The sequence below is a fragment of the Ochotona curzoniae genome, unplaced genomic scaffold (genome assembly GCF_017591425.1).
Source record: "Ochotona curzoniae isolate NIBS_2020 unplaced genomic scaffold, NIBS_Ocur_1.0 contig_64, whole genome shotgun sequence".
NCBI classification, from domain to species: Eukaryota; Metazoa; Chordata; class Mammalia; order Lagomorpha; family Ochotonidae; genus Ochotona; species Ochotona curzoniae.
The window spans coordinates 17,589,754-17,733,932 of NW_024466502.1; the positions used below are offsets into that span (position 1 = coordinate 17,589,754).

General features: G+C 35.8%; 1 non-coding gene across 1 annotated transcript; it reads left to right on the plus strand.

Moving 5' to 3' along the window:
• The first annotated feature begins 106,129 nt into the window (after positions 1 to 106,129).
• Positions 106,130 to 106,236, plus strand: LOC121163816. Its single transcript, XR_005884967.1, has one exon. It is a non-coding gene; the product is annotated as a U6 spliceosomal RNA (small nuclear RNA).
• The last annotated feature ends 37,943 nt before the right edge of the window (positions 106,237 to 144,179 follow it).

The following is a 144,179-nucleotide window of genomic DNA, read 5'->3' on the forward strand; positions in this document are numbered from 1 at the left end:
AACTATCTCTACACTGTTGTTCGTTTTAACATCCACATCATCTACGGATTAAAAGAAGCTAAGGACTCAGCATGATAGCTTAGAGGCTAAAGGCTTTGCCTTGCAGGTGTCAGGATCTCATATGGATGCTATTTCTAATCTTAGTGGTCCTGCTTCCTTTCCAGGCCCTGACTGTGGCCTGGGAAAGCAACTGAGGACAGCCCAAAGCCTTTGGACCCGGCACCTGCATGTGAGACCTGGAAGAGATTCCTGGCTCCTAGCTTTGAATCACATCAGCTCAGGTCATTGCAGCCACATGGGGATTGAATTGGCCCACAGAATATCTTTCCTCTATGTCTCTCGTTTCTTATATTTGACCTTCCAATTAAAAAAAAAATCTTTTGAAAAACGAAGTTAAATGTCAATGGCTTGGTTTCAACTTTTATGCATTTAGTATTAAAAATATTTAGTGCTCAATTTCCTAATTGTTTGAGTTATTACTGGAGTACATAAAGCTTCTATTACATTTGGTTTCTTGAATAGAGTTTTACAGGCATAGATTTCTATGCCTAAAAAGATTTGCAAAGAGTACAACTTAGATGATTAATTATAGATGATCTAAATATAAATTCTTGCCTGTAATTTGAATAGATCTGAGATTTTCCACTCTTTTTCATTTTATTCTCAGTGATTTTAATACAATATATTCTAGTATAGCAAAATCTATTTCAATTGAAGAAAATGTATATTTAATCTAAAACATAATATGTAGCATGGTATATAAGTACTTATACTTACATACATGATATACTAGACGTGTGTAATTTGCCATGAAGTTATTTCTTCGAACTTGTTTCCTTATATTTCTGTGTATCTGCCACTAAAACATATAATAAACATTAAAATATTCTTTCATACTTGCCTTTTAGACCCATTCTCTAAGCATAACTAATGTTGACTCTACCTTGTTTGTCATTCTGGGAAAAATGAACATACAAATCCAAACACACCATTTTACTGTCATCACTGTCATGGTTTAACTAGTAACCTTGTATTTCCAGATAACTGTTTCTTTCTAAGTCTTAAATAACTGATCCAAATAATAAGTAAAGGTCACAGAAATTAATTTTTAGTTTAAAGCGCAGAAGAATGATATCCCACCTCTTTTATTCACAAAAAAGCTTAACAATCATATCCTTATCAATTAAGTGATAATAAATATACCTAACTACCTCTGTGCCTCTATTTAGTCATATACAAACACACTTAAAAATAGAATAGTTCATAAATTACTGCACTTTCACTTGGTTGTTTCATATGCTGACCTGGTTAAGAGCTTGGCTTTAATTATATAATTATTTAATCTGATTAAAATGTATCCTTCCTGAGGGACTACTTTTATGTTGAAAAATAAGATTTTTTCCAGAAAAGAAAAATTGCTAAACATCAATGATCATTACATTTATAAAAGTGAAATAGATGATATAACTCAAATTAGTTTGGAAATTATCAGTAATCCAAAAGTTAATAAATGTTGGTCAGGACGTGAAGAACATAGTGGCCCTTATACATTGCAGCATAAAAATAATTACAACCTTGTGCAAAATAATAGAAATGTTCTTACAGGAAATAAAACAGAAGTCCCTCAAGATACAGTAACAATACTAGTGATTCTCTATCCAAAGTAATTGAAATCAGTCTGTCAAAGATACGTTTACTCTGTCATGTTTATTTTAACTGCTCAACAGCAAACAGAGGGAAACAATGTAAGTGTGCTTCCACTGATGAATGGGTAAAGAAAATACGGTACCTAAACACAATGGGATACCAACCAGTCATACAATACAGGTGGTATATGATGTTGATCATTTGTGGATTGTAAGAGTGGCTAAAATGCTTGCCTTGCATGCACTGGAATCCCATATGTGTGCCAGTTCAGAGCCTGGCTGTTTCACTTTCCATCCACTGCCCTACTTGTGGTTTGGGAAAGTAGAAGATAGCCCAAAGCCTTGGGACTTATCCCCCTCATTGGAGACTCAGTAGTATCTCCTGCTTCCTTGCATCAGATCAGCTCAGCTCTAGCAATCTTTGCCACTTGAGGAATGAATCAGCACACAGAAGATCATTTTCTCTGCATCTCCTTCTCTCTGTAAAATCTGGCTTTCCAATAAAAATAAATAAATCTTTACAAAAAGAAAGAATTTAAGAGTCTTACAATTCTGATTATCTGAAGATGAGAGTGCAAGAGAGAAATGGGTGAATGATCAAGAGTGCCTGGGTTTCAAGTCCTGACTCCCCTTGCAACTCCAGTGTGCAGGCTCACAGCCTTGCAGGCAGCGGATGACAGCGGGTGGCATCCCCTTACACACAGAGGAAATATTCCCTGGATTACTTTTTTTTTTTAAGATTTTTGTTTTATTTTCATTGGAAAGTAAGACATAAAGAGAGGAGGAGAGACAGGAAGATTCGCTCAATGATTCACTCCACAAGAAGCTGCAAGGGCTGGAGCTGAGCCAATCCGAAGCCAGGAGCCAGGCGCCTCTTCCGGTTCTTCTACATATGTGCACGGTCCCAAGACTTTGGGCCATCCTTGATTGCTTTCCAAGGCCACAAACAAGGAGCTGGATGAGAAGCGGGGCTGCCAGGACACAACCGGCACCCATATGAGATATTGGTGAATGCCAGGTGAGAACTTCAGCTGTTAGGCTATGCCGCAGCGCCTCCTGGTACTTGCTTTTGCCAAGTCCCCTTAAACCAAGCTGAGCATTGTGGAAGGAGATTGTTAATACACTGGCTCCATCTATCCATCTCTCATTCAGGATCTCCGGAAAAAATGAAATAGAAATGAAAAAATACAATTAGGGCTATGTATTTATCTGCTATACTATTTGTCAGTAAGGAAATTTTGAATGTAGGCTGTGCAGTGAAATTGAAACAAGAAAAGGAATTTTAAAATTCAGATGCTTAGTTAATAAACTTGTAGGTGTTTTACCACTGGAAAACAACCAAGTAAATTTACTTATCCTGAACTATCATTTGAATATAAATCACTATGAAAGAAAACATTAACATTGAAACATCATATATATACTTTTCTTATCATTATGCGTTTCTAAGCAGGATGCTAATTTAAATTTAACTTGAAAAAAATTTAAAGAACAATATATTTTCTTAGTTCTCTTCTATTAAATAGTACTTAAAAGAAGCTAGCTCCATATTATTTGCCTTATAGACACATAGCTCCTCCTGGAGATATCTTTTGCTGTTCAAATATTTAGCAGGTGGTTTCCTCGTAGCCTTCAGGAGTGAAATGACACTGAAATAACACTTTCCTATGGTTGATAACATGGGATCTTTCTGTTTTATATTCGTTTTTGCTCATTTACTTTTCAGTTTTAAGTAAGCTCTACACACACTGAATATTCATTTTCAAAGTAAACATACAGATTTGGGTTAATAGTATAGCTTGGGGCAAAATTATTATCAAAACACTTTATAAATGATGTAGCTGAACATTTTAATACACATCTAAGATAAGTCAAACAGTGTCCCGAGAGTTCGCTCTTGATAAATGCTTTGAAAATACAGAGATAACATAAATTATAAGTGACAATTGTATAAAGCATGCTACTATAATGTCATGGTTCTAAGAACAATAAAGCTTTAAATTTCCCTGCAGACTACTCCTGTCTATTTGCATATGTTGTTCAAGTTATGCACTGCCTAAAGGGATATATTCACAATAAACAATGCTTTCTAAGCAAAATGATGTTCTGTACTTCAAGTTAGGGCTTGATTACTGAAAATGAGAATTTAATGCAAAGATAATTATGAAGTCCAAAATTGAAATGTATATTCTTCATGGATTTCGATGTTTCCACCAAGGGAGAGGACGTCTCCATATGCAAAGAGATATAGTATTATAGATTTTCTAATACATGGTAAAAAAAAAAGTAAATAAAAGCTTGAGCCAAAGAATACATTCCAATTCTTTTTCTCTACATTTGTATGTGGCGTTAGAGAAATTTTTCAAACAATATTTGATTTTTGCATTATATATAATGCTTATCTCTAAATGAAAATATCCATTGCATGTGTTCTAAAAGATTCTGTGCTGGGTTCAGGATTGTGTGAAAGTTGGCAAACCTTCTGTTTGTGACACCAGCACCCCATGGGCGTGTTGATTCCCATCTCAGCTGTTCCACTACCAACTTATTCCTTGTTAATAACAGCTAGAAGAAGTTCAAGACAGCCCCGAGGGTTAAGTCCCTGCACTGCAATGACAGACCAAGGTGATGCTCCTAGTTCCTGGCTTGGACCTGCACTACCACTGGCCTTGTGTCTATTTGGGGAATGATTCAGCAGATGGAAGATCTCCCAAGCTGACCATCTATCTCTTTTCCCCATTCTTTCTCTGATTTTCTCATTCCTGTTTTCACTGTGGCTCTGATTTTGGAAACAGATCAAGATTTATTTATTTATTTATTTTTAAAAATATATTTATTTTTATTGCAAAGTCAGATACACAGAAAGGAGGAGGAGAGACAGAGAGGAAGATCTTTCATCCGATAATTCATTCCCCACATGACTGCAATGGGCGGTGCTGTGCTGATCCAAAGCCAGGAGCCAGGAGCTTCTTATGGGTCTCCCACACGGGTGCAGGGTGCCAAGGTTTGGGCTGCCCTAGACTCCATCCCCAGGCCTTAAGCAGGGAGCTCGATGGGAAGTGGATCTGTTGGGGTTAGAACCAGTGCCCACATGGGATCCCAGCATGTTCAAGGTGAGGTCTTCTTGCCAGGCCCATGAAAACAGATCAATATTTAAAACCAATCCCATCACCCTAGCACATGTTGTTACTCTATTCCTAATATTAGCAGCATGATTTTGGCTTTTCTGAAAACATGATTATTAAAGTAATTATTTTAAAAATAATTTGCCATTTAGTTTTCAAGAAAGCTTCCCAGCCTATTACTAGGCTGTCACAGATACACAGGTTACATTGTAAATAAATTCCACCACACTCCTCTGTGACATGAAGAATATCTTTTGTTTGTCAAAACATCACTATGCTCTTTTAACGTTGTTTTTAATGATGCTCAAGGTGATTAATATCCTATATATCACACTTCTGTATTACTCAATTATTATAAGGAATTCACATGTTCTTAAAAATAAACTGTCAATAGTCACAAAATAATTTTAGAAGATAATAAAGATATAGTAGGTTGGATTCTTGAAATTCTTATACATATATCAAAACTGTTACTATCCAAGGAAATTTGATATCTTGATACCATTGTAAAACTTACAAGGTACACAAAATTCCACAGTAAGCATCCTGTAAGAAGAAGAAACAACTTTTGCCATCAGGTTGACATGAGCACAAACACTGTAACATCATGGCCCTTCTTTCTGTGTTTACCTTTTGTTCTTTAATAAAATGTCAACACCGTTTCTCAGAATTATTTATAATGAAAAATAGTTACCTTGAGACATACCAGTAGTGCTATTTAACTTATCTTTCTTTCTTTCTTTCTTTCTTTCTTTCTTTCTTTCTTTTTTTTTTTTTGAATACTTGAATACTATGGGGGATCTGGAGAGTCTTTAGAAAAAAGTATGAATTTATACCTTAAGAATGAATAGAAAAAAATTAACAGAAAGATGAATAGAATAAAAGAGAAATAAGACAAAATGTTTAAAAAAAAATTACATGTTGGGGCCAGCATTGTGAAGCTAGTGATTCATACCAGCTCCTGGTCGAGACCTGCCTGAACTAATTCCAATCCAGCCCAATTCTTTTGCTGTTGTTGTTGTTGTTAAATTTATTTATTTTTATTGCAAAGTCATATATACAGAGAAGAGGAGAAACAAAGAGGACGATCTTCCATCCGATGATTCACACCCCAAGCAGTCACAATGACTGGAGTTGAGCCAATACAAAGGCAAGATCCAGTAGTCTCTTCCCGGTCTACCACACAGGTGCATGGTCCCAAGGCTCTGGGCTGTGTTCCACCGCTTTCCTTACTTTATGTAAATTAGTTGCAAACAACAGCCTATGATATGGAAAAATCTGTTTCTTAAGTAATTGTACATGGTATTTTTCAAAATGTTAGCTCAAAATACATTGTAAATCACATTGTGCAGTGCTACAATTTTTGGTTTCAATAGTCCTGTACCTGACAGTACCAGCATCCATCCTGGTGCCAATTTGTGTTGTAGCTGCTTTACTTCAAATCCAGCTCCCTGCTTAGAGCCTGGGAGACGAGCAGGGGAGGGCCCGCAATGTCTAGACTCTGCACTCCAGTGGAAAATCCAAAGGAGGATCCTGCCCTTGAATGGGTTTAGCTTCAACAGTTACAGCCATTTGGGGAGGTAACAGGCATATGGAAGATCTTTCCCTGTGCCTGTCTATTTTTGTAAATATGCCTGTCAAATAAAATAAATCCTAAAAAGAAATTCCTGACTCCCATTGGTAATAATTTAGTTTGAAGTCCTAGTTTCATATCTTGCACTTTGCATAATAAGGAATATGCAACATGATAGAACACACATTTTTTATTTTTACCAAGAACATGAAAGATATTATTCTAGTCTGAAATCTAATAATTAATTTCAGATGAATATTTATAATATTACAATTAGACCTTTCACTTGGGATACATTCAAAGCCATGTTGTTAATCTATTTTAAATCTTAAGTTATCATCATTATTCTTTTATAAAAGTCCAAACACTATTAAATACTGTATGGCTTGTACAAATGTCTTTATAGCTTTAATAATTTAAGGGAATGTAACCTCATTTTAAAATAGTATGACAATGTTCAGTGTAATAACACATTGGATAAAGTCCTCACATTTTATGTTCTGGCATCCTATATGGGTACTGATTCTTGTACCAGCTGCTCCACTTCCCTTCCAGCTCCCCCCTTGTGGCCTGGGAAAGCAGTAGAGGACGGCCTCAAGCTCTGGGACCCTCCACCTGCACAGGAGACGCCGAAGATGTCCCTGGCTACTAGCTTTGGATCAGCTCAGCACAGGCTGTTGTGGTCACTTGGGGATCAAATCAGTGAGTGTAAGATCTTTCTTTCTTTCCTTCTTTCTGTAGATCTGACTTTCCAATGAAAATAAATAGTTAAAAAAATATAAGATAGCACATCAGTTGAAATAGAATGCTAAATGAAAACATACACAATTGTGTTCAAATGTAAATATTACTCCTATAAATTGGAAAATGCATGCTTTTCTCCAACAATTTTATCTTATCCACATACACTTTTTTAATGCATAATCTTTATCCCATCTTCATATTCATTCAAATTCCACAACCAGTATCACATTGTTATATATAATATTTTTTAAATGAAAGGCATAAAATCTGCTATCTCAAAATGTTAGTAATATTTAATGTTTTCAAAAAACATATTGATGGGCCAAGTGGCTAAAGTCCTTGCCTTGAACGTACCGGGATCCCATATGGGCGTCGGTTCTAATCCCAGCAGCTCCACTTCCCATCCAGCTCTCTGCTTGTGACCTGGGAAAGCAGTCGAGGACAGCCCAAAGCCTTGAGACCCTGCACCTGTGTGGGAGACCTGGAGGAGGTTCCTGGCTCCTGGCTTCGGATTGGCGCAGCACTGACTGTTGCGGTTACTTGGGGAGTGAATCATCTGATGGAAGATCTTTCTCTCGGTCTTTCCTCCTCTATGCATATCTGACTTTGTAATAAAAATAAACAAAAAAATTGATAAAATGCCATGGCACTGCATCTCAAATTTTTCACTACAAAAGGTCAATATTATGTATTATGCATTGCTTATTTAATCAGTTACTTCATTTACTTGTGATTTGTGAGTGAGGGCAAGATTGAAAGAAAAAGAGGAGAGAAAGCAAGTGAGCATTGCTTGTGTTGGATGGCTCCTTCCTTAAAAGACATCGAGTTTCCAAGTTCTTCCACATGAATGGAAGAACCAATACATGGCAAAGTCGGAGTTAGCAGGAAGCTGGAATCAGTAGTTCTAAGCAGGTTTCACAACCACGAGTCAAATGCAGGACATAGGTAGCTAACCTGACATGTTAACTGTGGAGCTAAATGCCTAATCTTGCATTTGTTAATTCCATGTGTTCTTTATGAAAATTATTCAATAAATTAAAATTAGCATATATTAGATATGAATGTTTGTATATACTATCCAATTATATTTGGATGAATATTCTGATTTCATGTTGACACATTTCATACAACTTTAGCTAGTTATTTTGTTTATTTGATCATGTCCATGTCTTTTATGGATTTTTCATATTATTATAATTATTTACAAGTAATCACAATTTTTTTCATTTTTATTAAATTCATCAATTTTTAGTATAAACTAGTTCCTTTGGGGCACACGATGTAAAGAACAACTCAAATTTTGTATCTTAATGAGACAATTTGTACTGAACTATACTTGTATAGCCATATATTTGTTCTTGATTAACATCTCTTTCTAATATGAAAACTATTACTGTGGAATTTGAAAATGAATCTTAAGTATAACAGAAAAATCTACAGTAAGCAGTATTGTTTCTGTGACATTGGAGTGATGGAATGTCCTATTAGAACTTTGATTCTTGATTATTATTGTGATGATGATGATGATGATGAAGTAGTATTTGAGCCCTTTGAGATTATTTTAAATTCATCTTGCTGAGAGGCTAAAGGGTATTGGTTAATTTAAGCTATGTTTGTGCATTTTTAAGTGCTAGTTAGGCTATTTAGGATGAGAACACTGGATGTCTGAAGCTACAACTAGCAAAGATCTTAACAAATTACTACTGAATTTGAAGAAAGAATAGGATAATATATCCTCCAGAATTTTTTTTCACTAGGATATAATTGGAAATCTGTGATGTAGAAATGTAAGCTGACTTCCTATGAGCAATTATCTAGTTTCACTATTTTCAGAAAAGCTAGTTGGAGGGCCTGCTGTTATATTTTTTCATCTCTGTGGTGTAAGCATTTACTAATTTTCATTGATTAAAATTCATTAAAATTAGTCTTCTATAGAACTGCTGTGATCAACAATGAAGCAAAGAACCTCTTCCTCAAATTCGTCCCTTTCAAAAACACTTTTGTAAGCGTGAACCACTTAAACTTGCCAAAGAATTACAGTTTCCTGCATGGTAACTCTGGCTTTAGGTGCGGCTGCTGAGAGAATTGCTTGGTTAAAGCTTGTCCTTTGTTTTCCTGTGCTGAGCATCATTGTTTTTCATTACGGATACCTCACCTTTATATAATACATAGATTTGATTGAGACACTGAGCACAGAGTGGTTTCACGCATTTAAAATTCTTTTACTTTCTGTGAAATTTTACCTAATGAAATCTTTTTAAAGGTATTATATTTCCTGTTATTTTTGTCATGCACAAGTTGACTTTCAATAAAATGATGAATACATATTTGTTTCCTCAAGTTTCCAGTTTCCTTTATTATTGTAATTTTGTTTTTCTAGTATAATATTTAGTTGATTGATATTCAAGAGTAACATATAGTAATGTACTTACATATATATTCAATTAAATACTCATTTTGGAGGCATAATGAATATACAGCTGGATATCAAATTCTGTTTTTGATCAATGTATCCACTATGTAAGTTTCTCTGATCTCTGTTTCCTCAGTTGCTATAATTTATGAGGATATATTGAAAATGTTTTATTCTTTTTAAATTTGTTTTTTATTTTATTGTCACCCGCAACTGTGTATGTTTGTAGAGTATGATGTGTTATTTCTGTACACATATGCAGTATGCAACAATCATATAAGGGTAATTAGAAAATCCATCATCTCAGATCCAGATTTTTACCTTACTACTGCATGATACACAGCCATTATTGGCCATGAATCTCTATAATTGAAATACGTTTTAAACTGAACTAGGAACCCAAGTTGTGGTGTGGCAGGTTAAACGAGTATGTACAACTCAGGCTATTGTTATTTCTTTTCTCTACTAACCTGTCTAGAAAAACAGTCATTCTAAATCTCCAGGCATCCAGGAAGGAGACTCAGCAGTAGCTTTAGTTGGGCTCCAGCACTGACCTTTGTGGCAATTTAGGAAGTGAATGAGTAGATGGAAGATCTTTCCTTTTCTCACTGCCACTGTGTCTGCAATGGAGACTTTCAGATGAAGAATATCAGTTAAAAAATATTAGCTAGGGACCACTTGGAGATATAGCACACTAAACCTTTGCCTGTGGCACTGGAATTCCATTTGGATCCTGATTCCTGTTTTAGCTGATACACATCCAATACATCTCCCTGTTTATGACCTGGGGAAGCAATGGGGGATTTCTCAAGAAGAATCTCATGGTTCCTGGCTTCACATCAGCTCAGCTCTGCTACTGAAGCCATTTGGGCAGTGAACCTGCGGTTGGAAGATCTCTTTGTCTTTCCTGTTCTATCTGAAAATCTGCCTTTCAAATAAAAACAAATGTGTGTGTTTGTGTGTATGTGTGTGTGTGTGTGTATGTGTGTGTGTGTGTTTTAATGAGCAGAACGAGTTAATAACCATTGTTACAAACACGAAACAAAAATAATTGCTAAGCTTTGGCAGAATGAAAACATGTTTGCTGCTGAGTTTATTTAGGGACAGCAATCAGGAATGGAAATTGAATGTCTCTGAAATGCCAGAAGTCAAATTGGCTTAACAAAAGTTAGGAGTTCATTGACTTTTAAATTGTGTGCTAATATTTTTAATTTGCTCTATTGAAGATCTTTCAAAACATCATACCGTAAATTGAATAGCATTGCTGTGAATGTAACAAAAATGAAAAACTTGGCCCAATATCTAAAGTGCTTTGATATAACTAGCCATTTCTACTCGGATGTGGGATGCATAATAATTAGGAATATTATACAAGGTTTTTTAGCTTTGGAGAAAAAACACACTAAAGCTATCTCTGAGGATATAAAAAACTAATAATCTATGAGCTCAATGTGTCCGTTCAACATTTAATTATCCTTGCTGCATTATTTTGCTCCTGTTTCAATAAATAGAATGAAAATAAACCACAACCATTTGCAATTGTTTTATTTGGAAGAAAAACAGTTGTAATTAAGTTTACTAAGTTTACTAATAAATAAAAATAGTGAAAAGTTTAAACAGAATGAATATCATTATTTTCCTTTGTAATGTATCAATGAAAACTATTGTTGCTTAGAAATTAAATTGAGATAATTGTAATAAATATTACTTTAGGGGTAATCATTAGCAAATAAGAACCATTATGTATTTCATATTGTTTAATTTATATTCTCCATGGATGTTAAGAATTCATTTCTGTTGGAATACTAACAAATATTGATGATTTCTAAACATATTTTGTCTTTCACAAAACTCTTCTTGAGTCTCTGAGTGCTCCTGTCTGCTCTAGTACATGATTCCAGCTCACACATAGCTGAGATAAGAAATGTCATTGGAAAGAATTTTCCACTTCTCAGCTTATTTTCAAGAGTTCTTGCAGCACAACCCTCCATTTGGATGGTTTGTCCACTGAATTCCATCTCCATTTATTTTGCATTAGATCTCCTGCATCATAAATGCCTTACTGTTCTCACCAATATAAGAAAATAATAAAATTTACAAACAAAGCAATACATAAGTTAATCATTTTCCAAGTCTCCCTAATGACTCTCAGGTTGTATTTTCATTTTGCAAGAAACTTTCCTATGCATGGAGAAAGTGACACTGCAACTCTATTTCCTTCTCACTTTTTAAAAAACATTTATTTATTTTTATTGGAAAGGCGCATATACAGAGAGGAGGAGAGACAGAGAGGAAGATCTTCAGTCCGATGATTCATTTCCCAAGTGATTGCAATGGCAGGTGCTGTGCTGATCCAAAGCCAGGACCCAGGAGTGCTTCTGGGTCTCCCATGTGGGTGCAGGGTCCCAAAGCTTTGGGCCGTCCTTGACTGCTTTCCCAGGCCTTAAGCAGGGAGCTGGATGGGAAGCAGGGCCACCAGGATTAGAACCGGCGACCATATGGGACCCTGGAACATGCAAGGCGAGGATCTTAACCACTACACTATTGTGCCTTCTCTTGAACTCAGTCACATAAAACAAGTACAAAAATTTATGCACTGTAACCTCTACAAGGAGCACTCTCCATTAAAATCATTCACTGTTTTTCTTCAAGAACAATGTATGCATAAAATAACTTTATATACAATTTGGAGTTGTTAGTAGTCTCCAGCATAATTCAACATTATCTTCTTTTAAAGGCATTGCTATTTCTATTCTAGTTTTATTTCAATTATTTGTCTTTCATATATGTTCCCTGTAGCTTTCACTGAACACATGCTAAAATTCTTTATCATCTCAAATGCAGATAATATACAAAATTATATTATATATCAACATTTTAAAGTTTATTTTATTTAAAAGTTATGCTATATGTGTTAATTTAAAGCCTTCTGATTATGTGCTATTCTGTAGGCATTATTCAAATTATACAAGGAAGAAACTGCTCATTTTCATTGCCATGTGATATCAATTAATATGCCACTATTTATTTATTCCTGTTGTCCATAGAAAATTTGGTGGCTTCCAAGTTTTTGAATGAAACTAGCATAAACATTGAATTTCATTTCTGGAGCACATGTAAAATAATTTCCTTAGAATTGTTAATTGAAAGTAGAAATGTTATATAATAACTTATAATCTATATTATTTCAACATGTAATAAAATTTCCATAACTTATTTTAATGTGAGCCAATCATTTGTTATATTGTTGGTTATCATGCATTTTACACATTTCAGATTTTTTGCCACATGGTTAAATAGAGCTGGCGGCTAGCCTGAAATATGGATTTACTTAACCTACTAGTTTGATTTTCTACTGATTTTTAAATATGATACTGATTACATTTGCAGTAGCTTATTGGCTAAGGATTTTTACTCAATAGGAAAGTAAACTCCTCTTTCGTGCATTAATCTATGTTTTGTTACTATTTTATTTTGCATGATTCATCCTATTCAATAGCATTATGTTTCAAATCTTATTTATACTTAATCGGATAACATCAATATCTCCTTGTTGTATGTGCATCTTACGTTTGTCATAGTAGTTTTTGCATCATTTTCGTAACACTATTAGGTATTATACGATTACTCTGTATATGGACGCTACAATGACTTAAATCACCCAGGTATTTGTTTATACTGTCTACTGCCCTCAAAGAAGCTGCTATGACAAGTTTATTTTATAATTTATCAGGATTCATCTAGATGTACATGGTTCCCACTTACAGGCAGGTCCTTTAAAATCATTGTTTTATTTTTATACACGTACATGTATTTAAAGGGATCTTATACTGAGTGTTATCATATCCTAAGATTTAGTTAGTTAAAATTTAAGAGAGAAATTGAACTAGAGAAAGAAAAAGAGAGATAGCTTCCAAAATTGGGTCACTCTCCAAAGAGTCACAGTGAATATGTATAGGCCAGACCAATTCCTAGAGCTAACTGGTCCCCTCAGGTTCCCAGCGTGAGTATATGGGCCAAGTACTTGGGCCATCTTCAGCTTCCAGACCATTGGCAGGGAACTGGATCAGAAGTAGAACACCCAGGACTCATATCGGCACCCATACAATATGCAGGTGTGGTAGGCAGTGACTTACACAACAGGCCACAGAGCCAGCTGTGAGGAAGCTTTTCTGCTTTCTGATTTGGAATCAGGATTAAGAATTTCAGCACAATTTTGTATTTGATAGAGGTCCTTTAGGAATAAATGTACTATATACATGGTGTTATTTTTAGTCACTATCTTGACATTTCTTTCTTAACATGTGATGAATAAAAGCAAGCTTTTATTTTGATGCAATTTAAATGATATTGTATCTCCTTAATAATAATTGTTTTAAAGACCTGGTGTGATGGCTCAGTGGATAATTTCTCACCTTGCACATGCCAGGATCCCATATGTGCACAGGTTCATGTCCCCAATGCTGCATTTCACATCTGGTTCTCAGCACGTGGCCTGGGAGAGCAGTGGAAGATGGTCTGAAGACTTTGGACCATGCACCTAAGCAGAAAACCGAGAGAAGCCTCCTAGCTCCTGGCTTCAGCTCAGCTCTAGCCATTGTGGTCACCTGAGGAGTGAACCAGTGGATAGAGAGCTTTTCTTTCTCTCTCTCTGCTTCTCTCTGCAAATCTGCTTTTCTAGTAAATAATAATAATAATAGTCTGCATCTATCTAGGCAATATTTGACTTTTAGAATCTTGCAAATTCACAAATATTACATAATAAATATATTAGGTTCTGGTGACCTGTATTGAAAAAATATGTCTCAACTCCCAAAAGATAACATGAAATACAGGGTTTTTGTACCATCTTTTAAAATAATTTCATTGTAGTAGGTTTTATTTTTCATTGTATTATTTTATTTTTAATAGTGTTTACGTGGGTGATCAATTTTTAAGGAACTTATTAAATATATTAGATTCGCATAGTCACATTATATGCATGATAATTGTTACAACACCATGTTCTTGTTAATGTGATATTGACAAGAATGGGAACTGCAGCCCAGCCTTCATTGGCCTGGCTTGACTGACTGCACAAGTAGATCTTTGACTCAGCAGCAGGGGCTTCAGCTTATCAAGTGGGGATTCCCCTTGCAATCCAGAATTGTGCTGGTTCCTTGTCCAGTCCAGCCTGCTCCCAGTCCTGACTCTTGTGCTCAAAGTGGGAGCTGTAGTTAACCAAGGAATCTCCAGAATTCCCCTAATGGACTTGTTCCCAGTCTGAACCTTGCAGTGCTCTCTAGTGCTGCAGCCAAGCCTGGCAGTCTGAGCTCCTCTCATCTTCAGCCAGCAGGTTTTGCATCCCAACTCAGTCTGGGGAAGCCCAGCTTCTCAGCCTCAGCTTCTGTGAATGCTGGTGAGTTCTGTGGTCTAGCCTGGCTTGGCCCATCATCACAAAACAGCAGCTTCTGCAACGTCACAAGAGGGGAGCTCACAAATCTATAGAATCTGCACCCCCAGATATGGTTCTCGCATTTTGGTGGGTGCTATGACACAATCTGACACTCACAGGCAGGTACTTCAGCCTATAAAATCCAGCATGCTGCTTAGCCCAGCTTTCACATGAACTGAATGGTGGCAGACAATGGTACTCAGCGCAGCCCAGGTCTCCCACGTGGACAGGTACCTTTCCTGACCAGATATGTCCTCTGGTTTCTTCCCATGAGCCCCTGCCCCATCTCAGCTCCTTCACCCATCTGTGAGTGTAGTGACATGGTCCTTGGAAGCCCCAAAAGTTACTGCTCACCTGTTCAACATGCTTTCAGCATTTCCTATGCCAACATGTCCCCAGACACCCTTAATCAGGCAATCTGAAGCTCACCCATCAAACAGTGGTACATGGCACACCTGGGGCCCATAGAGGCATGCCTCAGCCTGGTCAGGCATATCCTTTAAAATAGAATAGACAGCTATGCTGGCACACTGACATAGTTCATACAGACTTGGCCTTAACAGGCCCAGATTGTCTGCCAGTTGTTTGCTGCTTTTCTCCCAGCAGTGTAACACTTGCCCAGGTACAAGGCAAGTTAAGCCGTTGCTTACAGCTGGAAAAAATACTGTGCTTTAAAAGGGAGGAAACTATGCACATTAATTTAAAAAAATAACATTAAAGTTTAAGCCTAGTACATTCTACGGGGTTACAGAAATGAAGTTTATCAAAGCATTCTTTTGATAGTGTTAGAGAAAATTATCATTTTTTATAACATTTTTATTATCCTTTATCGACCATTCAGCAAAAAAAGTTAGTTAAGTTTGAAATTTAAATAGAAAATTCAGGGGCTATTGGCATTCCTAACATAGGGTAACCAAACAGTTACATTTCAGTCAAAGACTATTTTACCATATAGGGTTACGATTTTGAAACAGTGACAGTTTTCATTTTAAGAAAGGAGTTTCAACCTCATTTCACGCTTAATGAAATGAACCTAATTATCCCCTTGCATTTTGTATTAGTGGTTAGGTCATTTGAGACCAACTTGAATATTTGAATTCATTTCTATTACTAATCCTACTCCAAAAAGTAAAGAATATGGTAATTAGTTTCTGTCGTATGAGGACATGATTATGGGAGCCTTCTGATACAGAATAAGTTTATAGAAATCTAGTTGTCTTATTTTTACAGTCTTATTAAAATATAGTTACTTAGAAAATCTTCCTCCATTACATTTTGTAGTGTTATTATTTGTACTACACGGTTAGTAACAAGAAACTTAATTCAAGTATAACTCTTTCCTGTTAATATGCTTCATAATATTGTAAATTGTTTTTAAACATCAAATATTCATGAGTTTGTTTTATTTCTTCAGTTGTCATTGATGATGCAGTATAGTGCTGCGGGCTAAGTTTTCTGTGGTCACTGTTATTAATCAGAAAAGGAAAAAGAATAATAAAGAGTATGGAGTGATAACAATGTTTCTTTTATATTTAATTAAACATGAAGTTAAGGTTGGTGTTTGGCATAGCATTTAAGAGGCTCAAGTCCCACATGAGAGGGCATAGGTTCAAGCTCCACCTCCATGTCCAGTTGAGCTTCTTTTAATGCACACCCTGGGAGGCAACTGTTGACAGCTATGTGCTTGAGTAAAGCAGAATTTCCATCCGGGCTCTTGATTCAGCCTGGTCCAGCTCTGGATGGGACAAGCATCTGAGAAGTGAGTCAGCAGACACTGTATTTCTCTGTGTCCATTCTTGCCTTTCTCTTGCTCTCTCCAGTCCATTCTCCCTCTTATCTTTCAAATAAATTTATAAAACTCATTAGTTTTAGGTAAACTAAGACAGTTGATCTTATCTTTTCTGAATAATATTCTGCAGATGAGACTTTCTCTGTTCTTCCTGTGCTTGGTTTCTAAAAGCTTTATCCAGTTTGAATGTCGGAGTTATTGATGCACACACATGCACAGAGAGAGATATGGGGGAGAGAGAGAAACAGAGAGAGAGAGAGAGAGAGAGAGGCTGCAAGGGCTAAGTGCATAGAAACTCTTGGACCATCTTCTGCTGCTTTTTCCAGGATATTACCTGATAGTTGGATTGAAAATAGAGCAACCAGGACTCCGATCAGAATCCTGTTGATGCCATGTTCACAGTACTCTCACAATGCCACAACATCATCCCCTTCTGTAATTTTAAAGTATCATCAAAGCTTACCTTGTTCAAAGTTGAACAAACTATTCAGATAATGGTTGAGATAAAAAATCAAACTTCATTCATTTTTCAAAATCAATTTACTGATTTGCCCATTTCTTATGTTGTTATGAAAAGCAACCTTTAATGTTTTTTAAGAGTCCATGATAGTTTCGTAGTTTTCACTCTTCTATGTTGTGATCATTATTATTCTTTCAGTTTCAGCAATGTAAGTGTCCATCCTTGATGATATTTTGACTTTAAATTGCTATGTTTTTTTCAAAACTTAAGTTTTTTCTGACAGTTATCACTGCAGAAATATTTGGATTTGAATTTTATATTTCAGAAACTTAGTGTGCCTTTGTTAATTGTAAAATATTTGGAAAGTCAGATTTACAGAGAGAAGCAGAAACAGAAGAAATTTCTGTCTGCTGGTGCACTACCCATGTGGACACAATGGCCAGAGATGATCTGATCCAAAGCCAGGAACCAAGGGAATCTTCTGGTCTCCCATATGGGTCCAGGGTCACAAGGCTTTGGACCATCTCCCACTGTTTTTCCAGGCCACAAGCAGGTATCTGGAATGGAAGTGTAGCAGTTGAGACAGGAACCAAGCCCATATGGGATCCTGGAGTATGTAAGGAAAGACCTTAGCTCACTAGGCTACCAAGCCAGGCCCATGCCTTAATTAATTTTTTTTAATATCTTGAGCTAGATTTATTAATTATAAAGTTATATGTTTACCCACTGATTTTATAGTGGTTTGATTGATGCTGCTGTATCTATCTTAAAGAGCTAAACTGGGGGGCCCAGTGCAGTAGCCTAGTGGCTGAAGTTCTCACCTTGCATGTGCTGGGATCCCATATAAGCACTAGTTCTAACACCAGCAGTTCTGTTTCCCATCCAGTTCCCTGCTTGTGGAATGTGAAAACCATTAAGAATGGCCCAAAGCTTCGGGATCCTGGCACCAACATAGGAGACACGGGTGAAGCCCAAGGCTCCTGGATTTGGATCAGCCTAGCACCGCAGCCATTGCAGCTGCTTGGAGAGTGAATCCATGGACAGAAGATCTTCCTCTCTGTCTAAACTTAGGAGCATTGTAATTAGCAAGTAAATTATAAATTAATTTGAGTCTAATAGCATTTACATAAATAGTAGTGTTCTGACCATAGAAATTTGGGGAGTCATAAGGTAAAGAGAGACATTATGGAAAAGTCTGAAGTTTTCATAGAGATTTATATTTAGGTATTGAATTTCATTTTTATGGACAGTATTTTCTCAGAATTATATTTTATATCTTTCAAATGTTTAATGCCATATAAGATTACTATTAAGTGTAAAGTTCAGCCCTTCAAGTTCATGTACATATGTTTTTACATGTTCAGTGGTAGTAACCTTTTATTAGATATTTATTTTAAGTACCAGTCATTTGTGTATATATAAACTCCATATTCTTAGAAGTATCATTTAGTATGTTATACATGGGTATTCAAGTTTGATTACTTTCATTTTGTCATTCCTACTTCTTATTTTTTTAAATCCACTATCATTTCATTTCACTCCTATTTAATATAAATATATATTGGCAATTTTTATTTCTGTAAATGCAACTATTGTTCAAAAAGCAAACTGCATTATTATTACTATTTTAACAGTGTCCAAGTTGATTTTAATATTCTCTTTGGTGCAGCTCTCAGGGTGTTTAGTTTAAATGGGTTTACAAATGTGATAATTTTCAAATTCCTTGTCTTGTGAACACATGGTCAAATTCTGTTTAGATAACATTTCTGAATCATATCTATTCTATGGATTTGGAAGAAAGATTTTCTCTATACTTCTATTTTTAAAATGTTTCATTTTAAATGCTATCTTTTAATTTTTGACATTTTCCATGTTCTGCATTCAGTATAAGCATCATATATGCTCATGTTAATCGGACATAGCCCAAACAATTTTATAAATGAGCTCTTTGAAAGATTTAAATGTGTAACATCTGTGTTTCCCCAAGTGACTGACTTAAGGATTCTAGTGCAAAGCTGCAGTGCCTTATTTTAAGTAATAATTAGACTTTGGATACACTGTACTGAATCATTTAAAAATATTGTCAGATTCAAGGACAAGAAACACGGAGCTCATATTAAAACTGAACCATGTAAATGATGTATCACATTGGGCACATAAAAATATTGGGATTTCAAGATATTATAAGCAAAAAATGTTGAGACAAATTTCAATTAAAAATGTATGCTAATATGTCCAAGGAGGTACATGACCAAAAAAGCCACAATGACTTATGATCAGGCAGAAACGTTTAAGCTCCCACGTGGATCTGCTAGCACTCTGAATACTAGATGCCAAAGCTGCAGGACTGAGTAACTCGGGTGTGCTTTCCACTGCATGACTTTGGAAATGGAAATGTTAACTTGTGTGTTGCGTATGAGTGATACACAATTACTCATCTAAGTTTCAATATTCATATGTTTATATGTGCATAAGCTTTAGTCATAAATCCAGACTCATAGGACTTTCATTTCCTTTCCCAATAGAAGCAATTGCTAATCTGACATGAGATTCTGAGGAATCATGGAGATCAGGATCTGAAGCATCTCTGATAAGAAAGTTGACAAGATGTGTACACAGTTGGATCCTTGGCTGATGTTTGAAATTTATGTGTTGGATTAAGTGCGTCTAAGATTGTCAGATTCTCAGAATATAATCTATCAATAATTGTTGGGTTCTTGTTTGTTTCACAAAAACAAAATTGATTTTTTGTCTCATTTTGTTTCAAAATCAATTATGTCAATTCAAGTAGTCACTGGTGGGCTCAATGGCTTTAGATGAATACTTGTTACTATGGTATTATATTTATAGAAAAATGAAGGTTTTCCCAGGTAGCTTGTAAGCATTTAGAGTCCTCACAAAAAATCCCCACTTCACAGTTGCATGAAAATTTTTTCTTGTCTTGAATATGTTGATGAGAATTTTTTCTTGGTAATATTCTCTTAGATACTATGGGGGAAATGTCACAGATCCACCAGATACCTACCAAGCAATAATATAAATATTGTGTGTATATTATAAGCACAAGGAAATAAACATGAGCATATATGTAAGTATGCAGATGAACCTAAACACTCAATAGTAACACACACAGATATAAAAAAAATCATTGAAATGTGTTTGTAATGTGACGTTTGTGTTACAAATAGATCAGAGGAAAAGACTTACAATAACACAGCTACTCCTGAGCTTTTTAGAAGAGAAAATAAATAATAACTCACCACTTTTAAAATATTTTAAATCTATATTAATTCATTTTTTCCTTTAAGTGTAATGCTCTAGTTTTGTTTTAAACAACACAAACAATTTGCCTTTATTAGATCTTTTAGTAGAGTTGTCATCTCAGCCTCTAGATTTTCAGAAAGCCAAATATCAACCAGTATCACAAAAGAAAAGAGAATCTATGGAAACCTATAAATGCTAATATATTCTTAGAAGTGTGTCTAGAATGTTTATACACTTTTATGTTAAAAGTTTCTGAATGAAATCATCGCAAACCATTGTTTAAGGAAGGAAAGAAACAAACACTGGCTGGATATTGAGTTTGATTATTCAGCTTGATTCTGTGCAGAGCTTGCTTTTACAGACGGTCAAGTCAAGGATTAGAGTGGGTAAGCTGATTTTGCCAAGGATGTGCCCATGAAGCAAGCCGATGGAGGGCAGTACATGGAAGAATGATCCAACGCCAAACCCTAAAGTAACTGTGGATAGAGTACTCATGAATATAGGAAAATTATTACTGTTCTACTTCACTGTGATTAAAAAATCTGAATAACCATAGTGTCTCATCTTCAGTTTAATGAATTAGTACAAGATATTCTGAGATATATTTTTAAGAGTAGCCCCAGTGCAATATGAATGACTCTGTGGTGCGAATGTGAAGGTTGTGCTTTGTGACACAGTAGGTTGGGCTGCCACTGAGAATGCGCATATCCCGTGTACATGGCTAGTTCAAAATTCCATCATCCCATTCATCCAGCATCCTGTCAATTCAACTAAGACAACAGAGGATGGGTCAAATACTTGGGCCCCTGCTGAGCATGAGAGACTCGGATGGAGCTCCTGGCATGTGACTTTGTCTGGTCTACTCATGGCTGCTGCAGACATCTGAGAAGTGACTCATCAGACGTAAGCTGTGTTTGTCTTTCTTTGTAACTCTGTCTTTCAAGTATGATTATAATATATGAATGAATATTTAGAAAGTTTATCCATGGTGCATAAAAATAGGTATGCCCAAATTACCATTCATATCATTCCTTGAATAAAATAATGTAATGATATTCTTACAAATTTAATGAAGTTCTTAAGTTGCTGGATAATTTATTTTGGAAATATGAATAATGTTATAAAACAGAAAAATTACTTTTAGTATGTGCAGATCATGGATTAACATTAATCCTGTATAAATATCATACAAGATCATAATCAAAAGAAATAATATGAGAAATGACATATAAATCAATTTTTAAAAAACATTTTTTAAAAGTTTAAAAATAGGAAATTTTGCTTGACTTTTCCAGCGATAAAGGAAATGAACGCTGATGCAACAATGTAATTGGCTCATCATAAAATTACTATAACTACTGCAAAAAATTGAGGCAATGGAAGCTATCATGCAATATTAATGAGAGTCTATATTTTTAAAGGCCAATTTGGTAGTAACTATGAAATATAAAATGTGTATAACCTTTGCTTAACAGTTTTACTTCTAGAACTTCTGCTTCAAATTGCACTGGTAATGATGTAGCAGCCGAGTAAAATTAATTCGTTCCTGATCATAAAAAAAATGGAGTTTTAAAGACTGTGTAAAATATAATAAATATCAAATTGTTTAAATGTAATGCCTTATCCAAATTAAAAACACTAAGGCAAAAATCCATAAAAGATAAAAACTATTGAAATCAATTAAGTGTGAACAAATATGTATTATATGTAAAGTAAGATATTATTAAAATGTATATATGACAGATGCCCAAAAACCAGTGGGTGTGAAAACACAAAAAAATAATTAGATATTATACAAAAAATATTCTGTTTCTAACAGAAAGAATTTAATGAGCTGGGAATGAGAGGTTATAGATGTTCAATTTATTAGCATATGAACTTAGGAATCATATGTGTAATATGTCTGATAATTTATTATTACATTATAATATTTGCATGCTTTCACGGCTCTTTTTCAAAGCAGTAAAGTGTAACAGAAATTTACATTTATTAAGGGTTGTTTCAAAGGCAAATGCTGCAGTCTTCCCATGAGACATTCTCATTCCAAATGACACGTAAGGGCTGCTTGCCCTATGTTACCTATGGGGACTATTAGCACCAACCTGTGATTGTTGGAACTATTTAGAATTGATGGGATTGACATCTGCATTTAAGAAAAGTCTGAATTCTTCTGCATGCCAGAATAAAACAATTGATTTTTTATGTTGTGAGGTTTACCTTTAGATGACATATGATAAAAGAAAATCATGCATGGAGGAGATATTTTGTGTTGTTTCTTTTTGTCTCGGGGATGAGGTACTCATATTAATCAAGTGGTTTCTCAAAAGCAGCTTTAGGAAACGTGTTATTCCACCCCTCTAAGGAAAAAGCTGCAGATATTTTCTTATGGATATATCACTGTAGCAACTGATTTTTGATTTTGTTGGAGGCCAATGAGATATTCCCAATGGAAATAAAAAGTGCTTGAGGAATCACTTTTGCAGTTATCCTAAGTTACTAAGGAAACTGATATAAGTACCTAGGCTGGGAGTTTGGACCATCCTCCTGTAGGTTCCAGCAACATTATTAGTGGGCAACTGGATTGGAAGTGGAGCAACCTTAAGCAGTAGGTGCTGGCTAAACATATTATTTTTCAAGCTACAACGCTGAACTCTATTATCATCATAACTTCTAGGCTAAACAAACACTCAAAAGTAAATTTCACCTTAGAGCTGTTCCACTTGCAGATTTCAATTCAAATTTATTTATTTATTTATTTATTTTACTTTTTTTAAGATTTACATCCACTGGTTCAGTCACTAAATGGCTGCAACAGCTGGAGCTGATCCAATCCAAAGCAAGGAACCAGGACCGTTTTTTCTGTCTACAACACACGTGTAAGTTTCCAAGCTTTTGGGCCATCCTCTGTTGCTTTCCCAGGCCACAGGCATAGAGCTGGACCGGATGTTGAGCAGCTGGGACATGAACTGACATCCGTAAGAGATGCTAGCACTTGCAGGCAAAGAATTTGCCACTTATTGGGCCAGCCTCTAAGTTAATATCCTCCCATGTAAATAAAATTGGTCTTAAACTTATCCAAATAAAGAACTTAAAAGAGAAAATTCTTATAAAGTTATTATATTCTCTTTACTTAATTCCATTTAACACATATGTATTTCTTTCCTTCATTTTTGGCATTTTAAACTATATTTGGAATTTAGTTTAATTTTTTTAATAGAGTTGCTTTTTTATATTTACTTATTTTTATTGGAATGTCAGATATATAAAGAGGAGAGACAGAGAGCAAGATCTTCTGTCTGATGATTCACTCCCCAAGTGACCACAACGGATGGTGCTATGCTAATCTGAAGCCAGGAACCAGGAATCTCCTCCAGGTCTCCCACACGGGTGCAGGATCCCAAGGCCTTGGGCCATCCTCAACTGCTATCCTAGGCCACAAGCAGGGAACTGGATGGGCAGCAGGTCAGCAAGGCCACTGGGATTAGAAGGGGGACCCATATAGGATCCTGGTGCTTGTAAGGTGAGGATTTTAACCTCTAGGCTTCCATGTCAGGTCCTGGAGTTTAGTTTGGTTTACATTCTATAACATATTAACAAATAATGATAGTTTCTTCATGTAATATACTAGTTGCACTTGCTGTACATAAGTTTTTGGTAGATAGAAATTGCTGATTTTTGGCTCCATTAAATGCTGCTGCCCTGAATAGATACTGATTTCTGTATTTAAAACGTTTTTGAAAAATATTAACATATTTTAAGAGATTTTCAAACCCTATGCTTTGTGAGAGGACATGGAAAGAGGACTGGCATGTGAGCTTCCTTGGGGTGTCAGTACGGAGCAACACTGCAACTTTTACAGTGTTGCTGAGAACACTGCTGGCTGGAGCACTGAGAGGGGAAGAACTGGAACTAAGTGAACATCTGCATGTTTTTCAGTGTGCTGGAAATACCATACCTCCCACTCTAGTACCTATACCTCAATGAAGCTTTCTGAGTGCCAGATCGGCCCCTTGTTAATTTTTATTTGCAAATAATTCAGAGAACTTGGGATTAGTAAGAGTCAAGTGGAGAACGAGAGACAGTCAAACCTAGTTCACTTTAGAGGGATTTGTGACAACTCTTCATCTTTTCCTTAAGGACTTGTCTTGCATTCCTCATATTTCTTATTTTAGAACAAGATTTTTGTTAACATGGGCTACTTGTTTCAGTTGATAACAAAATTCTGCAAGGTAAGAATGTTAAGAACGGTTTCCTGGTGGCAATCTGATTTCACATGTACCTGAATAAATTCCATGTTGTGCAATTACTCGGGGATGTGATGAACCCTTGTTTTGTATTTTTTTCATTTCAATGTAGATCATTTTCTCTCATTAAATTCCTTTTCTTTACAGTATTCTCATTTATCATTACACAAAGATGGAGTGTTTTTCTTGAACATCGTGTGGCAAGTCTCGTATGGCAATACATGGGATTATCTTCAATTGAAATTACCAAGTGTGGTGATGTGGATGTCTTTCTAATCTTCCCTCATCGTGATACACCTGCCAAGGAGTTGAGTTCATGAAAAGTAAAGCCCCATTCCCTGTGAGTGCCCTCTCACTGTTTTATTCTCTGATCTGGAGATGTGGTAGGGTGTATGGGAAAGTGTTCAGTCCCTCACAACTGGGATCCACAGCCTCTATGTGGACGCAATGACAATAACGCAAATGATTTTGCTTTTAATTTTCTGTTTCATTGTATCTACAATCAAAATAACCCCTATCAACACCAAAAGGCTTAGACCCTGGCACAGTAGCCTAGTGGCTAAAGTTCTCTTCTTCATGTGCCAGGGTAATGTACGGGCGCTGGTACCATCCCAGCTGCTCCATTTCCCATCCAGTTCCCTGCTTGGAGCCTGGGAAAGTAATCAAGTATAGCCCAACGCCTTAGCACCCTGCAGCCTCGCCAGAGACCCAGAAGAAGTCCGAGGCTCCTGGTTTCAGGTCGGCTCAGCTTCATCCATTGTGACCACTGGAGGAGCGAACAATTGGACAGGTTAAAGATCTTTCTGTCTCCCCTTCTCTTTTGTAAGCCTACGTTGCCGAAAAATAAATAAATAAATAAATAAGTAGATAAAATCTCAAAAAAAAAAAAACATCCAAAATGGTTTAGGCACAAAGTTGCTGGGTGATTTCATCTTACAATCCCTAAAACAGTCCTGTGACCACTCAATTTTTTTCTGTATTTTGTTACAATTTTGTTTAGGTATTTGGTTGAATGTCAGTTTGACTTGATTTAATATTCCAGTGAAACTTTCTGGTTTCTGTCCTTATTCCTTTCTTCAAACAGATTTCTTTTGCTTATTGTTCACTGAGAAATAGAAAGACAACTTCCATTTTCTCCACACAAATACTGATAGATTTATGTTATCACTGCAATTCTTTATAAGATACTAAATAAACTGAATCAGCTGCTGTCAAATTAAACCACACTGGGCTGTGAATTTCTTACCTTCTCTCCTCGGAACAATTCCCTCGCTCAGTCATCCTGTTTGCGTTTTTACAAGATGAAATGGATGGCTTCTATTTACAGGGAAGAATATGATTATGTTTTATTGTCTCTACTTATCTAGCAATCAACCAATGAAATAATTTCCTTAGATGTTTAACTGATTCTAGTGACAGACTTGTATTTTCTTTTCTATTACTGAATGTTTACAACAGTTATATTAGCAATTAATAAGTCTATATTTTTGATACTATTTTTCTCTCTCTTCGATCAGATGAAATGCTTGCCAAAAAATGGCACTTATTAAATCATCTAATTGCCATGTTTACAAACCCACTTACATGTTTTATATTATTCACCTGTTAAGTGATGTTGATTAAACATTCAGACTTACTTACCTTCTATAAATGTTTGATTTTGTTAACTTTCTTTACGTTATATTCACTTAGTCTCTTTTGAACCTACCAGTCATTTTTTCATCACATATTAATTTTAAGGCTGTTTTTTAATTTTTTCCGATTGGAGACTTTATCTTGTTATTGTACAAGTGTGGTTTTCCCTGTCGATCTGAATGTCTACAGATCTTTCTAGTCTATTTTATTTATTGTATTTAAATTATTCTAGTTTATTTATTGTTTAATTTTTAACCTTTACAATTAGTGAAAAGCAAAGAGGGAGAAAGTGGAGGAAGAGAAAAAAGGCCTCCCATTTTTTTTTTTTCCATAAACGCCTACAACAACAGAAGCTGGACCGGAAAGCCCATAGGTAGCAACAGCATCCTCGTGACCCTCTAGGGTGACTGAATGTTAGGGACTTAAATTATTTCCGCCATCATCTACTGCCTTCCACTGAAGTGGAGCAAGGCTTTGAACCTAAGCACTATGTTGTAGCTTTGGAAATCTTAAACTCTAAACCAAATTCCCATCCCTTGTCAATGTCTTGAAATGCAATCTATACACTTTATTCCTCTCAGATGTATCTCAAGGTTAATTCTGTTTCATATATATTGAAAGCTTCTAGAACTAACATGTCATAAAGCAAAATTAATATCCGATTTTCTTTGTGGAACTCATATAATGAGTTTGGGAATTTGTTCATCCTCACATTAAAGTTTCGTACATTATTCCGTGATTCTTTAGGTCCATTTTAGATTTTTTTTTTTTATTTCTCTCATGTTTAATATTCAAGCCTAAAGGAAAAATGTGAGTACCTCAAATTGAATCAGTTAATTGCTTGGTATTCATAGTATCACCTAGTCAAAATCACCACGAAGCTGTGTAGCCCAGTGAGGGAATGTCAGCCTTCGTTGCTTACAGTTCTCTTCCTTGTTTTTCTCCACCATTATTAGTTAAAATTGTCATTGTCCATCATGAAATAATCACAAAGTTCTAGGCGAAACTAAAGAGCAGTAGGAAATGAAAGATGAAAAAGAAATGCCTCTTTCTATGAAAGAAAATGAAGTATAATGACAAAAGTAATTACGCAGTTAATGAAGAAATGCATATGGTATCATGTGACTACTGCAGACGTAAAAGTGATAAATGGTCAGTGATTCAGCTTTTTCTGACTTCTCTGATGCAAGAGACAGCTGAACCCTGTATCATTTAGGACTCATTTTAGGATAACAAAAGATGGATTCCTACTCTGTATTTAATCTTCTTTTAAACACAACTGTTCAAGTATAGTTCATTATGAATATTTCTGTAATAATTAATATTTTCCAGGGCACTCATTTTATGTACTGTTGACATTTGCATCTGTGTTTACCTATGCATAATTAGTATGTATCTCCTGCTGAACTCAATAATGAAATAGATCAGGATGGGTAAATACTCATCTAATGTAAAATTGCAATAATAAATATTCAATAGAAGAAAGCATCATTGTTTTCCAGAATATTCCAACGTTAGGATAAGACCTAGGTGTCAGCATTTATAGGGGAAATATAACTATTCAAAATACCTCAGGCTTAAATATCTATGTTTAGGTTTATAAGGAATAAATTTAATATGTTTTCACAAATGCTGAACATCAAAGTTTGAACGCATTCCCTCATTTCTAGTTTCTACTTAACTGAGGATTGTTGATGTTGTTGTTTTAGATTTATTTATTTTCAGTGGAAAGGCAGATTTACAAAGAGGAGAGACAAAGAGAAAGATTTTGCATTTGCGCTTTCACTCCCTCAATAACCTCAATGTCCAAAATTCAGCTGCACCGAAGCCAGGAGTCAGGAGCTTCCTCCAGGTATCCCACACTGGTGCAGGGTCCCAAGGCTTTGGGCTATCCTGCATTGCTTTTTCAGGGCACAAGCAGGAAGTTGCATGGCAAGTAAATCACCCATATGGGACGCCTGAGCTAGGTGGCGGTGGATTATTCAGTTGAGCCAATGTGCCATTCCTTACTCTGAAATTTTAAACTCTGCCCCCATTTGCAACAGCAAGGTCTTTACAATATTCCAATTTGCTACAACTCATGCTTTGTCTTACTGTTTTCATTTAGTTTAATTTTACATGTAGTCTACAGTTATATGTAAATCATTTTGTTTTGAAAGCAGATTCAATCTTTGGAAGTTTATTACTATTACCTACTTTTATTGTGTTCTTTATAATCAAAAATTTTGTTTTGTTTTGTTTTGAGATTGTTTTTTCTATCATTAAAAATCTCTTAGCAGTCAGATTCGCTATTATTGATTTTGTTAAGATTCCATTGTTCTGAGAATATTAGTTGATTTCCTTTGCATCATACTTTAGTATTACATAATTTTAGGTTTATTGGTTTTCCTTGGAGATGTGAAAAAAAATCTATGTTCTTTTATCACATGAAAGCAATACGTGTGAAGCTGTTCATCTTTATTCCACCGTGTGCATTTATTCCTTTTCTTCTGGGCACCTGTATGCCTTCTTTTGTTTCAATTATTTCCAGAAATTTGACCGTGTGTACCTTGACTTGCTAATGCAAGTCTGTGTGTGTGTGTGTGTGTGTGTGTGTGTGTGTGCTTCTGTGATGAATTTTCAGAATTTTTTTTTGAATTACAGTTCTATGACTTCATATCTTCAATCAAACTCTGAAAACTATAGTAAATCTTTACTTCCCCTCTCCCCTTTTATCAAATGCAGCCTTTTCTGCTCCTTCCAGGGGTTCAAATGCACATACAGTCCGTGGCTTCCATGAACTTTTGAGTTCTCTGATGTGCTGCTAAATTTCCTTCACAAAAATTCCCACTTGTTTCAATTATGGATAGTTTCTATTCTTATTCTCCAATTTAATCAATGTTTTTCCATACTGTCAAATATTTATATAGTGCATTCTGCGGATTTTTCTCAGATAATTCGTTCCCATTTTTAGGAATTTCCACAAGATTGTTTTGAAGCTGTATTTTCTCTTGTTTATTTTGTGTTTTGAGTCTCTTGACATCTGTGCTTTGCTTGCTTTCTATATTTTACCATGTCCATCAAAACAATATTTTAAAGTTCAGGTCTGAGATCTGTGATGTAAGTCTGTTGGTTCTGGATCCGTGCCTGACGATGGATTGTCCTGTTGGGCACAATCAAATTGCCCTATTTCTTCTCTTGCATCTTGGATCTATGGCACAATGAATAATCTATTGTGACTGTCTTGGCATTGTAACCTTTTCCCAAATAGCACTTTTTATGAGCATGAATTTAATTTACACGTAGATCAGTCCAAGTCTGCTCTACCAGTTCATAAGCTCTGTAAAGGTTTAGGGCTGATATTTTCTGTACAGGTCTTATCCCAACTCATTGTATATGAACATTTTGCTATCTTTTCTGAATGTACTGATATTGTTATGAATTTTCTGCATCTGGTGTCTTGGATTTAGACATTAGCTCATTGCTGATGTTAGGTTCTGCAATCTCTCTCTCCCTCCCTCCCTCCCTTTCCTTTCTAGTTTTCCCCTGCCCTTTTCATGGATCCCTAGTTCCAGCACCATCAACTTGTCATTCAACCAATCTCTTAAAAAGATCCTTCTGCAGATATGTGACTGTAACTATTTGTCCCACTTATCTCTCCTCATGTGCTGATTTACTGCTTAAGTCTTCAGAAATAGTATTCCAAAGTCTGAGCATATATCTTTTAATTAAGAGAAACTGTTACAATCTCTGTATTCCTGTTTATAAGCTAATATGTGGTAAATCTGTGTGTGAAGTGCACTGTTGCTACCATTATAATCCTTTATGTTCTTTCACTTTTTGTCACCTTATCACTGTCTGAGATTTTCATTTGCTTGAACAGGGGTTACCCAAGTTGGACTTAGGGTTAGGGTTAGATGCCTGTGATGAGAGTGGTAGTCCAGTTAAAATATGCATTCCTTCAAAATGGAAGATTTCTGTTCAACAATGAACATTATCAAAGACTTAATTGACAGATATTTCACCATAAATGCAATGAACAGAAATTATAATCTCTAATTATAAAATAAGCATTGTTAATGACAATAAAAAATAATGATGTATGTTTTCTTTAAAATTTTTTATTATTATTATCATTTTAGGATACAGTTCCATAGGCCCTTCCCTAATCCAGCCCTCCCAACCACCTCCCGCCCAGCCAGGCGTTCTCCCTTATCATTGCAGCAGCAGAGTTTCTTGTAAACAGTCGTAAGTTCATCATTGTGGGAATGGACAGTGGCAGAGTCCAGCATCCCATAGTCAAGACACAGCCAGCAGTTTCACTGGGAATTCATCCTCAATCTGGAAGTAGAGAGGCAAACTGCACAGTTTCCTCACATCCAGATGTGTCAGGCTCCGCTACACAGTCATTATAACCCTCCTACCAAGTGAAAAGCCACAAAACAAAATCGACAAAAGGAAGAAATGCCATGGAGTTAAATGCCATGAAATAAATCATACACAACTGAATGACTAACGTGTTGCTGAAGAAATGAAAAAAAAAATCAAGAAATTTCTTTAAGAAAATGATGCTACTGTATGATCTTTGAGTCACCGAAGAATTTATTGAGGAAAAAAAAAGTATTTTGAAGAAATGAAACTAAAAATAAGAACATCAAAATCCATGAGATATGGTTTTTGCTGGTCTTTGTTGCTGAGATACATCTCCTATAGGCAATAAATAGATTGGTTTTCTCTTTTTAATCCCATCTACTGATCTATGATGTTTGACTGATGAGTTTACACCATTTACATTCAGGGTTAATATAAATGGGTGGTAATTTATCCCTGTCATTTAGCAATGGTTTGTTCATTCATTTAGTCTTCTGCTTGTTTTATTTGTTTGTTTTTTTAAACTGAGATATTCTTCACATTTGCCATTGGTTTGGGTGGGCGCTATTCCTCTTCTGTCAAGAGAACATCTTTAAGTATCATTTGTAGGACAGGTTTGAAAAAGGCATATTCTTTTATTTTTTCTTGACTGTGAAAGAATTTTATTTCATTTTGAAAGACAAAGGAAAGCCTTGCTAAGCACGTTATCCTGGGATGAGATATTTTTGCTTTTTTTTTTTTTTTTTTTTTTTTTGCTTTTAAAATCTTGAGTAAATTGCTCCATTCTCTTCTGGTCTGTAGAGTTTCCTGTGGGAGCTCAGCTGTGAATTTAATTGCCATTCCTCTATATGTCAATGTATTTATTTCACAAGCAGGTTTTTTTTTTCTTAAGATTTTTAACTTATTTTACTTTTTTGAATTTTTATTTTAATTTTTTGAATCTTATGCTACATTTCCATAGAATCTGGGATCCCCCTTTCCAAATTTCCACCCCTGACTGATTTTACCAATGCTGTCACAATAGGATACTCATTCATAAGGATTTATGATGCCATAAGTCTGTTATTTAATGTGCCCTGAAATGATTGGTACAGAAAATTCGTTTTGCTGGAATTTCAGATATACAGAGAGGAGGAGAGATAGAAAGGAAGATCTTCCATCTGCTTTTTCACTCCCCAAACCTATAATGACCAAAGAGTTGGAAGCAAGGAGATATTGTTAATGATAGGCAGCACAGTGATGTTCTATGTTGTCAAAAATAGGAAAAGGCATCCAGGTAATTTTTTTTTTATTGGAGAATTAGGGATTGTCTAAAAATATGTTCATCTGGCTTTCACAGCTGGATGTAGATACCGATATAGTTATATCATCAGATTAAAAAAAAAAAGGAAACATGTCAAGCAAAAATGTAGGAAAAATGTTAATTTCCTCCTGGAAATAAATGTGTTACATTTGATTCTGACTATAACATATCTTTACATTATTGTATGTAAAAGTTTCTCCCAATATAGAAAAAAAATAGCAACATCTAAGAGATAATAGAGTTGCCAATTAAAGAATTAAAGTACCTTTGTATCTAAAGGTTGTGGAACCCGTATCTGGGGGGCAGTCATCCCATTAATGTTTACAGCATTTCAGAATATCCTAATGGAAATTCTTCAAATTCTATTACAAATACACATGTAAATAAAGCATAAGTATGTGTGTGTATTTAAAAAATAAAGTTACAGAGGGGGAAAAAATTTTGATCTTCCACGCATTCTTCCACGTCCAAAATGAGCACAATCGGGACTGCCTAAAACTCTGAGACTTCATTCATGTCCTGCCTGTGAGTGCAGGAAGCAAAGCAGGGGGGCCGTTTTGCCCATACATTTCTCTTTAACTCTTGATTTTCTCTATTCCTCAGCTTGTGCAATGCCAATATTTCCTCAGATCACTACTTCAGTCTATTTCTGTGAATATATGGATAGTGGTTATTTTGAAGGCTTTTGTTTTTCCTGCTAAGTTTGATATATGGTAGTCCTGATAAACAGATTTTTTTCTTGCATTATTTTTTTTTATGTGACTCACAGTCCACTATTTCATTGCAAATCTTATGAGTAGGAATTATGTATTCAAGGTGTCACTGAAACTCTGTACATATTCACTGCCCCTTCCAGACGTTATTATTTTTATTTGCTGGTTGATTTGGATAAATCTGTCTAGATTATTTTAGCGAGTTCTACCTCCCTTAACTTCACAGCATGAAGCCTCTGTTGTTGTTCAAGGAAGTATAGCTGTTTTTTTCTAACAAAATCCCATTGTTAAACTTCATAGATTCTGTCTGGTAGATGTATGTTATTCACAAAGCTTTGGGGGTATTGCTTTGTAATATTATCTTTTCAAATTGTGTCTCCTAGAAGGAATAGTTTCTGAATAACATGTAAAATATTCTGACTCCAAGAAAGTTGCACCTTTTGTCTTACTCCTTTGTTCCCTTCTGTAACCTAATATGACTGAAGCTTACTGTTATCATCAAGATATTTACATATTTCCTCTCAGTTGCTCCCAATCATATCTTTGACTGCTTTCCAGAACTGTCTTAGGCGTGAATTGATCAAAATCTGTTTTATATGAAATGAGTTATTTTGGAAAGATATGAGATGCTATTGGTTTTGGGATCCAAATCTCTTTCCATGCAAAATCATAAGTTGCATTTTTTGCACAGAAGATGAATCATACACATTTTTGAAAGGGACCATGGAGTTAATCCAGTGTACTCAATTTTTTGCTTGTAACTCAAGCTGCTACTCCAAGGTTCCTCTAATACAGAACTTGACAGTGGATATGTTGAATGAGTTAGCTGGGTGATTGGGTTTCTACTTATCAGCTGGAAGATCTGGACTCTGTTACTGGCTCCCAACATTGGCCCTCTCCCAGCCCTGGACGCTGTGAAGATAGGAAGATTAAAACAGCAGATGGGAGCTCTCCATCTCTGTATTTCTGCTTTTTATGCAAGTTCATAAAAGTTTTAAAAATATTTTTAGAAACAAATTGAACATGCATTATTTGAGAAGATATGTATGCATCTATGAATTTCAGATACCTGAAACTTTAATATGTATTTATTCATGTATATGTGTGAATACATCATTAGCCGAGTAGCTAATTTCCTACCTTGCACGCGCAGGGATCTCATATGGGCACATGTTCATATCCTGGCTGCTCCACTTCCCATCCAGCTCCCTTAATGTGGCCTGGGAAAGCAGTCAAGGACAGCCCAAAGTCTTGCAACCCTGTACCCCTGTGGGAGACCTAGAAGAAGCTCCTGGATCCTGGCTTCAGATAGGCTTACCTTGGGCCGTTGTGGCCATTTAGGGGGTGGACCAGGGGATGAAGAATTGTTCTCTTTGTCTCTCCTTTCTCCTTAAATCTGATTTTCTAATAAAAAAATTGAAAATTAAAAAATAAATTAATACAAACAGAGTGAGTATATATGTTTATGCTCACCAGTTTTATAGCTGGTTCCTCATGATATTTTGACATTCTATCTCACCCTGACTCACATACTCCATGATTATTTTTATAGCGAATATGATGATGGTCATGAGAATTAATTGGTTTCAATTTTATATCATTCACAGTAGTTTTATGATTTACTCTTTTCACAGTAAAGCCAAGAGTGGACTTTGAATTAGTTTTATTTATTTATTTATTTTTTGCCTTTTAAAATGTTTTCATGATCACTAAGCTCTGAGTACAACTGAAGAAAAATAAATACATATTTACCAATTGATTGCATATATCCTGCTCATAAATAAATGTCTGTGGCCATATTATACTCTTAAATAAGATATAGGACTCACTGCCATTTTTTACTTACGATATTTTCTTCAATTACAGCACTGGGCAAAAAAGATTAGAATAAAAAATTTAGCCAATAGGTCTGTTACCTACCTTCCACACACCAAAAAGTAAAATAGTATTGAAAATCATCCCTCATTCTCTCATTTTCTTTTATTAAACTCAGAGAAAGAAGTTTCATTTCCCATGATTCAACAACAGGAATGTCTCCACTTCTTTGCTCTAATCTAGTTGCTTTCAAATTCTTTAGAACTGAAAAGAGTTTTCCACTCATTCACATAACTTCCTGTTCTTTCAAGCCATTTGTTCCCTGACATTTTCCATTATCTTCATAAATTTTATATCATTAATCTTTCTTTTATGTTAAATTCTGAATTTGTGATATGTCCCAAATAGATAAAACCCATATAGACTATACTAAGAAATGTATTAATTCACTAGTCCACTCTACCTGGTTTATGACTATATTTAAAAAGGTTTTTCCAACATTTATTAGCTGAAGATATTTGATGTGAATATAGATATGTGTGATATTCTACAGCCTTTAAAAATCACAGACCCTGAGCTCAGAACTTTCTTGTACCCAGTTAATCTTCCTCTTTCAATGTTAGCATTTCACAGGACAGAATCAGTTTAAGTCACAAATACTTTGCTTCCCATCCAGTTTCCTGCTAAGGTGCCTAGGAGAGAAAAAAAAATGAAAGATGGCTCAAACCTATGTGAGACCCATGCAAAGTCCCAGCATCCTGGTTTACCCAGGCGACCCTGGCAACTGCGGACATTTGAGCAATGAATGGGCAGGTAAGTGATTTTCTTCTCTCTGTCTGTGCCTGTATCTATCCCACTCTGCCTTTCAAATCAATGAACGTTTTAAAACATAACAAAAACATGGGTCTTAACTTCGTGAAAGTGGAGGTGATTTAGATCTGCCTGTGTCTCAGACTGCCCACGTGTCCAATGAGATGGATCTGTCCATACTTCTGAAATATTAAAGTGCTTAATAGAAGTTTGGTAAACATTGTTTGTGTTCAAAATAAAAATACTCGTCCTATTTCCTAGTCAACTGCTTTTTGCACCATTTGTGCGTTAAATCTACATAGAGCTATAGAAAATAATCTTGATCATATGATAATCTCAAGCTCAATCACAAATATATCTCACCTATACCTGTTTGTACACTTGTATGGTTACCTTTCATCCTAATCACTCTACTTTTTCTCCTATCACGATGAGTAAATTCATTATTGATGGATTCCTTCAGAAGTTCCAGGACGTTGCCTCTACTCCCACACGTCACTTCAGATTTTGTTTTAGTTTACATACACATCTTGTGATGAAGGTTCATCCAATATCATTTTTAGCATTTTTAAATCCTTTTTCTCATATAACCATTACATTATGAAAGAGACCCTTTAAAAAAGTACATACTGGGTTGACTTGTCAAATTTTCATCTGCTTCTATCCTATTATCTTCAAAGGCATTTTGTACTTGAAAATATTGTTGTAGTGACATAATTAAATCTACAAGAAACCTGAGGGAAGATATCAACAAGGAAAGGTTACAATAAATCTATCTCCTTTTTTATAATGCAAATGGCAGCTAAACATTTGTCCTGCATTTGCACGAAAAGCATGCTGTATAACCCTCGAACCTTCTCCTTAGTGGCAGATTGCTCACAGCTACAACTACTAATTGAGAAAATGGAGCATAAAATTTCCAAACTAGCATAGAGAATGAATATTTTAAATCACAACAATATATAATTGATTAAAAGTGCAATCAACAGAAGAGTTATTTAGAAAATGATCATATGAACTATGATAGACTTAAGTTGAGAGATGATAAAACACAGAATGTCATTAATTCCATTGATCTCTATGGAGATAGAAATGTTAAATGCCATGAGTTTAATAACATTTTAGCAAAAGGGTCACAGCTTGAATACATTTGAAGGCATTAAAATTCAAAAAAGATTATTCAGGGCCAGCTACATTCCAATATCATGTTTGGATTTTTTTTAATGTACAAGTATGTTTAAGGGATTTCTCACAACCTCTTCTTGATTCTCTTCAGCCATTTTATTCTCATGATTAAAAATCAGCTTTTCTTTGCAAATAATTTCATCAAAGGAAGTGTTTCCTCACTTCGGATTTCTTATTTAGTTAGAATCACTGTTTTGTTAATCTGTAAGAAGAGTGATGAAAATTATGTTATAATGACAAGCATTATTGCTGTATTCTTCAGTGTTGCTTTTTTAGTTCTGGTGTTTTCTAGTTGGTGTTATCTGTGGAGTAGCACTGTATGTAAACTCCTTTGTCTTCTCCATAGTAACCCTATGATCAGCACTGCTGCATCTAGTATTCCAACAGTTGCAATATTTAGTTTCTTTAAAAAAAGATGAATTTACTTTTATCTGAAAGACAGATTCATAGAAAGAATAAGAGACAGAGAGATTTTCCATCTGCTGGTTCACTTCACATTGGCCACAATGGAGGGTGCTGCGCCTGTCCGAAGCCAGCAGCCAGGCTCTTCAGGGTCTCCCACGCGGGTACAGACTCCTAAGGCTTTGGACCATCCACAGCTGCTTCTCTAATTCACAAGCAGGGAGCTAGCTAGCAAGTGGAGCAGTCAGGACACCAAACAGTGCCCATATGGGATCCCAGCGTGCTTGCATGGAATTGACTCATCAAGTTGGGCCTGAAATATTTAGTTTCTAAGACAGTTATAATGACACTAGCTAGATACAGCATTCTGTAACATTAATAAACTCAGTTTATCGTTTCAGTAAAAACTGATAGCATGCAGATTTTTAAAAATGGATGAGGAATTATCATAAAAAGGGAACAATCACAGAAAATAACAAAGGGGCTGATTTTGTTATTAAATTTGGGGAAAAAAAACATTTATAAGAAGTGAACATCTACAGTGAGACCTAGGGGAAAATAAGAAGCCACAGATAAAATAATCAGTAACAAATTATTTCCGTATAGAGAAATATCAAGTACAAAAGAGCTAAGTAGAGGTAATAATCCCAGATATTCTAGTAATTAAGAGAAGACAGTGTCTACAGCTACCCGAGGACATAAATATAAGGAAGAGGGAAGAAAAATCAAGACATTACAAAGAGCATTAGTATTTACACTGAAATCAGAGGGTACATCTTTCAGTTGATAGAAGCCAACTTAATCATGTGGACCAAAGTCATGTATTTCTTTCTTTAAGTAGCTATTATATTGTTCTGTTTGGCATTCCATTTTCACCTTTTGTTTATCTATTCCATAATTTTTTACTTACTCTAAAACCTGTTTAGCCATAGATACAGCATAATTCTAATAGATTGTATTTCATAATCAACCTTAAATGAATGATTTAAATATTAGAGGATTTAAATTTTTTCTTTTTCTGTTTTCATTTTTTTTTTTGACAGATACTAGGTAAATGAATAACAAGGCAGAAAAATAGAACACTGTTTTGCAATCTTTGCAAAAACCCATAGTGTAGAAAACTGATTTTTGACATTTGATGGTGATTTATGTATGTGTATATATATATGTGTATATATATGTATATGTATATATATATTATATATATATATTTATGTTGGAAGGAGAGGCAATCTTACATCCACCATTTCTGTCCGAGTGCTACAATTGCTTCCATCAGCCAAGAAGGGCTGGGCCATACTGAAATCAGGAGCCTGGAATTCCACCTCAGTCTCCCACATGGATGGCAGGAATCCAGCTGTTTGAATCTATGTCTATCTCTTACCAAGAGCAGGAAGCTGCTAGATAATATATAAAGGAAACATCTAGAGCAAACATGACATGCTTTTTTCTAGTTATTTTAACATCTTTGTTTTCATAATCTCTGTTGCGGCAACATATTTGAGGACAAAACCATTTTTAAAAACCCTCAGAATTATTTTAGACATTTTTATGGTTTTATTTTCACCTCATATTATTCCTTTGTTACTCATTTTAAGTGAAATCTCTTTGGTACTTTTTTGCACTGTTCTTAATACTGTTAGGTGTTGCTGTTTGAGATTGGAATTGTCCATTTTGGTCCCATTGTCTGGTAGCTCTGCAAAACTCCTTCATGGGGGAAGACAAAGAACTGACTAGACTTCGAAGTCAGTGGTGGTAGGCCAATGTAGACCATAAATTTTGGAGGTTTGAAGACATTTCATAAAGTTTTTTTTTCTGAAAATAGGTAGCCTGATTACTTAGTTTGCAATGAGGCTTATTAAAACTATATAATGAAAATGTACAAAGAATAACATTATAATTTCTATTTGTACATCATAAATTCATTAATAAGGAATAGTCAGATGTGTATATTTCAAAAATTTCTTGAGACAATCACATCAGTACAGTCTCTACCTATGGCCTTACTTTGAAAGGGACTGACACACTTTTGAATTAAGCTCAAAAACTTTGTAAAACAAGCCCTTCCTAATTAAAAAAAAAATTCTATATTCAAACTAACTCAATTAAAAAAAAAAACTTTTATTCCTAGACAAAACAATTGGGAGAAGGCATTTTGTAAAACCTTGTACTTACCAAGACACAATACGATTTAACGTTTACTTAACTTTCATCCAAATCGGAGGTTACTGCTCCTTCCCCAGACTTGCAGACAAGGTAAAGAACAGCCTGTGAGTAAGTAAATACAGGCAGGGAGTTGCCAAGTGAAGGGCAAGTTGTTAAACCTGGCTCCTCCTAGGAATCTGGGGAAAACTGATCTAAGGATACAAAACTATTGCTAAATTATTGATTTAAATTTGACATTAATAATGTTTACTAAGCTTTTGGACTTTGAGGAAGGATGTTCTAATAGCCAAATACTTTTTCAAAATTCTCAATATTATCTCATTAAATTGAAAGGTAACTTATTCATTACACTTTGTCAATTTCCCTAGTTATGTGGTATTTATTCTGAGAGCAAAGGGTCTTTTGTCCCTAAAAAAATCATTGGCATTGAAGCATAAATCCCAGTCTCACATCATTCATTGAATAAATAAAATGTCAGCAATCCCACAATTAATGTAAAAGTGAGCTTCAGATTTAAGTGATTTTAAATCATCAGAGAAATGAGCCACTAGCTAGTTATTATTACCAGTGTTATATTAAAGACTTTTTGTTTTTATGGGATGGCAGATTTACAGAAGGAAGGAGAAAAATAAAGAAAGATTTGCATCTGTTTGTTCACTTCCCATATGACCACAATGACTGAAGCTGAAGTAATCAGAAGCCAGGAACCTCTTTGGGTCTCTCATGGAAGCCCAATGTCCTAAGGCTTAAGGTCATTCTCCACTGTTTCCCAAACCACAAGCAGGGAGCTGGATGGGAAGTGTAGCAATCAGGACATGAATTGGTGCCCATATGGGATCCAGGCACTTTCAGGAAGAGGGATAGTCAACTGATCCATCATGCCGGCTTGCTAGTTATTAATTATTAACCTGCTATTGATAGCTGGTACTTTTGAAAAAACATGTATTCTGTGCCAATGTTTCTTTGAACATATTTTTTGGGAGATAGTCTGAGAACTAAGTAGATTGTAAAGTTTGAAAATGTTTACTTCTGATTTTTAGAGTCAATTCAGAAATTATACAATAAATATGAGCAGCTTATACTAAGCTTATTTTCATTAAATGGTATGTAATTAATTTTAACATGATAATTGTCTTCACAAAATTGATACTATAAATAGGTTTAATGCAGTAGGTTGTTACCTATGAAAAACATGTGCCTGTATTCAGTGCTTGAATATGTCATATATTTTGTTATTTGATGCAGTTCTCTCAATCTTTGAATCTACCATCATTATGTTCATTTTGTTGAATGTCACTGAAAAGTTATATAATTTACACTCACAGCTCATATCTACTTTCATCCAATACTTTCTATTTTTGACTTATAAAATAACATCATCATTTTCATTTTGATGATTAAGAATTTACATGAATATAAGTAATCTGCTACCACAGAGGAAATGTTTTGATTCCTTGCACTCTGCTTTTAAACTCTGAGCGATTTTAACCTCTCATCTTGTAAAACTCCCTTTATGAATATGATATGATATTAGAACCGTTTGTATCAACCACATTATTTTCTATTTATATTGAGTAATAAATTGGGAAGTGCCAAAATAATTTTAAAAATCATTACTATGAAGATTGGCTGGAAATGGGAAGACTGTTTAATGTTGAATTTATCCATCACTCCACTGCACAGTGATTACCAGGAGAGTCAGTGGGCTAATGTAATTTTCCAGAATAATTTCAACTTAAATGGGATTTTGAATTTTTTAATAAGCTAAGTAGTATTTTCAATAAAATCTATAATTGACATCTCAAAGTAAAACTTAGAATTTATGCCTGAACAAATTCCTGCGAACATTAATATGGAATGTATTTTAACATTTTAATTATTGATATCGACATTTGAAATAAAAATTTGATAAACTCAAATTTCCCAGAGTATATACCTCTTCAAAGACATGTTAAATAATATATTGATCCAAATAATTGGTTCAGCTTTTCAAGACTTTTATTCTCCTGTGTGACTAACTGTTCTCAAGAGTGGATTGTTCTGAATATTTTTAATCTAAAGTAATTTTTCAATCAAAGCTAATATTTACTTCTTGAAATTTTAAAAGTCATTGTTATAAACCTACTGTTTATTTATTTGTTCATTTTATTTTTTATATAAAGTAGATACATTTTCTTCATTTCTGTGGCTGAGAAGTATTCCATAAGTTTAGTTATGCCACATTTTCTTCCTCTAGTTATTTGTTGGTGGGAATCTTGGTTGACTCAATTTCTTAGCTATTGAGCTGCTAGAAATAGTCAGGTAACTCTCTCATATGTTGATTTCATTTTGTTTGGATGAATTGCCAGGAATAATGGTTTGATCTATTTCAGATATCTGAGGAATCTGTATACTGTGTTCTATAATGGTTGCACTGGTTTATATTCCTGTCAACAGTATTGTGTACCACTTTCTCCACATTTTCCCAACATTTCTCATTTTTTAATTTTCAAATTATAGCCATGATAATTGGATAATGCAAAATGTCTTTATGGTCTTGAATTGCATTTACATTTTCCTAATGGCTAGTGAATCTGAGTTTTTTTTTTTTATCATTTCAATTGTATAATTTGAGAATTGTCTAACTCCTTAACTGCTTGTTTCATTAAGTTCATGAGCTCTTATGGATCTTGGATGTTAATACTCTACCAGTTAAGTAGTTGGCTGTCTCTTTATTCATGGTTTCCTTTATGGTGCAGAAACTTCTTACCTAGATACAAACATATTTGCTTGCCTATGCCTATATCTTGCACTTGTCTCTGATGTTTTTCTCTAGTAGTTTGATAGCATCACAACATTGATTCAGATCCATGATTCATTTAGATTTCTGAGTACTGTCTTCTTGTCCCTTGAAGATTCCACAGTTTTCTTCAACCTCTAGGCAGAAGTTCCAGCCTTCTAGAATTGTGATTCTTTCCTCATTCTTTTCAAGCTCAGAACATTTTAAATGAGCATGGCTATTCCCCATTCAGTAATCTTCGAACTTATTTATTTTTTTCTGATAGATTGCAGTTACGTATCACATCATATTTGAAAATTTCTGCATAACTAATCATACCAGGTGGATTTTCAAATCTCTGCTGCTTTCTTTTGTTTTTTTTTAAGATTTATTTATTTAGTTAGTTAGTTAGTTATTTAGTTAGTTAGAAAAGCAGAAATACATAGAGAAAGATCTTCCATTTGCTGGTTCACTCCCCTAAGTGACTATAAAGGCAGGAGCTCTGTCTACCTGAAGTCAGGAGCCAGGAGCTTTCTCTGGCTCTTCCATACAGATGCATGGTCCCAAGGCCATTGGCTATCTTCCTCTGTTCTCCCAAGCCATAAGCAAAGAGTTGGATGGGAAGTGGAGCAGCAGGAACAAGGACCAGTGTTCATATCAGATCCCTGCATGTAAGGTGAGGATTTAGCCACTAGGCTTTCATGCTGGGCCCTCTGCTGCTTTCATTGCAGCAAAAATTTTATCTATTTTATGTATTTATCCTCTCCAAGCTTATTTTGTTAAGAAATATGTTTGACTCTAATGGAATTAATGATTCATGAAGGAGTAATTCTCTTTACTGCTGCTGTACTTGAATTATATATGTTATTAAATATGTTTAATTAAATTTTCAAATATTTCAGTCACAATATTGGAAATGTCTGTGTACATGAAATATTGATTGATGAAATTGTGGTCACATCTTCTAAAGACTTGCCAGAAGTGAACATCTTAAAAATTAATATAAGATAAATGTAGCAGGATTAAAATCATTATTTCGTTCATGAAAAATAAATCTGGAAGATTGACTTTAGAAGCTGTGCATACATTTTGTAGTCTTAGCGTATCCCCAATGTTGTAAGGAATCAAAGTAATGAGTTCTCCAGACTCAACAAGGTATGAGAGAACATGTCTTTGGTTTCCCTTGAGTGTCCTAGTGATGTGTGCTGAAACTGGATCATTTTGTGCAATATGTTCAGTGCATCCTTCACCTCAAATAAACAGGCCAAATTCTGAATTCTTGGCGACAAACTGTATCCTTACTTAGCAGGAAAGAAATGGAAACTGAACCTAGGTAAAGAAATGTGCAGTTGAATTTTAACCAACCAAAAATAGCCATGCTTGGGCCTGGTATGATAGCATAGTTAGTAAAATTCCTTGCTTTGAACAAACCAGGATCCCATATGGATGCTGGTTCTAATCCTGGCACCTCCACTTCCCATCCAACTTCCTGCTGTGGCCTGGGAAAGCAGTTGAGATTGGCCTAAGTCCTGGCTTCTGGCTTCTGGCTTCAGATTGGCTCAGCTCCAGCTGTTGCGCTCACTTGGGAAATGAACCATCCGACTGAAAATCTTCCTCTCTGTCTCTCCTCCTCTCTGTGTATCTGCCTTTCCAATAAAAATAAATAAAGATTTTAAACAAAATAGCCACTCTTTCATTCATAATGGGCAGCCTACTCATCACAACATGTAGCAATAAAGCAGACATCTAAATGCAGCCAATCAGATGATTTCTGTACTTTGGTTCTATTCCTGGTTTTGTGAATTCAACATTCACACTGTTAAACAGAGTGTTTCAATGGTATTTTGTTTCTAAACACCCCGCCCCCCCCTCCAAATCATGGATTTATCTTGGTTCACATGAACTGACACATAGCCGAAGTTTTACTTTGACCTGTTTAGATGTAGCCTAGGCAACGTAGTATTAACTGAGTGAAGTCAGTTACATTATGTGTATTTTGCCTTTAGTCCCTTCAAAACCAGTGGTGAGATAAATTACAGAAAAATTACAGATACAGAAGAAAAAACTTGAGAGGAAGGAAGAAATTCCAAAACTGGGAGTAATATTTTATGTGTCCACCACTTGCATACTTTAATTTGACATGACTTGAATAGAAAGCTAGAAATTGAAAAAATACGTCATCACTATGTCCCATTCATATATATATAATACTTTTATGTGGCATTTTCTGTTACATCCTTCTTCAGAAAATTTCTCTCAGTTCACTAAGGTCTCTGTAAATTCCACCAACACAATTGCTGCTTCTTATCTTAATTTACATGCTCCGTCCAGACTTTACATCCAAGTCTACATCTCCCCATTCACTTCAGTTTCAGGTCTTTTATTTTTCTTCTTCATCTTGGAATGTCTTTTCTTTTTCCCTGGATGATGATGTTTTATCTCTTATCTGACAATCAGGGTCATTATAAAAATAAAACAAGATATTGGTGACTCCTAAACTCTGTTAGCTTATTTGGTCTTCCCCTAACTGTGCTTATCCCCACATCAGCAATTAGAGTTCTAACCTATAAAACCTCATTATCTGCCAGATTTACAAATACTGAGGCTTACAGTGGAATGTGATACTGTATCTAACTGCCTGCTCTCCAATGCTGACATACTGTTTGATAAATAGTAGGCAATTAGTTAATATTTGGGGAGTTACAGGTCATTATCAGTGTAATTTACATATGTGCCCAGCCACTGCTACACATAACATTTTGTGATCACAGTTTAAAATATACACTGGTTAACTTGAAAGGCAGAATGATGGAGTGAAAGTGGGGAGTGATGAGAGGCAGAAAGAGAGGTGTTCAGTCTACTGCTCACTCCCTAAATGTCCAAATCAGCCAGGATCTGACCAGGTCAAAAGCAGGAACCAAGTATTTAATTCTGGTCTCCCATACATGTGGCAGGAGCCTTACTCATTCAGCCATACCCTTCTGCCGTTCAGGCACATTAGCAAAAAGCTGGATGCAGAATGAGGCAAGTGAGATTGCAATTGTCACTTCTACATGAGGCAAAGCCATCGCAGGGATCTGCTTACCTTGTCCACGGTAACACATGGACCCTCATGGTAGAGTACAGGAAACCTCTCTGTCTCACAAAAAAAACATACTATGTTTGAAAATTACACACACACAAAAAAGTGAAATTATCAAGTACCCTTCTAGCTCAGAGTTGATGAATGTATTTTCAAACTTTAAACATGAATCTGTCATAATTATTCCAAATCCATCAAAAATACTAGCATCTCCAAGTATTACCAAGACTAAGTATATTGTGTATTGCTAGCTACTGTAATTGCCATGATTTTGGGACCTCGTTTCTTTTTCGACATACTGGATAACTAACCTCTAGCTTCATTCCAGCCCGGAAGGTTACTCCAAGTTATTTCCTGCAGGATTGTAATGGCATCTCTCTGACCATGAATCCTAACTCCCTTGCAGATGAACGGTTGCCATGCAAACGTCAGAGTAGTTTCAAACTATCATCTTAGTCTGTATGCAACTTTTTTTCTTTTTATCATGAAACCATCAAAATTACTCAAATCACAATCCCTAATTACTGCTCTGAATTCTAAGCCGTAATTCTGCAACTCAGGCAGTTTGCTAAGTTAGCTTTCTCATATCATTGTCTGGGACCTTTCCCAAGATAGTAAACTTGCCAATGATTTCACATTCCTGAGTCTACTAAATCATTTTCCTGTGTTCCTTGACTTCCAATAATTAAAAGTGAGTTTTACTAATTGTTCTAATTTAGCTGTTTGAAAAAGTTGAAATTTCATCATACTTATTTTACTTTTTTAAAAAGATCTAGTTATTTTTTATTGGAACGGGAGATATACAGAGAGAAGGAAAGACAGAGAGAAAGATCTTCCATCTGATGGTTCACTCTCCAAGTGAATGCAATGGCTGGTGCTGTACTGATCCGAAGCCAGGAGCTCTTCCGGGTCCCCCATGTGGGTGCAGGGTCCCAAGGTTTTAGGCCATCCTCCACTGCTTTTCCAAGCCACAAGCAGGGAGCTGGATGGGAAGCAGGGTGGCCGGGATTAGAGCCAGCTAACATATGGGATCCCGGGGTGGTAAAGTCAAGGACCTTAACCAGTACACTCTTGTGCCGGGCCACCTTATTTTACCTTTTAAGAAACAGGAATTTTTGTCTTTTTTTTTTTTTTCTTCTTATCTACTCTTCCAATAAAAAGTCACTTCCATTACATGCTAACAAGAAAGTCACCTTTTATTTTTTCTCTTGTATGCTTCATCTAATTTATGATCAAATGCTTTGGCATCTGTTATCAGTCTATATAAAACAATAACAGCTTTAAATCCCACATTAACTGTGATGTCTTCTTGGACCTAAACAGCAATATTCCCTGGTCTTGTGCGGTTTACTATCTGCCTCATAATCTGACTGACTCCATGTTCAGATTTTTCAGTTCCTTCAGAAAGGTTAAAAATGCAAATGTTACTTAAAATAGTGAAGACTTTCACTCGGAGCAAACATAGCAATCCACTCCATTTCCCAAGTCTGCTCCTCCGCCATCCTCCTGTGTGTACTGGTTGCCATCCTACACTTCCACGCGTGGACTACTCTTCTCATTTCCCCCTGTGAACCCTATTACTCTGGGAACAGAAATGTGGTAGAAAAAAGATGACATGTTCATTAAATATATTTCATGATGAAACAAATTCAAAAGTCAGGTTTTATTTTAGACTCAGGATTTAGTATCTTATGAGGAAGTATGAATTACATCGAGTGTGTATTTACCCCGAGAATTATTCGTTATGTGTATTTTTTGTAAATGTAAAGATATTTTGCATTCATCATAGGACAAAGAGCAGCAGCATGAACTTTCAGATTAGTATCTATTGATTGGACAGATTGTGTGCAATAAGGAGAATGGAAAGAAATCATGAGGAATAAGTAATCGGAAACAGTCATAATGAAATTATTTCACTCTTCTGTGATTATCAAATGTGAGCCATTTGTGTTAGGTAGGAAAAATAAGATTCTGTGAAACATTGTAACTCCACAGTTAAAATATGTGGAATAACCATGTAATAGGGTTTTCAGATTGTTAGATAATATAAATGTGAGGATTACCAATATCAATCATAGCATTTGAGAGAAAGAGAGAGAGAGAGAGAGAGACTGAATGTTGCTTGTTGCTTCCCAGGGCACCAAAGAATCACAGGCCAGAGACAAGTCTGTCATTCAGGTGCTTGAACGTGAAAATATGTTTTAGTTCACTCATTCAATCCAATATTCCTGAAATATTCACTCGTTCAAACAATACTCCTTGTTTCATAAAATTTGTACCAGCCAAAATATACATGTTTCCTCTCAAATATACACCATTCTTTGTACTCTATCTTCTTTATTCATATCTCATTTTTTGCACAAATTTCAATATAGTTATATTAAAACAATCCAAATAACTAACTTTTTGCCCTCAAATATTTCCTATGCAACTTAATGTTGAATTAGATCTCTCCTTTGGCTGAACATCTATACTCCCAAATCTTTACAACCTATACACATTCTCTATATACACTTCATTGTCACTTACTGGTTGTTGTTTCTTAAGAAGGAGGGAATATATGTTTCCTTTGTGGCTCCCCAGACATTCCGAGAGTACTTGTTTTCACTTATGAAGTTTCTTTAGTACATTTCAGCTACTTAAGTGGCAGAAACCTGCTATTGCCTCCAACTTCTGACACCTTTCTAATACAACACCACTGTTCTGAATGAAGCAAGTGCTCACTGTCCCACAGAAACTATCATCAGGATTAAAATTGCAGCCCTTTGGTGCTTTTGACATTTCTTGAAGAAGGTGTTAAGATAATTTTTGATCTCATCGTAGCTGAATCAAAGCTATCTTATGCATTATATGTAAGCATCTGGAAGAGGCACTATGCACTATGGATGAGAATCTGTAAATGCACTTGTCATTGCAAATGCGTTTTGTTTTATAAATGATTTGTGTTACTCTAAGATCAGATGTTTTCAGTACCTTTTGATACTATTGATCCAAAGGCAGTTTTACAGGATAAGCATTTCCTCACATCTTGTATTTCATTCTCAATATTTGAAAAACATGGAAGCTGTTTATAAAAGCTCCTTGGTTGAATCATCTGGGAATGGAATTAATTGAATATTGGAAGGACTAACAGGAGGCTTGGCATTTTACTGGGCTGATTTTTAACTTTCGGGAATGACTGATCTGAGTGAAGTGGATTGCAATCACAATGGAAGTTTAACCAGTGTTTCCCTTGCTGTCTTGAAATTCATTGTTTTTGGTACATGGCAATTGTAACACATGTGTTTTCAAACGAATATCTATCTTAGAAATTCAAGATTTATTTAAATGTTGATGACAATATGTCATATGAGAGTAAAAGGAGAACTAAAATAAGACAGCATATTTTAATAAGTCTTCGTAATATAAATTACGAAGACATAAGCACAGCATTTGTATCCTTGATTTTCTACAAAGGTTAGCAATTAAAAATCCATATAATTTTGTCCAAATGACATTTTAAATTTTGATTTCATAAACCATGTATTTTAAAAATCCAGTTTTACCTTATTATTTTTTCAAAAATAATTTAAAATTAATGAAAAACATATAAATTTAGTTTGTAAAATATAGTGCCAAAATATTATTTTATTAACTGCCCAGAATATTACAAAATGATTGGATTCTTTTATAATCTACCAAAAGGGATATTTATCCTGTTTTATTGTGAATCATCCTCATAGACAAAAATCTAGTAAAATTTCTTTGGATAAAGCAGTGTAAAATAACAGATATGAAAAATTCATTATTACATTAGATCAAATAAAAACATATGAACTAACTTTACATTTCAATCAGTAATAGGAGGTGATAAAATGTTTGAAAAGGTTACAACTGGATCTGTCATAATGAATCAAAGCAGTCTTAATAGGGTAGGTTTATCTCGAGCAAGCCATTAAACAGTTTGTAGAACATATGTTTTATAAAAGATGGAGAAATTATAAATAAAGCATACCTGAAAATGAAGGCCTGACTATAAAGAGTGAGGTAAAGAAACTAGGGTAAATTACCAACAGATAATGAAGATTGAGCTTGATTTAATTATAAGGTTCCATTACGAAACAACTGCCAAATCTAGGCATGGATTTCATTTGTGTCCACAAATGTTTCCACAATGACTTCTGAATAAAAGACTATGCTGTAAAGGTATATATATAAAAAAAGTAAATCTCTATGTTAACTGTGCTTTGATTAAATAAGAGAACCAGATCTAACAAACAAAGTGTAATTTTTTTTTTATTTCTTTCTTTTTAATTTTTCAAAAGGTAATCAATTGATCCATTAGATTCTCAGGGTCACAGCCAGGACACGAAAATCACTGCAAATCAATTTTTGCCATTTTCATGTTTTATTATGTTAAAATAAACAGAACAAATTCAATATAATTAAGGGACAGTTCTAAGAATATAATGATACTTTCCTTACTCTGTGACAAACAGGAGTGAAATAACTTATACGCTGACTTTGCCTCTCCCCCTTTGGCTACGTTCCTTAAGTAAGACCACAGCGTCATATGGTAGGTGTACTGTTAGACTGAAGTACTCTCTTCAGCAGTATCGGGTTACATTATCACCAGCAGTGGTTAATGGTCTATTCTCTGAAACTTCACCAACATGTTTTTGTTTTGATTTTCAAATGATAGCTATTTTAACTGGATATGCTGATATTGCCTTGTGCTTTTTATTTGTATTTACCTGATGGTGTGTCCATTTGTATCTCATTCAAAAATGCCTCTTCATAACATTTGCTCATGTCTTAGCCAGGTTGCTTGTTTTGCTATTGCTTTACTCCTTGTGTTTCTTAAATATATAGGTCTTATTCCTTTTTCAGATGCATAGTTTGTAAACATAAAAAAGGGTAACTCTGTTGATTATCTTTATAATTTGCTAATGATTTCCTTTTACCACAAGTCAATAGCATTCTTATACATCAGTATGCTCTGGCTGGAATAGAATTTGTGAGGTAGTTACAATAGTTTAATCAAGGTTGTGAATAATCTTTTAAGGAAACAAATAGAAGAAGATATGAAAATAAGGGAAAAAAATCTTCCATGTTCATTTTGAAAGAATTTACATCACCAAAATGTGCACAGTACCCAAAGCAAGGTTAAATGCCACTAAAATAAAAATACCAAAGAAATTCTTCATGGATCTTCAAATATTATCCAAAAATATATATGAACACACAAAAGACTCCAAATAGACAAAACAATCTTAGAAAATGAAAAATGAGCTAAAAATATCACAACATTAGATTTATAGGCACAAGAAAAGGTTGTTACAATCAAAACAGTCAGGTACTCTCACAAAAATAGACATAGACCAAGGAGAAAAACGTGAGGTTAGTGCAGTAAGACATTACCCTAGGTGAGGATTACTTGGATAAGACCCTAGAACCAGCACAGACAAATAGGAACTTTTCAGTTTCAAAGTCATTTCTAGTTTCAAGTTATTTCTCTTAAACAGACAAGCAAAACCTTTTATTTTAGTTGGAAAAGGCAATTCTACAAAGAGAAGGAGAAAGAGAGAAAAAATCTTGCATCTGATGGCTCACTTCTCAAATGGCCAGAATGGCTGGAGCTGAGCTGATCCAACGCCAGGATCCCAGTGCTTCTTCAGAGTCCTGAAGATTTGGGCCATCCTCTACTGCTTTCTTAGATCACATGCAAGGAGCTGCATGGAAAGTGGAGCAGCCGGGGTGTGAACTGGCCCTCAAATGGGATCCCTGTACTTGGAAGAAAAGGATTAGCTAGTTGAGACACTGTGCAGGGTCCTCAAGTTTCTTCTAAGAAACTTCTGGTGATGTTGCTATTTCCTTTTAAAATTCTGCATTTAAAAAGTATAGGTAACATGGGGAAATCAGGTGATTAAAACCTATTTCAATATTAACATTTCTACAGTGCCCACACTATTTTTAGCTCCCTGAAGCTCATTGGCAATTGTCAAAATAGCATCATTCTGGATCTTATTCCTCATCCCCATTTCTAGTAAAGATTTAGTTGCAAATTGAAACAAATGCAATTATTTCTGCAAATTGTTAAAGAGTGATTTATGTATAAGTTATTTTACCCTGGGTATCTGGGAATCTGGATAAGAAGTAAACAAAAGTAATTGAATGTAGAATGTGAAGGGTTGATCCATAATTTATGTATAGGAGACCTGGACAAAATTACTTTTCCAAGAGTCCAAATGTCTTAGAAATGTGTTTGTGGTTTTATATTGACATGTTTTGTAGGTATGTAAAGTATGTAGCTAACGCTTGGAAGGTAAACAATGTATAATATATGATAACTAATTTATAGCTAATACATGATCATTAGGGCTCAAAATTATTTTCTGCTTCTTTTGATCAGTGCTATTAAATCTATCTATAATTTTCATTAATTAGTTGCTCAATCAGTTCTTATATCAAAAGGAACCATAGTTTTAACAAGTTTAAACTCAGATTTAGAATTGAATTAGCTTGTGAGTTATTGCCAGTGAGGAACAAAATCTTATCTAATTTGTTCATCCCTAGTGTTTAGCAAAAGTGTCCAGTAAACAGTAGATGCAATAAATGTTTGATGAATGAATCCATTAAAAAGGAAGAAAAAAGCGAAGTCAGAAATCACTTTCTGACCACAGTTGCGGCAAGTGGGAATAGGCCAATTTAGATGGCTTTAGTTGTTCAAGGAGAATCGAAGCTGTAGGGCTTGACACAGTTGGCTTTGAACTGAGCTTTGGTACTCTTGAGTACTTTGGGGAACTGAAATAATGATGCTGGGATGCTGGTCGTCAGAACCCTTCTGACCCAAAGCAACTGTTGCATATTATAACTTGTACTATTGTTTCCTGCAAGGATATTTTCATTTGAGTAGTACAATGACATTATCTTTATAGCAATTACAGATGTCCTTTTTTTTTAATGCACACAAAGCAAAGCAAAGCAAAAAAGTAAATACTAGTAAGTCATTGTACATATTGTTCACCACTCTGATATTATATTCAATGGGAATATTAATCACGCATATGTTCAAAATTTTAGTGGACGTATAAGCATATTAAATATATATATATATATAAATTCACATAAAATAAGACACATTAATTTTTCTATCTTAAAATATAGAAATTTATAACAAAATGAAGAACAATAATAAAAGTAAATTTACTCTGGTCAGATATTTGTGTTTTAAATAAGTATTTTTTAAATAAAGAAGATATTGATTCTTCAAGAATATATATTGTGTGGGCACAATGTGGTGGCTCAGTGACCACATTCTCCCTTGTACTCTCCGGAATCCCATAAGGGTTCCAGGCCACATAGCAGCTATTCCACTTCCCATCCAACTCCCTGCTTGTGGCTGGGAAATCAAAGAAGGGTGACCCTGAGCCTTGGGACCTTGCATCTACATGGGATACCCAAATCAGGTTCCAGGATCCTGGCTTCTGATCAGCTCAGCTTCAGCTGTTGCAGCCACTTAAGGAGTGAACCATTGCATAGATCATTCTCTGTGGCTCACCTTCTCTGTAATATTGATATTGATCCAAAGTGTTCTGGGTGCTTATATGTACGAAAATGTCTCTATACTTTCCTTCTTATTTGAAAGTCAAAGCAAAAGCAAGGGGGAGAGAAAGAGCAAGAGGGAAAATTGTGTGCAAACACTAACAGTGCCATAAAGCTAGCGTGGGTCAGATTTATAATGGAAACACTGATGTTAGTTGATATGGATGGTGGCATGCAAACTACATACACTTGCTGCCCCCTGATATACACAAGAGTAGAAAATCAGACTTGGAAGAAGAGAATAAAGTTAAACTAAGTCACTAGAATTGAAATGTTGGAATCTCTAGCATTGGCTTAACCGCTGGACTAAACATCAGACACTGTTCCACATTTATTTTAAGTTATGTAGAATGGAAATACTTTCCATTCACTAAAATATGTTCACACATTTGGAGTTCAGCGATAGATAGTGTAATGATTACTCTTATCAATTTAAAATGTGCACTTAGAGCATATGTTAATTGCCACTGTGGTAAAGAAAACCACATAAGAGTACTGATTTAATATCTGCCATACTGCTTCCAGTCCCACTTTCTGCAAATGTGTCCAGAGGCAGCAGGTGGTGTACATGTCAGCCTGGGGGAGACCCAGGTGGTGTTCTCTTTCTCTCTTTCTCTAAGTCACCCTGTAATTCAACATTTCAAGTACATAAAATGAGTAAATAGGTAGTTTAAAAAATAAAAATAGGTATTTGCCATAAATAATATGTAACAAATTATGATTAATAACTTATATCATCTTTATTTGACCCAAAAGTAATTCTATCAAATGCAAATAGTTTTAGTTTTTAAATTTGGATTACTCATTATTATAAACAGGGAAATTAATGGTATTGGTCCAACCATTACATTATTCACATATAACATAATGTTCTATTAAAACCATATTTTTAAATGCAATTTAATGAATGCTCATTCCTTATTTTTACATATTATCTTTGCAAAGATATCATTTCTAAAATTAATGTCATTTTACTGCCTTGGAGATTTTGACATGCAATCTATTTTTCACAGTTCCTTTGTGCATGTTTCTGTTTTCTCTGCTTTAAGGATTCTCTTTGTATTCAATTTTAAAGAAATGTCCATTATGCTTTGTTGTATTTTTCTCTTTTTCATTTCTTATGGACATGGTACATGGGGCTTCTTGGGCCTATGGGCTTATAGTTTTCTTCTAAAAGCATTTCTATTAGTATAAGGAAAACAGATTTTATGCATTCCATAGGTGTAGTTAAAAGAAGGTTACCACATTTCTCTCATTCTTTTGTTCTTTCCCTCAACACAATATCCCTCCCTCCTTCTCTGCTCATCAGTTTATGAAAATATGATTTCAATCCACTCCATGCACTCGTGCTCAATTCCAAATAAGGCAATTATTAGGGTTATATATTTTGAGCCATGTCTCTGTTATCCCCTCCACATGAGCGAATTATGTTATATTACTTGGAGTTTTTCCTAACTCATAGATGTATATCTTGTCTTCTTTTTGGCCTAATCTGAATCCCATTTTTCTATTTACTTCTTGTTTGACAATGCCTGATACTTCCACTAAGATTTTTTCCCTACATTATCTAATCTGTTATTAATAAGTATGATAGTTTCCTGAAGTTTTTGTAACAAATTAGCACAAACTGAGTATCTTGAGTGAACTGTTTTCTTTTGCAATTCTCGAATTCAAGAGTCCAAATTGGAGGCTGAATTCCCTGCAGTGCTTCCATGGGCGAAACATGCCTTGTGTGTGCTGCCTGCTGCTAGTCACTGACATTCTTTGCCTTGTTGATACATTTATCTCCTTGTTTCTTCACAATAACTTTTCTTCTGTCACTTTTAATTGTGTTTAGTGCTTGACTTGTGATCAGCATGTTGGTCTTTTCCACCCATCCTAAACTAAATTACATATACAAAGACCCATTTTCAAAATGAAATAGCATTCAAGCAAATTTCTCCCTATCTTGCCTTTTCTCTGTATCAGAGATCGTAATATTCTTTACTTCAAATAGGACAGAATTTATATTACACTTTCTGTGCTCCTATTTAGTATATTCCTATATCATTTAATAAGACAATTAGGAATATTTTACTATATTTTTCTAAAAAGTAGAAATTTTATCACTTCCGTTTCTGCTTCATGATTCATTTTCCTTCTGCTATTCTGTTTTTATACTATTGATGTTAAAAGTTACTCGGTATATTTATTTCAGAGGTAAAAAACAACTATCTACTCAAGCATCTTGGTCATTTCTCCAAGTCCTGCAACACTGAAACAACCAAAGTCAAGGTCAACAACAAAGATTTGATCTGGATCTTTCCCCTGGGGACACATGTCCTTGGCCAGCATCATCTCATTCCCCCAAGATGCCTTTTATCTGGAAGTTACAATCTGAAGCAGAGCCTGGGTTTGAGTGCAAGCTTCTATTAGGAGATACAGATATAGAAACAGATTCTTAAGGACTATGCCACAGGCTGATCTTATTTTCATGTATTCTTTGACATTTAAGTATTTATCACTTTTTAAATGCAATTCCTATAAATAAGTCTTTTTCTCAGTTTTATTTATGCTACATAAATTATTTTATTAATACAAGATTTACTTTAAAACATATTTATTTTATTTGTAAGGCCCAGTTGCAGAACAAAGGGGATAGAGGCAGAGTGACAGAGAGGTATCTTCCATCCATTGACTCATTCCCACAAAAGCTAGGGATCCTTATCAAGATAAGAATCCTTATCCAGATGCATCACAAGGAACAGGATTGGAAGTGGAACAGCTGGTTTACAAATCTGTGACCATATTGGATGCCAGAGTCTCAGGTGGTGGTTTAACCTGCTACGTTCCAATACCCTCCCATAAGGTTATTTTAAAAGTTTACTGAAGTATTAGAGTGAATTTGTGCCACTGATGACATAGTGCCTTTTCCCTGACTTTCCATGAATACATTTTTACTTGTAGAAGGGTAACTCTTCCTGCACCTGTTTGATCTCTAGTGAATGTTCCCTTTGGAGTCCTTGACTTTTTAATTGATTTTTCAATTTCTTCAATTGATCTAAAAACAGTAAAATATGTTAAGAAGTGCAATGTGGTTTTTGATTACAATTTATCTTGCTCAAACCTGTCATTTAAGTTTCTCTCTGTTTTTGATTACTTACACTCTTCTATTTGCTCAGAAATAAAATATGTGGTAGGTTTTTATGAGATGTAATTCCTTCAGTATTCCATGAAAAACCAGGAAATCGTGCCTTCTATCTAGCCATTGATTCAGTAACTGTTAAACAGACTCTTACTTCCCTCTCAATTCATGCAGTCTCTAATAATTACTATTTTCAGGGTCTGCATGATTTTTGTAGTATCCACAGAGGACAGATTACATAAACATGTTTTGTTGCTGTGCCTATTCTTATTTCTGTGCTTATTCTGCTTCTTACACTTAACACAATGTCCTCCATTTCCATTTATTTCGTTGCAAATGACAAAACTTTACTCATTGTGATGACTGAGTAATATTCTATTGAGTATCTACACAACACATTTTTCTGCTTCTGGCAATTTACACTTTAATTATATGTCTTCACTGTTTCGAAAAATACCGTGATTAATACTGTGTTAGTACACACCTGTAGCTTTGGTAAGATATTCTTATGTCTTTCGAATATATATCTGAATTTTACAATCTATTCATTCTTTTTTTTGATTGGCACTGCATTGAGTTACAGAAATTTCAGCATGATAAATTTTGTAATGCATGAGCGTGAGATATTTTTCCAACTTTTTGTAACCTCTGTGATATCTGTCTATAGAATATTATCATGTAAATTGTAGAGTTCCCTTTATAGTTGTATGTATCACTGTATCATTTTACACCTATAGTGAATGGAATTGTTTTTCCTGATTTTCCTTTCATCTCAGCTGTTGTTAATATATAAACCTGCTAGTTTTTCATGATTTTGTATCGTGCAATTTAACTGAATTCATTTATTAGTAGTAACTTCTGTATAGTGGTCAATTTCAATTTTATATTGAATAAGGGTGGTTGAAGTGGACCTGTTTTTCTGATTTTAGATCATGTGGGAAATACTTTCAGATTTTTCTATTCACTATGCTATGGATTCATTATGATACTGTGAGCTTTGTTTTCGAGGTATTCTCCTTCTATACCCAATTTAATGAGAATCATGTATAATAATGGAATATTTACGATCATCAAAAATGTTGTTTGCATCTACTGAGATGACAACAGGTGATTTTAGAGTTTGTATTGAGCATCAGAATCAATGTGGCATCTCCTCTAGGAACCACCGGGAAGATGCTGTCAATTTGGGCAAATAGAGCAGCAAGAGCAATACTCTGCTATAATCACTGAGTACCTAACCCAGGTCTCTTAGGATACATGCAGGTTCTGCTGGAGATTATGTTAGGATGTTCGTGAGTACAGAATAATGAAAACGGGTGGGGGCTTCTTTTGGTTTTACGTTCTATGGGCTGGGCCTCTGCATCTGTCCAGTCATCGCATCTGATGCATGGGAAAATGCACTTTACAAGTTTCCATGGCACAGACATGGGTTTTCATGAGAATTAAACACATTAGCTGCTGATCTGCAGCTTTAGAATGCAGCAAGGGTGTTACCCAGTTCTCATGGTTAAGCACAGGCACTCTGAAAATCCTAATACTAATACCCTCAGTCCCAGATGCAGGGTAGATAGAAGGGATCAAGTTTTCATAGTTTAGATATATCAGGAGTCTACTTGGCTTTATTCATAATTATTATTTCTTTCACTATCTCTTGTTGGGGCAGTCATGGTTGGAAGGGTAGGTTAAAAATGTTATCATATCAACCAAATGGGAGATGTGACAGTTGAGAAATATTACCAATCTGGACAATCAAGGTAGGTTCACCTGAGCAGTATCACATATCCAAGACATGCAGTGTTGTGCTGTGCCCTGGTTTGATGCCAGAACCCAGTTTCTCATGCGGTTACCTGTGAGTATGGAACCCATTGTATTCTCTAACCATTAATCTTTCCATCTTCTGGAGACAATGTCTTCTGTACAATCAGCTTACATAAGGGTTCATACAAACAATTGATTCCTTATTGCCACAGAAACCTTTGCCACTAGCTTTTTAACCCTTCTAACTCTTCCCAGTTGGGACCACTGTTTTTGGAAAGGAATATGTTAAATGAATTATATCTATGCTTATAATAATGCTTTAATATCCCTGAAAGCCATTTTCATTTAACTGAAATTTTCTTTGAGTCAGGGCCTCCTTCCTTTACCCAGCAGATCAGGCAATGTTTATTTATAATGATATTAATAGTTTCCTTAAAAGATCTAAGTGCAATAGGTGCAAAAATTCTGTAATTTTCTCAGAAAAACTCTTGTTATTTTTTGTCTTTTCTATGCCTTAAGAAAAAAGGAAAAAAAAGTTATGTGTAGTCCTTACTGTATGAATGTTGTGTCACAAATAAACTTGTTTTATGCATATCTGTTGTGGCTGAAGGATATATTGTGATTTATCCCCCTTAGCCATGACCGATAGTTATTCCAAAATATACAATCTTCACAACAAAATATCAAGAAAGTCATGTGACTTAAACATACGATGCTAAGGTAAGGACCATGGGTGAATGATTCCAAGGCTTTGGGCTGTCCTCAACTGCTTTCCCAGGCCATACACAGGCAGCTGGGCAGGAAGTGGGGCCGCTGGGATTAGAACCAGTTTCCATATTGAATCCGGTATGCTCAAGGCAAGGATTTTAGCCGGGCCCCTCTTTTTATTGTTAGTACCAGTTTATGATATAGTTCCATAGGCCCTGGGCTTTCCACTACCCCTCCACTAACCTACTCCCTCTTCAGTTCTTCCATATCATTACAACAGCATAGTTCTTTATAAACAGTCATAAGTCCATCACTGCTGGCATGGAACACAGCAGAGTCCAGTATCCCAATGTCAAGACACATCCAACAGTTTCACTGGTCGTCCATCCTCAATCTGGAAATAGAGATGCAAACTGCACAATGTCCTCACATCTAGATATGTCCGTCTCCACTACACTGTCACTATAAATCCCACTATAAATCCCTCCACTAAACAAAACCAATAACAGTTAGAAAAAACAGAAATTTACTATGCCATAACATTAAGCAATTTGCCATCGGATAAGATAGTCTCTTTTACGCAATATCTCCTTAAATGAAAAGCCACAGAACAAAAGCAACAGGAAGTAAAAAATAGAAACTTACAATGCCATGGAGTTAAATAACATGCTACTGAATGACTAATGTGTCACTGAAAAAAATGAAAAAGGAAATCAAGAATCTTCTTGAAGAAAATGATGCTATTGTATGATCTATGAGTCATTAAAGAATTTAAAGAGAAAAAATGTGTTTTGAAGAAATGAAACTAAAAAACAAAAATATGAAATTCCATGAGATATAGATTCCCTAGCTTTTAAATAATCTTCAAAATATCTCTTAAGATAATCTACTCCAAGGAAATAAGTATAGATATGCTTGGAAGTGACCTTATAATTTCAGATTTTTTTTTCTTCTGAGACAGGATTAATCATCTATCGCTGAGTGGGTGTTAGGTTCAAGTATTCTAATTATCTTCCGCTTCTTTACAATTTTATGAGTCATCAAAGCTAAGCCACTTCATAAAGAAAAAAACTCTTGCTCTCAGATATAATTTTATATATGTACAATCCCCTTGTTTTGAACTGAAGAAATATTTTATTTAATTTTTATTATTTATTTTATTTTTAATATTGTTTTTGTAGTTAGGAGGGATGCATGCACTTGTGGCATGTTGATTAGGATGGGGGAGGTTGAGATATGGAGGAAGGAGGGTGAGATAAATGTTTCAATTTTATTTTTCTTCTGTGTCCCCAAGGGAGGAAGAGAAGCGATCCACTCCTTTCTATTACATCAGCACCTCAGGATGGTCATTTGATGATGCCTTAGAGATTCTGATGTGGGGAAGAATGTTCCAACAGTTTTGATTGTTCTGAGTTGTTGGCCTTATTACACAAGGCTTGAGGAATTCTAATCAAGATCTATTGACCAAACAAATCCATCTTACTGCCTTCATAGACCCAGATAGTTGCTGTAAGGCTTGGTCAGGAGAGTTGTCCAACCTGTTCTGCTTTTTCATCTTCTAGCATGGCCCTCAGCATCCTCTGTTAGCTAAGATGAGCTCACTGTCATATCTTTGGTGTGCTTCTGGGCATGTTCTTCACTGCAAGGCTTCAGCAACTGAGGAAGACCACTCCCAATATATATACTCCAGGGTTGAACCACAGATATTGTGGTTTTCATTATGGCTGAGTTTGAGTCCAGTCATCCAGTTTTGAATCCCCAAAAAGCCTTGAATGAAATGACCTCACAAATTTGACTTCTTGTGACCATGTTGTACCTACATCAATCTGTGCACATACCAGTGGATACAGCTGCCTGACAGTTCCATCCCCAGACCTGTCTCTCACTCAAACTGGGTGTTATGGTCTAGCCTAACCCAGCCTGCCACAGACACATTCTTCATGCACACTGGCAGATGTCATGGCCTAGTTAGCTAATCCTTCAACAGCCCCAACAAGGCGTACTGTCAGCCCACATTTTGCATGTGCTAGCATGTGCTGTGGCCTAGACCAGTCCATCTTGCATCTCATTTGGCTTTCATGCACACCCATGTGTTCTGCAGATCAACACAGCCTAGTTTGCCCCCAGACCTAGCCCATACTTATGCCAACAAGAGCTGTTGCCTTGCCCAGCCAGGTCCACCACCAGCCCTTGCTCTTGTGCTCACCTGCAGTTCCTGTGGGCAGTATTGCACAGTTTCCCTACCACATCACTTCACCCCCAGTCTGAGTTTTTTGCTTGCCAGAACTATTATGTTTCAGTTTGATATGATTTGCACCCAATCCTGGAACTGGCAAGCATATATTTTGGCCTAGGCCTATCAGGTAAGTGAGGGATCTGAGATTGTGTGGTTCAGAGAGGGGAAATGTGCCTTTGCATGTGCTTGCCACAATGGTTCACTCCCAGTCCCACTCTTATGCTAGCCAATGAAAACATTGGCCCAGAAAATGAGTCCTGAAAGTGTCCCACAGGCCTGATTCCAGCCTTGTGTCTTGTGCATGCCAGTGGCACTCTAGCCCACTTTGAGACTTCCACCAACAAGACTTGGCATTTTCCAGCACATGCTATGGTCTGGCTTAGCCTGGCTGTCTCCAGTTCCAGTTCTTACCACTGAGTACAGCAGCTTAGCCCACCGTATACACCCTCAGCCCTCATGTTAATTGGTGGATGTTTGGGTCTAGCTCAACCTGGCATGCACCCTGACCTGACTCTATCATGTGCCATGTACCGATATATACTATTGAGTAGCCCAGCACAGTCTTTCTCCAAACTCAGCTTACACATATTTTAATGGCTGCTCTATCCTAACCTAGTCTGGCATGCCCCAGCCCTGGCTTTTGTGAAGCAGGTGCTGCGGCCTAGAAGGAAGTTCCCAAAGTTTCCCCATCAGGACTGCTGGAATTACTGTTGTCCAGTCTAACATGGCTGTCCCCCATTCTGGCACTCATCAGCAACTACTGCCACCTAGCCAAACTGGTTAGCACCCACTTGGGCACTTGCCTGACAGTACTGCATCCTATCCTATCCTGGCCAACCTCCCTGAACCCATTGTCATGTGAACTGTGAGTGCTGGAAACTAGCCCAGTTTGGCTACAATCAATCCCAGCCCAAACGCATAGTGGGAGGTGTTGCAGGCTTGGCCAATTGTTTTTCTCTGTCCTGGCTCCCACACTCTGCATTGGGAGCTTCAGCCTAGCAAAATAAATCTGAAAGTTCTGTCAGGCTCATCCCCAGCCTGGATCTTGCATGAACTTGCAGCTGCGTAAACCCAGCCTGGCCTGGCCTATTTCAGTCTCAGATCTCGATGGTGGATATTGTGGCCTAGCTCATCAGGTGTGGCCCACACCCTAACCTAGCTTTTATGCATGCCAATGAGTGCTGCAGCCTGGCACAGCCCAGCCTGGCACAACCCAACCCGCCCTAAAACCCAACTCACACAAATGGTAATGATTGCTGCAGTATTGCTTGGCCTGACCTGTCTGACCAGCCTGGAAATTTGTGCTTTAATGGGACCTCAGCCTAACAGGAGAATTCCCCAACTTCCTCTGCCAGAAACCCATGTGTGCTGGCCAGCATCATGGCCTTGTTTGGCATGGTCTGCCCTTCAATCCTGGCCTTTACATGTGCTAACAGGTGCTGAAGTCTCGTCCAGCTCAGCTCCTCCCAAAAATAGTTCCTGTGGGTTTTAGGTGGGTCCCAATCAGACGGGTTCTGTGCTTCAATCTGACTTCATCTGTCATCACCTCCAGCTCTGCTCAAACCCATGTGTGCTGTAGTGCTACAGAGGAGGACCTACACATCACCTACAGAAGCTGCCCCCAGAAATGATTCTGTTGCATTCTGGTTGGGTACTGCACAAAGCCTGAAGTGCCCAATTCCCTCTTCTAACATTGATGGGCAGGTACTGCAGCCTAACTCAGCCAGGCTTGCCCTCCCAGCAATTCTCCACCCCCCACTCACTGCCCTCCACCCCGACTACCAAACTTTAGCTTTAGTTTTTACCAACAAGTGGTGGACCATACTACTTAGCCCAGTCCAAGTCTCTTTGGCTTGTCCCAGACATGCCCTCCTATCTATCCTCTCCATATCATTCCATTTCAGATCCCTCAATTAAGTGCAAATTTGAGGCCAACTCTGTCCAAGCCACCAGCAGTCATTCCTTCCTTGTTTTACATGCCTTCAACCATTCCTACATCGATATGTCCCCATACTCTCGGAAACAGGTTGCATTTCTGGCCTGGTATTCCGCACCTTCCCTGTATATTTTATAACAAATAATAACAAATAAAAAAAAAACCAAAACAACAAAAACATAGGCAATTGTACTAGCACACTGGTATTGCTAACAAAAAATTGGAATTAACCAGGCCTAAGATGCAGACCAGCCTTGGCTGCTATTCTCTCATCAGGGTAACACTTGCCTAGATACAGGGCAATATATGTAGTTGCCTGCAACAGGGAAAGCATTTTAATTATAAATCCATAGCTAATCTATATCAAGGGGTTGAATTATCTGATAAAAATACAAATAGGTCCTTGGGTACATATGAAATATCTCTCTACTCTTTTTTTAAGATTTACTTATTTATTATCGGAAAGCATATTTACTGAGAGAAGGAGAGATAGAAAGATCTTCCATGTAATGATTCATTCCCGAAGTAGCCACAATGGCCAGAGCTGAGCCTATGTGAAGCCAGGAGTAAGGAGCTTCTTCTTGGTCTCATACACGGTGCAGGGTCTCAAGGTTTTAGGTCATCCTCAATTGCTTTCCCAGGCCACAAGCTGGATGGGAGGTGGAGCAACTGGGACATGAACGGGTGTCCATATGGGATCCTGAAGTTGCAAGGCAGGGGTTTAGCCACTGGGCCACCATGCTGGCACAACCTCTCTATTCTTGAATCTATCCACTGACTCCATTAGTCAAAATCTTTTGGTAATCTCACTGATTTAAAAAAGTGGGTATGTTCAGGAGTTGACAACCTGGGAATGTTAGTAGCTTTCTGACACGTCTCAATGGCTTTATAATATAAAAGTATTTTAAAGAGAAGTTTGAAGAATGTGTTGCAGAACAAGAGAAACTGCAAATGTATCAAATCAGGGACAGATATATCAGTCATGCTTCTTAAATATGCTTGTTTCCAAAGCCAGGGATCTTTCAAATACACTGGAAAAAGCCAATGACAGGAAACTGCTCTCCTAAGGGATAAATGGTACAGTTGTGACCTAATTAACTTCAGTGCAAAAGCAATGAAATTAAACTAAAAAAACTGCTTCATACTCCATGGGCACTGTTGAAAAAAGATAATTCTCTGAAAATTATAAATCCAGTTGTAGTTTATATGTTCTATGGAACATTACCCAGCCATGAAAAAATGAAATTATGTCTTTTTCAACAAATTTATAATTTGTGGTATATTTGGCCTGTAAAAATAACCTGGATTAAACTTACATTTTAGCATGAACAAACAAAAACTGGGAGAGGTGATGGAGGGTAAAGAGAGTGAAGGAAGTGGAGCTGTCTTCTTGTAACTATACCATGGAATGCAAAAAACTTATTTATAAGAATAAAGTATTAAAATAGTTCACATAAAAAGGAAAAGGAAAATTATAAATACAAACATTTACAGGGAGAAACAAATTGTTTTCATATTTGGTATTAGCTCTGTGTGAAAAAAACGGGATATAACTTTAATTTTTTTAAAAAGATTTATTTTTTATTGGAAAGCCAGAAATATAGAGAGGAGAAAGAGAGAGAGGAAGATCTTCCATCTGATGGTCCCCAAGCGACCACAACTGTTGCAGCTGAGCCAATCTGAAGCCAGGAGCCAGGAACTCTTCTGGGTCTCCCACACGGGCGCAGGGTACCAGAGCTTTGGGCCGTCCTCAACTGCTTTCCCAGGCTACAAGCAGGGAGCTGGAAAGATTATATTAGTAATATTTACTTTCCATAGTAATTTTAATGAACATGGTATGTAATATATAACGTCTATGGAACAATTTGCTATGTGTAACAAATTTTAGCTGTTATTATGTATTTGTTGTCAAGTTTTGACATATTGTTGTGGATAAAATTATATACACAAAACATGTTGCTGAGCTGTGGCTGTGTCTCAGTGGGCTAACCCGCCCCCTGTAGCACTAACACTCCATATGAACGCTGGTTCAAGTTTCAACTATGATTCAGCTCCCTGCTGATGTTCCTAAGAAAAAGATGGAGGAGAGCCCAAGTGTTTGGTCCCTGGTACCCGCAAGGAAGTAGCAGCTCTGGCTCCTGGCTTCAGCAATTTATGAGACATGAAACAGAACGAACCCTTCTCTCTCTCTCTCTCCCAGTCTCTCAGCAACTCTGCCTTTCAAAAAGGCGTGGTAAGGTACTAACCTGAGAGTTGTAAATGTAAGTATGCAAAAATCTTTGGAGATGTAATCAATTTGATATTAAGTTAGATTATATAATCTGGACTCTGAGAATTTATGGTATCATTATTAGAAGAGTCAGGTTTCTTGCATATTGAAACAAAAATGTAGAGATGACAAACAAGAAAATAAAATAAGTATAAATGTCTCAGAGGGGGACACACCAAGACAAATAACTTAGACACAAGTTTGATCACCAAAAGTGTAGTATGTTCATTGAAAAAATACTGTCAAAATATATAACTTCAAGTTACATCATTGTGTTTTTTGATCTGGTGTTTGAAAATCACTTTCTTGTAAACCATTTCTCCATTTCAACGTAACATGGTACTGCAGGATCAACTGAGCCCAGAGTTGAGATCTTAGTTTTTGAGGCAGGTGGTTTTGCAACAATTTAGATAGCTGTTTTCCAAATGTCACTCAAGTTTGTCACATATCTGTATAATATTAAGGTTTTAAATGTTTGGTATTAAATCAATATATATGATTAGCCACTTACTATTTCCTGTTGTTGAATCCTTAGATTGGGGATGCACATTCAAATAAACTGAAGAAAGTAATGCAATGATTTGTCTCACTATGCTGTATACTTTAAAAATATGCTTAAGATAATGGAGATCATCACAAATTTCACTAAAATATTGTAATACATACATTTTGAGTCATGTTGAATGTCAAGTCTTAGTCATCATACCCTTTTTCTATCACTATGCTAATGTATTTGTGAGTAGCTGAGGCATAACATTTGACAGTTTCAATAATTTGATTTTTGTTGATTTTTGTTTCAGTTTTAACTGAGATTAGATAGAGTATTAGTAGAGCAACTGAAGAAGTGTGTATAACCCCATACTTATTTACATGCTATTTTTAGAATTCCACAGAATTTGGCCATTTGGGAAACAGAGCATTTTTTAGGAGAATTTCTATTCAATATGCATTACAACTTTTCAGCAATATCATTTACATGTCATAGGTCTCTTTCGCTAATATACACACAATATCTCAGTCTTAAAAATGTGTGCATCCATAACCATCTGTAATGCGATTATATTATGTATATAATACATTTTATAGTAAGGATGTCATTTGCTATATATAATGAATTGGACTCTTATTTTTATCACATGCCTATTATTTAATGATATTGATCAGTTCTCAGTATATTTTCAAATTTTTAACCATACTGTGAAGGAAAACAGTAATATTATATCTGTAGGTATTTATAAGTTAATTGCAATTTCAGTACATGTGTAATAAACGTATCAGCTAAACTGACATAATCATCTCAGACATTTATTATTTGTGTTTCTTTTTACAGAATTTTTAATTGAAAAATGAGATATACAGAAAGAAGGAGAGACAGAGAGGAAGACCTTTCATATGATAATTCCAAAGTGGCCACAGTGGCTGGAACTGAGCTAATCAGAAGCCAGGAGCCTGGAGTCTATAAGCAGAGGCTGGATGGGAAGCAAAGCAGCTGGTATAAGAACTCACGACCATATGGGATCCCACCGTGTTCAAGGCAAGGACTTCAGTCAAAAGGCTACCTCACAGGACCCAAAACTATTGTATTTCTCACTGCAGGCAGAAATGAGTTAATAGATTTTTTTTAAAAAAATCATAATAGTGGATCACAGCTAACAAATTTTTAATTTTTTCTCTATTTTTGTTAAAAAACAGATATGACTGGTTATAATAATATATTAATATCAGCTATGTGGCATTTTTATGTACATGTCACTTTTGAAAAGAAGAGTTTGCCAGATAATCAAGTCTTATAGTCCTTACTTAGTGTGAACACTTTTAGCTGAGGTGTCTTACTGAAGCCTTTTTTTCATTCAACACATCAGTATTTTTTCAAGTTTTAATTTTGTATATGCATTGATTGTCAATGTTTTATACTTTCAAAATTATTGATGGAATCTTGCATAAGGAATAGGATGTAATAGAATCACATATTAAATTAGAATTTTATAAATGCTAATTACAGGTTTCAGGTTTTGTGTGCTGTCTGTGTTTGCTCTCCTACAGCCGGTGCCATAGACTGAGTTGCTTACCAACAACAAAAGTGATTTTCACAATTTTGGAGACCAGGAAGTTCGAGATGGAGACAGAGTGCAAGATTAGATAATGCCACAAACAAAGTCTGGGGAGGATCATCTTCCTAATTCATAGATGGAAGTTTCTCAGTGTATGGTCTAAATGCCCTTAGTTCTTTTGAGGCTTCTACAGTACAGTCACTAGCCCTGGTTAGTCACTAGCCTCCATCTTGATCATGATCTAATTACCCCAAGAGAATCAAGATTGCAGAATAGGGTAAGGACATGTTCAAATAGACGGAAAAACATTTAATCAGGATGAAGCTGAGAGGGCACATTTCAGGAAATAGGAGAGGACAGAACAACAATAGAGGGGTACCTGGAGACTGACAGACACAGGAAAGCACCAAAAACAATGGCGTGGTGTTGCAGTGACTGATAATCCAGCAGCATTCAGCTAATGATGATCTGAACTCCACCAGCAGCTGGAACGCCACCAGCAACCAGTAGGAAGGGACTTTCAGTGGGAACTTGGGAGGTGCACCCAGACAAAGAACTGTCCATCCTGCTGGTCTGTTTCATTTGACCAGGAGCAGAGACAGAGCAGCAGATCCCAGACAGACACGGTGAGAACAGGTTAGATTTCACAGCCCAGTTAGCCACCTAGAGCTAAACTGAGCGCCATTTTGCCTAGGATAGCAAAGGCAAGGGAAAGGACTGAGCATGTGCTGAGCTGGGAGCGAACTCATTTCTGACTCAGTGAACTGCAGCAACGGGATATTCTACAAGTTCCACCCAAGACAGGTCTGGGTAGCCCTGATGACACTGAAGGTCAAGACAACACATAATATTGAGTCATGCTCACAAATGTTACCACACACTTAGCTTTCCATGAGTGAAGTCTGGATTGCGTTGAGCAATATCACTGCAACTTCCCTGAATAAGGCATAGGCAGGTAACTGCCTCAAAGGGACTGGGAAAAACTCTTGTGCCTCGTAAAGGTGGTTCAATTGAGTTGGGAACTGCATCTCTGTTTACACCACACATCCTTCTGCAGAGCCTCTATTGACTATTATTTTGCGGTGATTGTTCTCTCATATTAAAGAACTTTTATGATGACACATTCCCTTGATGTAGTAACTTAGTAACTTATATGGAAAGAGAATTCATTTTATTTTAATTATTTTGATTCCAACAAAATGAGACAGAAGTGATTCATTTTGGTGTTTTCATTTAAATATTGACTTTCCTTGTTCTAAGAAGGTAAAACTTTGACATTTAATGTTTATTTTTAAACTTTCAATTCAAGCATAGTGATCAGCAAACGTCATAATCCTTTCAAATTGTTCCATGGAAACAGCCTTTTGAAAAGCTAAGGTCTTAGCTTCAAAATTAAGTTTCTTTTTTGTAACCATAGATGATCATTCTGCTAGGTGAGATGTTGCTCTATTTCATGGGCTGTCTGAGCACATTTATTTATATGAGCTCTTTTAATACTAAATGACTTTCGTTTATCACTCCAAAAACATTTTTCTGGTGATGTGTTTCTTGAAATAATTGTATCTACTAACAGTGTCAATCACTGTTTTGAATTGTAGACAGTTCAGGACATTCTGTTTTTCTGTATGGGTAAATTAATTGATTAATGTGCATTAAATCACTGTCTGCAGTGCTGACAGAGGTAAAGAACAGGGTTCACAAAACACTCTAAAATACACAATTGGAATCCTACCACAAACGGATTTAAATCCCAATATTGTCACTACTAACTGCTATTCTATATTGTGAGTTAATAAAATGTCTCCAACTACAGAAAACTTGACGATGCTGAAATATGTGTTGTTGGCTGAGGATATGAAATTCCTCGTCAGCATGTCTCTCCCTTACAAATATCTCTATGGTGTGGTTTTCCTTCAGTGGTTTCCCATGAACTAAAATAGGAGTTTATTTAATAGATGTCATGTAGGTTATAGACCTTGCTTACTTATGAGGCACGCTGGTGATTAGTTGGACAGACCGATTCTGAAAGCTCTCAGGCAAACCTGAAGACAAAGTTTGTTATGGAGGTGATTCTGAATAATTGACTAATTCACATGGTAAAGAGGTGATTCTTGACATATAATTGTGTCTTAGATGTTTTGTAATATCATACATTTTTACAGTGTGCCTTTGTAGACCATGAGGAATAATAGAAGCAAATGACAAAAGGAATATATGCCCTGTCCAGCAATAATTTCTCTGCTGACATCCATTGAGACGGATCAGAATTCTATCAAGGGCATTTTGTCCAATAAATCATGAAGATGAATGGCTACAAGGAAAGGGAGCTGCAGTTCATGCAAACACTGAGACAGCTGTAAAAGGAACAGAACAATACAAAAGGTAGCAGGACCACAAATGAGGAGCAGGATGTCAACTTGCCTGGCCTGCTTTCTGAATCAGCATATGTATTTTATTTTCTGCAGAGGGAGGAAAAGTAAGTATTTTCTCATTTATATAAACAAACTAATGTTCAGTGATTTCACTTCAAAAAGTCAAATAAAATGAGATAGTTTTAAGCATCTTAAGTTTAGGCATTCCACAGCATGCACATATTTTAAAGCACTGTATTATATATAATGATTACTATAACTATATAATTTTACTGAAAAATAAAGCCTAATAAAATAGTTATCCGTGCAATATAAGCCTTATTTCCAGAGTAGTTTAAAGGTTGAAAAAAATTGTTGACAAATCCTTTTTGCAGTATTAGTATTTGTGGATATGTCATAATCTTTGAAAATCCAATCAAAGAAGAAAACTGTCATTGCTTTCAATACTGAATAGACAAAATACTTTTTTTTTTCCAGCCATATATTGGATCTTCCACTAATATTAACTTCTTTGTCAGTCATTTCCTTTCCTTTTCTTGGCCTATTTTCCCCTGTCAATTCTTGAAGGAAAACCAGACAATTTTGTTTCTTTTATTCTATATTCTTCTACCTGAAAACACATCTAATAAACGGGAGTGAGAGAAAGCACACTGATATGAGTGCAGAGTTTGCCCATAGTAATTTGTATTCTGGATTAATTTATTGTCTTGGAATAGAGCCCTGTTTTTCTATGCTGTTTCACAAGTGTGAACTCAAATTGATTCAAAAGAGGGAAATGAAGTTAACAAGTACTCTGAAATAACCAAAGAGAAATAATGGAATTAGCACTCTTGTAAAATTTAATCTCTACTGCCATGTCTAGGTCATAAGGCACAAATCACTATTTATGCATGGTTAGTGTAGGTATTTTATGGTCAACTAATTTATGATTTCCTCACCTCCACATAATATTTACTTAGAATATAAATCTTTCTATATATTAAAGATACAGATATGCATCATTTGAAAATAATAACTCATTAATAGCATTTAATTGGAGCATATGATGAAGCAATCAAATAAGCTCATCTAAAATAAAATAGCCAAATGTCATAGTATAAAAAGGTAAGCATATATTTTTTTAAAAAGGATTTACCTGTTTTTATTGGAAAGGCAGATATACAGAGAGGAGGAGAGACAGAGAGGAAGATGTTCCATCCAATGGTTCACTCCCCAAGTGGCCACAACAGCCGGAGCTGAGACAATCTGAAGTCAGGAGCCAGGAACTCTTCTGGGTCTCCCATATAGGTTCAGGGTCTCAGGATTTGGGCAGTCCTCAACTGCTTTCCCAGGCCACAAGCAGGGAGCTGGATGAGAAGCAGGGCTGCCGGGATTAAAACTGGTGTCCATATGGGATCCTGGTGAGTGCAAGGCAAGGACTTTAACCACTATGCTATTGCTCTGGGGCCGGCAAGCATAGATTTTAGGGTGAAGAACAGAGTGTGGAAAATGTAAGCCAGTAATCTAGGAAACATTGTACGAATAAATGGAAGAAAGATGCCTCAATCAAAAAGCAATGGCAAAGATGGAAAATGCTAAACAGTACAGGATGTATGTGCATGGACATATCACATAGTCAATCATAAAAAAGTCCAAATATTGTTATCTTTTTAAATTTCAGAGTGAGCCACAATTCTTAGTTTTTCTGTAAGAACAAGTATGCTTGCAAAGCAAGCACAAAAGGTAGCAAAAAACAAAGTTTTCAAGATATACATTTTCTAGTTGAAAGCAACATAATTCACAAATATTATTGAGAAGGGCAAGGTTGCACAGGTTATATTTTCCTCTGGGCATTCTAAAAGCTGTGGGAACACTAGTTCATTTAATCATCCAAAGAAAAATAAAAGTCTCAAGAATTAATAGTTTGGAGATAATTCTAGTTGAAACAGGAAGCCAATATAAATCTGCCAAGATAGGGCTAACATGTCTCTTCACAGTGAACGTTGAATTATGATCCAACAAGTTCCAGACATGCTGTAATTTGGTGATAGCCTTATCAAAAAAGCCATAAAACTAAATATTACAGTAATCGGTTTCTGTAGCAACTGCGCTGTGAAATAAATAAATGAGGATTTCAAAAATGCAAGTTGTAAAAAACATGCAAAAATAAGGCGCACCTCATAAGGCATTAAACTCATACATTTTTCAAATGTTGCTGAAATACGGATGCCTACACTCCTCAAAATGTTGTGTATTTAGCAACCTAAATGTTCATATTACAATGTAAAAAGAAAAAAAATGTTTTCTGTAAGATGAAAAGCTCATATTCAATAGTAAAACAAAAACAAAAGATTGTGCTCATGTAAGTTATGAATGTGAAGATGACATGTTAGCAGTGGGTTTGAGAAAAACATTGCAAAATGCACTTGCACTTGAAGTTTTTATAGTCAGAAGCAGAGACTAGAATGATGATTGTGGAACACTTGTTATAATGGTGAAAAGAAGAAGGGATTGGCAAGTGTCAACCAAATGGCACTAAGTTTCAGTTAGACGAGAAATTTCTGGGGTTGATTGCGTGGCAAGGTGGTAGTGACTAATAATGGCATGTATCTCAACTAGAGAAATAACTTAAGATGATACATCACAAAAGCTTGCTAAGAATGAAGAGATATAACTTGGCTTCACTTAATCATTCCATATTACACAAATATCAAATGTCAAAATTTCACATTAGACTATGTATCTATACAATTATATTCCAATTAATATCCCTTAAATATTCATAAATTATATCTTGTTTTCCTACCTCATATTCTTCTTAGATTCCTTACTCTTTTCCTGCTATTTGTCATTCTTTCTTATAATTCATGATTTTCAAAATTTCACCTCCAATAAATCTTCTCATATTATCTTCCAATGCAGTGAAGAAATATCCGTAAAAAAAATCTGATTTGGAAAAAGCCCAATGTTTGATAAAGAAGCTTATGCTAAAGTGTCCATATGACTGAAGGGTTAGCTAAGTCAGACATAAACATTTAATATTATAGTTGCATTTTATTTGAGGAGTAGAGATGCAAACTGGATTGTATCTTCCCTTGCTGGCATGCTAGAGGCCATCAAAAAGTGCATCTATGAAAATATATGCATGTTCATGTTTGCTTTGATATTGTCCTCTTGAGACTGGCTTATTTCAGAGTATAATAATCTCCAAATGGGACCATTTTGTTGCAAATGCTACAAATTCATCCTTTTAATGGCTGAGTAGCATTCCATGGAGCAGGTGGGTCTGTTTCTTTATCCATTCCTATTTTGATATGCATTTGGGTTGCTTCCATGTGTTCACTATTGTGGACCGTGCTGCTATAAACGTAGGATTGCAATTTACTCGTTTTCCAATTTCATTCCAATTTGATTGTATTCCCAGGATTGGGAAGGCTGAATAACAGCTTAAATAAATATTTCAGTTGGAAATAGTTTGACTCAAGTGTTTGTAACCACACAGGAGACCTGGAGGAAAATATGGAATCATTTCTTGGGCCTGACAATTAAGGCTGTCTGGGTGATGAACCACTGGAAGAATGATTTCTCTCCCTCTCTCTCTGAAATTCTAGACTTCAAATAAATGAAATAAATGTTTAAGAATAAACATTATTTTCTTGAAAGAGAGAATATGAGACAGAGGGGCAGAGAGAGATGGATTCTATCTGCAGGTTTATCTTCCAACTGGCTGCAAAAACAATAATCTAGGTCAGACGAAAGCAAGGGGCATGGATGTCTATTCTCTCCCCAGTAGAAATCAGTACATTAAGTGATTTGTCCTTTATTTGCTGCCTTCACAGATGCATTAGCAGGAAGCAAGATTTGATATGGGATACTTCAGATTTGAATGCACACTCTGACATGGAGTGCATTCGGTGCCCAGTAGCAGCTTAATCAGCTCTGCTGCAGCGCTAAAGCTCTTCATCATTGTGTTTTCACAGTAAGCCTATGTGACAAGGAAGCTCAAAAATTTAATTAAAGTGCTTTTATCTTTAATGTAAGATATTTGATAATAGTCTTTAGAAAAAAGAAATACCTTTATTTATAAAACATGTTTTCTACACAATATTGAAAACAAATATTCCCTTCTTGAATGAAGGTCAGTCTTTAAAATAAGGTGGAGTCTTAATAAGACTTGGTGTAACATCAAGGTGGTGGAATGAGAAAGAAATTGAGTCATGAAAATATAAATCCAGGTATAAGTCATTTACTGCTCTCTCATTTTGTCTAAACATGTATGTCAACCCAAACGATTATCTTGATAAAGTCCACAATCTCTTATTCCTTATAATAGAATCTTGGGTTAAATTTAAAGTCAGAGTGCATTTTAATGGTGGGCTTTTAAAGTCTCATGAAACAATGTTGGGGGAGGGGTAACAGCTTATCTTATAAATTGAAATTTAAGTAAGAGTGTATTTGTGAAAATTTCAGATAACCTGATTTCAGACAACTGTTATCATTTAATTCTAAAATGTAGCTAGAATACTTGTTTTGCCTCTCTTCATCATCTATTCCCTCCTTCTTTACTTTACTTTCCTTATTCCTAAACCATTCTGGGGATATTTGAGGAGGTAACATTTCACTGCAAATACAATGTGAAAGAAAAGATGGACCACATATGGTGATTCCACTAAGGTACATTGGCTGTACTAGATGCTGAATACCAACCAAGGTGTTACTGATATTATGTGACATAAATATCTTTTGTAATGAGGTACCTACAGCTTAGGTGTTATCTTATTAGATTGTTCAGTTCAGAGCTCTGTTCATACTCAGGTTCAGCCATGTAAACATTTTGCACATCATTTTATACTCCTTTCATGACATTGCTTCCTTTGTGGCACATCAACGCTTGTCCTCTAAAGGCATGCTCTTAGAAACCAAGAATATTTGAATATTCTGTTAATATTGCCATAGGCCATTATACTTCCAGTTTTTCTATCACTCTTTAATCCACAAGTAGAAAAGCACAGTTAAACCTTAGGGCAAGAACATATTTATACCCAGTTAATGAATGTATTATTTTATCTGTGAAGTCTATTGCTATAGAAAAAAAAAATGTTTTAAACCTGCTGAAATGGATTGGGGTATCTAAGATAATGTCAAAACAACAAAAAAAAATTGCTTGGTAAGTCATGGAAAAGTTTGGAAAATCCTTAAAAATTTCTAAATAATTTTTGTAAATACTAATGTGAGATATCATATTTACAAATTCTTGTGAATGTTATCAGGTATCAGCCCATTTTTATTTCATCTCCATTTCTTTGTGTGGGGGCATATTATTTCACTCACAAAAGATAAACAAAAATTTTATCTAAAGCAAAAACAATTTTTGAAATTAATTTCATTGCCATTGTTTCATGAATAATTATCTCACTTCTAATGTTTCAACATAAAAAACATATGTGCTAACTGTTTTGTGCACAATGTGACATTTGTTATATACAATGTGGCCATCCTGACAGAATTTCTACCACTGTCATTTCATAATGCCAGATTGCATGCTGATCCAGAAATCACTTTTCATAGCTTCCCTTGTCAGCTTCCCAAATTATACAAGTCTGACAATGATTCTTTTCTTTCTTCCTATCAAATGGTCTAGTCATTTCCCAAGGCCAGATGATGGTGAAAATGACATTTACTGTCTTGGAGTTTATCTTCTTTATTCTTTTGTCACAACTCCTCTTCTTTCTATGTAACCATGACCTCTATTCTCTTCCTTCCTGCTTGTTCTTGCCCTCACTTCCTACATGTTCTGTTGTGATGATTGCATGACACTTTGGGGAACAGTTTCAGAGTATCAGGTCTAACAAAAGAAAGATCCGTTATTAATAGCTAAAAATTCAGTATCAGAACTACTCTGCTTTTTTTATGGAGTTTTTCTTTCACACAGATGGAATTCAAATTTTCCAGGTTCTAAATTTTTTTTCCAATTTGGATGCATAATCTTAGTTAACTTTCTACACTCCTGTGTTTTAATGAACATTAAATGAATGATTAATTTTGGAATAATAATAGTGCTTACTTTACAGAATTGCCACAATGATTGAATAAGCAAGTGTGCCCAAAACAAAGGGAGAGAATTGTGGCATTCACACTAACCAAATAATTATTTCATTAATCATAAGATGCCATAGTGTTGTGCAAATATAATGGTAGTAGATGGCAATGATGACATGTTCACTATTATTTAGAAATTCCTCATATGGAAAAAATTTAGGCTCACCTTTAAGTAAGGTGGATGTAGGTTTATATTTTTGGAATATATTGTGCAATAAAAAACAGTATCAAATAAATGCATAAATATGAAGTCACATTTTCTGAAGTACGGTGACATGCAAGTTGAAAAGAACAGCAATGTTTAATTCTATCTGCATTTTATTCCCAATGCATCTATCTGTGACTATGTCATCTATAGATAAGTCACTTTATTTTTGGAGCTTCTACTTAAACTGAGGGAAATGTCGGTTGCTTTGTATCCATGACAAAAAGTTAATGCCTTGTAACAAAATGATCATATCATTCTTACTGTAGTACTTATTTTCCCCTGTGCTTGTTTTCTGCTTTACCTCCCCTCCTCAGCCTCAAGGTATCCGGTGCATTCATATGCTGACTGTACTTCTTAATGAATGCATTTATCCAATACCTCACAGGAGAATAGCATATAAAACATTCTAATTTATTTTCATGATGCTTTGCTATTCTATTTTAAAAAAAAATATGTTGAAATTTTAAATAGTATGTTACAATTTTTTTTTGCTTAAACAATGGAGAACATTTAGAATGTACCCAATATTGATGATCGACATTAAAATTTCATTCACTTGTATTGATTAGGTGTCATTTTTTTTCAAAAAGTTTTTTTTTTTTTTTTTTTTTTTTTTTTTTACCTTTTTTATATTAAGGTCTGGTTTACCGAGAGAAAAAAAGAGACACAGGTATCTTCCATCTGCTGGCTCATTCCCTAGACAGCGACAACAGCCAGAGATAGGTCTTTTGGATGCAAGAAGTCTGGAGGTTCCCACATGTGTTTCCCATCCAGGTTTCCCATAAGGGAACAGGAGCCCAGGAGCATGGGCTTTGCCACCACATCAGCAGGAAGCTGGGCTGCAAGTGGATCAGAGCATACAATGACTCACACTCACATGGCATGCCAGCTTGGCAAGTGACAGCCTTACTGCAACATCACAATTTCAGGCCCTCTTGCCAGAGGTTTTAAATTAACCATCTCACCTTGGAATATATTTACTTGATAGTCAGAAGTTGGTACTAGCATTTCAAGCCTCTTATATCACCATACACTAAGATCCAATCTACATGGATAAAAGACCTAAACCTACATCCAGAAACCTTCAAACTCTTGCAAGAAAATGTAGGAAATACTCTACAAGACCTAGGAGTAGGTCCCGACTTTCTAAGAAGGACACCAAAAGCAATAGCAGTTGAGAACAGAATAAACAAATGGGACCTCATCAAACTAAGAAGCTTCTGTACAGCAAGGGAAACAATCAACAAAGTAAAAAAGCAACCCACAGAGTGGGAGAAGATCTTTGCACACGATATAGGTGATAGGGGGCTAATTTCCAGGATATACAAAGAACTTCAAAACAACCAAAAAACCAAAACAAACAAACCACTCAAGAAATGGGCACGGGAAATGGGCAAACATTTCACAAAGGAACAAGTCCAAATGGCAAACAAACATATGAAAAAATGTTCCAGCTCCCTAGCAATAAGGGAAATCCAAATTAAAACATCGATGAGGTACCACCTAACACCAGTAAGATTGGCCCACATAAACAAGAACACCAACGACACTTGCTGGCGAGGATGCGGGGAAAAGGGAACCCTACTCCACTGCTGGTGGAGCTGCAAATTGGTACAGCCTTTATGGAAATCAGTCTGGAGAACACTCAAACAACTCAAAATCTGCATACCATATGACCCAGCAATAGCACTCCTAGGAATATATCCAAAACACCTGTTTTACGACAAACCAACATGCATCCCTATGTTCATTGCAGCACAATCAGTAATTGCAAAAACATGGAAGCAACCGAAATGCCCATCAGCAGAAGATTGGATAAGAAAGCTTTGGTTCATCTACTCCATGGAATACTACTCAGCTATTAAAAAAAACAAAATGCAGTTCTTTGTGGCTAAATGGGCACAACTGGAAACTATAATGCTAAGGGAAATGAGCGAACCCAAAAGATTAGATACCACATGTTTGCCTTGATTTAACCTGTAATTTTTTGTTTGGTTGTTTGTTATTTTTTGAACCTGTCATTGATACTGTCTCAACCCGGATGTTTCGAAGAAGGGAACTTGCATTATTTTTAACATATTGTTTACCCAATACTATGTCAATTAATTCCATAATGTTGTATATTGATACTGAGGCCTTGTTGGGGCTTTTAACTGACCGGATCTTTACTCTGTTAGACCTATCTTCAGACCATAGAAGGTCTCCCCAAGAGGCCACTGAACTTATCTGGACAATAAGACGCTGAACTTTATGCTAGGCATGTGTTTGCAAGCAATGAATCTCAACTGAACTTGAACTATGGTTATGCAACAAGGTGGAGGAATCCACCATGGGGGGAGGGGTATGGGCGGGGTGGGGGGAATCCCCAGCGCCTATAAAACTGTACTACATAATACAATGTAAGCAACAATAAAAAAAAAAGAAAAAAAATACTTTAAATTACTTTTTATAGAATTAATCATTATTTTAAAATATTTATTATTTTAATCTATATGATATACTGTATACAATGTCTGCAGAAGTAATGTAGGGACTTGGTTATGTATTTAAGAAAAGTGAATTAATTAGGGAACTCGAAAGATAGAAATGCGAGAGAAAATGTAGATGTTATTCAATCTGTTCCACGTAACAAAACACTAGTGTCAGCAAACACTAGCTCCTCTAAGAGAAAGATGTAGCTGTTTAAAACGAGCATGGAGGAAGAAAGATTTGAGAGAATTCCAGGCGAAAAGAAGTTCTAGGCTTCTGAGCACTGGAACATTTCATAATTTCTAAAATGGCTGATAATCCAAACCCCATTATTTGATTTTACAAAAAGTGGCAAAATGCCATATTAGCCATAATAACTTAACCCTAAAAAGGTACAGTGGTAAAATGTTAACCTTTGTCCATCATGTATAGTCAATCTAAGTGTACTTGCTGTGTTAAAAACAAAAGATTCACTGACAGCTGTTGGTTTTTTGTTTTTTAATGGCTCACTGATGCTTGTTAAAGCTTGGTACGCGGGATTTTGCTCAGTACCATCAAGATAAGGGTAAGAAGGACAAAAAAAAAAAAAAATAGGGAGAGAGAGAAGGAACCCTGCATCAAGAGGCTTGGGCAGTATGGTTTCAAATAGCCATATTGGGCTCAATTCCAATAGAGCATGGGGACGTAAGAATTGATAACCAAAGACGAGGGTACAAACACTGCAAACTAACCAAGATAACGTCAGCGGAAGCACCAACCTCACAGTACTCATGTAGAATACCAATCAGGATAATAAGGCACTACCTGTGGGAACGTGAAGGTGAAGAACTCAATTAAGCATCAAGCATGGTTGGACCTGGAAGAGCTCTTCCAAAGCCAATGTAGCTTGGTTCTTTACTGAAAATGAACAAGCAAATGGGCAAAGGAGGTTAGAGAGTTTCAAGAGCCTGCCTTAGTTTGACTAAGCAAAGAATATTTGGCAGTATTCGGCTGATACAAATTTATGCACACCATATGTTTTGGATCTGGTTTATGGTCAAAGCAGAAAATTACTGTACTCAGGAGAGATTTGTGATCAGAAGAGTCTTAAAAGGGCAAATCCTCAACTAGTTTCAGGAAAGGTATGAATCTTTACGGACTAGTAATGAATGATTTTAGACACCTGCAAGCACAGGAAGAAAAACGACTGCCATCCCTAGACACTAAAAACGGGATTATCTAATCTTTTCGCTTTCTTAAGGATTCTAGCGTGTTTTTGTGCCTTAATCCTGCCACCTGCTGGTATTTTATGGAAATGAACAGAGGTAGAAAAAAAAGGATTTGACTGGCAATCAGCAAAATGAAGATCAAAGACACTTTTTAATTATTTTTGTCATTAATTTTAAATGGAGAAAAAGGTAAGGGAGGAGAGAGGAGGGAGGGGAGAGGAGAGGAGGGAGGAGAGAGAAGGGAGGAGAGAGGAGGGGAGTGAAGAGGAGGGGAGGGGAGGGGAGGGGAGGGGAGGGGAGGGGAGGGGAGGGGAGGGGAGGGGAGGGGAGGGGAAGAGAAAGCAAGTCTTCTCTTGTCTGGTTTACCCCTAAAGGCAAATTTCAGATTGGTTTACTCTGGCTGAAGGGAAGAACTATACAATTTATCCTAGAATTCTATCCTGGTTTCCCATGTTGGTTACCCAACTACTTGGCTTCTTCCGTCTCCCTTGGTGCAACGTAAAGGCGATTTGAATACAGAGTAGAGCATGGACTCCATCCTAAGTACACAGAAGCAATATGCAGTGACTCAAACAGCGTCTTGTCCAGTATGCTAAATACATACTCAAAGATTCAAGATGCTTTAATACAGTAGCTCATTCATGTTTTGTCGCAAACCATTTTTTTTCTAGAATGCATGCTTCAAAACAAATATCTATATATAGAGAAAGAAAGACTAAAAGAAAGAGATATAAGAAAGTGATTCATATAAATAGCTTTCTTTTTTTCCATAGACACACTCAGGACTTAACATTTAAATTACAGATTACCTTAGCAGGAGCTAAGAAAACTATGTGGAATATTGAGCTATTTTAATAAGAACTGCATGCAATGAAAGCAAGGGTGAGTTTCTAAACTTATTTGAAAAAGAAATTCTATTTCTTGATTTTCTCAATCTCTTGGCTCTTCATTCCTTCAATGCAAAATGGGCCAGCAGATCTTCGCCACAGTAATGGTCACGTGAACAGATGTTACTGCATCATTGCATGTCATGATCATGCAGAATTCTTGAGCTAATTCTGTGCTGAAGGAAATTAGAGGGAGACTCCGTAATTATGCTTTGCAAAGAAACCTACATTTTTATAATTTGAAGAATTTGAAGAATTTCTTTTATTTGAGGATAAAAATCTTTGTCTCATAGAAACTGATTTTTTTTTCTTTTTTGCTTTCAAGAGAGCAAAGACAATTATATACGCAGAACAGAAACATAATTTGGGACAATACTGATTAAAGGCAAAAAGCACACGAGAGACTACTTATTAGTCCCGTATTCTTTTCATTATATCAAAAGAATGTCTTAGAATACAGCGAAAGCTAAGACAGGACATGCACAGAATTAAGGTAAATTCTTTACTTCAGCATGTACCTTGCTTTTCGGCCTTTTATTCAAACTAAAAGCATTGGTACCGATTGAATCTACCTCACTGGACTATTATATGTTCTTCAGGTAGTTTTGCCGAAAGTGGGAAAAGAAAATGCTTGTACTTCTTTGGGGAAGGAAATCTCAATTGACAAAGTTAAATGTGAGGGATGAAGCAAGGCCTGGAAACCTGTGGGATTAGGGATCTGATGAGGCTAAGTGTTGAGTCTGACAAGGAACCCTCCTGTGAATCATCCCAAGGGATCATCAGATTCCGGTGGCCAAGTTATATTCATGTGCTTTTGATTTATAAATATTACGTTTCTAGAAATATTGCATAGTAAATGCCTCTCAGTTGTGTGTGTACAGATTCCCTAAGTATTAGAAAAGATGCTAGTATATGGCTATGATTTAGATACTGTTAAGTTTCTTTTTTTTTATTACTATTTTTTTTATTGGAAAGGCGGATATACAGAGAGGAGAGACAGAGAGGAAGATCTTCCGTCCGATGATTCACTCCCCAAGTAAGCACAATGACCTATACTATGCTGATCCGAAGCCAGGAGCCTCTTATGGGTCTCCCACGCGGGTGCAGGTTCCCAAAGCCTTGGGCCATCCTCAACTGCTTTCCCGGGCCACAAGCAGGGAGCTGGATGGGAAGTGGAGCTGCCGGGATAGAACCGGCGCCCAAATGGGATCCCAGGCATGCAAGGCGAGGACCTTAACCACTGCGCCACCACGCTGGACCCGATACTGTTAAGTTTCAACTGTATGAAAACAGTTGAGAACATACAGAACTGGTTGGTGCAGAATCCCAGGGAATTGAATCATCCTCTACTGGTTTCCCAGGCCATAAACAGAGTTGTAAATCAACACTTAAAAAAATACTTTCCAATCTTGCACATTACTTCATATTGACCCATTGCCCTCAACATATATATATACACACACAATATATATATATCTATGTGTGTGTGTGTGTGTGTGTAAATTTTAATTTTGTTTCCTAAATGCTTCATGAGAAGTTTAGTCCTAACTTGGAACCAACCAGCAGATTAAGCTTTGTCTCTTTCACACACACTTTTTCTCCCTGTCCCTATGTGTGTATATGTTTACATGTGTATTTGCTTCTCAAATAAATCAATGAATAATTTAACATCTGATATCTTTATGCTTTAACATTCAGAAGTGCCTCACCAAGAAAGTGAAAAGGCAATTCACAGAATATTAAATACATTTGCAAATAAAATATTTAACACATAATCAACATCTAAATTATGTATAGAATAAAGCAATCAATGAGCCAAATAAAAATGCATTTGTATATATATTTCTCCAAATCAATTGTTTACATGTCCACAACTGCTGGAATAAATATCAGTAGTCATTAGGAAAATGAAAGGAAAGTAACAATTAGATACATTTTTTTTTTTAAGATTTATTTTTAGAGGCCCAGCACTGTGGCCTAGTGGCTAATGCCCTTCACCTTAAAATTGCTGGGATCCCATATGGCCACCAGTTCTAATCCTGGAGGCTTCATCTTCTTATCCAGCTCTCTGCTTGTGGCCTGGGTAAGTGGGTGAGGATGGCCCAAAGCCTTGGGACCCTGCACCTGCATGGGAGACCTGGAGGAAGTTCCTGACTCCTGACTTTGGATTGGCACAGCTCCAGTCATTGCAGTCACTTAGGAAATGAATCATTGGCTGGAAGATCTTTGTCTGTTTTTCCTCCTCTCTGTATATCTGACTTTGCTATTAAAACAAAATAAATCTTAAAAAAAAAAAAAGATTTTTAATTAGAAAACCAGGTTTACAGAAAGAAGACATAGAAAGATCTTCCCTCTGTTGTTCACTACCCTAGATGCTGCCATGGCCAGAGCTGAGCTGATTCAAAGCTAGGAGCCTGAAACTTCTTCTGGGGCTCCCATGCAGGTGCAGAGTCCCAAGACTTTGGACCATCCTTTATCGCTTTCCCCAGGCCACAAGCAGGGAGCTGGCAGGGTAGAGAAGCGGCCAGGATACAAACTGGCACCTCTATCGGATTCTAGCACAGGCAAAGCGAGGAGTTTAGCCACTAGACTATTGCGCTGGGCCCAAATACAATTCTTAATCAATTAAAATTGGTAAAACAAAAACGGCAGCTCATAGCGCTTGATGATGTGGAGCAAGTATACTCCTATACGTTACTGTTTGCAAAGACAATTTTTCAGCCTCTTTAGATTATCATTTGAGGGTTCCTAAAAAGGCTGAAAAATTGTATAGTTAATATGATCCAACAACACCTACTATGGTTATATAGCAAAAACTATGTAAACATTTGTCCAACACGTAATTGACAAGGGACAATTTAGCAGCATCCATAATAAACTCAGGAATGCATTAAAAATGAGGCTCATGTATGACATTGCCAGACACCAGGTACAGCTTGCTTTAGAACTTGCAAAGGATGCATGGATTGGCAAGAACAGGAAGATAAGGAAGACACAGACTGCTATGATGAGCTCATAACGGACACTCAGAAAAATTGCCTTCTTTATTTATACAGAAATCACCACAAGCTTTTGTGCAACATCCAACTGTTTCATTTTTACTTCATGATTAAAAGAATGATTACAAAAACAATTCTAAGAAACCTTATTATTTCAAAGAGAACATTCTCAACAGGCCATTACTCACTCAAACCTGCAGCCACCCAGCTGAAGCCAGGAATTCCACGTTGGTAGCATACGCAGTTACATGGTGACAGGTGATTTACCTATACACAAAATCAATTTTCACTAAACTTAAACTAAAATTACTTTAAAAATCAAGAATACAAAACTTAAAAGAAAGCTTATACATAAAAGGCATTTATAAAGGCATATATCGTAGGATTTTGTTAATAATCAATCATACAACTTCACCTAGTACTGATTCCATTTTTTTGTTCTTTTGTTTAGAGGCAGTGTGAAGGATCAGAGCTTCCCGGCCTTTCTATGAACGAAGAGCCTTCATAAGAAACTACTTTTTATGCTTTTAACCTATTTTCTTTCCCTAAGTATAAGTGACATTGTAAGGTGGACATTTCAAACCATTTTCATGTAGGGACTCAGAACATTCATGACCCTTTTAGAAGGTGCCCCATATATTTCTGCTTTACGTCGCGGGAAGCCAAAGTGACTGCCTCAGTTCATGTGTCGCAGCAGTTCAAGGATGAGCAGTAAATAAGCAATTTGTACCTCCACGATTGCCATCTAAGATATTGCAAGCCATTTCTTAAGCAGAACATTACACATTTTAGCATGAGTTCCAGGACAAAGGTGGGCACATAATAAGATGTTTGGAAACAATGTGGACTCAATTGTATTATTGTATTCATTTAGCTGTGTGTCATTGTCTTAAGTTGCTAAAGACCCTCTTACTATAACATGAATAATAAAATCATGCCAGTTTCAGAAATCATTTCACATTTGCAGAAAAAAAAAAAAAAAAACACTTTCAAGAGAATTCCATGAAGTATCAGAGAGGTAAACAAATGTCCATGCAATGTGGTGAGGCAGCAATGAAGTGATTAGAGAGACATTCTCCCAGGTCTTGCCACACAGCCAGAAACTCCTCATAAGCTTGCCAACAGGGGAGCTATCCTGCTTATACCCTGTGCTGTCTGTCCCAACTGCATAGCTTCCTGCATAAAATAGGATACTGATTGTTAATGAAAAATAATATGTAAATACAATCTAAAACGTGCGCAGGAAACACACAATGCTTTTCTTGCTAAGTGCAAGAAGTCGGACACAAAAGATGCCATATTATATAAAACCATTTAGATGAGATGTCTGTAATATGGAAATTTGTTAGCTGCAGGGTACGTTAATGGTTTATAGGGGCAAAAAGGGAGTGAGGAAATGGGGCATGACTGTAAATGAGTGCATGATTTCCTTTGGGGATGATTTAGCTGCTGCAAAAACATTTACTTTGGTGTTGGTTATGCAACTTGAATATGCTGAAGCTCATTTCTTGGTATGCTGTACAAAAGTGAATGGTAGGCAGTGTTAGTGTGCGTGGAGCCTAGTGAAAGGTCTTTGGGAAATAGAGGATTCAGGACATTCATTGCTGATCCATAGAAAGAGACATTGAGGGTAAGTAGGAACAAGTGTTTCGGCTACTTTGTGTTGGCATCTACTATACCAGCCAACGAATAACAGCATCCTTTTGCATTTTCCAGAGTGGCTTCGCTTAATTAATACCTTATATAATCACTAAATTGAGAAATAATATATATATATTATAGAAATATATATATTTCTAAAATTACACTATTTAGGATAAGATGATATTTGCCAATAAAGACTAATCTAAAACAGTGGTGGCAATCAAGAATATTTTGCAATTATGAAACTTCATTAAGATCAATGAGTGCTTGTAGCAAGTCGGCTATGCACGACAACTTTCCTCCACTTTTCTATAACCCCTCCAGTTCACACAGAACGGACGCTTGGAAACTGCATTTCCCAGATGTCCTTCATAGCAGGGTTCACGTTTTCACTCTTCCAAAGAGAAGCAGCTTCTTGAGGTTTAGGAGTGAGATAGAAACTAGCAGTCATTTTGTTCCTCCAGCAGTGACTAGCAGAGAAGTGAGTTTCGACAGATGTCAGGGTTAGCAGCAGTCTCCGGACATTGCCCTGCAAATCACTCTCAGATATTTGTGTTCATGAACAGTGAAATAAAACATTGAAAAATGTAATTTCACCGAAATTCAAATGAATATTACCTGAAGCAAAATAGCGTTTATTTTTGGAATGTTATGCTGATGTGCTAGTTATATTATATATACATATTCATTAGTCTAAAGAATACTTAACAAATTCAAGACAATCCTTAAAATCTTCTTTGCAAAGCAGGAATTTAATGATCCACTGGGACCAGACATAACTAAAACAATCAACAGGAGTTATTAATTCATAGTGTACAATTGCCTTATAAGATATTATTGCATCATTTATTTGTGTTATATGGTGTGGGAATGCTTTGACATGGTATGTATATTTATGTGACTCACTATATAAATTGTATAGAAATTTCAAATCTTTGCTTTCAATGAAGAGTTCATACATGTCACTGTAGTGGTTCAAATATTCACTGCAGTTATTATGGTTGAAAATATATTCTAATGATATTTTATCAATGTCTCTATCTTTTAATTCTACTAAAATTAATGTTTTCAAATATTTAAAAGTCTTAGCAAGGAAAGAACTAAAACCATAATAATTCCTATAGCTTGTTTTTTTGTTTTACTATAATTCAGGATGTCCATAGAAGTATAGTTAATATAAAATCATGTGATTTCATTACATTTTTTTTAAAGATTCACTTATTTTTATCAAAAAGGCAAATTAACAGAGTGAAAGAGAGACAAAGACCTTCCATCTGTTGTCCACTCCTCAACAGGCCAAAACAGCCAGAGCTGAGCTGACCCAAAGCCAGCAAGAACTCTTCTGAGTCTCCTATGAGCATGCTAGGTCTCAAGGGTTTGGGCTATCCTCTGATTTCCAGGCCAAACGTAAGGAGCTGGAATATGAACTGGAACAGCTGGGGCAGGGACTGGTGCACCTGTAGGATTCTGCTGTGTGTACAAGCGGAGGATTTAGCCATTGAACCATCTTAGGATAGGCCAGGCTGGAAACTAGAGATTGCAATAAAATCCTGCTCTCACACATAGGTGATAGGAAGCCAATGAATGAAATTATCAGCACTGCCTGTCAGGGTCTACATTGAAAGAATGGTGGAATTATGCTCAGCTGCTCTGATCTGGGACACAGATGTCATAACCAGTAACCTAAGAGGCTATGCTGGTATGGCATTTTAGATCTAGAATACTTGCTAAATATTACCTTGTCCACAAAGTCTCGATTTCCTTTGATCAGCAAGCAATCAACTCAAAACAATGTTAAGTTTATTGTGTATGGCTAAGAGAGAAATCATTGTCTACCGTAACTCCGCCAGTGACTGAAGTCATAAGGAAAACTCCAAAACTACTAAGAATTGGAAATTCAGTTAAATACAAATTTCTTAACAATGGCTTGATAGTATTTGAGTCAAAATAATTCTATTTTTTTAAATAATTTCAAAAACTCAAAATAATCACAAGTTCCCAGTTTATTGTATGTAAGGTGAATGGTAACATTATAAACTAAAAAAAGTCATATCAATAAATATTGAGTTCCAGTTACCAAAAACAAAAAATATCAGCATGCAAAAACTGAAGACAGGGGATGGATATATGAGGTCATTTCAGGGAAAAAGGGGGGAAATGTGACAAGAGGAAAAGGTTTCATCAAGTTTTTACTAATAAAATGTTTACAATAATTCTCTTAATACTGAATTGGTGTGAAATCAAGACCAGGAATTTGAGATTTTCTAGTCTTTTAAGGAATATCTTATGGTTCCTTATAAGGAAAATTTCATGGGAGGCATAGTTCAGGAAAGCACGCTAATAAAAATGCTAGAATAATAAAATCATCTTGATGTCAATAATATATGTCAAATGCAATGGCAGACTCCTCATATGACATCATCAGACATTGAACATGATCATGTTAATGCATTATTGTAAAAGGGACTAACTGACCATTTGATTTGAATAGATTGCTATAGCAAATAAAAGAAATACATATCTTAACATCATTCCAATGAGACATAGAGCATGTTCTGAATCTGTTTAATATGAACATAGTCACTGAGCCAAGAAGAAGCTCATGTGAGGCATGTAAGTTTCATGCTTTCTCCAAAGTCATAGAGCAAGGATCAGATAGGCCACCCTGGTGTTTTTCTGATTTATTATAGATTCTTATTGGGCTAACTCTGATGTATATGTCAAAAAGGAAAGTAAATAGTCAATATTGCATAAAAATATGAAATTTTAAGTTACTAGATCAGATTGCTTGAGAAAATCTAAAAGAATTGTTTTTAGATTTCAATTGATTTTCTATATCATCAGCACAAGTTTATTAGAAAAAAATTGAACACACATTGTCACAGTTCAGAATAGTGAGTATATCAAAGTTAAGAAGTTGCTCTGCTGTGGTGCTCTTGATTCTGGTCAAGGTGTCTAGGACTGAAGCCTCATCTGATGTTCTAGATAATACTCTAAACTACAAGATTACATGGTTGTTGGCAAGATGAATTTCATGGAAGTGTTAAAAGTCAGTTTTAGTTCTTAAGGATCCATAGTAAAGGAATCTGATTTCCAGACTTTCATTGAATGTGCTAATCTGATTAGGTCATCCCTGACAAGCATAACTCATGTATTATTAATTTAAAGTCAATTCATTAGTTTACATTATTATATTTGCAAAATTACTTTACCTTTGCTATGCAACAGAGTTGCAGAACTGTTGTCCAGTGCTTTTGCCATTTCTGTTGATTCAATAGCAGTTACATGTCATGTTCATTTAAAATCACTCACCATCTTGAAATTCTACCAAACACATTACTCATGGCTGATTTCAAAACATTACTTATGAAGATGTAATTCATTCCAGATGACTTGTCAAGATATTTTCAGAAAATTTTTAACATATTTTTAATGTCAGATGATTATTTCAAGAGCATAACCAGGGTTTCTAGATTTTGACTATGTTAATGGCTGAATAATCTAGATATTTTTGGCTATATTAGATAGTCACATTCATTAGTGGGAATTATTTTATTTGTTTATATATATAATACTGATAATTCTAATGTCATGCAAGAGTTGTTCCTGAATTCTAAAACAGTCACAATTGGCATGAGCATAAGTGTATGATTTCTGATTGTTTTGTACCATCTCAATAGGGATACTTATGAGGAACATGCACATCCATGTGTCACTGAGTGGTGTGTGGGAATAGAATATCTTAACCTCAGGTCATGAACATACACAGTATCAATGTACATGTAAACACAGTGCTGACTTTGTCAATATATACACACTTCAATATAAATACTTGGTTTCAATAGGCAGAGTGCTTCCAACAATTGATTTTGAATATTATTTTATAGCCAAGTTCACACAGATGGATATTTCTTGGTATGTGATTGTATGATTGGCTTTTAAATCCTGTTCCCTTAGTACTAATGTAAGCATGCTTTTATGCTTACCATTTTATGCTGGATTTGAGATGTACCTATTTGAGTATTTTTATATTCTTTCTTATCAATAAACTATTTACATGTAGGGTTAACATGATCCCTAAGTGTTGGCTTGTGTTTTTTATAATAATATTCTTCTCAATTTTTATATTGTATTTAATATACAAATTTGTAATTTTTGTCTTTATAATTAGCAAATAAAATTCTGTCCACGTGAGATGAGAATCCTCGCCTGTGTTTTTCTTTTTCAGTGTTTATCTTGTAATTCTTCCAAAAGATAGATCCTCAACTTAGATATTTCTTCTTTAATTGTGCAATTCATTTATGCCCACATGTATCCTTGGTGGAGTGAATACTGTTTGCAGAGAATCAGTAACTGCCCCCATTCTTTGCACAGCTTTGTTGATAAACCTTGCAAGCACAATTAGTACTCTCTTTAAGATGCCATAAGGAAGAAACACACATTGTCTGGCTTTTAAAGAATAGAAATTCATTGCCACAGTTTGAGAGACCAAGAAGTCAATAGTGTTATTGTCCTTCTCTTTAGAGTGTATCACTTGTGGCTACCCTCTGCTGCCCTGGAAGTGGAGCCATAGAGATCTACAATCTTTTCTCGGTGCTCGAACTCATGACCTAACAACGCTGCAGGGCTCTCTCTCCTCACGCTATCTCCTGATATCAAGTTTCAGAACTTGAACCTGGAGTGAAAATATGCATGCGCCATAGCTATCCACCATACACTTTGTGTGGACTTATTTTTACAGATTTTCCTTTATCTTTATTACTATTGTGTCTTTTTAACTAGCATGACTTTGTATTGTATTGTCCTTCCATTCATTGTTTTAAACTTTCATAGCAATTTAAATTCTTCACATGTGCAGATACATCATAGACTCAATACTCTGATATCAACTAGAAAATTAAATGTTAAAAGCACAATCATGCCTTGTCTAACTATCTACAGGGATTTTTTTTCTGAATGCGCACCCAAGTGTTAATTTTTTTTAAAAGATTTATTTATCTTTATTGGAAAGGCACATACAAAGAGAGGAGAAACAGAGAGGAAGATCTTCTGTCCGATGGTTCACTCCCCAAGTGACTGCAAAGGCTGGAGCTGAGCCAATCTGAAGCCAGGAGCCAGGAGCTCTTCTGGGTCTCCCATGCGGGTGCAGGGTCCCAAGGCTATGGGCCATCCTCAACTGCTTTCCCAGGCCAAAAGCAGGGAGCTGGATGGGAAGCAGGGCTTCTGAGATTAGAACCGGTGCCCATATAGGATCCTGGCATGTGCAAGGTGAGGACTTTAACTACTATGCTATTGCGCCAGGGCCCTAAGTGTTCAATTTTACAAGCAAAATTGTTAAATCACAACTAATAGTGCAATACTTACTAGAAAGTAGTATTTTACTTATTCGGGGGTAATGTTTTTTTTTTAATTAATTAGATAAATGTATAGATTAATTATATATAACTAATTTTAATGGATTCTAATGCATATATGCAAGCTTAAATAGGCAAGAATTTTATAAAATTTGGTGAAAATTAACGTTTTTCTCAGCCTCCCTTTTGATATTAAAGCTTTATTTTACATGAATATATGTAATTATTTTAAATGTATCTAACTTATTTCTCTTTTTACCTTTAGTCAAATAACCTTATAAGGAGGTATGATATCTCTCTAGCACAAAAATCTTTTTCTGTCCATTTTTAGCGATTAGAATGTCTTGTTTTACATTTACTCATAAGTTTGTCACAACAAATATTGGACGTCAGAATTTTCATTACATTTGAAATAATAATGCAAAAGTACAGAGAGGTTAATTAAATTGCCAAAGCTTATATAAGAATTCTAGTGACAAATCTGTGATTCAAACCAAGTTTTTAATCCACATTTAGAACTTTCCCATTTAACATCAATGTGTTGCAAGAAATAGCATTGTTGTGAAAATATTAGTTTTTTAGCATTTTGATTTATAAAGAGACAGCTGGTTTTACATTGCAAAAAAAGATGTTTTGCTGGCTAACTAAATTCTTTTTTTTTCTGTTTCAGTATTTCGAGTAAAATGTTAAAATTCATCATTTGGTGACCTAATAGAAAATCCTTTAAAAATATAGTAACTCAGCATTTAGAATAGAGTACTTTTCAATCCTTTAAAAATGTAGTAATCAGCACTAAAAAATATAGCACTCAGCATCCCCACTTATATTTGCATTTATGCATTTATAGCTTTGCGATAAGAGGCAGTTGTGCAGGTTGATCAAGTCTCATTGGTTTTTTTTTTTCAAAAAGGACTCATCCATTGATATCTACACTACTTATTAGATTGTCACAATGATTAAGAAAAAATAGCTCACTTTTTTATATATTTGTTCAGGAAAGCTCTAAAAGATATATTTGTATGCAATATACAGTCATGAATAAAAACATACCAAAAAATGAATTTGTAAGCATGATTTTTAAAAGATCTCCCCAAATGGCTGAAATTTTAAGTAGTTTGCGTTGACAAAGCAGTATTTGCTGCCCACCACCCTTGACACAGATAACGATACGACATGTTTAAGTCGCCTGTAGAGTATGTTGTAGCTTTAATTTGCAGTTTTCAAATTTTTTACTTATTAGAAAAACAGAAAGAGAAAGAGGTAGACGTCTGCCGTTCTGATTCGCTGAAGCGAGGATCCCATTTTCAGCACGGGTCTCTGACACTGCTGGCAAAGTCCGTGTACTCAACTCTGCACCCTGGGATGCACAGTAACGGGTAACCGGAATCACAAGGGTGTGGAGCCTGCAGGAGGCACCCCAAGACTGGATAAGGGCGTTCTCAGCCATCACCCAACCTCTGCATCTACTGCCAAACTTCTTGTCAAATATCTGTTCTACTTCTTAGTTATTTGATGTTTTATTTTCATTTGCCATGGGTGAAGAAAGCAATATTTTTCCTTAACTTCAGATTCTAAATGCTACCTCCAGGCTAACTTGCTAAGCTGATATTTTCTTAAACTGACAGGCTGTCGTTCAGTGTCATTCCCAGGGATGTTCACGGTACCTATTTGCAATCAAAATAGCATCTGTAATTTGGATTTGGGGGTGAGTATGTTGCTAGGAAAGACTATAGCGGCCTTTTTTGTGACATTATATCCACCAAATGAGGGAGAAACATCTGCTCAGCAAAGAGTAGCGAGAAGGGAATGTTAGGTTTCTGCGGTTGAACTGAGGCCTGGCTGGAAAAGGTGCTTTTGTTTTTATGTCATCAGCAGTGTTCTGTCCTCTAATGCAATGCATGAGAATATGTTCGCATTTAATCTTATCCATCTGGAATGAACCTTCTTGATTTTAATTTTGCATTACAGATGTTCCTGCCAGAGCAAAAATTGTGATAGCCGTGTAAAATGTTCCAGAAACTCAAGGGTCACTCCCACTGATGTTTTCCATGAATAATTCTTTAAGCATTCTACATTTTCCACATTATTACATAAATCCTTTGACATTAAAATTGATGTTAACATTTCAACACCTTAAAGGGAGCATTTGTTTCTAATTATTTTATCTATTTGTAGGGGCTGATGTTTATCAGACTTCCATTTAATTGTAACCAAGCAGTGATATGAATTTTCATAGATTATATAATTCCACCTTATCAACAAGGCAATTTAAATGCAATTTGTTGGTCATTAAGTATCTTTTGAAAAATGTCAATTGATCTAAGTCTGCAGATATTAATTTAAAAACACATTGTAATGTCAGGTGGAGAGACCTTGTTTATATTGTATCTGAGACAGGATTATTTCCAAGTAGCATGGTGAGCTCTAACAAAAATCAAAAACTCATAATTGACATTGTAGCATGAATTTTCAGCTGGAAATGAAAAATAATGAACTAAGCATGATTTGTTCTTTATTGATGTGGATAAAAGAAAATGGCAACATCAGCTGAGGACTTCATTTAGCATTTATATAGTAATTATTCAATTCAAACTGGTTATGCCAGAAACAAGTAAGTATGATAGCAACATTTGATTTCCCTTATGTTTACTTTAGCAACAGCAACAAAAGGTTTTGGAAATGCTTTGAACACTAATATAGTTTCTAATCAAAACATTAAAACTAATGGTTTTGTCCTTTATTTCATTTAGTGTAACAGTGACATAGTACTCTTTGAAAAAGAATTACATTGACAGACCATTTTGAACAACAAAATCTCAGTATCCTTTCTCTTCTATTAAATGACAAGATACACTTTTTCCTCTCAGTACTTACAGATCAGTCATCTAGACTGATGCCTGGGAAAGAAACATTCGAGAGGAGGAATAATAGTGATTAGAATGAGATAGAGTAAGTTTCTAATGGGTTGTTCATCAAGTGTGAAATTTACTGTCCAGATATACCTATGAAAAAGGAACTTTTTTTTATTAAGATTTTATTTATTTTATTTGAAAGAGAGAGCGAGAATGTCCTTTCATCTGATGTTTCACTTCCCAGATTGCCACAACCACCAGGGTATAATCAAGTCAAAACTAGAAATCACAAACTTGGGGCGGGTCCGCAGCCCCGCAGCCTGCCCCTTGTGTGGGCTCCTGTGTTCAGCTTCGGGCTCCATCTTCAGGTCCTGACTTCAGATTCTGTTCATGTAAATTAAATCCTGTGAGGCACGCAGGGAGATTAGGAGAGAATCCCTGGCTTCTGGCTCCAGGATACCAGCACTGGCCTACGTCTGGCCCCATTCATTGTAGCTACTTGAGAAATGAACCAGGAAATACAAATTTCTCTCACATTCTCTGTAAGTCTCTTTCTCTCTCTCTCTCTCTCTCTCTCTCTCTCACACACACACACACACACACACAGACTTTTCTTTCTCTCTCTGCATCCCTCCATCTACAACTTTACCTTTCAAATAATTCGATAAATATAAAAAGAATAACTATCACACAAAAGTTACTATCACACAAAATGAATAGTAGATTAGGACCTCAACTGGTCAATTGTAGATAAGCATAGAACTACCCCAAGATTGCAAAAAATATATATACAAAATTTACTCCATGAAGAAGTATATTACTTAATCATAAACAAATTGTGTGCCTTTCAGAACTTGATGTATCTATATTTTCCTCATATTCTGATCCATGTTATTTAAGAATAAAATTAAACTTAGCTATCTCTAAAGTATATGTAAAATACAGTTATAAACAGGGACTTAATAGCCAATTCATTTTCATCTCTGTTGCTATTTCTGTTTCATTTGTACTCAAACTAATTAAAACCATGTTCAAGTTTTATCTCTGATTTGCTGAAGGCTTGTTCACCAATGTCCTTATAATATGAAGAAAAAAATAGAAAAAAATTAAAATAGATGAATTTTCTCGGTCCCTCATAGAAATGAGGTCATGGGGAAGCCATCTTCTCAGAGTTTAGAGATATAAGTGCATTGATAATTAGACAATTGGTCCATGCTCAGCATAAGCAAAAGTAGCTGAAGGCAATGCATTCTTCAATGACTACTTGGCACACTTTTTGGAAGATTAATGTGGATTACATTGAGAGTGAGAAATTGAGCATTATAGCCGTGGCAGTACCTAAAATTTCATATGTTTTATTTTTGAAGACTCAATCAGGTTCTCATGATTAAGGCTCCAGAAAAATCTTTCCATCACTCTGAATGAATGGAGGGATGAGCACCTCTGTGAAACAGTTCCAGGGCATTATCTATAGCAAAGTGCTGCTCTCCTGGAGAAAAGACAGCTCCCAAGCAGTGAAAGCAACTTTTGTCTGCAGTTTCTCCAGCTTGTGAGAAAGGAAACAGAGTAACAAATGATGAAATTTCAAGGAAGGACATTGGGAACACTTTGGGCAGGGTAAAAGCTGAAACATTGAAAGAAAAAGCTGAAACACTGAAAGAGTGACAAAATCATTTCTCAAAGTCATAGTTCCAAGAATCATGTTCATCAAAGACCCAATATTTAATCAGAACATAGAAAAATCTTTCCAAAAACCAACGTCACATTAAGATATCAGTTTGATTATGATAATCTGCATTTGAAGGAATTACAATGTTTTGACTGCCTCTAAGTCAGTGTAAGGAGGGAAGCTCCATAACACCAAACATGGAATGCAGCTCAACTCTGACCAAGGTGAACCTATATTCTGACACTAAAACATCCTTTCCCTATAACATATCTGACTTTCAACAACACAGCAGAAATCACAAGGTCAAAGAAGAGCAGAGGCAAACAGTGTGAAGATACAAAGTAAACATTAAGATTTAAGATCTATGCCATCTTTTTTGGATTCCACACACAAGATGTTTGGAATAATAAGTAATGTAAAATTAGAGAACATGTAAGAATAGAAGGGGAGACGTACTCACATTTATGTAAGCTGGCAAAGTATCAAAGAAAATGTTAGAAAACAAGAAATTTAACATAGAAATAAACATCTCTGTTGATACATTTAAAATACATTATGTTTTGTGATTGGTGATTTTAGTGTACATCTGGTGGATTTGAAGTCAGTAAAAACTTGAAAAACTAAAACATAAAGGGAGAATGCATTAAAATTTAACAGAAAACCCAAGAACACTATTTATGTGACTTATAGATGGTATGAGTAAGTACAATTCCAGAATGAAAAGCAAATACAACAAGAGGAGACAAATACTTTGAGTAGTAATGGGAGAGGATCTTTGAACTTGATTATGGGCAAAAACCCACAAGTCCAGGAAGCTCAGAGAATTTCAAACTGGGGCAGTATCTCCAGATCTTCATGTTCAAACTGCAGATGACCAAAGGCAAAGGGGAAAAATTAAAGGAGAAAGAGCAAAGAGACAGAATGCAACTCAAAAGAAGAAAAATGTTAATGACTGTGGTCTTGCGGACCATAGTTATGGAAAATATATTCTAGAAGCAAAATGGAATAATTGATTTAGTGTTTAAAGACAAAAACTGAAACAAAATATTGAATCTTTTTCTAGATCTAGTGAAATAATCTTTCAAAGCGAAGAAATAAAAACTTTCTCAGACAAAAAATGGAGGGAATTCATGATTGGCAAAATGTTACCTCAAGAAAAATCAAGGATTTCTTCAGGTTGCAAGAAAATAATTCAAACCTGAATGTGCTTCAGAAAAGGCAGAAACGAAGAGCATGAAAGATTAATAAAGATGCCAGAACTGACATTATCTACTGTGTGCTTTTTCCATGTCGTCAATGAAAACGGTGGTTTAAAATTTTTCATGGGGGGAATCCCCAGCGCCTATGGAGCTGTACTACATAATACAATGTAAGCAACAATAATAATAATAAAAAAAAATTTTTCATGATATTATTGTATTTATTTCAAAAGGATAGTGACAGAGAGAAACAAAAGGGGGGGGGGGTGGGAAGAAAGAGAGAGAGAGACAGATTGTTTAACTGTTGGTTCATTCCCCAAATGGCCACAGCAGCAGGGCTAGGTAAAGTTGAAGCTAAGCAGCTAGAACTCCATTAGGGTCCCAAGTATTTCTGCCCTCACCCATTGCTGTTTCAGACACAATAGCAGGAAATTGGAACAGAACTGGAGCAGCTGGGATTTGAGCAAGTATGTGCTGTGATGTGTCGTGCTCAGGTGCGCAACGCCATCATGGAGTCTTCCCAAGACGTGGCCTAGCACATCGCACAAAGCTGGCCCCAATCGTTTAGAAATTAAATGCACTCCATTATTGGTTTCTGTTTCATGCATTGGAGAAAAAATATTTAGGGTGTTAGGATTTGTCGTTTCAATTTTTCATTGTCATTTTAAGATACTTTTTCGGTTCTGAAACTTTTTTTTTCAGACAAACTTTTTTGAAATAAGTTGTTACAGGCAATTATTTCCTAAGGCAGCACCAGAAGGACTTGACAGCTATAGCCACATGGGAGCAAAGTCTTCCATTATTATATCTTACGCTTGTTTCTGCATACTTAAAAGTGAAGTACAGCTCATAAAAATCACAATACCAGAAGCCAAAGATTATCATCTTTGTAGACTTATTACTTCTTCCATTATGGAAATAATTATGAGTGTCTTATTTGTCTTTAATTTTTATTCAAATGATTTTAAAACTTCTTTTAATTGGATTAGAAATGAGGTTAACATATTTTAAACATTTGAAGTCTATTTACCGAAATGTAAATCTTTACCTTATTCCAAATGTTAAGCAAACTACCTAAGAATATGGAATATTAAAGATGCATTTAATTATTTAAGACTTTATATTGATTTACATTATTTAAAATCATTTATTTAAATGTTGTTTTGTTTGCTTTTTCAATTGAATATCTGAAATGGAATTTATTAACATGTCTGGTTGAATTGAGTTTCCACAAAATGTTTATAAGTCCCAATTTCTCATTATATTTTTCTTTAAATGCAATTTGTATTTTCAAAATTAAAAATATAAAATAACTAGACCATGAGAACAGTTAACATACTAGATTGTTAATGTAACTTCCATTTTTTAAAGTTAAGCAATATTGATTATTATGTCAAGGATTTAATACATGCACTTAAAATTAAATGAAATCTTATGAAATGCAATGTGTAATTCCTAAAATGAGTACATTTTATGTTTCAGTTAATAAACTTAATATTGTGGAAAAGACTAAGCATATGTTTGACAATGAACTGCATGGTGTTAGTTTCAGGGACGTTCTTGGGCCAGCCAAAGGCATTTATTATTCAGGAGGCAGAGTCTGACAGTGTATTTACTTGAAAGACACAGTCTGATGCATTGCCAGACCAGGGAGCAGGATGACCACATAAAGAAAGTGGCTGCCCAGCTTGTTTGGCACTGGGCTTTTAAACACCCTACTGCAAAGAGGTGCATGAAGACAGGGTAAGCCTGAAGCTCCTTGCTCGGTGCATGCTCTGTGTATGAGTTATGATGTGCTATGCAGGGGGGTTGACGAACTCTGAAGGCAAAGAGAAGCTCAGTATGGTCCCAAGGAAATATTCTGAATATTCCTGAGTGGGAATGCCAGCTTGGGTTCACTTCTGCTCAGTTCAGTCTAACACATAGTAATATTTGTATTTAATAAACAAAAGGATAATAAACTAGATTTGATTACATTGTTCTAGAGAAATAAGCTACATGGTGTCAGATTGATTTAAAAAAATGAGTCCCATTGGTTAAAAACAATGGGTATACATAAGACCATTTACATAAAAGGAAGTCTCCGCTGTATTTCCCAAAACTCCATTTCTTTCTTTTTTTTTTTTTTCTTCAAATTTTACTGTGGAAGCAACCACTTTTAAAATATGCTATGATGTTTGGGAGAGCATTGCTCAAACATGCCAGCAATTCTTACTTTTTTTTGAAATGTAGAGTTACAGAAAGAGACAGAAAAAGAGTTCTGCTGGCTCACTGTCCCCTGCCCCCACTCCAGATGCAATAGTTGGGGCTGGGCCGGAAGTCATGGACGTCCTTTGACTCTCCTGGGAGTCCAGGAACTTGGGCCATTTCTGTTTCCCTCCCAGGAACATTAGCAAGATATGAATTGGCAGTAAAAAGTGGCTAGGACTTGAATCAGAAACCATACAATATGCTGGCACTGTATGCGACAGTTTAATCCATTGTCCAGAATGTGGCCCATTCGAAAGGTTTTATAATAATTTAAAAAAAGAGAATAATCTTATTCCATATTAGCAATTTACATTCACAATCATGCCATGAATAGGGACTTAAGAAGACATGCAATTCATGATGTTTACATGCTTTAATTGGATGTTTGACAGGCTATGGGAAATTAATTACCAAGGTTTTGTTTATCATGGCATCAGCTCAACAATGTTAGCAGCAGGATTGAGGCGGCAGCAGCATTTGCTTTATAAAGCTAATCAGAGCCAGATATAGGAACACTGTGCTGCTTCAATGAAATGTCACATATACATTTATTAGTTTCCTTAGATTATAAAAACCATATCTTATGTTGCATAGCCTTTTTATCCTTTTTAATGGTTTATTCATGATTATTGGAAAGGCAGATTTACAGAAAAGAGAGACAGAAGAAAATATTCCATCGCTTAGTACACTCCCAAAGTTGCTGCAACAATCAGAGCTGAGTTGAATCATAGACAATAGTCAGCAGTTTCTTCTGGGTCTCCCAAGCCCTTGTACCATCCTCTAGTGCTTTCCCAGCCAACAAGTTTGGAGCTGATTGGGGAATGGAGCAGCCAGGACTCATGTTGGCACCTGTATGGGATGCCAGTGCATTCAATGTGAGAATTAGCCAATTGAGCCATGGTACTGGCCCCATTATTAAAAAAAAAAAAACACAGAAAAACATACCTAACCATATCCTAATTGTAACAAAGAAAATGTTACTTTACAAGACTTTTTTTTTTTTAACACATCAATGGTGTAAAACATGGGATAAGGGGTAAACTTAAAGTTCTGCGATAGTAATAAAGCTTAAGATAGGCCTAATACTGGACAACAGTTTGGTTAGTAATGTATTTATTGGTGTGAATGATCAGTCTTTGACTAGTAAATAATAAGCCTTGTGTGAAATATAAGGCAATGATTATATGGTTGTTTTATGGCAATGAAAAGGGAACATTTGAATCATGATTTTGCAGGTAGAGAGAATTAGCCTTCTCTTGCTTTCCACCCAGGCTGTTTGTAAGAATGCAGTCATTTTCAGGACTGCCTTTTCATAGCATGTGCAAATCTGAATGTGGCATTTCTCCAAACATTTAGCAGGTACATTTACTTAAATATGTTTTTATATAATTCCATGGAAATGAAAATGAACATGTTCTTATGTAACTTCAGTATAAAACTATACAGAAGAGAAAGTGGATAGCTTTAACATTGTATCAAGTTCACAGAGATCTATCATTGTGCTCCCTAGAATATTTGCAATAAAACTCTGAATGATAATTTATTATCTTAACCTATTGTCAGAATTTCATTGATTAAAACAAAATATTTAAACAGAACCAAACATTCCCTGTTGTTCAAATTAAAAAAAAAATAATCACTAAATACAAAGAGAACATAGTGGATATATATGAGAAAAATAGAGAATGAAAATATGAGAAAAATGGGGGAGATACAAGAAGCAGCAAAGACTGAGATGCAGAGATAAAGAAAGAGGATAGAAAAAAATGGTCAGAAGCAACAGTGGTCTATTTAAACAAATGTGACTATTCTCAATATTAGAGCATGCATTTCTGGCTATGACTTCTTTTAAAACATCTGCAGAACTCTAATCAGCTCAAATTTCTACTTTAAACTTCATGTGGAATTGGAAAAGAGAGGTATAACATATAATCTATATGCAAGTCAGGAACAGTTACAAGATTTCACCTTGGCTGTGGAGCTGCTGGATTTGTATCATAGTTTTAGACTCTTCATGTTGCCCCAGATTCCATGTATTGAAGGCTTGGTTCCTAAAACCTTACACCAATGACACTAGTGTCAGGGTACTGGAAGGTAGCAACTTTTGGATTGAGGTTGAACTGAAGTAGCTTGGGTTGTTAGAGTGTAGTCTTCTGCAAAACCTTAGGACTAACTCAAATAGTACACTATCCAGGAAGGCCAAACCAATGAGGCATTCCCCATCTGGGACTGTAAATCTTCAAAACTATAAATCCAAACAAAACATTTTTTTTATTGAATCAGTTACCTCATATATGTCCTTATAATAATGAAATGCACTCATACAACCAGATTACAGATACCCCCTTTATTTACATTAGGCTTAAATTAGATCTATAAAATAGACCACAAAGAAATGTTTCTCCTTGATAACTCCTGCTGCTGAGTGGAGGGAAGAGATATGCAGCCAGGAATAGAAAGCCACAAACTGTCCCCCATTTCCATTTGTTTTCCAAATTCAAACCATTTGCATCATCCAATGAAAATTAACATATGTAATAACAACAACAAAAACTTTCACTCTCTACCATAACTCACTTTCATCGGACACTGACAGTACTCAACCAAAGATGGAGATGCAATGGATTGATCAGGGGAAACAACCTAACCTATTTATTCTCACGGTAGGTTTACAATATGAAACAACAGGGAACACATGAAGAATACTTCTGCAGAATAAAGTTCTAGTTCACATAATATATTATTTTTAGTAATAAATATTTAAATTGCTTGCTGATTGTTTATTTTAAATGTAAAGTCATAATGAGACGGAGACAGAGGAATGGAGAGAGAGAGGGAGAGAATGGGAGAATGAAAGAGAAACCTTCGTCCACTGGTTCCCTTCTCAAATGGCCACAACAGCCGAGGCTAGACCAAGCCAACCCAGGAATCTGGGAATTAATTGGGGACTCCTACATGGGTGGCAAAGACTTATCTACTTCAGCCATCATCCATTGCTTTCTTTTCATACACAATTTCAAGGAGCAGATTGGAAAGGGAATAGCCTGGACTGGAGCAGGCATTCAGCATTTGATGAAATCTGATCATTAAGAACAGAAGCTTAATCTGTTGCTATAATAGACATACGCAACTTGTCTCACTTCCATTCACTAAAAACTCAGTTGTACAAGGTTTCCTTTCTGCTATACTTCAGGAGACTATGACACATGGTTTGCAACATTTTAAGTCTAAAGGAAATTAGAATATCTTTTTGCAAAAAAGTATCTTTTAGCTTTCAAACTTTTAGAACACACATACATACATGCAAAGACTAATTTTTGGCAAGTTTGGTTTATGCCGTAATCTGGGAAAGTCTTAATATATTTTCTCATCTATGGACATAATATAGCTTATTCTTCATTAATGATTTTATTTAAGAACATCTGAAAATTGGATTTCTATTTTATTAACAAAACTGAGAGATAATCTTCAATTTTCTCATTTTTTTAAAGATATATTTTACTGGAAAGTCAGATATACAGAGGGGAAGAACTTTTGTCTGATGACTCACTCCCCAAAGTGGCCGCAACAGCCAGAGCTGAGATCAACCAGGAGACTCTTCCAGGTCTCCCACACAGGTGCAGGGTCCCAAGGCTTTGGGCCACCCTTGACTGCTTTCTTAGGCTACAAGCAGGGAGCTGGATCAGAAGCGGGGCTGCCAATTAGAACCGGTACCCATGTGGGATCCTGGCACATGCAAGGCAAGAACCTTAGCCACTGGGTTACTGTGCTGGGACCTCACCTCATGTTTTAAATCATTGGGATTGTTTTCAGACATGATGAAAATATAATATTTAACCTCTTATTTATAAAGGCATTCTAAATTTATGGGTTACTAGTTATTATCTAATAGGTAAGTAGTAGTGAAAGTGATTAGATAGATAATTCTACTTGTAATTTACCTGAACAGATTTCTGTTGCCATAAAATATCCATATAATTGAATCTGGTACTGATTTACATAACATATTTTAATTTATGAATCTCAAACTTTTCTAAAAAAAACTTTCTTTTTTATTTGACATTCAGAGTTATAGAGAAGTAGAGAGAGAGATATGTTCCATCTGCTCATTCATTTTCTAATAGCCCAAAGCCCAGAGCTGATCTGATCCAATCCAGGAGGCAGGATTCTGGAGCCTGGGGCCTCTTATGGATCTCTTGTGTAGTTGCAGAGTCCCACTAGCTCAAGTCATTTGCTTCTTTACCATGTCATTAACAGAGTTGGATCCGAAGTGGATCAGCCAGGAAATGGAACAGGTACTCATTTTCTGAAGTTAGTGCTGCAAGCAGAAGTTTGACTACAATGCTAAGGCAACAACCCAAGGATCATTAGCTTTTGACAGTATATTCTTGAAAGCTGGAGATTGTAGCTGCATATTTTTAAAGTGATATTGAAGATCTGAACTTGAATTTCATATCAGATTTTTTTTTCTTAATCTAGGTGATTACTTTTGACCCAATCTTAAAAAAAACTGTATGATAATATCAGTAAAAATGTTATGCCTTCGATGTTTTGGAGACATATTTTCAATTTTATTTCCCTTTTGTGACTTTTTTCAGACATATTAAGACAAACACTCTCTGAAAGAAGTATTGCTGTAGCAACCCAATTTTTATTTTGCATTTTCTTCTTCCTATTCAAAAACTGGAGTGCATTTTTTGAAGGAGAATCTGGATGGGAATTCTTATTGGCACAGCAGGTGTGACCCCCTACTGGCTGTATCCTTGCAGTGAGTAATTGGCCAGTTGGGGGAGAGAGTGGACATACAGCCTGAAGCCCAGGGAGAAATTGTACAAATATAAAAAAAAAAGGAAAATAAATTAATAAAAAGAGCCTACAGGGTATTTCCTCCCGTTTTTCCATCCATGCATGGCCGTGATTATATTTTTGTTGTCCTATACGTCCGATTATTGCTTGCATCTGTTTTTCTCCTGCATATCAAACTCACGTAACAGATAAAGGAGCCTTACTGCCTGCAGTGCTGATAGAATTTGGCTTATAGTGCTTGAAATCCTTAAGAGCTTAAACAAATTGTGGAGAGTACAAAGAGAAAAATTACCTTTCTCTTTTGAAAATTTTTAACATTCGTGCTGATTGTGTCACAAATGTAACAAGAGGAACCTTATCATATAAAATTTCTTAAGGTTATGCTTCATCTATATTTTCTTTAGGCAAATTTTAAGATAAAAATAAAAATATGTCACCCATGCATGTTTACGCAAAATAAACTTTTCATATGTTAGTCAATATTCTATTTAAGTCACTCTTTATTCATGTCTTTCTGAGAATGTGATTATTATATGTTTCTGCACTTTTTAAAGATTTTTTTTAAAGTTTCATTTTTATTACAAAGTCAGATATACAGAGGAGGAGAGACACAGAGGAAGATCTTCTGTCCTATGATTCACTCCCCAAGTGAGCGCAATGGCCGATGCTGCTCTGATCCGAAGCTGGGAATCAGGAGCCTCTTCCAGGTCTCCCACAAGGGTGCAGGGTCTCAAGGCTTTGGGCCATCATTGACTGCTTTCCCAGGCCACAAGCTGGGAGCTGGGTGGGAAATGGAGCTGCCGGGATTAGAACCGGTGTCCATATGGGATCCTAGCACATTCAAGGCAAGGACTTTAGCCGTTAGGACACGCCGCTGGGCCCAAAATTTACTTATTTTCAATGGAAAGACAGATAAACAGGAAGAGAAACAGAGAGAAGAATCCTATATCTGCTGACTTACTCCCCAGGTGGCAGCAACAGCAGAGCCAGTCGGAAGCCAGGAACCAGGAGCTTCTTCCAGGTCTCCCACATGGGTGCAAGGTTCCAAGCTTTGAGCTATCCTCGACTGCTTTCTCAGACCACAAACAGGAACCTGGATTGAAAGCAGGCCCACAGGGATTAAAATTAACTTCCATATGAGATTCCTGACCATGCAAGGCAAGGACTCTAACCACTAGGCTACTGCAATGGGCCCTCTGCACAATTTTAATGTATGCCATTCAGTAATCTCAGGATTCTCTCAAAAGATTGATGCAGAGGCTCATCATAGCTTCTAGAAAAAGTACTCACTCCCACTTAAGTGTCAACTTTTGCAAATAATCCCCTAAATGTTTCTGTACATAAGCCTAATTCCATGAGTTAAAAAAAAAATGTTGATTATGTAAATAAACTTATACTTTGAGAAACCTAAAATATTTTCTTAGGGCCCGGCTCAGTGGCCTAGTGGCTAATGTCCTTGCCTTGAACATGCCAGGATCCCATATGAGAGCCGGTTCTAATCCCATCCAGCTCCCTGCTTGTGCCTGGAAAAAAACAGTCAAGTACAGCCCAAAGCTTTGGGATCCTGCTCCCGTGTGGGAGACCTGGAAGAGGTGCCGGCTCCTGGCTTTGGATCAGCACAGCACCAGCCTTTGCGCTCACTTGGGGAGTGAATCATCGGAAGGAAGATCTTCCTCTCTGTCTCTCCTCTCTGTGTATCTGACTTTCCAATAAAAGTAAATAAATCTTAAAATATTTTCTTATCATGTATTTGGATGCAGAGTGCTGTAGAGGGATGGATATACCTATATCTTCCTATCTATCCATCTATCTAAAGAGAGAGAAAGTGAGAGAGAGTGAGAGAGTGAGAAAGAGAGAGGAGACGCCTCTGGCCAAAGCCGACAGACATGAACTGCATTGTGCTTGCTCATGTAGATTTCATGGACTAAAATATTTGATCTATCTTCTACCATGTTGCCCATTAACACAGAGCTGGGGCAGAAACACAATAAGCAGAATTCAAACCGGCAGTTCAAAATGAGGTGATGGCATTGCAAGCAGGGGCCTTACACAATGGGTAAAAATGCCTGCCCACCAGCATTATTATTTTTGATTTGCTTCTTTCCCTAAATGTGTTGACATATCTGGTAAACTTGGAATATGTTTGGTTAAAGTCAGTGATAACTATGACTTTTGTTTGTTTTTATTTTTGCTTTGTTTTGATTTATTTATTTGAAAGTCACAGTTATAGAGACAGTGGATGAGATAAAAATCTTCCATTCTGCTTCCTTCCTCCGAGTACCGCAATGGTCAGCACAGGAAGAGCCAGAGCCAAGAACCAGCATCTTCATTCAGATCTCTTCTCTCAGTAGTAGTCGTCTAAACTCTTGAGCTACCGTCTATCTTTTTCTAAGTCATTAGCGTAGAGTTGGATGAGAAGTGGTGCAGCTAAAACATGAATGGGCACCAGTATGGGATGCCAAAATACATTGTCAACTTCTGGGCTACAATGCTTGTCGTCAATTGTATGGCAGTGTTCCAAGCCCAAAGTCATCCCTGCTGCCTCTTGGGGGTGTAGTAACAGGAAGTTGGAATCAAAATCTGAGGTGAAAATGCAACCTCGTGTCCTTGACGTCAGTGAGGATGCCCCTAGTACTGCCCTGACCACTGGGCCAAAGATTGAGCCCTTAATGGAATTCTAATCTTAAATTGAAATTTATACATATGGTACTGCAATTACTTTCACAGATATAATTGGTTTTGTCTCTGTGATTCAGTATTTTCCTTTTTGCATAATAGATATTGATTTAGATTGAGATACACACATATATATTTATGATTATATTTTAAAGTATAAATATACATATTTACACTTTAGATTGTGACTAAAGAGAATCTTTGGACACATTGAAAAATGTAGATATCAAACAATTGATACATCTCATTTTCTTTCTTTTTTTTTTTTCTGCTGAAGATAATCAGTTTTTCCAACTAAAATATGAGCATTGGATAACATCCTCACCTTGCACTTACTGGGATCCCATATGGCCGCTGGTTCTAATCCCAGCAGCTCCACTTCCCATCCAGCTCCCTGCTTGTGCCCAGGAAAAGCAGTCAATGATGGCTCAAAACCTTGGGATGCTGTACCTACGTGGGAGACCTGGCTCCTGGCTTTGGTTCGCCTCACCTCCAGCCATTGTGGTCACTTGGGGAGTGAATAATCAGATGGAAGATCTTCCTCTCTGTATATCTGACTTTCCAATACAAAACTTGAAAATGTAAATCTTTAAAGGAAAGATGAGCATGTATTCTGATTATATGTTCCAAAACCAAGATATGTTATTTGAAAAGTCTTTTCATCATATTTGTTAGATATAAGTTGCTTTTCAGAAATTTCAATAGATTTTTGGCTGAATATTTCTTTTTATAAACTGTATTCCACTACAAAAGTTTGAGAAAAATTGCTTGTACCTCCATTTGAAAGTTTTGGACAAGTTGCAAGTAAATATATAGAATTCTTACCAGATTAATAAAATCTGTGGATTCTATTATGAGTCACTACTTCAAAATTCCTACGGGTGCTTGCCTCAGCAGCACATATACTAAAATTGGAACAATACAGAGAAGATTAGCATGTCCCCTGCGCAATGATGACATGCAAATTCCTGAAGCATTCCACATTTTTTTCTCCCTAAATACCCCCCTTTAAACCTGAAGGAAACAATATGGAAATAATAGTCTTACCCACTTTCCTGTAGCCCTTGAACCTTTTACCCCAATTAACTATGTAAAGATTGTCAATAAAAAAAAAAAAAAAGATTCCTATGGTAAGTATTTGAGCACCAAAAAATACAAATACTATTTCATGTAAGAATATATTTTTTTAAATTTTTGTTTGATATCGTGATCAACATCAACATTACAAGCTTACTGTACAAAAGGGCATGGCTATGTGTATATACATTTAATAAATTGAGCTTCTCATTATTCGGCAGAACACTACAGTTGTTTTGGATGTAATTATGACTTATACATTCATTACAACTTATTGCCAAGTCATTTCCTCTCCAGTTTTCCCATTTTAATAAAAGTCTTGTTTACTCAATGACATTAGCCTTGCCAAATTTAGAATACATTTTATTTTATTTTTTTGAAAGGCATAATCACTTAATTTTGCACATTAATACGCCAGCAATAAAGCAGCAGCAATAGAATTAACGGTGTCACATTGAGCTAACAGCCTATCACAGAGCACACCTGAACTGGAGCCCTCGGCGCAAGAAAGAGAAACACCTGAATGAGAGCGGAGGCTCGCCCACTCCCTCAGCGCACAAAAAGACACACCTGCCCCGAAGGAGACTCGCCCACCCACACAGGTGTACAGAGTAAGAGAGGAACCACCAGGCGTACACACTCCCACTGTCTCGGCATGGACTCTCTTTACTCTCTATCCGGGCCTGGGATGGCTCTGCGGAACCCCCAGGCTGAGGGTGTTGTCTGGGCTACAGCTCCCCGGACGTCACGGTGTGAGCTAGTGAACCCCCAGAGAACCACAAAGAGTCTCGCTGGTAATGCAAACAGCAAACAGAGTTTATTGCGCCAGCATGCTGGGGTCAGACTGCATTTGGGGCACACAGGCCAGCCAAGCCAGGCTGCCGGACCCCCAACAGCCCAAGACAGAAGCTTATCTAGGCCCTTTTGGGCTGGGAAATACATCAAAACTAACAACATTAGACATGTTCATTTTTATGGCCTTCAGACACAGGCAGCCTGTTCTGTTCCCATACCCATTATCTGTATGGCTCATCCCATTCTCACACCCTTATCTTCCTCGGGTCCCTGGGACCGGAGAAGAATTGTGCCCTTGCCCCCCTGCACCTGGGTCCACAAAGTTGCAGGACAGCAAAGAACAGATTTATCGCTAAAGCGGAATCCTCCCAAAGTCCGGGTGCCTCCTGACCTAGCAAAGTAGCAGTTTCTTCAGCACAAGGGAACCTCACACTGCCCAACAATAGCATTTTACCCACACTCTAACAAGGGCTGGATTACATGTCAAGCTTGACACTGTATTCAGCCTTTTGTAAACTTTGGAGCTCCAAAAACACCTGAATCAGAGACCTACTCCACACCTAGACCCACACCTTGGGTGTAAAGAAACCAAAATTTAATTTAGGGGAGGCGACCCTGCCACAGTCCCAGTTTAAGTTAAAACTTAATTCCCATCAACGGTGTACTCCAATTAGGTAAGGGGCTCTCTCACAGTCCATTACACTTCAGGTTGTAACAGCAGGATTTAAAATGTGGCAACCCAACTTAATATTCCGCATTTGGTCACAAACGCAGACAACGTCACAATTCAAAGACAAAACCAGGCAATTAGCAAGCAAAGAGACAATGAAAGTAAGGTGAGACTCACCACACCCGACCTTCGAGTCCAACACCGGAGCAATGACTCTGCAGCAAAACCCCAAGACAGGCTATTGCAGGGGGCTTTTATACAGTTAACCAGCCAATCGGAATTGCAGTTAACCAGCCAATCGGAATTGCAGTTAACCAGCCAATCGGAATTGCAGTTAACCAGCCAATCAGAATTGCAGTTAACCAGCCAATCAGAATTGCAGTTAACCAGCCAATCAGAATTACAGTTTTTCATGACCTCGTTTGCATAGAGGCAATGGCTATGGGGACACACTTTAAGTGAGCATGTCTTATCTGAAAAGCACACCAGGGATTTTTTTCCTTGACAAAAGCTCTGCCATCGTGGCTTGTCATATGCAGGCTGCTAGAGCTACGAGCGTGCTCACACAACTCCATAGCCAAGCAGGATCCTGAGGTTCTTTAGGGCCGTGCTCCACTGCTTTCCCAGGCCACAGCTCCAGTTTTCCTATTTTAATAAAAGTGTTGTTTACTCAATGACATTTGCCTTGCTAAATTTAGAATGCATTTTATTTTTAAAAAAATTTTATTGATGTAATTTTAGCTGCCTTTATAATAACATACTTTTAAATGTCATATAATCTACCTTTAGCAAAAAGTACTTTCAAAAGCACTGTTTTGACTTCAGAAATGTTTGAATCACTTTTTGCAGTTAACTGTTTTCCTACTTAATGCGGCGTATGATATTATAATAAAACTGTCAGGTTTTGACTGTTTCAAAATGTATTTTTCTGCTGGCTGAGCCTGTACCTGCACAAAAATAAATTTTCTCTGTGTACAATAAAACATTTATTAACACGAGAATTAGTTTATCAAAAGAAATATTTGATGAGCATAAAACGCTAACTTTTAGAGTGATATGTAAACGTCAGTTTTGCAAATGCGTATGCAGTATTGTCACTGTGTGTTCACTCTTAAGTGTTCTCTGCTGAAGTGATGGTGTTCCTTCAGACTGACTCTAATGGTGTAATTAATACAGTAAGATTCCCTGTCTGCGCCTGACCTAGGAGACGTTCGGCACAATTCATGATCAAGTTTTGAGCACTGACTGGCTACTTGTTCATCACAAACATTGTTGTAAATAAGAGAAAGGCATGTGTTTCATTAAAAATTGATCTGAGTTACCTTCTTGTTACCCAAATGGTTCACTACAGAATGCTAAAGGTATGTTCTTAACTTAGTAATTACACAAGAAACTTTAGAGTTCTTTAGAGCTGCTGTACTGAAGTAGGAGGAATCATTGAGACGGGGAATTTCAAAATGTTATTTATGTTTATCATTGGAGCGCTCAGCCTCTACTTTCTATATTGTTTGAGAAATGAAGCAGTGTTACAAAAAAAAAAAAGTACCAACATTTAAAAGAGCAAAAACGCACTATTTTCGTAAGTACATTGATAGCCTCTTATTATAATAAATCACTATAAATTAAAGTTTAAAGAATATATGCATGTCTGTTTCACTACTGAATGTTGAGGTCATAAAAATCAGAGTGTGTCAGAGTTCTGTACCTTTTGAGTACCCTAACGATGTATCTGTCCTGTGGCTTTTTTGTAGAAATTGACCACATTGGCATACGGAACTGCATATCCACTACATTCCTTGTCTTCTTTCATCTTCCCTGACAAATCCCTTTCTACCTCTTCTTAAAATGATACTTATAAATAGAGTAGTCGCACCTGGATAATCTAGTTTACTTTCCATCTAAAAATACTTAATTTCAACAATCTATGGATGCATTTTTTTTCTATGTTATATGCACAGATTCTAGCTTGGCATTTTCAAGAATAAATGCTTATTATGTATGTAAGAAATTGTAAAAGCGACTACAGCATGAAGGTAAAACTTTACACATAGTGGACAGCAGAGCAGAATATTTTTCTTCTTTACTTCCTTGGTAGGCAAAGAACTGTAGCTTTGGTTGTCATTATGTCACCTGAGAGATGCACTGTTGTTAGGGGCACAGCTCTGATGGACAGCTGTTTGTAAATAAAGTCACAAAGCACTTCCACACATCTTCCACCATGGAAGGACCTCCAGCTTTTTTTTTTTTTTTTTTTACTATCCTCTAGGCAGTGATCTGTCCTCAGACATTAAATTTTCTTATATTTTGCTCTTGAATTCCCCAGCCTCCAGCGCATTAGAAATAAATGTTCGGTTTTATAATTGCTTTATCTATGGTATTTTGCAATACTAGTCAAAGATAACACAGCCTTATTGAGCCAGAAACTCTCCAGGTTGTTATTGATGATCTCTTTAAGATTTTGTCATATATTCAAATAAAAACTGTATTCACTGGATACACTCTTTCAATCTTACTAGACAAGACCAGAGCATAAAATCAAAAACAAAAATCTTCCTTGGTTAACTTTGAAGAACATTTCTTAATAGAACATCAAAGTTTTTATATAGAACCTAATTCATAGAGAAGCTTGGATTACAGGAGTAAACCAAGAATGTGGTGAACAAAGCTTGATTTTCACAATACAGAGTTCTAATAATACTAAACCTGTGTATTTTAGAGGCACCTGATTATTCACAAGTTCAGGAGAGTTTACGTCCAAGATAAATTTGTAAACACGAGATATAATTTTTGATGAATGACCCAGCTGTGTTGATGTTTCTGAAATGCAATATAAAGTGAAAATCAGCTTCAGAATAGAAAATATTTTTACAGAAATCTGGCTGTGGATAGTGAATAGCTTAAAATTCAGATTAAACTAGAAAACTGACCAACATATTTGGAAGCAATCAGAAAGTTAGTCAGTCTGCTTCTGGATTTGACTAAAGAAAAATGAAGAGATTGTTTGAGAACAAAGACCAAAAATAGAAACTAAATAAAGAATGAAAAAAATGAAGATTATGAATGTTTCAAGATTACAGTGTGCCAAGCAGTAGCTTCCAAAATTTTTTCCTCTTCTAAATTAGTAATGTAACAAACACAAAATATCAATAATGGGTTTTTAATATGAACTGGCAAATATTTGCATAGTTGTACAAAACACATTTAAATTGTTCAACTGTAAGATAAATGATAAGTTTTAAGATATTCTGTTCATGCAGATGGATTAGATTATTTTATGCAAACTGAATGAATAGATATGCCAAATACCTATAAATATTTGATATTTAGAATACGCATCTTTCTCTTCAGTGTTATATTGGAGAAATTTGTTTTCCTTCAAATATCGTCTATATACAGAGCTTTGAGAAAACTTGCTACATCATTTTTACCATTTAAAAGAATCTGTTGCATAGAATTTAGATTTTCAAAGTCAGCATTGTAGCTCAGCTAATGAAGTCATTTTGGTGGGCACCAATATCCAATATTGGAGTATCGGTTCTAGTCCCAAATGCTATGCTTCGGATCCAGCTTCCTGCTAATATGCAGCGGAAGGTGCCCGGGTAATTGCTGAGCTGCCATCCTCATATGAAACCTAGAAGGCATTGTGGTTTCTTAGATTCACGCTGACTCATTCTGAGTCGTTGCTGCCATTAGGGGAGTGAAAGAGTGGATGGGATATTTCTTTCTCTGCTTTTTTTTTCTACCACTTTGCTAATCAAATAATAAATAAGATATTAAAAATGATTATTATGTTTAGCATTTATACATGCTGGTTTTTTAACAAGTTAATTTGAAGGCAATGAATATTCAAACATACACTGTTAAGCGGGAAAAAATGGAAGTAAAATTTTGTCTTAGTGCTTTCAATAGACAAAGGAAGATAACCCTGGGACACATCATCTTACTTCTGCTAAGAAGCTATAGGATTATCTTCTTTAGTTATGCAATTAATATTCAAGAAGGCAAATTTACACAAAACCAGGGAGAAAAGGAGCAACTTTTTTCTTGACAAAAGTCAACTGCTGGACCCGGAGTGATAAAGTGGTGGTTAAAGTCCTCACCTTGCACACGCTTGGATCATCTACAACCCCAACACCTAGCCACCTATTGCTGACTTTTTTTTTTAAGATGCTGTTATTTCTTGGATTGATTAAAAATTTTCAAATTGGTTATAAACTGCTCTTGATGCATCTGCATGTTTCTTGTCAAAAAAAAACAACTGAGAAATAGATTTTGTGTTTTTACAGCATTTATGGATTTTACCAGAAGATGAAATACTTGATAACAAATAACATCGATGAAGTAGTCATTATATTCTAGCCTATATCATCACTTTTCCAAAACACTAATCGTATTTTAGATGTATCTATTTATTTAATAAATAGAATGAGGGCCCGGCGCAGTGGCACAGTGGTTAAGGTCCTCGCCTTGCACGCCCGGGATCCCATATGGGCGCCGGTTCTAATCCCGGCAGCCCTGCTTCCCATCCAGCTCCCTGCCTGTGGCCCGGGAAAGCAGTCAAGGACAACCCAAGGCTTTGGGACCCTGCACCCACGTGGGAGACCTGGAAGAGGCTCCTGGCTTCAGACCGGCATAGCATCGGCCATTGTGCTCACTTGGGGAGTGAATCATCGGACGGAAGATCTTCCTCTCTGTCTCTCCTCTCTGTATTTCTGCCTTTCCAATTAAAAAAAATAATAAAAATAAATCTTTCAAAAAAATTAAGGACAGAAATAATAAATATACAGTGAATGGACAGTGTGCAAGTTCACAGGTTTCTTAAAGTGTATTTGAAGAAATTTTACTTAGAATTTATTTCAAACTACATATGAAGAGTTTTCAGAAAGTGAGCATTGCTGTTGAGTGGTATAGAAGGGTTCATTATATATTTTTTCAATATAAAACATTAATCATGGGGGTTGTAAGCATGGGAGAGTGAAAAGTGTTTCACACTCCCATATGAACGAGTCCCCTTACAATTTGTTCGGCAAGTTGAAGTCTTTCAAAAGATAAACATAGACCAACATGTGTTGCAGTGGCGTAAGCCATTGCTTTCTAACCTGCCCTCTCATCTCCTTGTGCAAGTTCAAGTACCAATGGCATTTTCTCTACTTTAGCTTCCTTTTAATGTGCCTCGGGAGGCAGCTGAAGAGCAAGAATGAATATGAGGAATTGTGGGAAGCCATGCAGTTGGGTTGGATGGCATGGGTCTGTGATGGGCACTGTTCCTCCATCAGCAAGGCTATGAGGACTTTCTGGCTGTGTGGCAAGCCCGGCAGAATGTCTCTGGTCACCTTATTGCTGCTTCACCCCATGGTATGGACACTCAACCACCCCTCTGATGTTTTATAGAATTCTCCTAAGGGTGGTGTTTTTATTTTTCTGCTAATGTGAAATGATTTCTGTAGCTGGTATAACACCTCAAACTGATCAATCATGTTATGGTAAAAACATCTTTAGCGACATAAGGCAATGACACACATCTATAAGCCTACAGTAGTACAATTGAGCCCACAATGTCTCCAAACATCCTATTTTGTGTCCACCTTTGTCCTGAAGCTTGCCCTAATGTAAGTAATGATTTACTTAAGAAACAGCTTGGTAATATCTTGGAACAGATGGCAATCATGGAGGTACAGAGTTTGCTTACCACGCGCCTCGAAATGTTACAACACATTATATGACACATTTCGGTTTCTCACCAGGGAAAGCAGAAAGTATATGGGACATTTTCTAAAGGGAGACAAATGTGAATCCCTCAAAAATAGCTTAAAATGTCTACCTTATATTGACAGTCACAGTTAGAGAAAGAAAACAGTTTGTAAAGAGAAAAGGAAGTTTCTTGTAAAGGCCCTTGGTTTGTAAAATGGCTGAGTTGCTCTGATACCTTTCACTGCCCTTTAACAAAAGGACAAAAAAACAATTTAATCAGCATTAAGAACAAAGAACAATTGAATCAGCACTTGGTGAAGGTGATGGTAATTAATGCATGATTGATTGTAAGATTTAATAAAGAATCCATGTTATATGCTTTTATAAATTTCTTTCATTTATGATCTTTTCTTTCAACTTTGTGCTCTTGATATTTTAAGTAATATTAGTTTGTGTTTAATGAAAATTGATTTTGGATAGAAGTAAGGCACTTGTCACTGTGCAACTGCAATGCTGCCAACCATGCCGTGCCTTGCCTCAGCCAGGTCTGTGCAAGTCTCTGACATACAATAATAGTAATGTTTTTAGGATTGATTTTAGAATCATTCTTTTACAATGAAGTAACAATGAAATGATTGGATGATGTGGAAAAACTTGTGATGATTTGTGTATAAGTAAAGAAGGCAACTTTTCTGAGTTGTCTTTTATGAGCATCATACCATAGTGGGTCACCTCTCGTCTCTTCTTCTTATCATCTCGCCAATCCATCATCCTTTGGAAGCTCTCGGGTCAGCTGGACCTGGTCTCCAGCAAGGAATTATCTTTATTATGTGACTGGATATAGGATATTTCATGAACATCAACTCAATGCTTTCACATGGCATTCCCACTGTTATGAACAAGGACACCAAATTACTGAATCAATAAGCATTTTAAACATACATAACTGGTGGAAACCAGACTCAAATACAATGCATTCTGAATTAGACTAAAATGGAATGATCAAAATAAAATACAAACAGAAGTCATTAAAGACAAGAAAAATAATAAACTTATTATTGGAGGATTTAATATATGATATGTGACTATTTCTATGTTCCAATTTATTACATGTCTCAAGTAAAGGGAACACATCCAACATTTCACAATCATGTGTGGGAAACAGAGTCACGGGCACTGTTATCCACAAGTGTGACTTTTGAAAGCTGACTAGATCTTAAGAACTCTCTTTAAAAGTTGATTTATTATCACTGTAGCAGATATTTTAGAAAAAAAAAAAAAGTTACTTCCTATTCACTCCTCATTCCCCATCAACCATAAAGACAGAATCGCCCAACCCAGTTGCCACTAACTGAACCTTGGGCTCTCCAACTTACAGAACTGTGAGGCAATGAGTTTCAGTTTTGTATAGATTCTTCAATCTATGAAACTAACACAAAAAGGGCTTAAGGTATGCATTCAGGCTGCAAATCAGATATGAAATTTAAGCGAAATTATGTTTCACTCAAAGGAACTAGTTATATCATACATTATATGCATTACATAATTGAGGTTTATATTGTTAAATTTACCTCACAAATTTGTTTGTTATTTAAGGCTTAAGTTAACTATACAAAACACAATGGAATTTGTATTTTCTGTGAATTTGACTGTACCTTTAAGGAAATATGAGAAATCTTTAGAAACATATTTCTAAAAGAAAAAATAAATTGTATCCAAGTTACATGTTGTAGTTTTTGTTTGAATATGAGTGAAAATTAGTATTTATTTTGGTTACATTTTAAGATAATTTTCTAAATCCAAAATTGGTATATGTTTCAATTACTTATCAGATAAAAGGTACATCAATTGCGAGAAGTTGGTATGCATCATGCATTATAGTATCAAAGAAATACAGGTGCATAACATAAAGTCAGCTTCTAGTACTTTAAGAGAGCATGTAATAATAATCCACTCCAGCTGATAACAGCATATAGTGTTTTAGATTGCTGTTACGAAGATGGTGTAAGAATAATTGAGGAGAATCTCCATTGCCTTTAGTTGTACCTCTATGGAAAAATTTCAGCAAGCACAGAAATAGCTATTTTCCTTGAATTCATTTATAACCATTGGATTCTACATGAGTCATTTTATACTGATTTCAACCAAGAACATACTTCAAGATATTTTCAGTAGTTTTTCAAGTTACAGATTTATGCCGAGATTCAGGAATATGGAGCTAAGACTTGTGATATTACATAAAATACTATTTTCTCTTAGTGTATATAGCAACTGTGTCTTAGAATGTGTATGCTGACATTTTGAAAGTACTAACATTAGCCCAGGTAACTTTGAAGTAAAGATAAATAAGGATAGGGAAGTCACTGATCCTTTTCTTTCTTTCTTTTTCTTTTTCTTTTTTATCCCAAATTTATTTATGTAGTATTATTAAAGTCAGATTTACACTGAGAAGGAGAAGCAGATAGAGATCTTCCATCTGCTGGTTCACTCCCCAAATGGCCACAATGGCCAGAGCTGAGCCGCTCTGAAGTCAGGAAGTCAGGAGTTCTCCCTGATCTCCCTTGAGGGAGCAGGATTCTCAGGACCTACAACATTCTCAAGTGCTTTCTCAGCTACTAATCAGGGAGCTGGGCTGAAAATGGAGTAGCGATCCAGATGTGGTAGTCCAGTCGCTCGCCTTGCATGCACTGAGATTCCATATGGGCACCGGTTCTAATTCCAACAGCCCTGCTTCCCATCCAGCTTCATGTTTGTGGCCTGAGAAATCAGTTGAGGATGGCCCAAGGCCTTGGGACCCTGCAGCTGCATGGGAAACCTGGAAGAGGCTTCTGGCACCTGACTGGATCAGCACAACTCCGGGCATTGTGACCACTTGGGAAGTGAGTCAATGGAAGTGAGTCAATGGATGGGTCATCTTCCTCTCTGTCACTCTTCCTCTCTGTATGCTTAACTTTCCAATACAAATACAATAAAATAAATCTTTTTTTGTTTTTTTTTTTAGGTAAATGGAGTAGCCAGGATATGAACTAGTAAAATATGTGTGGCTGGCATTTGAAGTTGAAACATTAGCCTGTGACCCGTGATACAGAACCCCCTATGATAATGGTATGATCATAACAGAGTGTTTTTTTTTCTTTGCTTTTTGTTTTAGATTTTTTTAGATTGATGTTTGTTAGAACATCAGAGTTATTATTCATTCACTTAAATGTTTATTTAAAAAAGGATTTTTAAAAAATATATTTGGATGGCAAAATTATAGAGACGGGGAGAGAAAGAGGTCCTCCTTCCACTGGCTTACTCCCCAAATGGCCGCGATGTCTGAAGCCAGCAGTTCAAAGTTGCATTCATTCTCTCCCCTGTGTGTGCAGGAGTCTAAGCAATTGGTCCACCTTTCACTGCTCTTCCAGCCACATTAGCAGGGAGCCGGATCTGAAAGGGAGCAGCCAGGATTCAACCAGTACCAATAGGAACGCAGTTATTGAAGGCTGAGACTTTACCTACCATCTGCAGCCTTTGTTTTCTAATTAACTCTGATATTCCTCCTGAAAGTGAGAGTGAGGGATATGTTCACCTTAACTTGGACACAGTTTCCATTCGTGATAATTTTTACCTGTCTTACTCGTACATACGATTTTATATCTTCTGCCCATTTCTCCATTCAGCATACAGCTTGCTTAAATTGGGAAATATTACAGAATTATTACATGTAGTGCTTTGCATATTATTTCATTTATCAAAACAACCAGTTCCTATATTCATGGTCAATTGCACTTACTTCCTTCCAACATTTCATATTAGCCTGTTTACTGCAGTGAATGGGTATTGGTTTTTACTTAGCACAGCCCCACTTTTTGTATATAAAGATTAATTTTGTTTATTTGAAATTCAGAGTTACAGACAGAGGGGGAAGGATAGAAAGACAGCTTTTCCACTGAATCCAAACAGGGTACGGCCAGACCTAGAAGCTAGGATGTCCCTCCAGGTCTCCCGCATGAGTAGGGGGGCCCACACACTTGGTCTATCTTTCGATGTTTTCCCAGAAGCGTTAGTGGGATGGACTGGAAGTGGAGCAGCTGGGATTCATACCAGCAGCCATTGTGTTGCTTGTGTCAGAGGTGGCAGCTTTACCTGATGACTCTCAGTCTGACCTTGATTGCTAATCCTAACTCTATGCTTGCTTCATCTGTTTTACACAAATACAGACACATATATGTGCTTTAGTATTTAATGTTCTTCTTAATTTACTTTTACATAAAAAGCATAGACAGAACCACAGGCAAAGAAACCAACGCAGATACACAGTGAGAAATATGTTCCATCTACTGGTTTGTTCCTTAAGAGCTTGCAAAAGTTGGGACTGAAACAAAGCCAAGAGCTGGACTTCAAGCAACTTTCCTAGAGGAGTGCTAAGGATTCAAGCACTTGTGTCAGCACTTGCTGCTTCCTACGGCTTGCACTGGCTGGAAGTTAGGAGTGGGACTTCAGCCTGAACACCGTGTCATGGGATGGGGAAATCTCAATCATCACCTTAACTCTGTGCCATCGCCAGCCTATTCAAATGAGGATTATGGGCTTTTGATGTCCAGTAGCGTCCATCTTTCTGCCTCCAACGAAACTGATTTCCCTTTAACACTGGTGTATCTCATGGTCCTTCCTAGCAATTGACTGACCTTCTGGGGCACTTCCTGGTCACACTGAAGCTTTTTTTTTTTTTTCTTTTGATCTAATAATCATATTGGTGTGATAATTTTGAACAATGGAGTTGTGTTTTACCGCTAACGAAAAAGCCCCATCCATGCTTGCTTTCTGCATACATATTCTGACATCACTGACTATTTCTTACACCAGAACCGTACAATCTTTCAGGGAATCCAGTCCCACACATGAATTATGTAATTCACTCTTTTTCTTAATGATTTGTTTTTTTTTATTGGAAAGGCAAATCAGGCTTATAGAGACAAGGAGAAACAGAGAAACAGAGAGAAAAGATCTTCCATCTTCCATCTGTCGATTCACTCCCCAAATGACTGCAGCAGCTTGAGTTGAACCTCTCCGAAGGCAGGAGCCCAGAGCCTCCTCCAGTTCTCCCACGGGTGTGTAGAGTCCCAAGACTTTTGCTGTCCTCCACTGCTTTTGGTGGTCACAAGCAGGGAGCTATAAGGGAAGTAGAAGCTGGATGTTTTCAACCTGAGAGATTAGTGTTTTTAAGAATATAAGTTCTAGGATCCTGCACGGTAGCCCACTGTCTAAAATCCTCATCTTCCATATGCTGGGATTCCACATGGGCACTGATTTGTTTCCAGGCTGTTCCACTTGTCTTCCACCTTCCTTATTGTAGCTTGGGAAAGCAGTGGAGGATGGCCCAAAGTCTTGGGATCCTGCACCTGCATGAAAGACTGCGAAGAAGCTCCTAACTCCCGATTTTAGATCAGCTTAGCTCCAGGCATTGTGGTCAGTTGGGGAGTGAACCATCGGACAAGAGATAGCTCTTTCTCTTTTTATATCCTCTTGTAAAGTTGCCATTACAATAAAAACAAAAATATCTTTAAAAAGAAAAATTCCTTTTTGTGCCGAAACCGAAACTTGTTTGCATTTCAGAGAAAGTTAAAATATAAAATCATGTTATTTACAAATGATTTTATCCATCCTCATGAATTTAGGTACCCCATCCTTACCAGTGTATACATACCAGAACCATTTCAGCAGTTATAAAAATCATTCAGCGTTAGAATTATTTTGGGAATTCTTTTATTTGTTCTGGAGTCACTATTTTCCAATTTTTGCATCCATTATAAATTTTCTTTTAAAAATAATCTCTATGACAACAACAAAAATACGAATCTCTTGGAAGTATTCTGGTGATGAATAAAAGGTTAAACAGTTTTAAAGCTACTGACTACAGAACAAATCCAGTTAAATTAAGTAATTTACATAGGCATCCTAAGTTAAAAGTACAGACGCATTCATATCAAGAAATTTGTCTCTAAAGTTGAGCTGTAAGTACACTAGTCTAAAAAAGGTTTGTAAAAATCTAGAAGGTAGATATGAAAGTAAAATATAAGTGTAGGAGTTTAATAAACTTTTTCAGACAGTTATCTCACTCTCAGCTTTGAGAAATAGTCCTTTGATGCTGTAAATTGAAACAAAGGAAGAAAACTTTACCGGAGCAACCTGCCTCTTCCCACAGTGGCCTTGAAGTAATGAAAGGTCAAGACCAGTGATCATCTATCTCCATAATTTCACTAACAATTGACAAACACAATTTAGAAACTGCCAAAAAGTGAAATTGATCTTGTTCTGGGAGAAAATTGTATCTATCTGTTTAGATTTCTCTCGGATGTTACGATAGCAACAATGATAAAGAATTCATTCACATCCATCAATAAGGGGATGAAAGCACTACTTTGTAAATGGTTTGATTCAATTTACAGAACAGAAATCCTATTTAAATGACATATCTTCCAAAGAACTGGGAAATGCTCCAACGTTCTAGTTTTCTCTATTTCTCACATGAACCATAATTTGGAAGCATATGCAATCATTAAAGTATAAGCAATGATTTGAAATGTTTCATAACTTTAATATTGTGATTGTTTTCTATGAGTTTAATACTATTTTTCTTACATTGTTTAGAGATTACAAATATAATTGAGGAAGTACGGTTGAAAATTCTAAATCATACAAAGCCTTCTTTTAAGTAAAAATAGTATTTTTCTCGATTTAATTGACACAAATCCTAATAAGAGAAGTTCTTCAGTATTCAAACTTATAAAGAGGCATCGGGCAAATTATATTGTGATAGTAGGTACTAACACCTTGATGACTTGGGCATAAGTAATTTTTTATTCGTCTTTTCCTCAACTCTACTGCAATTTACCAAGTGACAGTGTTGCCATCTGTCTTGAAGTTCTAAAACAAAATAGCTGTGATTGGGTATTTAATATTGACCATAAGCGTATTTCATTTATGATTCTTGTTGTGGAAAAGTTCAGACAAAAGAGTGACGCTGTCTGACTATCCGCAATGAACACAGCCGTGGAAAGGGGATTGGCTGTTTGCTGAAGGGGCCCATGCATACCAGGAAAGCACGGGAGAGGGGCCGACCTTGTTCGCTTGCTTGATATTTTTGCTGAGGCAAAGAAGATCTTAGAATAAGAAAGGTGGAAGACAAATATTTAGAATTTCTGGTTTTTTGAGTATTCCATACAATCGTGAAAATGAACACTTTGGACAAGTCTTTCCAAGACCAGCTCTACATTTCAAGGCACAAAAATGCTACCACTTGTTTTTTATGTAATCCATGTTATGAGATCTGATTAACTAGTGGGAACCCTAAGCAGAAAAACTGTTAGTGGGGTTACTTTTGGATATCAAATATATTAAATATTGAGTGCTAAGATGCAACATTTTCTGTAAGACAGCATTTTCTGCACAGAAGCATCATACTGTTTGTTTTATTGATAATTGAAATTCAATGAGATTCAGTATAATTATAAGTTTGTATAATTTGGAGAAAAATAGGGGTTGTTGTTGTTTTTCTGATAGAACATTGTCAAAAGTTCAGTTAAATTTACTTTTCATTGGTTTCTTTCTAAGTAATATGTTTTATTTGATATAACAAATTTTTGTATTTTACCCTATTTACTGCATATTATATGCAGACCTATCATATGCTGTTTGAAAAAAGTTATATTCTTATTTCATGTCATGAAATTTATGACAATGATCATAAAGTGAGGAAGAAAAATATTTTATTCAGAGGTTAAAATTCAGTAAAGATCACATTGATAAGTATCTATATTTAAATAACATAATGTCATATATTTCTTTGGTAATGCTTGATATATTAATTTCCATGTATGAAAGAAATCAAAAGTGATCTTTCTATGTTTGACTTACTTCATTTAGGATGCCCAGTGTGGAATGAACACTTTGCAAAATCCCAGCAATTCTATAAACTCTTGAAACTGCTTTACAGATATTGACATAAGAAAGGCCTACAGCTTATGTATAATTGCATTGGGAATGATTCTGTTCTTATGCAATCAAAAAGCTCCTAATAATGTAACATAGAGTCCTTATTCCTGCATTTTGGACTCATTGCATGCCAGGCTGCATGCCTTTAAATAGACTTACAAAAGTAATTGTAACTGATTATAAACCTGCAATGATCCACAGGCTATCACCACATTGTTTACATAATAGTGAACATGTACTTTAGCAGCCATTAGCCAGTATTCTAACTTTGTCATTTCAAACTATGTCTGTCACAAAATGGGGTTTGTGTGTTATGAGATGCAACAGACTGTTCCATAAGGCCAGGTACATACTTAGAAACATCAACTGTTCCATTTTTAGGCCAGTGAGCAAAATTACATCTACTCCTACATCCCATAAATGAAGCAGCCTAGAGCGTATAGGTGGAATACTGAATTTCACTCACTTAATGGAAGGTCTGCTCAGTGCCCCCTGGGCTTCTCAAAGTCATTGGGCAAGGCTCTCCATGAGGTGTAGCCTTGAGCTAGAGTTCATCACCACTCTTGCTTGGTTTCATTGCAAACTGAGTTCTTCAGTCTCCAAAGTCTGTGATTTAGCATTGTCCCTGTACACGGGGTATGAGAAGGGCCCCCAGATAGTGCCAATCATTTTTCATGCATCCTTTTGGTCTTTTCTTGTCTGATCCAGTGCCATTGGAAGTCCCATTTTTAGGGATCCATCCATAGTCTGGCATTGCCTTCCCCCCACTTCTCCATTGGAAACACCACCTGGATCTGTCTGTCTTTGTGTCGCTCTACTCCAATACTCTCTATGGCATATATGGTGGTTTGTATACAGTAGTTGTCAAGTCTTCCACTTAAGCCACCTTCCCATTTGGAAGAAAGAGACTGTGTTTTATCTTTTAAACATTCTGTTTTTGTAGTGTAGTTGACCTTGGAAGCAAATGTAGACTTAGTAAATAAGTGAATCTACCTGATTTAATATCTTCCTGAAGTGCCATTTTTGTAATTGTATAACTAATTGCTAATCAGGACTTAAGAATTGACTACAATATTGTTTTTCCTCCAAAGCTGTAAGCAAAATTACTGAATAAATTATAAACAAATAAAATGATTGGTGAAAACAACTGATAATGAATCTAACAAAGCCACAGCATGCATCAAATGCTATATATACTGAAAACCATGACAATGAAACGATTATTACAATGCATTATGACTGAATATTAAGTTAATACATAATTAGTATTGGGAAATGGCCTGAATTTAATAGCATAACAGCATATAGAGGATTTCAAACAAAATTCTGCTGTTTGGTAGTAACGGTGCTATTTCCCAGTTCAGCAAACACAATTGTAGCAAACACAATGGTTTAGCAAAACAGGCATTACTAGCAAAGACCATTATGAGTCTTCAGCTGTAAAAATAAATAAATAAATAAATAAATAAGTAAATAAATAAATAAGTAAATAAATAAAGGCAGATCTATGTCAGCCAGGAGGAGCAGAACAGTAAAATTAATAATGTGTTCCCTGATAATACAGAGGCACTCTGAATGATGAAACAGATAGGATTGCAGATAGTAAACCTGGACACACTGAGGTTGATAAGCATTAAACTGAGGTGCTTCTGAAAGTCAAACAAATGAGAAAGTGGAAATAATGATAGATACAGTGATGGTTGTTTAGGTAACGTCGAGAGATTTATCTTTGAGAGAGATGAAGGAGTGGTCAACATTCAAAGTTTGTTCAAAGTGATTATGAGCAAAAATTAGAAAATAAAATTCAAGAAATATGATCAGATGGTAGGTAATATTACAACTCAGAGGCAATAAGAAGTTACTGAAAATCAAATGAATCAGTCTTTGCAAAAATTGCTTCTGAAGAAATGACCCCATCACTGTCATATATACTTTGTGTGCTGGTTAATAGCTATTAACTTATCTGCACAAAATGTATAATCATGAATATAGCAGGCAGAATCAGTATACGTATTCCCATGTCAGCTTAACTGACAATTCTAAGTTTCCATGGTTAGTAACATATTGTGACATGTATGCATATCCCTCCTTGCTTCCCTCTGTATATCATATATATAAATGTAGATATTATATATTTATACATTATATATAATACATAAATATTTATTAATTCAAATAATACACTTGTTAATATAAATAACAAAAATCTAAAATCTAGTAAAATATAAAATAATAAATATAGAAAATAATAAATATTTAATATATAAATAACAAATATATAGATAATACATATATAATATATATACAAAGAAGGGAGGGAGGCGGAGAGCTGGAAAGAGAAAGTGAGACCCAAATGGCTAAAGGCAGGAGCCTGGACCTCCATCCAGGTCTCCCACACGGGTGGAAGGGCCCAAGTACTCTGACCATCTTCTGTGCTTTTCTGTGTGCTTTATCAAGAAGAATCAGAAGTAGAGATGGCAGGAATTGATCTGGTCCTCAAACGGGATGCCAGTTCAACAGCCAGAAACTTAATCCACGGTGCCTCAGTGGTGGCCTTAAGAAACTATTCTTAAATAAGACATGGATTATAACACACGGGGGAGGGGCCCGGTGTAATAGTCTAAATACCTTACATGTGCCAGGATCTCATATTGGCACAGGTTCATGTCCTGGCTGCTCCATTTCGCTTCCAGCTCTGTGATTGTGGGCTGGGAAAGCAGTGGACGATGGCCCAAAACCCTGGGACTCTGCACCTGTGTGGGAGACCTGGAAGAGATCCTGGCTTTGACTTTGTATCAAACCATATCAAATCATATTTTTTACTATGCACTCTGCATTAACAAAATTAAACTCTAGTATTTTGTGCATCGTAAAATATGGTTTGACATAGAAAAATTACAAATATGTAGGAGAAAAAGGAGAGAGTAAAGGGCAAGATTAATTTTTTATTATTATTAAGTTCAAATACTTAAAAATGTACTAGAGTAATACAATGAATTCTCATATAGCCCATTTCCTTTTTTTAAACATTTCTTTATTTTTATTGCAAAGTCAGATATGCAGAGAGGAGGAGAAACAAAGAGAATATCTTCTGTTTGTGATTCACTCCTCAAGAGGCTGCAATGGCCAGTGCTAAGCCGATGCAATGTCAGGAGAAAGGAATTTCCTCCAGGTCTCTCACATGGGTGCAGGGTGCCAAGGCCTTGGACCATCCGAGACTGCTTTCCTATGTCACAAGCAGGGAGCTGGATAGGAAGTGGAGCTGCTGGGATTAGAACTGGCACCCATATGGGATCCTGGCACATTCAAGCTGAGGACTTTAGAAGCTAGACTACTGTGCTGGGCCCTCATTTTCCTCATATCTATCAGCATTCTAAATCAGTATATTTGTCAAAATTAATAAACAACATCCAAATTGCCTAATTTTTAATTTAAATTCCTTTTATTCCTTGCAATTCTACTAGTCCCTAGTAATCAAGTCTTTTTTGAATTGTTTAATTGGATCGATTGACTTCTTTACTACATTTTTTGGGGGGGTGGATCTATTTTTTATTATTATCGTTTTATGACACTGTTCCATAGGCCCTGGGATTTCCTTTACCCTCTCTGCAAATCCCTCCCCCGGCACACACACTGAGCTCCCCTATGTCATTACATTATAGCTCTTCATAAATAGTCATATGTCCATCATTACGGTCATGGACACTTGCAGAGTTCAGCATCCTATTGTCAAGATATACTAAACAGTTTAATTGGGATTTCAGAGTCTTTGATCTGGAAGTAGAGATGCATACTGCACTGTATTCTCACATCTTGATATGATTACACAGTTGCTACACATCCCCTTAAATGAAAAGCCACAATACAAAATCAACAACAGGAAGAAAAATATAAATTTACAGTGCTATGAAGGTAAATAACATGCTACTGGATATGACAGTCTCCATTACACACAGTCACTGGACATCCCCTTAAATGAAGAGCAACAATACAAAAGCAACAACAGGAAGAAAAAAGAAATATTACTTTGAAAGGGGCCCGGTGTGGTAGCCCAGCATCTAAACTCCTCACCTTGTGCTGGCTGGGATCCCATCTGTGTGCTGGTTATAATCCCAGCAGACAGCTTCTCATCCAGCTCCCTGCTTGTGGCCTGGGAAAGCAGTTGAGAACACCCCAAAGCCTTGGAACCCTGCACCCATGTGGAAGACCAAGAAGAAGTTAAGTTCAGGCTCTTGGCTTGGCATTGATGCCACTGTGGCTGCTTGGGGCATGAATCAACAGAGGACCTTCCTCTCTGTCTCTCCTCTTCTCTTTATATCACTTTCTAATAAAATTTTTAAAAAGCCTGGCATTTACAACATGCTATTGTATGATTCATGTTTAGCTGAACAAATGAAAAAGAAAATCAAGTATCTTCTTGAAGAAAATGATGTTACTGTGCAATGTATAAGTCAATGAAGAATTTAATGAGGAAGAAAGTGTTTTGAAGAAAAAAAATTAAAAAATCGAAATATATGAGATGTAGCTTCCACTGATCTTTTTGGTGAGATATGTCTTCTTTAAGCAACAATACATATTTTTAATCCACTCCACTTATCTTTGATGGCCAATTGATGAGTTAAATCCACTTGCATTCAGGGTTAATATGAATGGGTGGTATTTGGGCCTATCATTTTAGCAATGGGTTGTTCACTGATTTAGTCTTTTGTATTTATTTTACGGGGATGTTTTCCACATTTGCCTTTGGTTTTGGTAGGTGTTATCCCTCTTTGTGAAGAGAACAAACTTAAGTATCATTTGTAGGGCAGATTTAGAAGAGGCATATTCTTTTAACTTTTGTTTATGATGGAAGAATTTTATTTCATTTTCAAAGACAAAGGAAAGTTTTACTGGGTCCATTATCCTGGCCCAGCAATTAATTAATTAATTAATTAATTAATTAATTTTTGCTTTAGAATCTGGAATACGTCAGTGCATTCTCTTCTGCTCTTCTGCCTGTAGTTTCCTGTGAGAGGTCTCCTGTGAATTTAATTGCCATTCCTTTATATGTCAATTGATTTTTTTCACTTGTACATTTCAGGATATTTTACTTCTGTTTGATTGAAGACAGCTTGATGATCATGTGTTCTGGTGAAGATGGCTTTTGATAAACCCTTTTGGGAATTCTGTGCCCTTCCTGGATGTTGTTTTCCAATTCTTTATCTTGATTATGGAAAATTTTTCCTTTTTATTTTAATGAATGCAACTTTAATCCCAGGCTCTCCTCTGCACCTTGTGAGACTTCAGTAACTCTTCTATTTGGCCTTTTAATGGTGTATTTTACTTCTTGAATACTTTTTATAGCTTGACCCAGCTCTGCTTCCAGCTTTTCCTTTGTTTCTCCCTGGTGACAGGAAATATCCAAGATTCTTGCTTCTGCTTCATTCATTCTATTTTGGAGACTCTACTGGACTTTTAACTTGCTCCACTGTATTCTTCAGTTCTGATATATCAACTTCCGTTTGATTCATTTGCAGTGTGACATATTCCTTGAATTTCTTGAATGACTTTTTTACGTGCTTCTTGTTGCTGATAAGAAGTTTTATAACAAGTGTTTTCAATTCTGTATCCCCCATTTTCTTGATGTGTTTCTCAGTTAACTCTGAGGTTGACAAAGGGTTTTGCTCCTTTGCAAGGGAGTCTTCAGTAATATTCATTGTGCCTCTCTCTCTTATTTTGCTCTTGGTCCTTGTACTTCTAGTTATCAGATTGTTCTCCTTGGGGGAGGTTCCTAAGCTATGTCCCCCAAAGTTCCACAATTCAGTTATGCTTTTTGTGGTTGGCACACAGCTCTTTGTTTGCAGTCACTTGGTCCAGGCCCTCCAGCGAGTTCCAGGCATGGGTTCTTATGTTAGAATTCCATCATCATCTCTGTAGCTGCAGTTTAGAAAGTGAAATATTTCCAGTCTAGAAGAACAGAATGAGCCAAATATTTTAAGAAGAACATATTTTATGACCCATTTACTTTCAAACTCTGCTCATATTTGATGGAATATAAGACCATAGAATTCTGCTTTGTCAACATAAAAATAAGTTTAAACCAAAAATGATTTTTATACCTAATATTTAAAACAAATATACGTTAAAGTATTATTTCACTACAAATGATGAAATGCTAAAAGTCACTTCAGACATCACTTTATACCGCTAAGGAAATGAGAACAGTCAATTGTGTATGCATATTTTCAAATTTCATCAGGATGTGTACTCAGACATTGAAATGTCACCAATCTAGTTTAGTGAAATGTATGTTTTGTATTAAAAGGAAAACTATTGAGATTCAGGTGTTAAACTATGTCACGCTGTGGTTATGAATCACAAGCATACACATACATGTGGGTATCTTAGCTGCTCTACTCTGAAAAATCACAAGACTCTGAAAACTGGTGCCCTCATCCACAGTCAGTTTCTATCCTGGGATGCTCATGTTTAACTGTTTAGGCTTACAATAAACTGTCTGCTTTTAGTTTGATACATATTGATAATTTCTTCATTTATTTGCTCACTTTACAGCATTATTGCTTGATTGTACTATGGAAGCCCACAAACAATGTCCTGGGGACATTATATGATATGTTATTCTAAATTTAAACTCTTTAGGCTGCTTGAAAATGTTTGATACTTAGAGTTGGGTCTCTTGGGTGTAAAAGATAAATTCCACGTTTTTCAATAAGCGTTTCTGATTCTGAGTCATTATAAGAAATTTAATGGTAGACTTTTCTGCTGATTATTCTGATAACAGTAGATAAGATATTATTCTACTTTCTAAACACTTTATAAACACAAATGCATTGCACTATTTCTATATTTAGATACTCCTTTCACATTATTATTATTATTATTGTTATTATTATTTCAGACTTGGATAGCATTCATAGCATCATAAAATAATATGCAGACACAAATACAGATAAAAGTATGGACTATATAATTGGAACCATTAAGTTAAAAGTAACATACTAATACATACATACATTCTTTTGAAATTGTTTATAGCTATTGGTAAATGCCTCTGGAAATATTTTACACCAAATTGTAAACATAGTATTTACTCCAGGAAGATTCATTCATATTTTATTGATTTCTCTAAAATTCTGCTTTAGTTTATATACTTGTAGACATAACAAAGTTGCAATCTTAAGATTATTAACTTTGGAGTAAATTGGGTAAACTGAGTGGAAGAGAAAAAGAAAGCGGAAGCACCAAAGATAGAGATGGAGAAATGTTTTTTCACTCATAACTTACTCCCCACACAGCTTCCACAGCCAGATACTGGGCAGATCCTAGCCAGGACCCAGGGACTCTCTGCAGGTATCCAACATGGAGGGGAGTGGCCAGAACCTGAAATGATAAGAAGTAGAGAGGGATACAACATTTTGAAAAGTGAACACATGTTCTCTAACATGGGATATAGTTACATTAACTCATGTCTTAGCTAATACCCATCTTCAGTGGTTAACTTCACTTACTAATAGATCTGGGGGCATGAATTACAGTGGGCTGGGATTCCAAATCAGGCATTTGCTGTAGGATATTGGATCCCAAAGTGGGAACCCAAATTGTTACTCTATACTTATTGTGCTAAATGTTTTTAGGTAAAAATAATTAAATATTCAAAAATGGCCATAATTTTAAACACAGCTTCTCAGGCATGTGGCTCAGTGGGTGATGTCACTACTTTTGGCACCAGCATCTCAACTCAGATTGCCAGATTGCATACTGGCCGATATACTTCTAGTCAAGCTTCTTGTTCATACACATTCAAAGACCATGGAAGATGGCTCAAGTGCCTGGGCCTCTGCTTCCCCTGTGGGAGAAGAAGACAAGCTCCTGGCTCCTGACTTTAGGTTGGCTCACATCTGACCAGTGCTGGCACTTGCGGGCTGTACCAGTACAGGGAAGATCTCTCACTCCCACGAACTCCATTTCTCTTTGTCACTCTGCCTTTGAGATAAAGTAAAATAGATTTAAAAATATTTCTGAGATATCTACACATACAGATCAAGAAAGTTGAAACAGCTATCCACGGGTAAATCTTGTGCCTATGGACAAGTAGAGCAGAATTATCAAAGCAGGCTTATTATTATTACAATGATGTATTTCTCCATTCAACTTTAACATGTCTTTCATACACATGAGTATTAAAAAGATCATGCCAAATGTGCATTATGATATATATACATATATTTCAAAATGTTTTGAACCGACATAAGCTTATTTTCAGTTCAAATTTTCAAGACCTTTTGGAAGTGCCTCCATGAAATGGGTTTTTTGACACTGGAAGCATGTATCTTTAAATTATTATACCTTCCCAGTGAATTAATCATGTCATTCAATTGTATTTTTCATTCTTCCTTGTGACAAGTTTTGACACAATAGCTGCCTTTTTCTAACCATTGCATGGAATATTCTTCTCATCTATTATATACCTATATATCCAAGATGAGTTTTATATACATCTAACAAAATACAGCTTTAAAAGTACATAAATATATTTCACTACACTACGTTTTAAAAAGACGTTTAGCTATTTTAGTTATTAGCAGGAAAGCTTTAGGTTATTTTGGTGTTTTTTCTTCTGTATTGCACTTTTTTATTCTCTTGCTGCTTTCTCATTCTCTCTTGCATGTCCAAAGAATTGTTTCTCTTCATGATCATCATGGGCTTGTGTAAAATATTTATTGTCATAATAATCTATTTTAAGCTGCTATACATTAACCTCTGTTGTTCTCACACCTACAGATTTATATCTCTCCACTCACTTTACATGATTGATATAAAAATTATATCCTAATATAGTGCATATTTATTAACATAGTTTTCTAGCAGTATTTATTTTTTCTTTGTCTTTAAAGTTCTAATCTATAATTAAAATTGCTTTACATACACCATAATGGTATTCCAATATCCTCTAGTTATTTATGCATTTTCTTACAAGTAGATTTAATGTTTTTATATTTTTGCATGCTTTTGTTAAAAAGCCTCAGATATTATGTACTTTGTTTTCTGACAGATACCCCTTGATGATTCCCTATAAAGTAGATGTGTTGATCAACACCTTCAATTCTATGATGTTCAATCTGAGAACATCTCTATTTTTCATTTTGAAGGACATTTTTTCCACATACGCGGTTATGATTCGCAGATTTCATCTTTATGCACTATGAATAAATCATCTTACTTCATGTCTGTGGAATTTTGCTGAGACACCCACTCATGATCAAGGGGAAGTGATTTTATTTATGACAAATTGTTTTTTCTGCCGCTTTCAACATTTGTGTGGCTTTGGCCTTTGACGATCGGATTCAAGTATGTCTCAGTTTGAATTCTTCAGGTTTATGCCTACCTACACATCTTGAGCTTCTTGAATTTGCAGTTCATTTTCTGTTTTGTTTTTGAGATGTTCCCAGTTGTTCTTTTTTCTTTTCTTCTCTTTTCTTTTCTTTGCTTTTTTTTTTTTGCATGTATTTTCTGTTAATATCTTTCTATCTCTACTGGAAATTGCCTAACTCCTGAATTGGGAATATTGGTTATCTTACGTGGCTCTTTTGCTTTCTTCAATTAGTTTACTTAGTGCTTGCTAGCTTCAACAGCAACAAATAAAGCCAGATTTTACAATGAAGCCACTGCTTATGCTCCAGTATCCATTATATCCATTTTTGGAGTACTTGATTTGAGTGTATGCAAACTCTTAAGTTTCCCATCTAGTGTCCTGCTAACGTTCCTGAGAGGAACAGGCAGCGTCCTATTATTTGGTTCTTGCCATCCACAGGGAAATCCTGGTGTACATCCTGAATCCTGGCTTTAGCCTATCCTATCCCCAGATGTTTTGGGCATTTGAAAAATAAATTAGAAGGCTTTGTTTTTCTTCTTTCTTTCTTCTTTTTTTTTTTTTTTGATCTGATGCTTCTTTGTTACTCAATTTTTCAAGTATGTGGATTACTTACTTGAATATTTTAAGAATTATGTTTTTAAAAGTATATTTAAAAATTGTATTGAAAAATAATTTTGTCTTAATGTGAAATTCGTGCTTTTCTTGGTGCAAAATGCAAATTGAGTATCATTATGCTTAATGAAATGAGCCAGTCTCCAAAAGACCAATGTCATGTTGCAGTTAAGATAGAATGCAAAAATCCCATAGTAAATAAGAGTGAAACTTAACTCTCATGGTTTGACTATTTTTATATTTTTGTCTGTTTTCCTGCGGAACAGCGGTCATTTTATTTTTCATTTGTTGAACATTAGAGTTAGCAGTGATTTGAGCCTGTGTTTATGAAGCAAAGTGAAAGACTATAGTTGAGAAACTAAAAACAAAATGGAAAAGAAGAAAGGAAGGTGTGAGCATTTGAAGGAGAAAGAAATGGATTGAGGTTATCTTTTTAGACATATGTGTGAACTACATGAAAAGTATTTTCTTTATATTAATAGACTAAAGTGCATGTAATTAAAAAATAGTGTCAAATGTCTATCCCTTCACTCTTTTTGGAGTCTCAGTTTCTGGTTTCCAGACATTTTGCTCTTTTCAACTTCTGTCCATGGGCCATCAACTTGTAAAGAGTACTGAAAGGACAACCAGGAAGAAACAAAGCAAAACTGGTTACGCTACTTTTTTGGATTAGCAGATCTACTTGCAATGGATTTCAGCTACAGCCAAAACTGGATACTTCAGTTTGGCAAAAAAAAAAAAGCCTTGTTTCAAAATCCCAATGAGCAGTATCTGGATTTCTAGAGATACAAATTTTAAAAAGTAACATTTAAAGTAGAGTGTGCATGTAAAATTCCTGATGATGCAATCGATGATACCGATATCGTCAATAATAATTTTAATGTAATCATCACTAAATATAATCAGATATTACAATAAAATAAGCATTAGAAATAAGGTATAGGAACACTTCCTTTGACTTCCTCATTTTAAAATTCAGATTGTGAACGATTGTATATAGTTTATAGCTTCTTACAATGAGTTGAAATGTGGATAGGGCTTTTAGAAGCAACACAATGACCGGGTAGATTTTTCAAATCCATTGCTAAATTACTGCTAACGATGAGGAAACCAAAGGAGTACTACAGTCATGACCCCAAATGTGATCATTTACTCATTAAAAATATTGGCAGATGCTAAATCCAGCCAGTTTGATATAAGATTTATATATTGCAGCTGGTATCTTAACAGCTAAAACAAATGGCAAAATTGAGAAATTTATGATATTTATGAGCCAATCTAAATTTGTGCAATGGTATTTCAAGTAACTGACTCAGAATAACAAATACATGCCATCAAGCTTACCCTGTGAAGAAAATTATTCACAAAATTTGATTAGTAACTTTTAGCATGAAAATAATTTAATTATCATTTGAAAATGACCAGAATGATGATTCTTTAATTATTGATAGAACAATCCCTGGTAGTTAATGATTAATCATGTGCATATTAAACTTGCTCCACCAAAAGACTTCAAAGAATTGATGATTTTTTAAAAACAATGGATTAAACTTATTTAAGCCCATGTTTAATAACTAATGTCTAATTTGGGATTTTAATTTATTAAAAATAAGCTCTTTCATGAAATCACTTATCTATTGTTACCCAAATTAATTCAATGTGTAGTTCTCTTTGTAGATGGAAAAAAAAAAGAAGAAACAAAATTTATGGGGAAGACAATGCATTAATAAATTATAACGATGATTAAAATAAAATGCAGAAAATAAGCTATTTAAGTTTTAACAATTACAACAGTCTTGGCTATTTTACTGTAATTGCCCAATATCCTTGTCACTAGAGTATTTATTTTTATTGTTTCTTGAATCTCATATTGTGAGAGGGAATGCATTTTCTAAAATGTAATATTCCTGTGGTTTAACATTTATCATATGATGGTTTATTTATCTGGATTATTCTTCTTCATATTAGCTATTATGTTTATTTTTTGTTTGGTTCACTGTCTTTCTCAGAGTACAAAGACATCTCTTTCCAAGCATGTACGTGTTAGTCACTTTTTAAATTTTTCCATTACAAATATCTGGCATGTAATTACTATTCTTCATACAGCTGATTACAAATTTTGAAAACTTAGATTTTTCACTATTTGTACTTGAAAATAGCCCATGTAGTTTGGAATAGAGCAACTGTGTTCTTATGATGCAGCAATACCCATGACACTTACTTGATAGAAATCCAATAAAAATATGTGAACTGAATGAGACAATGACTGCACAAATGGGTAAATTTAATTCTCCATTCTAATTCCTACAAACCTCAATATGAGTTCCTATAAGAGATAACAGTGAATCCTGAAAGATGTGTTACACTGGAGGGTCTCTGTGAGTTAACAGAATCTAGGGTCACTGCAGGGAAAGAATTAAACCATTCTGGATGGCAGCACACCACAAAGACTGAGAAGGCACAGGGGAGCAGCTTCCACACTTTCCTACATTGTCACTGTGGGCCATTCAGTAGGCTTTTATGCAGCAACATGCCTTGTCAGCTGCTAGAAGTATATGTATGCTCTGCAGTAAATATAACCTTAGGGAATATCAGCCAGTACCAACAGAGAAATAAAAACAGGATGTTGACAGTAGTGACTGTGAGCAATGTTGGACAGAAATATTTAAGAATCTGTATTTCCCTAAACCCATACTTTGGGAAACATGAAGAAAGAGTATTTGCAACACTGCCAATGGATGTAAATTTATTTTTTCCGCAACACAACTGATAAACACAGGTGGCATTGATATATTACAGGAAATTACACTCAAAGAATTTGAGTTGTATACTACAGAATTCCTACTGATTCTTTTTGCATTGCATATAATTTTGAAAATCAGAAATAAAAATATCCTTAAAGAATCATTAGAAATTGATATTCTTCTAGTATCCTTGGAGAAATTATTAATATATTGGTGAATCACATCATGAATATTGAGTTTCTGTGTTTATTTTTAAAGACAGACATGTGAAATTCTTTGATGCAATAACAAATTAATTATGTAATGATTGGACATTTGGGTGTGATATATAAATCACACTTGCCTGACTAAACAGTGAAGAATAAGAAACTGTAAAGAAACTTCCCTCAAAAAATGAATTATATGCTGAAACAAGAGCAAGAGTTAGCCATTAAAGAGCTTGGGATTAGAGGAAGGATGGAAGGACATAAGCATTTTCTTGAAGCAATAAAATGATGCAGATGCCCTGCATAGCTCTATTGATACCAGAAAGAAATGAAAAAAATCATGCAGTGCACACCACTGACTGCCCTCCAATCTAGGTTAAAGTCACAGCTGGTGTCTCACTAATTCTGGGCACTTCTGGAACCAGAAACAGGAGAAACATTGAACAGAAAAAAGCATCACAACAATAAAGGGAAAAGAGAGTGGCAACCCAGGCTCTCTGGATGTGAGGGCCATGGGAGAAACATATCATGGGATTCATTGACAGAATACTGCTTGAGGAAGTGGTACCAGTAATGGCAAATGGGGAACCGGTGACTGAATGCAGTCAGTAAACTCAACTTGTAGACCAGCAGAAAGTTAAAAATTAGCCCCAAGAAGAAGAATCTGCTATGGATGTGCAATGGACAAGGGCAAAAGAAGAGGCACAGGCACAGTGAATGAGGTTACTGACGCCTCCCCCACAAAGGAGCCAAAAGCTATTCTAAACTCAGAATTAACTGAAAAATACATTGAGAAACTGCTATATAAAGAATTCTTTGTTATAAATCTCTTGAAAAACCACAGATATCCAGGAATGTGTTACACAGGAAATATGAGTATTGAAACAAAATCAAACTAAATGATCAGAAATGAAGAATGCAATACCACAAATTAAAATCCAGTGGAAAGCCTCAGAAATAGAATGATGAGGCAGCAAAGAGAATTTCAGAGTCAGTAGACCCCAGCTTCAATAATGCTGAGACAGTCACAAAGCTGAAAAGGAACTGAGCAAACCCAAGAAAAGCATCCAAGAAGTAAGGGGCATCATCAAAAAGCTGAGGGTAAAAGTTATGGGAGTTCCTGAACGAGTGAAAAGAGAAGCTGGGTTCAAAGAGATATTTGATGAAATAATAATTGGAGACTTTGGTAACAGAAAAAGAATTGGAAAGGTAAAACACAGGAGTGGGATAGAATTCCGACTAGAGTCGACCAGAAGCAATCCTCAACATGACACATCATAATCAAACTCTTTTCAGTTGAAAATAAAAGAAACAAACAAAAATAAAAACATAAATATGCCCTTGAGATAATCAATTAATATAGAAGAACCCAGAACAGACTCAAAGCTGAATTCTCAGAGGTAACCCTACAGGAAAGAAGAAAATGGAGTGACATATTCCAGATTCTAAAAGAAAAGAGTTGTCAATCTGCAGTAGCATGAAATCCCAGAGCTTTCTTTGCATTTGGAAATGAAATAAAATATTTCTGAAGAAATCAAAAGCTGAAAGACTGCCTCTACCAGCCCTGTGCTAGAAATGTTGGTTAAATGTGTGCTACAGAGAAACAGAATAACACCTTTCAAATCCAAAGGTAAATTGGAGAACCTTTCAATAAAATGACAAAAACAAAAACAAAACAAAACAAAAAACACCTAAATCAATGAAGCAGAAACCCATTGCTAAAATGGCAGGACCAGATAGATCGCTACCTGTTGCTATATGCTCTGGATTCAAATGGTTTATACTCATTAACCAAATGTCATGGATTGGCAGACTGGATCAGAAAAGGGAAGCCACCTGTCCGTTACCACAGGAGATGCAACCCATGTGGAAACAAAGTGAGAGGATGGTTAATGGGAAGGGAAAATGAGCTGGTTTAGACTTTGACATGAAAACTGTTAAGAGATGGAGAAAGACATCAAATAATGTTGAAAAGATCTAACAAAAAGAAATCATGACAATAAATGTTTATGCACCAAATACAAACTCACCTGCCTACATGAAACAAATATTGACATGGTTCAATGGCTAAATACCTGGCCAGCACTGGCATTCCAAGTAGGACACATTTGTGTTCCAATTGCTTAAATTTCCATCCAGTTCCCTGCATATGCCTGAAAAAAAAAAAAAAGGCGAAGGATGCCTCAAAGCCTTGGTGCCCTGCAGCCTCATGGGATATTTGTAATAGGTTTCAGTCTCCTAGTTTTCGATTGGCTCAGCTTTGGCTTTTGTGGTCACTTGGTGAGTGAGTCAACAGATGGAATATCTTCCTCTCAGTCTCTCCTTCTATTTGTATGTCTTAGTTTTCAATAAAAACAAACAAATCTTTACAAAAATGACAAGGCCAAATTGTCACCTGTTTACGTTAACTCTGAATGTACATGGCTTAAACTCATCAATCAAACATGATAGATTAGTGGATTGTATTAAAAAAACAAATCCATTTATATGTTGATTATTATACTTCTACAGCAGTAACATAATTTACTGCAATATATACTCAAAATTTTGAAACACCAGTAACTTTCACACTGAGATATTTTAGTTTAAATATATGTAGGATTGTGTATGAAAAATAAATTTGCCATAGGATAGTTGGTATAACATAAATTTACCTTTGATGTCAAATTTCCCTTTTAAGAGAGTTGAAATTACCCTCCTTTACCCTGAAATAAATAAGCTTAATATATAAAATTAAATGATAGCAGAGAGGCTGACTCTGGTGCAGTAGGCCAAGCTGCTACTTGTGAAGCAGGAATCAAATATCCAAGTGCTGTTCTGGCTCCCAGTTATTCTCTCTATGACCCAGCTTCCTGTTGCTGTACTGGAAGAAGAAGGCTCAAGTGCTTGGCCTTCGTCTGCACATCTGGGAGAACTAGACTGAGAGCCTGGCCGCTTCCTGGACTGCATCAGAAACAACATTTCACCCGTGTGAAAAGAGGGGCTGGCAGAATCTCTTTCTCTCTCCATGCATTTCAAATAAACAAATAGGTGAATATATAAACCATTTGTATGTCCATATAAATAATATTTATATAAAGCTCATAGTTATAAAATCACATCAATGCAATTATATGAATTTCATCTTCCTTATAAATTAAGATGTGCTATCAATATCATGAACAAATTTATTTTCTCATTGTATTTTTACTATATTTTATTTCTGTAAATATAGCCACAAAATTCAAAGATGGGTGACATCTATATTCAAAAATTGTGCAAGGTTCCACATTAATTTAGTTTACAAAACAGTGGATAAGTGATTTCTTAAGACATTTGCAAATATAACAGATTTACTCAGCAAAGTATTTTTGATGGTTTACTCTTTCTTAGACAATGAATATAAAATGGCATGCTCTCTCCCTTTTTGCATTTTACACATTGTGGTGCTTACATATCTTAATAAGTGTTTTTAATACCATAATTAATATGCTTTTAAACATTGAGTAATACCAATAAAATGTTATGGGTATTTTTAAAAGAATATCTCCTAGTCAAACTGGTATATTATATTTATACTATAGAAAGTGACAAGAGCTATAAATATTTCTTTTGACGACCTGTTTTATACATTCATTACCAAACATTGATTCCATGCACAAGTGCAGGTGGATGATTATAACAGGGTTTTCTCTGCAAGGCCTTTTATAGCCATTGTTTTGCCTTTTTTTGTTTAAAGTTTCTTCGTCTGTGGAGGACAGAGACATTTTAATCTCTGGATGATTTGAATGTGTATCCATGGATACTCATAGCACACAATGTCTTCTCATGGAAACTCTGTGTTTTTTTCTGCTGAGAACCTGCAGGAAGTATGTGTGGGGTGGGGATGACTGACCAAGATACTCTTCACTGCAGACACATGTCTGTATTTCTTTGTAGGGAGTCCCAAAACCTCTATTGCAACTCTAACACTTGCCATAGTTGCAGGACATATATCTTAATTGGCACAAATCATGAATGCTCTATTTTCACAGAAATATAAGACTGGTCTTATTCTGATTATGATATATGAATTGAATATCCTTCAAAATTGTTGGCTCCCTTGCAGGAGTTTAAAATTCCAAATTTCTTCTCCAACACTATATTTTTCTTATATGATTCTAACAACATCCAAATTTTAGTGTGCAGCATATTTAATTTTAGTTCATATTCATTAATTTTAATTTAAGCCATATTAGTGTAAAATTCTTCATGTCATACCATTACATATTCTTGTGAAATTCCAATTTTCAATGGAAGAAACAAAAGATCAGAATAAGAATCAGTCATGTTCATGCTCTCATCTTTTTCTTCTGAAAGCATAACATGCTTACTGTATTTTGTCATAACAAATGGAACATATCCTGCAACAGGCTTGCATGCTCAAATATTATTTTATTATTATTATTCTTATTAAGTTATTTTGGAGAGTGGCAGATTTTACAGAGAGAAGAGAAAGAGAGTAAAAGATTTGTTATCTACTGGTTAATCCTGCATATGGCAACAATGGCTGAAGCCAGCTTGATCCAAAGCCAGGAGCTGCTTCCAAGTCTCCCACATGTGAAGGGTCCCAGATTTTGGGCAATCCTCCATAGCTTTCCCAGGTAACATGCAGGGAACTGGATGGAAAGTGGACATGAATTGGCACCAATATGGGATGCTTACAATTAATTCTAGGTGGAACCAATTGAATCATTGTGAGGGTCCTGAAAAATTCTTTACATTGAAAATTTATTAAACCTGATTTTTTTTTGTTTACTTATACAGTAAATGTTTAATGTTCCCCTTATTGCTGCTCTTTGTTTATCTCAGTACTTATTTTAAACATCTTCTTATCTTACACAATACAAATAAGTGAATTATTGCCTTTTTCATCTTATAACTTTAAGGAAAGGACAACTTTCATATCATGGCTTAATTTACCTACATGAAAAAAGATAATGTTTACTATTTGGTCATTACTTTTGAAATTTTTGAGAGGTAGACACACACACACACACACACAAAATCTCACAAATGAACACATGTACTTAGAATGAAAATATTTCTACTGATTCACTCCTTAAATGTCTACAGGGCTGGATGGAAACTGGAGGTAGGAAGTGAATCCAGACCTACAAAATGAGAAAATTGAATTCAGAAGTCACGACACTTTGTTCTGAACCCAGAGGCTCCTGTGTGAGACATGGACTATCAGTATGTCTCAACTTTAAGTCTCCATACTTGCCTCATTATGATTTTTTTGTTTTGTTTTTGTTTTTTTAAAGGTAATTCTCTGCATCCCTAATTCCTAAAATAGCATTCCTTCCTTGTTATTTATTGTTCTTTCTGTTTTTGTTTTCTGTTTAAATTCTAGATACTTCCTAAGTTATTTTTGTTTTTGATTTTTATTTTCCATTATGCAGTTCTTTGGGCTCAGAGATTTCTCCTTTAACCCTCCCCGACTGCTTACCCCTGCATTATAGCAGCATAGTCTTTCAATAGCAGTCACAAGTCCATCATTTTATTTAAGAGTGTCATGACAATGTAGGTATAGACATAGGCAGCAGTGGAAAGTATAACATCCTAGAGTCAAGATATATTTAACAGTTCCATTCTTATTCAGAAGTGGAAATGGACACTGCAAAATTGTTGTTTATTTCCTTGCCTACTACTCACTTATTCCTAGAATTTTGCTTTGGATGCTGTTGATCTTACCTTGGAATCTCTCTTTCTCTTTCATTTCCTTCACTCCAATATCTCTTTGTCCTTGGCCTCATCCAGGTTATAAATAGAAAAGCATTAATCTTATGAGTTATTAAAATACCATAGTGTTCAGTGAGTACATGCTGTGCTCTTAATTAAAGCCATCCACTGATTAAGAATGTGAACAGCTACACTGATACAGATATTCTCAACAAAAGGAAATAACCAACAGGCCAAAGCACAAAAGTCCTGAAGCCATAATTCATAAAAATTCTACAGTGATCCATGGTAGCAGTTAATCAATAGTTGTTGGTTAATGTTTAAAATAGCAACTCTTCCAATGTCCCCTTCCCACAAAAAAAGAGATATCATTTGTTAAGCTTACTCTTTTTAGGCTTAAATTCACACAAGATATTTCATAAATTCAGCATCATGAAAATACATGGGGCCAGAAATTAATCTAACATTTGAGATGCACTGAGTTGTCTGTTACATTCCTTTTTGAGTGCATATTTCTAATTCCAGTTTGATATAAACTCAGATCCTGGGAAGCAGTGTTGCTTGTGATGATCCAAACACTGAGTTCCATCTGTTGGATTCCTTTCATTCAAATGGTAGACCTGAAGTCAGTCCCTTGCTTTTAGCTTCAGATTTCCCATTTTAGAATACAGACAACTTACTCAAAAACTTGAGACATTCTTTGGTTCCGCTATTCTTGTATTGGTCATTCTTTCTGCTGCAAATTATGGCTGGATTAACCAGTTAATTTTCTTATAACTGTCTATTTTAGTTCATATGTAACTATCTAAAATGAGAAAATTTTATGTTGTTAAATGTGATAGGACAGCAGAACACTAATTGATATTCCTCTATTTTCTACTACAGATAATTTCATTGCTTTCAATATATTGTTTCCTGTGAATGTATTTGATCTTGTCTCAAATTTATCACAGTTCCCTCCATATCTGTACTTCAATTTGAGTGATGTTCAAGATTTGCAGCATCATTTGTAAAGCTCTTTATCAAACTTCTATATATTGAAATTCTAATTGTAGAAGAATCTGATAGTTTGAAGTTCTCCACTGATCATTTATATTTTTTAAGATTTAGTTTATATTTATTACAAAGTCAGATATAAAGAGAGGAAAAGAGACAGAGAGGAAGATCTTCTTCTGATGATTCACTCCCCAAGTGAGCGCAATGGGCCGGTGCTGTGTCGATCCAAAGCCAGAAGCCAGGAACTTCTTCCTGGTCTCCCACGCGGGTGCAGGGTCCCAAGGCATTGGGCGGTCCTCGACTGCTTTCCCAGGCCACAAGCAGGGAGCTGGATGGAAAGAGGAGCTGCCGGGATTAGAACCAGCACCCACATGGGATCCTGGCACGTTCAAGGCAAGGACTTTAGCCACTAGGCCACACTACTGGGCCCCCCCAACTGACCATTTCAAGACTGTTGTAACACTGAACTATTTCCCCTCACCCAGGTATTTGATTAATTTGTGATAAGCTGTATTCCAATACTGATGCTTTTACTGCCTGTCTGATGGTTAATGCAACATAAGATTTTTGAACAATGTTTCGTTTTAGTATTGACAAATATTTTGATTAACATATTTGATATACTTCTCACAATTCAAATTTCTAAAACCTTTTAATCCATTGAAATATGGGTAATTACTACAAAGCTCATCTCATGTTACAAAATATCAAAGAATGACTAAGCTGAATGTTTTGATAGATTTAACCTTTCCTACAATATTTCACCTTTTATGTTAACAAAATCCGCTTCACTCTCCCATTCAACTTCAGACTCAATCCACAATCCACCCCATCACCTCTCTTCTATGTATAAGCTTATTTGTTTTATGTTTGCATATAGTTGATATGTAACAGATGGTATTTTTTAATGTAAAACCAAACTTATCTTATTTTCCCAAAATAACTACTTAAGTATGCCTCAAACATATGCATCACTGATATTCTTGATATCAGCATAATAAATACAGTATCTTTATGAAGTTGTTGGATTATGTTCAAAAATTATAGTTAATTATACATAGACTAGATAACATTTTATCTGTAGTAAATTGTAAAGGCAGATGAATGTTTCTTGTATTTAAATGAGAGCACTATTTCATCATCAAGAAAAGCATGATCACGCAAGAAAAGAAAAATGTATGGATGGGATCCTCATCATGAATACATGTATTTTTTCTGACAGATGCATTTCTTAAAAACATGTATTTATTTATTTATTTATTTATTTATTTATTTATTTTGTTTGAGATTCGGAGAGACAGAGAAAGATCTTCCACCTATTGATTCACTTCCCAACTGGCCACAAAGCCAGGAGCTAGGAGTTTCTTCTGCACTTTCCAACTGGTTGCAGGAACCAAAATATTTGGATCATATTTTTGCTATCTTCCTAGGTGCCCCTTCCCTGTCTCCTGTGCTAGTGCAGGGTCCGAAGCCTTTGGGATGTCCTTCGCTGCTTTAACAGGCCACAAGCAGGGAGCTGGATGGGAAGCGGGGCTGCTGGGATTAGAACCGGCACAAATATGGCATGACAATGTTTAAGGCAAAAAATTTCAGCCACTAGTTTATTTCACCAAGCACAATAATGCTATTTATTAAAAGATGTATTTATTTTTATTTGAAAGGAAGATTTACAGAGAGAGACTATATTTTGTGGCAAATAACTGTACACATATCGAGCCAAAAACTGTATTAATAGGAAAAAATTTTTTTTAAATGTCAGGTTTGTGCTGATTTGGGATAAACTTGCTAGATCCATATTAGACAGTGTTAAGAAAATGATTTCTCTTTCCCTCTCTGTCATCTATTTTTTTCTTCTTTTTTCTTCCCCTTTAAAAAAAAAGTTGAGATAACATGTTCTAATTGACATTAAACTTACCTAATGCCCACTATTGAAGATTTTATCAATAAAAACAAAACGAGCTTATTTTTAGGTTTGCAGAATATTAGGATGGAAGTTTTAGAGATTTCTCACATATTTCCTACCCAGGATGATCTTTCTCATTATCAGTATATAGCACCAGAATTGCATGTGTTAACATCAATAATCTCATTTTGATGTCATTTCTGATGTCATTACCCAGAGTTATAATTAACCCTGGATTTAATTCTTGATGTTCAACATTTTGAAGATTTGGATAAATTCAAGGTCGTGTCCATCCACCATTTTAGTTGCATGCAGAGTAATTTCAGTACTCCGACTTTTAATCCCTTCCCATTTATAATACCTAGAATATCTTAATTCTTCCTGCATGTTCATTTTCTTCTTTTTCAGAATGACCTTTGGTAGAAATTTTAAATCCAGCTTTTCAAGATGATTCTTTTACTTTACCAATATGCATGTTGCTTTTCTTTGTGTGTTTCTATTGCTTGATAGATCCCTTTATCTTATTTTTGACATATTTTATATCCTGCACGTACTATAGTATCTTCACTTACAGAATATATTGATTGCGTTTGAGTTTTTGCAAAAATGAAGAAAAAAAGCTACTGTAAATGCCCCTGTTTAACACTGTGTGAACATGGTTTTTATTTCCTTTGGATAAATATAAAGCAATATATTGCTGTTCATGGGCTAAAATTATGCTTAGATTTTCAAAGAACTGCTTTTCTTATGTTCCTTTGTAAGTTTTTGCTGTCTTTGATAATTTTTCACCTAAAATTCTAACGTTTCTAAAGGGGGTGTTTGCAATTTTGTTATTTAATTTCAATATTTTTGCATACTTTTGACAGCAGCCTTTTCTATGATTTGTTTTGTAAAAATTTTCTCTAATCTTTGTTATATATGTCACTGTCTCAAACTGGTCTAACTCATGGCATGAATGCTTAATTTTATGGAAGTAACTATTGTCAACTTTTAATTTTGTTGATATTGTCTTTGGGTTTATACCCAAAACATCAGTACCACAATGCTGATGTCCAATTTTGCTGTAATTTTGATGTAGAGTACACTGTGGGTATTGATCAGTTTGAGGAAAATTGATACACCAAAACTATCATCTTTGATCCATAGATATAGACTAAATCTGTATTAACTTTTATACTTCTCTT